At 46.1% G+C, this 143,348-nt stretch overlaps 3 protein-coding genes, 1 non-coding gene and 1 pseudogene across 5 annotated transcripts in view; 2 read left to right on the top strand and 3 right to left on the bottom strand.

Moving 5' to 3' along the window:
• Window positions 1-9,348: 9,348 nt before the first annotated feature.
• Window positions 9,349-9,459, bottom strand: LOC131905361 (U6 spliceosomal RNA). Its single transcript, XR_009377892.1, has one exon. It is a non-coding gene; the product is annotated as a U6 spliceosomal RNA (small nuclear RNA).
• A 20,035-nt stretch (window positions 9,460-29,494) lies between these two features.
• On the bottom strand, window positions 29,495-31,535 carry LOC131904757 (small ribosomal subunit protein eS27-like; annotated as a pseudogene).
• A 4,118-nt stretch (window positions 31,536-35,653) lies between these two features.
• On the top strand, window positions 35,654-114,846 carry Frmpd1 (FERM and PDZ domain containing 1). Its single transcript, XM_059255797.1, has 15 exons — window positions 35,654-35,658; window positions 77,736-77,893; window positions 78,682-78,784; window positions 81,959-82,004; window positions 89,314-89,421; window positions 93,956-94,051; window positions 99,086-99,211; window positions 100,561-100,680; window positions 101,941-102,077; window positions 103,393-103,519; window positions 103,657-103,752; window positions 105,476-105,658; window positions 106,353-106,500; window positions 108,623-109,450; window positions 112,406-114,846. Exons 1-15 carry the CDS (start codon window positions 35,654-35,656, stop codon window positions 114,715-114,717), a joined length of 4,593 nt encoding a protein of 1,530 aa, XP_059111780.1. The 3' UTR covers window positions 114,718-114,846.
• Window positions 114,847-120,537: 5,691 nt separating this feature from the next.
• Trmt10b (tRNA methyltransferase 10B) lies at window positions 120,538-137,387 on the top strand. Of its 2 annotated transcripts, XM_059254271.1 has the most exons (9): window positions 120,538-120,685; window positions 125,771-125,985; window positions 126,600-126,708; window positions 129,328-129,452; window positions 131,264-131,416; window positions 133,383-133,461; window positions 134,124-134,191; window positions 136,536-136,659; window positions 137,206-137,387. In XM_059254271.1, exons 2-9 carry the CDS (start codon window positions 125,800-125,802, stop codon window positions 137,310-137,312), a joined length of 951 nt encoding a protein of 316 aa, XP_059110254.1. In that variant the 5' UTR covers window positions 120,538-120,685; window positions 125,771-125,799; the 3' UTR covers window positions 137,313-137,387. The 2 variants fall into 2 exon arrangements, with proteins under 2 accessions (XP_059110254.1, XP_059110255.1); XM_059254272.1 differs by lacking the exons at window positions 120,538-120,685; window positions 126,600-126,708; window positions 129,328-129,452 and having other exon boundaries at window positions 125,888-125,985; window positions 131,275-131,416.
• Window positions 137,388-139,273: 1,886 nt separating this feature from the next.
• Exosc3 (exosome component 3) overlaps window positions 139,274-143,348 on the bottom strand; it is a 6,486-nt gene continuing 2,411 nt past the window's right edge. Inside the window, exons 3-4 of the mRNA XM_059254273.1 lie at window positions 141,944-142,095; window positions 139,274-139,616 (exon numbers count right to left, since the gene is read on the bottom strand). Coding sequence (XP_059110256.1) covers window positions 139,415-139,616; window positions 141,944-142,095 — 354 coding nt within the window. The 3' untranslated portion in view covers window positions 139,274-139,414. The remainder of the gene's footprint in view (window positions 139,617-141,943; window positions 142,096-143,348) is intronic.

A 143,348-nucleotide genomic window follows, 5' to 3' on the forward strand; every position in this document is an offset into this window, starting at 1 on the left:
ATTTTCCTGTCTCCACCTCTCCAGCACCAGGTGCAAGCACACACCACCACACTTAATTTGTATTTAATATGGGTTCTGGGGTTAAATTCAGGCCCGTATGCTTCTGAGGTAAGCACTTATTGATGGCGCCATCTTCCCAGCCCACCCTTAATTATTACCTCTACACACATTGAGAATGACGTCCGACGATATTATAATTAATTTCCCTTCTTCTATTGAACATAAAATTTAAAAGTCAAGAGGAAAATTACAACCCATTATATTACTCAAACTTTTTAGATTTTTATTTTATGTATACGAGTGTTTTGCCTTTATGTGTATGCACCATGTGCGGGCTAGGAACTGACCCTGGGTTCTTTGAAAGAGCAGCAAGTGCTCTTAACCACTGAGCCATCTCTCCACTTCCCTGCTTTTTTTTTTTTAACCATTGCTGTTATTCATTCTCCATTATTGATAATTTAAATTTGTTTCATTTATCATGTCCTGTAGTCATACTCTACGGAAGGTCTGTGGGCCACAGATTCTCAGGCTTCTTCATCACACTCTTTGCCTTCATTCCTGAAGACTATCTTTGCTGGGTATGAAAATCCAAGTTGATGCTGACTTTCCTTCAGCACTTACAAGGTATCGATCGTACCACCTTCTTCTGGCTACCGTGATTCTTCTGAGAGGGCCACTGTCATTTGACTGGCATCCTTGGGTCAGACCTCTTAGTGTTGACACTGTTTCTCTGTTTTCCATTTTCAGTGTAATTATGACATTCTGACATGGGTTTCCTTGGCTTTATCCCTTTGAGTTTGATATTGACTTCTTGACTGTTGGCTGTCTTTTGCCAAATTTGGGAGGATTTCAGTGATTTACTTTTTATTTTTTATTTTTATTTATTTATTTCGTTGGTTGGTTAGTTTGGTTTTTCAATACAAGGTTTCTCTGTGTAGTCTTGGCCGTCCTGGATCTCACTCTGTAGACCAGGCTGGGCTTGAACTCAGAGATCTGCTTGCCTCTGCCTCCCAAGTGCTGGGATTAAAGGCATGTACTTCCCAGCAAGTGTTTTAACTTATTTTCTTTTTAATTGTGTGTATGGGGGCAGTTAGTGCACATGAACTCAGGTGCCTGCAGAGGCTGGAAGTTGCTGGATCCCCTGGAGCTGGAGTTACATTTAGCTGTGAACTGCCCGATGTGGGTGCTGGGAACCAAACTCAAGTCTTCTGGAAGAGCAGTCTGAGCTCTTAGCCCTCTCTCCAGGCCTGCCAGTGAATTCATAAATTCTATCAGTAAAGTTTCCGGTTCTATAACATCTTTTTGGATCTCAACATCTATTTTTTCCCAGGGGTGGGGGAAGCAGGAGCTGGCATTGTATGTTTTCATTTATTTCAGAGAAGTCCTAAGTGTGTGTTGAGCATTTTCTTGATAACCCCAACACCTAGCAAATATATTTGGTATCTGCTGTCTGTTTTTTCTTATTCAAAGTGAAATCCTTCTTGTTTTTGTTATGACGGGTGATTTATTTTTTAAAGTTAGATCTTGGACATTTACGTTTTATCCTGAGATCTAAATCCTACTTCAGTCTATATTGTAGCAGGTGATAAGTGACTGTCAAGGAAAGAACAATGTCACCACACTGTCACAGGGTGGGAAGATCACTCTGGTGTGATGTGTAAAGCAGAGTTAATCATAGCAAGGCAAGGTGGTGCTCCCACTGACCAGTGCAGAGGAGTAGCAGGGGATGGTTGTGGGCCACTTTTCCCATGGTATTTGGCTGGAATGGGGGTATTGTCACCAGCCTTTCCTATCTCTTTAGCTCCAGAGATCAGGATCTGTCTCTGTCTCTGTGTGTCTCTTTCTCTTTCTCACCACCCCGCTCCCTGCCCAGTATTTCCTGCTTGTTGGTTTCTTTAGTGCTCTGTCTGAGATGTGTGGGAGAGAATTCATCACCCTAAGTCCTGAAGTTCTTGGCTCTTGTGCCTTCTCTCTGCAGTGTTCAGTGTCTGCCTGGGCTGTTTATATATCACACTTAGGGGTTTTAGCTGTGTCTAGAAGAAAAAGGGTGTCTCTCTCATTTTATCTGGGACTAGGCATCCTAGGGTTGTGTTTTTCAAGTCATATAACACAGCAAAATGGTGAATTTGTGTTTGGTAACTCAAGTTCTTCAAACGCTCCTCTTTTCCTCTTTGGGACAGCTCTGCGCGCTTGTTAGTTTCGCTCCTTTGGAGACTCTTGTCGTTGGCGGCCTCTGGACGCAGCAAATTTGTCAACACTTGCACTTACAGCTTGCTGGTCTCTGTGCCCTGCTCACACTGTGAGATGCTTCTCCTTTCCACCTTCCAGATCACTGAATTAGTCCTCGGTGGCGTCCACTCCGATTTTCACTTCCACTTTTGAAGTGGTGAATTTTTATTTTTATAGTTTGGTGGCTCCAGCTGAACTCCAACACACTAGCCTACTACCTTGGTCTCCTGAGCATTTGAATCATGGTGGTGTGTCGCCACGGATGGCCGGAATGTTCACATTTAACAATTGTCTGCTTGGGGCTGGAGAGCCTGCTCAGCAGTTAACAGCACTTGCTGCTTTTGCAGAGAACCTGAGTTCATTTCCCCGGCATCCTCACTCTAATCGTTTTTTCCCATCTCTGTGTGAATCTCTTTACAGTTTTTAGGTTTTTGTTTCTTTGTTTTTAATGTATTGCCAGGCGTAGTGGTGCACGCCTACAGTCCCAGCACTTGGGAGACAAAAGCAGGACAAGGACCATGTGTCAGCCTCGGGTATAGAGCAAATTCCCGGTTAGCCTGGGCTCCATGGGACCCCGTCTCAACAACAAAACCAAACTGAAGCGTTCTTTCTTCTTTACAAGACAGAATATCTATCCCATATGTTTCTGGGTACCAGCTTGATGCTATCCCTTCAAGGACTTGACTCCCCTTGGTGACATCCGCTCTGCCTTGCCTGCTCCCGTCAGTACCCGTCCAGGCCAGCCTGTTGTGGCCTCTTGGGAGCAGCAGTTCAGAATCAAGAAAGGGAAGAAAGACACTACTGCTTCTTCAGTGGTTTAGTGGAGAACAAGGTGTTTTTTGGACCCACTAGGCTGAGATGAAGGAGGAGAGATCTCTAGGGTCTCCGGACAGTCCCCAAATGAATGGGAAGGGGCTGGCTGCTGTGTGCCACTGCACTGTCTGCTTCCCAAGGGCACCTGGTACTTGTTAAGCTGGGTACCCTGGGGTGGAGCTACACTGGCCCAAAGGAAGGGCGAATTATTAGCTCATTTTCACAAAGACATCTGATAGTGAGTGCCTTTTCTTTTTTCATTTATGTGTGTATGTGTGCCTATATGTGTGTATACCGTGTGTGTGTGTGTGTGTGTGTGTGTGTGTGTGTGTGTGTGTGCCTGTGGAGGTCTATGGAGGCCAAAAGAAGGAGTTGGATTCCCTGGAGTTGGAAATACAAGTAGTGTGAGCTACCCAGTGTGGGCCAGAAACAAGCTCAGATCCTGGAAGAGCAGCAAGAGCTCTTGACTCCTGAGCTAGCTCTCCGGCCCCTGGACACCCTTCCTAGTCCACAGAGGATGCTGTGCAGGTGAGCGGTGGCTCTGGGAAGGGCAGTTTGGCCCACTTGGGACACTTCCCCCCAGGGGGCAGGTCTCAGGAGAATCATGATATTTGCTCACAAGGGGACAGAGCCGCCTCTCCCTTCTTGTTAATCGTCCATCTCAGTCGGGATGGGGTGGGCCCCTTGGGCTGCTCTAAGAGTGACAGCTCTCACTGCAAACATACTAGTGAGGCAGGCCACTGTCTTAGTTACTTTTTGTAATAAAATGCCATGACCAAGGCAACTTATGAAAGAAAGCATATAATGTGGGGCTTACTGTTATAGAGGGTTAGAGTTCATGACCATCATGGTGGAGAACATGGCATCAGGCAGGCAGGCATGGTGCTGGAGCAGTAGCTGAGAGATTACATCTAGATTCACAAGCATGAACAGAGACAGCTAACTGGGAATGGCATGGGCTTCTGAAACCTCAAAGCCCAGTGTTACACCTCCTCCAATGAGGCCACACCTCCTAATCCTTCCCAAATAGTTCCACCAACTAGGGACCAAGTATTCAAATATATGAAAGCACCACAGCCACCTTCTAGGGTCTTGGACCTTGATTCACCATGAAATTTTGTACAGCATGGTGAAGCAGCACATTCATTGGTCCTACAGTGACTATCTTCCCTGAGCACACCCCTAGAGGTGTCCTGTAGTCCTCAGCTACAGATTCCAGTGTTCTGTGTCCTCTAGTCACCCCAGCAGTGAGCTCAGCTGTAGGCAGCAAGCTCCTATCTGAAGAGAATGCCCCTGGGTAGTCACTCTAAGGTGACTTAGGGAATGTCTTCGTAATGTGATTTGGTTGCAGCCATCTCCCCTCCACACACAAGATAGAACCCTGCTACTCAGAGACACTCAGATCTGAATCCCATTATCAAGCTCTGCAACTTCATGCAGACATTTGGCCTCTCTGAACTTGGCTCACTTTAAAGTCATCTGTGAGATAGGGGGAAAGGTATTTGTCCTGTATCACTCAAGGAGCTGGAAAGAATGAGATGGGAGGACAGCTCTGACTCGGGGTGTTGACAACTGTAAAATTCCTTGGAAGGATAGAAGGTCTGAATGTAGTGCTGGAAGATGGTAGGAAGAAGGCTGGTGGTGTGAATTTGCCACCACCCAGTATATCCAGAGCAGAACTCCCTGTAGAAAAGGACCACGGGTAGTGGGAGAAATCACGTTAGGAACACAAGAGAGTAGTCACAGTCGCTAGGGCGTGCATTCCTGGGAGATGATCTCCCAAACAGCAAACTAGGAGAGTAAAGGGAATTTTACCAAGAGATAGAAAAGACAGCATAGAAGATGCCGAATCCATTCCCCTATGTTCAACACTGTCCCCCAAACACTGAAGAATCTATTACCAGAGGAATGAGATCAAAGTGTACCACGTGAAGGCCATAAAGACCTTGAGTAATTTTTTTTTTTTACTTGTGAGACTCATTCTCAACTCCATGCAAATGTCCTGATTTCTCCCTCTGTTTCCAAGTCATTAAGTCCATTGCATTAGCAAAATATTAGAATTCCAGTGTTATCAGTAGCATCAAGGAAAGAAATAGAAGCAGACAGGCTTATGTGAGAACGAAGGGAGCAATCCAGAAAGAAAATGTGTGCTCCAGACCCATAACAAAACAGAAGTGCCAGGAGACCATCGTTAGTGGGTGACTGCAGTAAGTGATTAGGAAGGTTTGGAGAGTGTAGAAGACGAGCAATCCATTAAGGAGGACATGGTGGCCAGGCATGGTGGCGCATGCCTTTCATCCCAGCACTCAGGAGGCAGAGGCAGGTGGAGCTCTGTGAGTTCGAGGCCAGCCTGGTCTGTAGAGCGAGTTCCAGGACAGTGAGGGCTACACAGAGAGACCCTGTGGTATCACTGTGACCAAAATGCCCAACAGAATCGGCAGAGGAAAGGAACTGTTAATTTTAACTCGTGGTCGCCTGGCCTCACATGTTTAGCAGAACAACATGGCTGTTCTGTTCATGGCAGCAGCGTGTGGTGGAGGACAGCTGTTTATACCTCAGTGGATCAGAAAACAGGGAGCATGTTGGAACCATGGGCCAGCCTACAGCATCCAAAGGCCACACCGAGGGACCTACTTTCTAAAGTCCTCAGTTCCCCTTAAACAGTACCATCAGCTGGGGAATCAGCATTCCAAGCGTGAGCCTGGAGGGAGGCATTCCCGTTCAAGCTGCACCACGAACTTCCTAGTCCAACTCAGCTCTTAGGACTTTATGACTAGATGCTTCATTCTCAATAAGTGAGCAAGGATGTCTGCACCTTCATTTTCAAATCTGGGGAGTAAGAACTGTTGCTTTTAATGCCAACATTTCTCCCTGTAGAGCAATAATTCCTTAGCCTCGGGCGGTCACGTGGTCTTCAGGACAGCTGCCTGGTTGGTTCCATCTGTAGAGCACAGCGGCACCTCTCCTTTGTGACTAGATAATGTTAACTCTAGAATCCAGATCTCAAAAATCAGTCAACAAAGGGCTCCCAGGGGCTCGACTGTCATCAGGTACTGTTCTTTCTCTTTACAGAGGAGAAGCTGTAGCCCAGAACTGTGGCCTTGCCATGTGGCAAAGAAAGGGGAACCAGAGTCAAGAACTCTGGCAGAGATGTCATAGAGGGGTGTTTCTTTGGTTGTTGTGACCACATTGGGCTCCTTATCCCTTATCCTTATGAGTGCAAGACACAGCTGTGCTCCGCTATGCCTGCATGGGATGGGGCTTACTTCCAATGGTCCCCTACAACACTCTTAACAGTTCATGGGACTTACTTCACCAGAGTCTGTTTTTTGTTTTTTGTTTTTTGTTTTTGTTTTTGTTTTTTACCCTTTTATCTCTTTGGTGGGGCCACCCAGCTCCCAGATAAATCACACGGAAACTTATTATTACTTATAAATGCTCAGCTTTAGCTTGGCTTGTTTCTAGCCAGCTTTTTTGTTGTTGTTGTTGTTTTTCGAGACAGGGTTTCCCTGTGTAGTTTTGGTGCCTGTCCTGGATCTCGCTCTGTAGACCAGGCTGGCCTTGAACTCACAGAGATCTGCCTGGCTCTGCCTCCCAAGTGCTGGGATTAAAGGCGTGAGCCACCACTGCTTGGCACTAGCCAGTTTCTCTTAGATTAATCTGTCTACCTTTTGCCTCTGAGCTTTTTTTTTGTTTGTTTTTTGTTTTGGTTTTTTGTTTTTGTTTTGTTTTTCAAGACAGGGTTTCTCTGTGTAGCTTTGGAGCCTGTCCTGGAACTCACTGTGTAGCCCAGGCTGGTCTCGAACTCACAGAGATCCGCCTGCCTCTGCCTCTCAAGTGCTGGGATTAAAGGCATGCACCACCACCACCCGGCTTTGCCTCTGAGCTTTTACCTTTCTCTATTTCTTTTTCTTTTTTTTTTTTTTTTTTTTGGTTTTTCGAGACAGGGTTTCTCTGTGTAGCTTTGTGCCTTTCCTGGGACTTACTTTGTAGCCCAGGCTGGCCTCGAACTCACAGAGATCCGCCTGGCTCTGCCTCCCGAGTGCTGGGATTAAAGGCGTGTGCCACTACCGCCCGGCTTTCTCTATTTCTGTATATCTTTTCTTTCCATCTTATTCCATGTCTGGCTGTGTGGCTGTGTGGCTGGCTCCTCCTTTTCTCGCTTCTTCATCTCTCTTCCCAGATTTCTCCTCCTATTTATTCTCTCTGCCTGCCAGCCCTGCCTATCCTTTCTCCTGCCTCGCTGTTGGTCATCCAGCTCTTTTTTAAACCAACCAGGTGTTTTAGACAGGCAAAGTAACACAGCTTTGCAGAGTTAAACAAATGCAACATAAAAGAATGCAACATATCTTTGCATCATTAAACAAATGTTCCACAGCATACACAAATGTAACATCTTAATATTCTAAAGAGTCCCAATGCAATTGTCTTTATTATACTTCCTCATTAAGAAGAATTTGAATATAAGCCACTATTGCATTCCTTATCCAGTATGGATCTATATTAAAATCATTGCACTTCAAAGGGCTTAGGTCCATGATGGGCACTCAGCCAGGCTGAAGGAGTGGACGGATGAACGACTGCTTGGAACCACTAAGGACTCATGCCATTTAGATGTGAAAGAGACCTGAAGATCACTGAACCCCACTTCTCCTTTCTGCTGAGTCCCCAGGCAGGAGAGGATTTATACAAGTAGAAGAACACTATGTCACCCCTCCTCTGTCCTGCTTCAAGCCCCAGTGATTTCTTTCACCCATCCTGCTTCTCACTATTTTGATATGAAGGCATTAAATTGCCAATATGCTTGCATTCTGGCACACAAACTAAACATTTATAATGTCTAATATAAAATACTACTCCATACAAAATGGAGGGGTCAGATTTTTGTTTTTGTTTTTTTAACCCTATGGGATTTGATCATTCTGAAGAATACTCTGTGTTCTAAATCACAATAGACAGTAAAACTGAAATTTGAAGCAGTAAATTATTCTATTTTGGGAACAATAGAGGTGTAGTCAGGAGGAGCTGGGCATTCTAAGAAGGGAGTTGTGTGGAAGAGCTCACTTTTAAGTCAGCTCTTAGGAGTATTTGAATGCAAAGAAGATTAGTACCGATAAAGGGAAGGTACAGGCACTTAGCAGATGACAAATGGCACGCTCACTGCCATTGAGAGAAGGAACTTTGAGCTGAAATGGTACTTATGGGAAATAAATTAAAATCTCAGATGTTTTAGTCAGGAAGTCTCATTAGGATGCAACACAGAGTCTCATTATGGGTTATTATATGGTGTGACTAAAAAAGGAGGGACATCTGAGCGGAACGAGGCTCGACCAAATAGCAGTCTCACTGCACCTGGTTCTGTATTAATACAGCAACACCTGGTGCTGACCTCCATCCACAATGACGCTTCGGGGTGACGAAGGCGAAGACCGAGTGATTTGTATTGGAATGACAGCTGTTAGGGTAAACCTCTCCTGAGAAGCTTACGTGCGTGTGTGTGTGTGTGTGTGTGTGTGTGTGTGTGTGTGTGTGTGTGTATACATACACATATATATGTATATATATATATATATATTTGCCAATTTATTCATTTACTCAGAAGCATTTGTGGCATAATAAAAAGACAAAACCCAGTAAGGCATTATCTTTTTCAAGAGGGTCCCAAGAAGACAGACACACTAGCAAACCACTGTAGTGAGTGCGTGCGTGCGTGTGTGTGTGTGTGTGTGTGTGTGTGTGTGTGTGTGTGTGTCTCGGGGGGAGGGGTGCTTTATCTGACAGATGTGGAAATTTATCAGATACACTGAGGGAGACTAGGAGGGCTTGAGGAAGCAGAAAATATTAAAGGATGAGTTTGTCTGTCAGGCAGGGTAGAGGTGGGAACTGAGGAAGCCTTCTAGTGGGTGGTGAGCGCTCACGCCAAGTCTTCAGTTGTGAGAAGTTCTGATGTGAGCCTCAAGGCAGCTGCTTTAACTGTAAGCAGGGAACTTACTCTCAGCCTCCTTCTCTGAGGTAAGCAGAGCAAGCACACTGCTATAAGCAGGTAACAGCCGATGGCTTAAGCATCACTAACAGTGCTGGCTAGCAGGCCATCCCCCTGCCCCAGAGCAGAATTTAGATCATTGCCAAGTTGCAGGTGTTCCTGTGATGCCCCCTTTCCTGAGGAAGAAGCCCAGAACTGAGGTTCTAGAACTTTCCCCAAAATTATACAGGCTAAAAAAGTCGCAGCATTGAGATTTGAACCCAGGTGCCTGGCTCTTAGTCTATATTTTTAGCACAAAGCGTGTGTCTTTTTTTTTTTTTTTTTTTGATATGGAATGCTTCATGAATTTTTGTGTCATTCTCTTGCAGGGACCATGCTAATCTTCTCTGTATCATTCCATTTTTTTAGTATATGTGAAGTTGAAGTGAGCACAAGTTTGTGTCTTTCATTTCATGATATAGCCTGGGAACATAGGTGTTTGGTGGGCAGGTGTGCAAGGAGTAGAGATGGGCCTTTAGCCATAGTAGGGCATTAAGACTTAATTGCCAGGCATGATGGTGCACACCTTTAACCACAGTACTTGGGAGGTAGAGGCAGGAGGATCTCTGGGTGTTCCAATCCAACCTGTCCTATATAGGTGAGCTCCAGGTAGAGAGACTGTATCTTTTAAAAAAAAAAAAGGAAGGAGCAGCAGAGGAATCTTCAGGAAAGGGACTTATCAGGTTGTGTTTCGAGACTGTGGCAGCGTAAGAAGGATGAAGGAGAAACTGGTGAGCCAGGAGGTATTACCACAACCCTGGTAGGAAGCAGTGAGACTGAGCTGGACAGAGCTCAATGGTGAAGAGTGTGTACTGCTCTTGCAGAGGACCTGAGTTCAGTTCCCAGCACCCATGTCAGGTGACTCACAACAGCCTGTTACTCCACCTCCAGGGATCTAATGCTTCTGGCCTCCATGGGCATCTACATTACATGTTCATATGCATGTGAGTGCACACACACACACACACACACACACACACACACACACACCATTGTCACGACTGTTTCTCTTTACTGCCAGCCCCCAAATAATGACACAGAGACTTCTTACCAATTATGAAAGCTCAGCCTTAGCTTAGGCTTGTCCACTAGCTCTAATAACTTAAATTAACCCATTTATATTAACCTAGATTTTGCCTTGTGCCTTTTACCTTTCTCTCATTCTGTATATCCAACTCCCATGTCTCATTGGCATGTCTCTGCACCTCAGCTTTGTCCTCTGACTTCCTCTCTGTGTCCCACTTATACTTCCTTCCTAGCTAGTGACCATTCAGTTTTTTAGTACACCAATCACAGCAATACATTTTCACCCAATGTACAAATATCCTACAACATTTCTCCCTTTTTGTCTAAATAAAGGAAAGATTTTAATTCTAACATAGTAAAACTATATACAATAAGAACAATTATCAGGTAAGAATTAGATTTACAATGTCCAGTCTTACCTGTATTTGGCAAATTCAGATAAAATATTCCATTATCTATCCTATCTTGGTGAATCCAAAGTTTTGTACCTAATTTACCTTTTATTCTAACTTGTATTACCAATCCAAAATTGTCATTTTAGACTTTAAAACATTTTCTTAGATAAACAAATTAAGCTTTTATGTCTCTCAACCCTATATAGTTTACATCTATTATGTAAGTTTCTTTTCTGAATTTGGTAGCAAGGAAAATTGTAACTATAACTATCTTGTCTTTAATTCCATCCTGGACTCGGAGAAGGATATATTACCTGAGTAAACAGGAAGTGCAGAGCAAACAACTTCCAAAACTATGTAAACAACAGAGACATCTGGCTGCCTGGACAGTCACTCAAGTTTCCTCTGTAGTATTGGGTCATCCATCTTTGGCCTACCGGTCTAGAATATCTGACAGATTTTTCTGTGAAGAAGGAATTTGAAGGACTGTCCTACCTTGTCTTGGCAAGGTTCAGCAGTCACTTTCTTTTGTGTCCAGCATGTCCAGTTTGTAGAGCATGCTGTCAGCAGCTGAGACAAGGGCAGTTTCTTGCCCAGTGGCTAATTTTGCCACAGTAAAAGCAAACTCCATATGGACGTTCTTTGATGCTCATCATCCTTTTTTTTGAAGTGAAATGGTGCTGCCAAGAGCAGGCATGTCTCACTGTCATAAAAGCCTTAGGTCATTAAACTTATTAAATGCCATATTATGTTGGTCTCTGAAGTATTTGCAGACCCTCTATCTATCTAAAATATATCTGTTTAACCTTGAAAGCATACCTAACATAACTACAAGTTTGATTATTATAGATGACTACTAACCTGTATTTCTTAATTACAGATTATATTTTTAAATGACCAGCATAGGTACAATACCTTAAACAAGAGTAGAAACATATATACACTATAAAAAAAACCCTTAAATTTGTATCAATATACAAAAATGCATACCAATGTAAAATATTTGAGACTAGTGGTTATTCAAAAGTAGACTCAACAATACACCTCTTTATCCCATCATTATATGCTATATGCCCCTTTTTCCCTTAAGAAATGATCATTGAATCCAACCTTTGTTGCTCAGTTTCCTCTCTTACCATGACCGGTAACAATTTTCAGCCAATCCCTGTAAACAATTACAAACATCCATACCCCACCAAATGACCACCCACTCCCACCTCTTGGGAATGTGGTCATCATGTTCCTATTGCCTGAGGGCAATGGCATCTTTAGGGGACCCTAAGAAAATGGGGATAATGGTCAAGTCTTGGGAAAACTAGCTGTATTATTTGTTGTTCAGTCTCTGCATGATGGTAAAGTGTAGAGCTTATCTGAAGTCTTGGCTGGATAGTCTGTGGGGCTGGACCATCTCAGCTAGCAGCCGTGAAGTTGTTCTGGATGTAGAATTTTGATGAAACTGCTATAGAGTCATTCTGAGAGGTTGGATCACTTGGACTACATGTCTTCATTGGTGTTCGGTCCTTTTTTCTTTTCTAAAAACATACAAACTTTTAAAGGTAACATATATATCTGTATTAACCCAAGTATGGAATGTTGGTTTGTACAAGTTAGCTAAATACTTTTTTTTTATATTTGAGCAGAAAAAAGGCATCTGTCAGCTTCATAAGTCTATTTGGACTGTATAACAAAACATCTCTCCATGCCATGTGAAAGGATAGTATTAATAATAAGTCATGAGGATTTTTAGCCAACAAGATTTATCTTGTCTCATCCAGTCTCAGAGCTGTTTGCAAGAGGGATCAGCATATACATCACCTATCTTGTAGTTTTTCTTAATTAATTTCTTTATGTCTGTAGAAAAGATTTTCAGGAGGTCTCCCTGATCAAATCTGGTCTCTATTAATTTTGAAGGAATCCACAGCTTCTCATTTCCTGTGGAAACAAAAGTACAGCTTCTTCCCCAATGCAACACATTTTCCATTCTGAATTTCCATTCTGAAGCCAAGACATCCCTAAAGTGTATAGGCTGGTTTAATTCAGCAGTCCCTCTTATAATCCAATGTCTCTCAGCAGTTGTCATTTTTTATTCATTAGCATTTAAAAAAATTAAATGCCAACAAAGCACCATACAGGTTCCAGTCACCCTGTGTATTTCCCATCTTTACATGGCTTTTTAAAAATACTCTTTTACGCCGGGCGGTGGTGGCGCACGCCTTTAGTCCCAGCACTCGGGAGGCAGAGCCAGGCGGATCTCTGTGAGTTCGAGGCCAGCCTGGGCTACCAAGTGAGTCCCAGGAAAGGCGCAAAGCTACACAGAGAAACCCTGTCTCGAAAAACCAAAAAAAAAAAAAAAAAAACTCTTTTACTCTCTTTTTAAAGACTTCACTTTATAAATTTTAAACTATTCTTTATGAGTGTCTATACACCTTTTCTTTTCTTTCTTCAGCACCTAAGCACATTTTTAAGCATACTACATCTGTTTAGAGGTTTTCTCAGTCTAGATCTGACTTTTTGTGCATCTGCAGCATTTTCTGACCATGAGGCAAATTTCATACTCCTCTGGCTGCTGGCCACGCCCCCTCTGTTCCCTGAGGGCCTAGCCTCATGTCATCAGATACTGGGTGGGAGCTGTGTTTACTGCTCCAGCTCTGGGAATTTGTTGAGTGTGAGCAGCAGGCATTTTTCCTAGTGTACCAGCTGTTCCGATACTCTGCTGCACAGCAGGGCCTTTTAAATGAGCTGCAGGGGCTCTGTATGCTTCGAGCACTGGGCTCTGCGTATGTGACCCACACTGGGCGCCAACTGTAATGAGTCTTTCTCTGTGCCACCAGCTCCCACATAATGACACGGAGACTTATTGTGAAAGCTCAGCCTTAGCTCAGGCTTTTTTTTTACTGGCTCTTCTAACTTAAATTAACCCACTTATATTAATCTACATTTTGCCTTGTAGCATTTTACTTTTCTTTCATTCTGTATGTCCGACTCCCTCCATGTCTCGTTGGCATCTCTCTGTGCTTGATTATCTCCTCCTACTTCCTCTCTCTGTGCCCAGAAGTCCCACCTATACCTCCCGCCTAGCTATTGGCCATTCAGTTTTTTTTACTACACCAATCACAGCAATACATTTTCACACAGTGTAGAATATCCCACAACACATAAATCTTAAAAAAAAATCCTATAGACTGCTGCAAGGGCGATAGATGAAGAGGAGGAGTGTGTAAAAGACATTAGGAGACAGGGTGGAATGGACCTAGTGGCCGCCAGGAATGAGGTTTGGTTTTTGGCTTTGGTGCCTGTAGGAAGATGGTGCCTGCACAAGTAGAGACAGAGAAACATAATTTAGGGGAAATATATACATTTGTTCCTGGCTCTGTTGAGCCTGGAACCCTGGAGGGGTATTCGGGAGGTGTTCAGGCATCATTTGTGTGTCTGGGTTTGGAGCACAAAAGAATGACTGGAGTTGAGTCACCAGTCCATAGAAGTCAGATGCAGAAAGACAATGTTTTCTCTTATATGTAATTTAGACTCCATATGTACACATATACTTGAAAATGGGAGACTATTTGGGAAGATAAAGAGAGCTGACTAGCCGGGCGGTGGTGACGCACGCCTTTAATCCCAGCACTCGGGAGGCAGAGCCAGGCCTCTCTGTGAGTTCAAGTCCAGCCTGGTCTCCAAAGCGAGTTCCAGGAAAGGTTCAAAGCTACACAGAGAAACCCTGTCTCTAAAAACCAAGAGAGAGAGAGAGAGAGAGAGAGAGAGAGAGAGAGAGAGAGAGAGCGCTGAATAGGAGGAAGGGGGACAGGAATGGGGTGGTAAATATGGCAGTACACCAGGTACTTGACTGAAATGTCATGATGAAGCCTGTCACTTTGTACAATAAATATGTTCTAATAAAATTAAGGAGAAGAATTGCTCCACAAGAGTGAAAAAAAAAAAAAAAAAAGACGTCAAGCAGGCAAAGAATGGAACTGTGGGATCTACCAGGCTGGCAGACGAAGGAGAACCAACCTAGGAGGCTGTCGGGGAAGAGCAGCCAGGATGGCAACCCACACAGAGTGGGGCTCTGAAGCCGAAGGTAGCCCTGCTGGGAGGACACCTCTGACCTCAGCAGCTAGGAAATTTGTGACGGATAGGATCAGACCTGACGGGAAAATTTTGTTCTTGTTGGACAACACGGCTGAGCTCTTGTTTTCCTGTCTGACACATGCCCTGTTTGATGTTTAATCTGTACTGTGGGCATAATTTAGTTATTGATCTTCATCTATGACATAGACATTCAATTAACTTTTTTTTTTTATAAATTGTAGGTTCACAGGCCATTGTGAAATATATTTAATTTTCTTAAAGCTGACTTTAAACGCAACATGGCTTCTGAATCTTCCATTTCTACCCACTTCCCCTAGAGGTGCTTACCCTGTCTGGAACAGACACAGGGAAGAGAGGCATCCACTCATGGAAACGGGTCTTCCAAAAATGGAGCCACTGGCGAGAGAGTGGCCTGGGTTTGGGACTGGAAGCTCGGGAGCTGGTGGGAGCTAGACTGGTTCCCAGGGTTCAAGGGCTGACCTGTAGCTTGCCCCACCTGACCTTGAATTAAGGATCCTGCCTGTCTCTGCTCCATTTGATTCCCAAAATGGCCAAAATTTGATAATCTGGTGGCACCCCTTCCATCCCCAAAATCCGTTCCATGAACCGGTGCCATTAATAACACAACATTATTACTATTGGCCAGGAATAGCCTCCTCTAACTCTTCAGTTCAGCTCCACTCCTGCCCCTGTTTCTGTGAAATCTGCGACGTCCTGGGGTCTTCATTCTGGTCCTCTGCCTGGAAAGCCTTTTCCACATTCTTTTTTCTTTTTCTTTCTTTCTTTTTTCCCGAGACAGGGTTTTGGTGCTTGTCCTGGATCTCGCGCTGTAGACCAGGCTGGCCTCGAACTCACAGAGATCCGCCTGGCTCTGCCTCCTGAGTGCTGGGATTAAAGGTGTACCCCACCGCAGCTACAGCCTGGGTGCCTTTCCACATTCTATTGGCCAACTCCAGTTGGCAGTCCAGTTTGATGTTCAGAAGGCATCCCCTCCAGCAGGCCTTCAGCAGGTGGGACGGTGCTATGGGTGCCAGATCAGCACTTTATTAAGTCGGGTAGGCTTTAAGGTCTAGAAAACAAGGACCATGTTTTTCTAGAGGCCGCTCCTCCAGTGTCTGGCACAGCATAAGCCTGGAGGTCTAGCTCTTGCATCTTAGAGACTTGCATGGGGAGAGAAAGGTGGTAGGGTTTTAACACAGAAACTGGGTGACCCGACTCGGGGAATCAGAAGAGGCATGACTGCAAAGCCCCAGGTTACTCCAGCAGTTTATGGCTTCCAGATTTTCCGAGCCCCACAGGAGGACAGAAAGATTGGGGAGTATGGCTTCTCAGGGCAGAGACAGGGGTAGTGGTCAACAGTGCCTAAAGTGCGGTCACTCCCTTCCACTTCCCTCAGCAGGAGAGACTGGGGACCAAGAGTGGGGAGACATAAGGAAGAATAAAGGTCCTCTGTGTTCCCCAGGGTCTCCTACCTCAAGGTAAGAGAGCTGGGAAGGCAGAGGTTAGAAAGGGATCATTCTGGGTTCCATCTCAGGCCGCGGGTCTGGGTGACCTTGGGGTGTCCCTTTTCCCTCCCGGCCTCAGTGTCCCCGTGGGGACGCTGCGTGTCCCGGGGCGGGTGAGGTGGGGAGAGCCAGAGGAGGCAGGGCCGGGTGGGAGCAGGACCGCCCACTGCGGCGGGCCAGGACCTCCGGAGCCGGCAGGGGCGGCGCGCGGGGCTCCTCCCCCGGGGCGGGGGTCGCGGCGCCGGCAGCTGGCGGCCCCGCAGCTGCAGCCTCAGCACCTGCCGCCGCCAGACGGCGCGGGCGCAGCCGGGCCCGGCGTCTCCCCCCTCCGGCTGCAGCCGCGGCGCGGGAGGCGGAGCCCGAGCCGAGCCCGAGCCGAGCCGCTGCCCGAGCCCGGCCCGCTACCGTGGCCGCCGCTGGGCGGGGCGCCCCTGCCACTGCTCCCGCCGGCTCCGCGTGCGCGCGGGCGGCGCCGCTTCTGCAGGTAAGGGCGAGGCCCCCGCGCCGCCGCAAAGTTTTGGGGAGGACCTGAGTCCCCACATCCCAGGCCTGCGCCTCCGGGAGCTGCCCCCTCGGCTTCTTCCGCGCCGCCCTCCACGCTGCGCTCGCTCCCGGGTGACCCGCGCCGCTCCTCGTGTCCTCACTCCCGGCGCCAGTACCTTGGCCGCCGGCTTGCTTGGGACCTGCAACGGTTAACTCTGTACACGGGATCCCTGTGCCTTAAGTTTCCGAGGTCTGCACCGTGTAGTTAGTGGGAGGAGCCGCCAGCCGGGAGGCAGACCTGGGTTCAGGTGCGGCCGCCGCCAGCGCCAACTTTCTGAGTGACCTCAGATGAGCCCTCCCTGTCCGGTCTTGACGGCCACACCTGGACCAGAGTGGGTTGAGTTGTTCTCCAGGGCGATCAGCTGAGGCGTCATGTCTGTATTGCTCTGTTTTGAGTGGAGGAGCACCCGGAGAGTGTTTTGGCTCCAGGGCTCATGGGGCGTGGAGAGGAAGACTGGAGACACCAGAAGTCAGTATTGGGGGAAGGGGGTCACGTCACTAACTTACAGCAGCCTTGGCTGAGTTTTAGGATGGGTGTGGTGAAAGCCTGTGGAAATGGAGGCGCTCCAAGGGCTAAGTGTCCCGGGGCGATCCAGGCTGTGTGACCTTGGGCAAGTCCACGGGTTTTGGCTGGTTTTGGCGCCTTTCTAAGGTAGGGTGGAAGTAGTGTTCATGAGATGTATTATTGAAATAGATTGAGATAGATTGGCTATACGCTCTACAGAAGGGGATTCTCTGAGCTCTGCCTTGGAGGGTCAGTTTGGGTGGAGCCATTAATTCACCAAGAATCTATCCAGCACTTACAAATTGGTGTTTGGAAAATGAAGGAAGCATTTGGAGTTTGCTCCAGGAGTCTCAAAATAGACATGGCAAGGGTTGGCGAAAGCGCGCCTTGCCTTCTCCGGTGCATTGGCCCATCATAAAATATTCAACGGCATAATGATTTGTTTTCAAAGTGGCTTATAGATCAGGAAATGTTTCTGTTTGTGAGGCGGTTATTTTTTGCAAAAACCTCACCAAATTGAGGGAGGAAGATAATGTACTGTTGTAGGGCCCTGAAGGTTGCTTGCGGGTATTTATTCCCAACCTAAGGGGAGGTTGAGATGCTTTCCAGTGCAGGACATGGAGACTCACTCTAAACCAGGAGCCCCCTAGTGGGTGTGGCGTGGCCATGGGCTTGGAGACGTCCACGGTTCAGGAAGGACAGGCCCTGACTTCCAGGACTGGTGAATTATGGTGCAGCCAGAGCAAAGTTGAGAGTGTGATACCTGACCATGTGTGGAGCAAGGCAAGATTTGTCTCTTTGCCCAGTGTCTTGTGCTGCAATTAGTGTCTCCCCAGTGAGAGACATCTCATGGAAGCAATTTTACTTGATTTCCTCCCTAGACATCCTGGTGTTAGGTTTCAAGCCTTATGAAGTCAGAAGGCTGTGGAGGTTGGTTTTGTGCCTAGGTGGGCTTGTAATACCTGTTTGCCTTAGGTGATGTTCTGATTTGGAGACTAATTGGCCTAGAGCCTTTTTATCCCCGCAGAGACATTCAGATACAAGCTTGACTTACCCCTCCTCATTCTCTAGTGCTGGGTTCTCAGGCGCTTTCTCACCACGCATTGGGAGGAAATGAGGAAATTACTGACAGGCTCCCTCACTGCACCAGCTGAGGAGTAGAGAATTATACCGCGGGGCTTCTGGGCTCCATCGGTGGGGGCTTGTGGAAACGGACTGTGAACTCCAGCTGGAGAGTTGGAGGAGCTGGCCGTGCGGGAAGCCTGAGGGAAGGACAGGATCGCAACAGGTGGAAGGGGAGGTCGTTTTCAAGTCAAGGGATGGGACAGGCTAGCAAAGTTTAGGTCACAGGAGAGCAGGGAGTCTGGCGGAAGCACAAGCAGAGCCCGCTGAAAGCAGAGGAGGGGTGGGAAGTGCGTCAGTCTCCACTGGCTGTGGGATTTGGGTCCTCTGAGTCTCGATTTTCTCATTTGTCAAAGGGGAATAGAGATAATGGCCAATGCACAAGGTAGAGCGTATGTGAAAGTGACAACCGTGGTGTTTGTATGTAATAGTGTTTGGTCAGAGTGGGTTCCTCTTTTAGCATGTTCATGGGCAGCAGGTTCAGTATGTGCTGTGCACTCGTGGGATATAAAAATGGTGTCTTTGTTTGAACTTGTGCATCGATGTAGAACCTTTCTCCCAGGGTAGAGCTCTGGTGACTGTGTGTTCCTTCTCAGGGAACCTCCTGATCCCAGAGACAGGCACGTGTTCTCTGGAGGGAGCTCAGATCTGATTCGGACACTGACAGCTTCCAGTGTCCCGTAAATACCAAAGGTGGTGGAGGCTACAGATGGGGTCATCAGAAGCCACAATTCCTGCCCTCCCACAAGCTTATCACTGTGTGCTCAAGGACCCAGGCAGGAGGATTTGACAGTCACTTATAAATGTGTCAGCTTTGTCCATGTAGGGAACTGGGCCCTGGCTCCCTTCTGCTTTTGTGTAGGATGCTGAACACTTAGAGTGGTCAAAGAACTAGACAGAGGGTGGAGAACAGCACTCGATACTTTATGACCCCGCGTAGCAGGACGTAGCATCCACGACACTCCCTCCCTGGTTCATTCAGCAGTTATTCATAGGGTGGCTATGTGAACCAGAGAATTATTCTAGGATAACAAAAGGCTAGGTCTCTCTGCCTTACCGAAGTTTGTGTTCGGTTAGAGAAACAGAATAAACAACTAAATACACAATTAAGGCACTTGCAGGTTGTGCTATGAAAGAGACACTCGGGGCAGTATGGGAGAGAGTGATAGGCACAGAGCATGGGGGCCTTAGGGACGCTTGTCTGGGTCTCCAAATGCTACCGCAAAGGATCTAGGAAGAGGCTGTGCTGAAGCTTTCTGGAAGAGAAGACAGATTTGGGCCACACTACCTGGATTTGTCTACTTATTCTGCATGTATTCTACCTTTAGGTTACTTAGTATTTAAAAAACTGTGTGTGTGTGTGTGTGTGTGTGTGTGTGTGTGTGTGTGTGTGTGTGCCACAGTGCATGTATGGTGGTCAGAGGACATGACAACTTGTGGAAGTTGGTTTTCTCCTTTCACCATGTGGGTCCTGGGAATTGAACTCGGGTCTTCACGTGTGGTCGCAGGAGCCATCTCACCGGCTCCGAGTTGTGTGATCTTCTGAGATTCTATTTCTTTGTTTGTACACCAGGGAGATTGTTGTGTCCTCTTGGTAAAGTTGTTGGGAGAATTAAATGTGTTGATACATGTAAAGTACTTAGAAGAGGGGCCTGGAAAGGTGGCTCCCCAGGTAAAGGCACATGCTGCCAAGCCTGATGACCTGAGGTTAGTTCCCAGGCTCACATGGTGGAAAGAGAGAACCAATTCCCAAAAGCTGTCTCTGACTGCCATGTGCATGCCCTGATGTGTTTACATGTGCATGTATGCTCACACAAATAAATATGATTGTGTATTACACATATTATTATGTGTAATATATATGATTTATTTTGTGTGTATGAGTGTTTTGCTTTTATGTATGTATGTCTGTGTACCATGTGTCATCCTGGTGCCCTTAGAGGTCAGAAGAGGGCATCGGGTCCCTTGGAACTGGAGTTATGGACGGTTGTGAGCCACCATGTGGATTCTGGGAATTGATCCCACGTTCTCTGCAGGAGTATCAAGTGCTCTTAGCTGCTGAGCCATCTCTCTAACCCCTAATTTAAAAAAAGTACTCAGAAGAGTGGCATGTATGTGATAAACACCAAGTAAAAGGGAATAAGGACAATCCCAGGTAGAGGGACTGGGTTTTTTCAGGGTGAGACAGGCTGTGTGCACAGATGCTGTCCCCACAGTTACTGGGCACATTCTGGACTAAGCCATTTGAGGAGTTCAGGAGAGGGGTCTCCAGGTCACAGCACTCGCTCGAAGCTGCTGTTGCTTTGCTTGGGGAATGGCATGATCAGTTGACATTCTTCAGGATCTCTTGTCCTCTCTCCCTCACGGCCCTTCCTCTCTCTCACCCCTCTTCCCTTTAATGCCCTCCCTAGCTTTCCCTTTCCTCTCTGCTCCTTATTTCTCTTCCCTTTCTCACTACAAGCCCCCCACCCCCAGCAGCACCCTTTAGTTGCTCACTGATGAATGAAGGGAACGCTTGAGTGAGGTTGAGTGTCTGCCCATACCAGCCCCGATACCGAATCCCTGACCTTGCCTTCTGGCCAAAGGGTGGTCATTACCCCGTCTTCCTCCCAGGCTGGAGACTCCACAGCAGGAGATGATAGTCATCTATCGCTGTGAGGAAAGTCATCGATGACTTGTCCTCGATTGCTCCCTCTTTATGGTGGTTATGAGTCACCCTGATATTTAACTTCTAAAGTCTCTCAAACTTCCCATCTTTCCAGTCTCTCTCTCTGATTATCAGGCTTCTGTCATTTCTTCCTGAAGTGGCTCTGATCACATCCTGACCTTTCTCATAGACTTCACTGGGTCCTGCGCTGGAAGTTGAGAGTCTCCAGTCTTGTAGACATGCCATACACCCTTCTTCACCCATCCTCCACTCTTAGTCCCTCACCCCTGTCTCTCGGCCACCTTATCAGGTCTCTGCCTAGCCTTAGTGGTCTTGGCTGTCCTTGGTGAGGACCAAGCTCAAGTCCTCCATCCCTAGGGAGCCATCTTTCTAATCCCCTTGTCTCGGGTGTTCATCAATCCCTGACCTCCCAGCACCCGTGGTAGTGCTCATGGAGAAGCAGTTGTTTGGAAGGTTTTGTGTGTAGTCCTCTGTGCATGTAGATAGAACCCACAAGAGGCCCCCAGAATGGCAGGTGCAGTGCCCCACTTCTTCCCACCCCATCCTCCTGTCGTAGTGCCGAGCTGTGGTGCATGCTCGTCACACACTTGCTGTTCAAGATTGACAAAAGCCTGTGACTTTCCTGAGATCAGAAGTGATTTGAGTGAAGCCAGAAGCACTCCGCCACCGCCGCCGCCGCCACCACCACCACCACCACCGCTCCATAAGGGTTGCATGTGGTCCTCAGCTGAACCCACTGGTGCAGTTCTCCTGGCTCTAAATTAGGGCCTTACTGGGTGAAGAGTGATGAAGCCTCAAAATTTAAGAATTTTGAATTTAGCTTTTCAGTGTGACCTATGCTAAATAAACATGCTGTGCATGTTTGAGCCTTCAAGCTTTGAACGATAATATTATAAAAAGCATTCTTTTGAAAACTTAATTCATTATTGTAGGGGGGAGGGGAGAAACTCAAATTTCCAAGCTTTCCCAGCCGGCACCTTTACCCGCTGAGCCATCTCACCTGCCCATCAAAAGCATTTTTTACTGTACCAAGAGATCTGGTCCAGTAATCTTTCAAGTATCACACACACCCATGTGCTCAGTGCCCTCCAACACAGGGTTCTGATGTGTGCGTGCTGTTGTGTTTTTACTGTAGTCTAATGCATGCAGCGAACAGGGGCTCAGAAGCATAGCAGGAGCTTGTGTTTGTTTGGGTAAGTATAGATCCCGTCTGCAGCTCTGCAAACAGGACAGTTTGTTTTGCTTTGTTTCTAGATTAACTCTCTGCCTGAGGGACAGCAAGAAGCCTGGTGTGGCGCTTTGCCAGTTGATGGGAAGCAGTAGCTATTATTTCACTGATGTGACATGATGTTTTCAGGGACTCATCTGATGTTTGTCATGGGTAAAAATGGTCCAGGCTTCCAATCATTCAGTAAGCCAGCTGCTGAACGATGTGCGTCCTTAGTGTTGGTTCTTTGGGAGAGAAAGAAAACACACACACACACACTCTCTCTTACACACACACACACACACACACACACACACACTCTCTCTCTCTTACACACACACACACACACACACACACACACACACACACACACGCTGGAAAAGAGGGGGCAGTAGATGTGAAAGTGTCTTCTTTTAACCTCTCTTGAGGAATAATCTAAGAACCCAGCAGTTTCTGTAAAAGGGCAACATGGCAAATTTTCAAAATCCTGAACGGAAAGAGCTTCAGAGGAATTCATCCGGAGGTAACAGCGCTCCCTTCTCTGAGATTTTGACTTAAGAGAAGACAGATGTGCGGGCAGATGAGAAAGGCTGTACTTCCTGTCCACAGTATCCAGAATATGGACAGGGTGTAGGCTACAGCCTCTTAACCTGCCCTAACAACCCCATCTCCCACCCAAACACCCACCCCACAGCTAATAAGTTGATGAGTTACTTCTGTGTTCTTAGTTGCAAATACAGAATTCAGAAGGGTGGTCTACAGCCATACCACCTTGAATGCACACGAACCCATCTTAGAAGCTAACGAGGGCCAGGCCTGCTTAGTTCTTGGATGGGAGAATTTAGATGGAGGAGAAAGAGAAGGCAATTATCGGAGAGGGATGCTTTTTATTTCCTCTTAAGATAATTGAGCTGGTACCTGGAGTCTGTGCTCTCTGGTTTTCCTGGGAAAAGAGCATCAAACTCAGGCTGCGCAAGGCTCCCGGGCTCCTGCTCAAGTGCTGTTTGTTGGCCGATGGTCAGCTTGGAAAGCCATGTCTGTCTAGAGCTGCATGCCTCTCTTCCTCTCGGGGTCAGGGAACAACTTTTTTTTTTTTGGTATACGGCACAGGAAGAATTGATTGTTTCTCTCTGAGGCTCATTTCTGGGGAGGTTCTGTGCTTAGTTTTTCCACAAACACCATGTAATAATAAAAGTGGGAACATGCCTTGTCTTATGCCAAAAACCTAAATTCACACCTACTTAAAGGATATTTTAGCTGTCAGTCACAGACCCTCCAGGGCTGCCAGCTGGTCAAGTGCACCCTTTGTCTGGGGCAGGAATTCCCCTAGCATGCCCAGAGGTCTACTTGGACTGACCTTCCTCCAGGCGCTCTGATCCCACCCTCAGCTGACTCTGATTATTAGAAAGTTTTTGTTACGCTGACCCACAAATCGTCCTTGGGTGACGAATTGCCCTGCTGCCTTGATTATGTTCTTTGAGTCTTCCCCCTCCCAAATCCATTTCTTCCTTCCTACAATAAATAGTCATGTAGGTATTTAGACATTCAGAGATCAGGCTCCCGCATCTTCAGGCAAAGTATCTTAGATTGTCTGGTGCCCCCAAAAGGACTAAGTTAGGACACAGCTGTGCAGGGGTCTGCTCAGCCCAGGAGCAAGGTTGTCACCTTACTTCAGGGTCTGTATCTGGGTTATTTTAACTGGAGTTAGAGTCAGAGCCTGGCCTCCAGCAGCCCCCCAAAGCAAGGCTCGGCCACCATCCTAAGACTCTAGAGAGAAAAGGGACTGTGAAAAGCAGAGAGATTTATTCAATATAAATTGGTCCAGTGACCCCCCCCACCCCCACCCCCAAGTCCATCATTGGAGCACTTGTCCCATTGGAGCAAGGGGCAAGAAATACGCATAGTTAAATAATCCTGCTTTAGGCATGGTTTCAGTGGTCATCGCTTTGGTCTTGCAAGGGTGTCCAAAGAACTTCATATTGATTGAGAGGACAAGTTGGGTGTTCCAGGATGTGGCCCCCCTCATGGACTATGTCCTCAATTGAGAGGTAGACTGTCCCTTGAAGTTCTCTTAATCCAAAGTAACTCAAAAGGAAAAAGGGTCAATAACTTATCTCCAACCTGTCAATCCTAAAAGGGGGACATTCCTTGATTGATTAGCACACAGACCTTCCTATCCAAACAAGTGACCCACAGTAAAGGAGGCGGGTACAAAATGAGGGTCTCTATCCTGTTTTTAGTATCCTGTGGGCTCAAGGGAGGCAAAGCAGCTTCTTTTAAGTAGAAAGGCAGCTTCTAAGTACTTAGAACCAGTGGCTGATACCGGGTGGCCTGGCCAACCCGACTCTGCCTGCTTCTGAGCTGCTGTATTAGTTACCTGTGGATGCTGTAACACCATCACACCATGGCTTTTAAAGCTTCCACAGGAGGTCGCAAAATCAAGGTGTTGGCACTGCGGTCCTCTCTGTGGAGGCTGGGACAGGAGTGGGGGCCGAGCAGGGGAGGAGGATCCTTCCTTTGCTTCTTTCAACTTATGGTGGTTGTTATTTCTTTTTTTGGTTTGTTGTTTGCTTGTTTGTTTGTTTTTGGTTTTTCGAGATAGGGTTTCTCTGTGTAGCCTTAGCTGTCCTGGAACCTTCTCTGTAGACAGGCTGGCCTCGAACTCACAGAGATCCCCCCGCCTCTGCCTCCCAAGTGCTGGGATTAAAGGCGTGCACCTCTACCACCCTGCTGTTGTTATTTCTTGACTTGTGGATTCATGGCTCCAGTCTCTGCCTCCTGGACGTCTCCTCTGCTTTCTGTATCAATTCTATCTCTGCTTTGCTCTTATAAGGACATTCATGATGGGTCTACCTGGACCATTCAGGTGGGCTGCTCACCTAAAGCCCAGTAATGGAATTCTATGTCAAAAAAAGACTTTTAGTTCCCAAATAAGAGCATATTTACAGATTCCTTGATTTGAGATTTGCACAGATTTCTTGGCTCTCTATTTTACTTATATTCTTTTGCTTGGGAAATTTTTAAATTACATTGGTGTGTGTGTGTGTGTGTGTGTGTGTGTGTGTGTGTGCGCGCGCGCGCGCATGCGCGCGCGCACTCTGCATGATATGCATGAGTTATGCATATCATAACTGGTGCCCTCTGTGAGCCATTATGTGGGTCCTGGGAATTGAACCCAGGTCCTCTGGAAGAGCTGCCAGTGTTCTTAATCACAGAGTCATCTCTCCAGCCCCTAGTGGTTCTATATACATGGAGGGGGGGGGGGGTTGTTATGTAGACCAGGCTAGCCTCAAAGTTTTGATCCCCCTGTCCTGACTCGCCCTTTTGGTGCTCAGATTAGGAATATTCCAACAGGCCAAGCCTGCCTTGCTTTCCAGTCCCTGTGTGTTCATTCTCTCCTGTCAGTCAGCATCTTGGCTGCTGCCCTACTGGGTGCTTATGCTGCTCTGATCACCCTCTCCCTGAGGGAGGGGCGGGGCCTTTGAGGCTCAGGCTGCCCCCAGAGCAGTGCAGGTCTTTCTGGTCCACGCCCTCATTTCAGCAGCTTGCTCCAGCTTGTCGGTGGAGTTTTATCAATGGGAAGAAGCTGCTGCTGCTGCTGTTAAAATATTCAGCAGCCGCTCTTAGAGTTACAGACAGTCCCCCGGTGAGTGCCCTGGACAGAAGAGACAGGGGGGAATCTTAGGGCTTTGTATTTTCCCCCAATTTAGAAAACAAAAATCATTTGTTTTCTCAGGGCCCATATACACATCTATTTCTATAAAAACAAAGAAAACAAAACAAAAAAACAAAACCAGGAAGTATTGGTTGGAAGTCCTGAAAAGAATGTTGTGTGAGCTCCCTTCCCCGCCAACAAACTTCGTGCAAAGCCCTGCGGTCTTTTAAACGTGATTCACAATCTGCTGCTGCCTTTTGGGCTCATGGGGGCCGTTTAGAGCACCCAAAAGCCTTGGGGCAAGCAGGAGTGGTGGGTTTTATATGCAGTTCGCAGAGCTGAGGGAGAGCAGGGGACAGGATGGTGACTTCACGGGCCAAAGTCTGAGCAGCTCCAGATTCTGCTCAGGGCTGTCCGCTTTGCTTCCAAGGTTCCAGCCTCACATCTGCCCAAAGCACCCTCCGGGGCTGCTACTCCATTCCCAGTTCACCCGTGCTTTGCCAAAGAAGGCCTGTGCAGGGCAGGAAGCAGGGGAGGGTGGGGAGGAGACGGATGAATCATTAAGTCCCTGCCTCACTTGCAGCTGACAGTCATTTGGCTGTGGGCAAGGTGCTATACCTTACAGAGACCCTTGGGCGTGCCTTGGGGAAAGATCTAGAAAGGCTTCCAGAAGGGACTGGCATTTGAACCAAGCCTCCATGAGTGAGTAAGACATTTAGAGGGAGAAGCAAAGCAGAACTATGCATTCAAACGGATTGAGCTGCAGCCTCACCAGGGACCCAGGCTGCTGTTCAGGGCCCATGGATGATGTGCAGGGGCCAGCATGATGGGCCACAGCTGGATCATAAGAATCTCAGGTTTAAAGGAGATGTTAGGCTCACGTGGTAAGAAAGATATTCACAGGGAGCTGCTTGGAGCCTGAAGGGCTGGGTAGGGGCAGGGCAGAGATCTGTTCTGGTTTTGCCTGGTGAGTCTAGAGGATGATGCCTTTCCATTTTGACAAGCCTTGTCTGCTAGAGCTGCTTTGAGACGTCTTCAATTTACCTATCTGGGATGGGATGCTTTTATAGGGCAGAGGGAGCCTTGCCTTCTGCCACTTCCCAGTTCAAGATGCCACCCCCAGAATGGCTTGGTCAGGGGGATTTCTAGATAGCCTGTCCCATTTTGGGGGGACTTTCTCCCAGGTAGGCACTGAGCCCTTCTCCCAGCTCACTCTGGAGGTTAGAAGCCGAGCACTCCAGGGCACAGACTCAGTGAGCTGTGTTGATTGAAGAAATAAACGAACAATGATGGTTATGACTGCTGGCATGGTGGCTTCTGTCTGGCTTCCGGCCATTCCGTGACTCTTTTTATGGTCATCAGGTATATTGCCTAAGAGCAGATGTGGGCCTCTGGGGTGCTGTGAAGTAGATCCAGACTCATAGGATGGAGAAGCCGCAGCCCAGCTTCCAGCCTTCCGATCTATGCCTTGTTGTCCTGGACACACCTGCCGTGTGCTCCAACTGGCTCTTCTTCATGCCCTCTAGCCTTCATACTGGAGACCGGAGGTCTGTGTGGGACAGTGGAAAGTACTTGGACTCATGACTCCATCAGCCTGGGTTTTTCTGGCTTCATGAACCGGCCCATTATTTAGTTGCTCATTCATCTGATTATCAGGGCATGTTAAAACTGCAGAAGAGTCGGTAAATGCCCACCTCCCTTTTCTGTTATCTGAAGAGCTGTCAGGAGAAGAGAGACAAGACTTGTTTGGTTGGCTGGGCGTGGTGGCACATGCCCAGGCTCCTGATTTTTCAAGCCCAAAGCGTTGGTGATATTTTGGGGTTTTATTCTTTGTGTTTGTTTTGTTCCTGAGACAGTGGCTCTGTCCATCCTTCATTTTATCATCGTTCATTTCTTCAGTTAACACAGTTCGTTGAGCCAGTGCCCTGGAGTGGTCAGCCTCTAGCTTCCAGAATGAACTAGGAGGAGGGCTTGGTGCCTACCTGGGAGATGGTCCCAGAAAAATGAGACAGGCTATATAGGAATCCCCTGTGACTAAGCAATCCTGAGAGTGTAGTTTTTCAGGTAGCCCTGGCTGTCCTGGAACTCTCTCTGTAGACCAGGCTGGTCTTGAACTCACAGAGATCCACCTGCCTCCGCCTCCCAGGTGCCTGGGTTTTATTATTTCACCAGTTGTCACCAAGTCTGTGAATCTAGTGAGTACCTCCCTGGCAGGGCCCCAGTGGCTTCTAGTCCAGGCAGCATTGACACTGCATTTAATGCCTCAACGCAGACTGCTAATCCACTGCCTGGAGAGTTCTTCTAGGCATGAGCAACTGTGGGGGTGGGGCAGTTCTCAGTTTTGTAGAGGTCACGAGTGTGGGGTGGGGGGAAACCCAGCAACTTAGCCCAGGGCTCTCTATAGCAAGGAAGGAATCCCTAGCCCAGGGAATCTGATGAACTTGGGGAATGTTCAGCCTTTTGGCCCTTGGGGAAGAATTATCTAGACCTGTTTGCTGCCTTCATGAAAACATGAATGGGAAAGGATTGAATTTTTGCCTTGAACTGGAGTTGTCAGTGTGGAAAATCCCAGTGGAGACGGCGTGTGTTAGGGGCCTTTCTCCTTCTGACTTCCTGCGAAGGAAAAAGAAAAAATGCAAACCTCTAGAATTGATTGACCTTTGTGCACAGGGGCTCTTGGGATATGCAGCTTGGCTGGACAAGTGCAGCCTGAGAACCGGCCATGCAGACGCAAAATTCACACCTGAAGGAAATTACTCCCCGTTTTAATATGATTGTGTTCGGAAACTAATCTTCAAAGACAGTTTCAATTTTCCCAGCTGTCTGGGCAACAGATCCATATAGTCTGTGTCCAGGCATCACCTCTCTTGTATTTGTTCTGCTCAACTTAATTTGGTTAGATTCTGTACACTTTTATAGATTGCCTATTATGTAAGTTCAGTCGGATGTTGAGAGCTTCGGGGTATGAGAAAGTATATCACCAGCCCCGAGTTTTCTTTTCTAGCCAGGCTCCCGAGACTTGTGCCCAAGAGTCGTGGAACAGTGCTCTATTCACCGGGGATTGCTGAGTAGATTGGTATGCCAGCCAGAGTTCCTGCCCCAGGTGCTGAGGTCCTGATGGATGGATGGACACTGAGGAGGGTTCTGTGGGAAGGCTCTTAGATGAATCTGCAGCCGAGATGGGCCGAGCGGGGATCACAAGTCTGAACTAAGATGCTGGGGAAGAGAGTGGACCACAGGTGAGGTAGCTCAGTAGTTTGGCCTGAGCTAACCTGTCTGTCTTCAGCCTCTCTGTCCATGCCTTGGTGATGAAAATATCCCCTCCGAGGCTGGTGCTTTAACAAGCTTCTGGACTTTGCTCTTGTGCACCCCGGCGCCCCCCCCCCCCCCCTTAGCCCTGTTTTCTTCCCAAGCTCATTATTGACCCTGCCCTGGCTTCTCACAGCACCCTGGCTATTCTTTCCTCTTAGCGTGGTGCCACCCCCCTTGCAAGAGATAGCAGTGGGATAAAGAAAGACTAAATAAAGTGACTGACGTGTTCCATGTCTGGCTCACCGGTTGAAACTGAAATGTTTGCTGAGAGAGGCATGGGGGTGAAAACAGGTCCAGAGCGGGGAGACCCGAGGTGTCCTCAGAGGCGGGAGAGACCCCTTTAGAGGAGCAGATATATTTTTTTTAATATATCCAAAGATGTGTTTATTGGGCTGGTTCCCACTCATCTTGAATCAGGTGCTTTCCAGTGTGGCTTCCTCCTGAAGGAGCATCCTTCTGTCAGCCATGCTTTTCCGCCTGTGGGCTGACAGAGGACAGTGGAGCAGCCAGCACACAAGACGTCTGTGCATGGCTAAAGACCGTGGTGATCTTACAGCATCCTGGGCATTGCACCTCCATAAAGTAGGAATTGGGGCTCTGCACCAGGCGTTTTTTCTTGCGTTTCCTCTTTTCCTCTTCCGGAGAGGGATGAAGGAGATCCTTTGCGTGAGGCGTGTTCTTGTAGGGAGATCGGCACCACCAGAAAAGCGACTGCCAACTTTCTGATGATCAGACCTGCACTGTAAAAATACTCTGAAGAGTGCTGTTGACACTGACGTTTGAGGACGTCTCCAATAATCAAAGAGCTGCAAATAAAAAGCAGCAACGCTCCTGAATGTCTCTAGTAGCCCAGGCTGGCCTCAAACTATCTGCAGCTAAGGATGACCTTGACTTTCTGATCCTTCCACCTTCACTTTTCCAGTGTTGGGATTACTAGTGTGTGCCAACATACCTGGTAATAGTCAGTGCTTGGGATCAAACCCCGGCCTCGTCATGCTGGACAAGCACTCTACCAATAGGGCTCCATCCCTAGCTGCAATGTTACCTTTATACATCTATCAAATTAAAGGACAATGAGCATTTGGGGGGAGTGGCTCTCCCACAGATGGAGGGAATAAATTTGAGATAACCTGTCTGCCAGGCATTTTGGCTGTATCGGCTTTCAAAACTCATATGGGTTTGGTGCACACTGTAATACAAGTACTCAGAGGACGTGTGCATGTGTCGGGGGTCAAGATTTAATACCATCCTTGGCTACATAGCATGTTCAAAGCCAGCCTGGGTTACAAACTGTCTCCCCAAACAAAACCAAACAAAAAAGCTCTCTGCATTACTGTACAGTCTTTCACCCAGTAGGCCAGTCCTAAGAATAACCCGTGATGTATCAGGCAAAGATGTCTCTATTGGCATTGTCTGTAAGACACTGAAAAAGAACCAAGTGTCCAGAATAGGGCATCTCTTCAGACAGGATGCTTCTACCTATAGGACATTTAAAACTGTAGCAGAATAGCAAAGGCACAGGGGAAACCAGGTTATAACTCATCTAAAAGATAAGTTCTCAAGTTATGTTGAAAAATGTGTTTTCATACGAAAAGGAAAGATAATTAGTACCTTGGAGATTTTAGAGAATATTTTCTTATTTCTAAAAGATGAAAAACTGCCAGGCACATGTATGGCTCTTATAATCCGAGAGGGAAAATGATGTTGTTTAAGAACAGAGACGCTTTGGGGAGTATTGTTTGGGCTCAGGTGCATTGAGAGCCAGCCTAGCACATCATCGATCTTGCAGATTCTCAAACAGGTAGCATTTGCGAAGGCAGCGTGGTCTTGGGTCCATTTGTGTGAATATTTATAGACGTGAAAGCTTGAGGCGAGGAGGAAATAGATTGATTTTTTTTCCCCTTGAACTTTTGAAATTATTTTCTCCACTCCATTTGTAATTGAACCTACATAGCTATTCTTACTCCTTCCTTTCTTGAGTACTACAGTAGGCCTAAAAATATTAACTGGCTTAGGATGTGGGCTTTGCTAAAATCATTCCCCTTGAAGTCTTCAGGGGGTCCTTCATGCTTTGAAATGGGACCCCGAGGAAGACTGCCCTCTGACATTTATTTTGCCCTTCTCCTTGATGTGTGTTGACCTTTATTTTCTAGCAACCTTAGACTCTCACACTGGAGACCAGTCCTGAATGGTTGGGATAATGGGTCCCATCAACCATAGAAGGAAGGAACCCAGGGGATAGGGAGCAGGGCTGGGCACTGTGTGCCGGAGAGGTTGATGTGGGGGCCAATCTGGCATCACCTTATCCTGTGGACGTAACATTAGTCTGCAGAAAAAAAGATCAGAGCCGGGAGTATCTCGTTAAATATTAATTATAGTGATGCCTTTTGCCACGCATCTTCAGAGAGCTCTGGGCATTTCACAGACATTACCTCATCATTCATTCTTGTGAGAAGCGTTCTTGGGTGAGAAGTTGATGGCTAGGGTTATGATCCTCTGTGGGGGCAAAGCATATCAAATATTTTATTGTATTACTTTATTTATATACAAGGTGCTAATTACCCTTCTAGACTTTTTTATGTGTATTTCTAATTTTTTTCATTTTATTAGTGTGTGTGTGCATGTGTGTAGGCATTGTTATGAATTATGCACGAGTAGGGAACCCCCCAGCTGGCCAGTACCCCGCGGTGTCAGCGCGTGGAAAGTCATTCACACCCAGGCGCTGCATCCACGTGGAGAGTTTATTATAGTAATAGAGAGATGAAGAGAGAGGTAGGAGAGAGGGAAGAAAGAAAGGTAGAGAAAGCTCTGGTGTGCACACCTCAGGGTCGGGGGGGGGGGGAGGGAGAGGGAGAGGGAGGAGGGAGAGGGAGGAGGGAGAGGAGGGAGAGGGAGAGGGAGGAGGAAGAGGAGGGAGGAGGGAGAGGGAGGAGGGAGAGGGAGGAGGGAGAGGGAGGAGGGAGAGGGAGGGAGAGGGAGGAGGGAGAGGGAAGGAGAGGAAGGGGAGGGAGGAGGGAGAGGGAGGAGGGAGAGGGAGGGAGGAGGGAGAGGGAGGAGGGAGAGGGAGGGAGAGGAGGGAGAGGGAAGGAGAGGAAGGGGAGGAGTTTTTCCTCAAAATGAGACTTTTCCGTCAGGACGCAGGGCGGGTCAGGATATTAACAGGCTTGTGCACCCCTGTGGAGGTCAGAGGACAACTTTCAGGAGTTGGTTCTCTCCTCCCATTTTGAGATCTAAAGCTCAAACTCAGGTCAGCATACGCATCTGGCAAGCACGTTTACCTGCTGAGGCAGCTAGTGGCCTAGTTTATTTTGAAAAGGTCTCAGCTAGGCCGTGGTGGTGCACGTCTTTAATCCCAGCACTTGGGAGGCAGAACCAGGCAGATCTCTGAGTTCGAGGTCAGCCTGGTCTACAGAGCAAGATCCAGAAAAGGCACCAAAACTACACAGAGAAACCCTGTCTCTGAAAAACCAAAAAAAAAAAAAAAAAAAAAAAAAAGAAAGAAAGAAAGAAAAGAAAAGAAAAAAAAAAAAGGTCTCCTGTCACCTGGGTAGGCCTTGAACTCACTGCGTATCCAAGACAATGACTTGGAACTTCTGATCCAGTTGCCTTCACCACCAAATGGTTGGGATTACAAGCATGCCCCACCACTCCAGCTTATGCTGTTCAGGGAATAAAGAGTGCTAGGCACGCACTCTAATGAACAGACTGCATCCGTAGCCCCCTGCCCCTCTCTCCTTTGAGATAGGGTCTTACTCTGTAGGCTTGGATGTCCTGGAACTCATAATCCTACTGCCTCAACCTTCCAAATATGTCACTACATCTGGCCTCCCAGACAAATGTTTTAAATTGTTAAACTTGGGAGTGGTCAGGACTAGATAACAACTGATAAAAGAAAGCAGAGGTGGCCTTTGTTTGGATTGGCATATCTTCCTCCATGTCGTCCTGCATTCCTCAGAAGTAAAATGGCCTCCCTGCCCTTTCTCCCACTCACGCTTACTGATGCTGGGGTGATTCTGGGAGTGAAATTTAACCTCCTTATTCCACACTTAAGAAGTTTGTTGATCTGGCTTCTCTGTGTCAACCCCACCCTCACGCCTCAACCCGACTTGACGTACCCCTTGTTCTCTCTTTGTTGGTGTTTGTTTATGTTTTTGGTTTTGTTTTGTTGAGACAGGGTTTCTCTGTGTAGCCCTGGCTGTCCTGGAACTCTGGAGATCAGGCTGGCCTTGAACTCACAGAGATTCACCTGCCTCTGCCCACTGCGCCCAGCTGCTCTTTGTTCCTTACCACTGTGAAGTCTGGGTCTTGAGGACAGCCCAGTGCCCTACCCCAAGTACTTTCTCTTTCTAGTGTCTCTCTGGCCAGCATTGCAGGACTCTCTCTCTCCTGTGCTGCAGGGAGGTCCCCTCCCTGGGATCTCGCTCTACTCTGAGTTCTCCCACAGACTCCTGGGTTTCCTACCAGCTCCGGGCCTTGCTGCCTTTCACTGTGTCTTAGTGGCTCACGTGTGCTCCCTGATGACATCTGCAGCTGGTTTTTACTGCAGGGGCAGGTGGATTATCTTTATGTCTCTCTGAGCGCCTCGCACACATTCCAGATGTAAGTGCTTATTGAGTGAAAGAATGAAATGGACACAGTTTTAAGCTAGAGGTCTGTGGTCTATGCCAAGTCCCAAGGGACGTGAAGGACAGAGGTCACTGACTGATAGAATCCCACTTAGCCTGACTCCTCTTTTTTTTTTTTTTTTTTTTTTTTTTGGTTTTTTGAGACAGGGTTTCTCTGTGTTGCTTTGCGCCTGTCCTGGAACTCACGCTGTAGCCCAGGCTGGCCTCGAACTCACAGAGATCCGCCTGCCTCTGCCTCCCGAGTGCTGGGATTAAAGGTGTGAGCCACCGCCGCCCAGCCTGACCCTTCCTTTGACCCCATTCACTGCAGCCCTTGCTCCCTACCTGCCCGCTACACGCATGCCCATGCCATCGCTCTCCACTGTGTATTAAATATCTTTCTTCTCTTTTTTTTTTTTTTTTTCAGAGCTGAGGACCGAACCCAGGGCCTTGTGCTTTGCTAGGCAAGCGCTCTACCACTTTGCTAAATCCCCAACCCCATCTTTCCTCTCTTGTGGTGGTTTAGTTTAGCACAGGGAAGCAGAGACAGTGAGATCCCCTTTAACGTTACCCTGCTTGCTTATCTTTCTACTCTTTTCCACCTCTTGTGCTAGGCATCCGTGATGCACAGGATCCTAGAATTATAAAGAGCTTTACCTGGAGCCTTCTCTGTCCCTCAGAGCTGGCACGAGGGCCCCGATCATTTTGTGCTCCACCTAGGGCTGGCTGCATGAGGCTGGGCAGGTTATTTAATCTTCCTGTGCCGTCATTTCCCCATCTGTTAAGGGAGGATAATGTGCTTGGGGGTGACCTGCCCCTCCGGGCTCCTGCGAGGCTTAGTGAACTAATGCTCTTGCCGTTCACGTCAGCCGAAGGTGACTGGGCAGAACCAGCTGGGGACCAGGTGTTGGGTCCCCATAGAATGGACCCATCCTAAGACCTTGGGTGTTATCGTCTGGGTTGCCCTTGGCACAGAGGAAGCCAGTGTGCCAGTCAAGAGCCTCTAAGGTTTCCTCCTTTGGCTGGCTCAAGTGGCTGAGGTCTTGGGGATGGCAATGGCATCCAGAGGACTTCCGGGCTTGGTGCACTGAAAGGAGAGAAGCCTGCCCAGTCCCGGGAGCAGGGCTGCAGCCCAGCAGCAGCAGCTAGCAGGGCCCAGTCCTCGGAGCAGGGCTGCAGCCTGGGCCAGAAACCATCGCACTGTGCCCACATGGCCTCACCATCCTCTCCGCTCCACCTTATTGATGAGCTCTGGATACCCACATTCCTCTGGCTGCGGTCCTGGGAATGTTGGCCTTTTATCTTTAAGAATAGCCTGGGAGCAGTGTCCCAGGATGAAGGGGAGCTGTCCTTGTGGAGAAGAGGTGAGGGATTCATGCCTTGGAGGAGTCCCTTCAGCTCAGACTGACTGGTGAGTAGTCATTTCCCACTCTGAAATGAGTCCTGTTTGCTCTCGACTGCTCTCAGAAAGGGAACACTTTGACTTTCAGCTGTACTGTCTATTCTGTGCATGTGTATATGCAGCCATAAACATACCAGGGAAACATTTAATTAAATATATGTATATTTAAATACATATCCATTTCTATAGCATGTTTGTTCTCAAGCATTCCAATAAAATCTGTTTGAGTAAAGGCCCCTTTTTAGTTATAATGGCAACGTAATTATCAAGGTTTCTTCTCAAATATGTCTGGCAAATATCTCTTATGTGTGTGCTGGCAAACACTTGTATCATTAGTCATTTGTATGTCGATAGCATAATTATTAAATACTTCTGGCACTAAATTGCTCACAGATTTTCAAAATTATGGGGTTGTAGGATGTAAATAACAAGGAAGATTTCAGGTTCTCTCCAGGGTTCCTTTGTGTGTGTGTTTGTTGTGGGACTGGGGCATGGGTGCCATGGGACAATTGTGAACGTCCGTGGGCAGCTCTCGGGGAGCTGGTTTTCTCCTAGCATGACGTGAGCTCCAGAGCAAACTCAGGTGGTCAGGCAGCAAGCACCTGGACCAATGAGCTGTCTTGCCGGCCCCCAGCTCCAGGTTTTGTACAGCACAGCGGTGTCCTGATTGGGCAATGAGTGGGCTTGGGCTACACAGTGACCTGGTGACAGGGTAGGGTCAGTTTTTTACTGAACCTCTTTCAAGTTCAGATTCCTCGGTCTATTGTCTAGACCTCTTTAGACACTGTAGACTTTAACTTCTGAAATGCACATAAGATGGGGGAAAATTCACAGTTTTATTGAACTTTTCCCTACATCTTGATCTAATGACAGTGAAATTTCTAGTCTTAGAAAGATGACCCCGCCTTACCATAGCTGGTTCCCTTGACCTCGAGTCTCTGGTTGACCTGACAGTCTGCTCTGTGAGTCCTTGAAGTGTGGCTCCCTTCAGGGTCACACACCTGTGGTCCGAGTGCTGGAGATCCAGAAGCAGGAGGATCAGGAGTTCAAGGTCATTATTGGCCTGGGCTACATGGACTGTCTCAGAAACAAACAAAAACCAAAAATAAAACAGGGGCAGAGATGTGGGGGAGGGAGGGAGGGAGAGAGGGAGGGAGGGTGAAAGACTTTGCAGAAGTCACGATGCTCCTGCTGTGGGGTAACAGCTAACACAAGTTTTTTTTTGGGTTTTGTTTGCTTGTGTTTGTTTTGTTTTCTGAGACAGGGCCTCCACGTCTTCCTGGCTGTCCTGGAACTCACTGTAGAACAGGCTGGCCTCACAATCACAGAGATCCACCTGCCTCTGCCTCCCAAGAGCTGGGGTTAAAGGTGGGTGACACTATGCCTGCATGCCTAGGTGAACAGTAGTTTTGACGTGGAAGGTTTGGGGCTAAGTCAGTACATTCTAGACAGAGGGAGAACAGTAAAGGCATGGCAAGGATGCTGTGGGTAAAGACATGTCAGGGATGCTGTGGGTAAAGACATGTCAGGGATGTGGTGGGTAAAGGCATGTCAGGGATGCTGTGGGTAAAGACATGTCAGGGATGCGGTGGGTAAAGACATGTCAGGGATGCTGTGGGTAAAGACATGTCAGGGATGCTGTGGGTAAAGACATGACATGTCAGGGATGCTGTGGGTAAAGACATGTCAGGGATGCTGTGGGTAAAGACATGACATGTCAGGGATGCTGTGGGTGAAGACATGTCAGGGATGCTGTGTGTAAAGACATGTCAGGGATGCTGTGGGTAAAGACATGTCAGGGATGCTGTGGGTAAAGACATGTCAGGGATGCTGTGGGTAAAGACATGTCAGGGATGCTGTGGGTAAAGACATGTCAGGGATGCTGTGGGTAAAGACATGTCAGGGATGCTGTGGGTAAAGACATGACATGTCAGGGATGCTGTGGGTAAAGACATGTCAGGGATGCTGTGGGTAAAGACATGACATGTCAGGGATGCTGTGGGTGAAGACATGTCAGGGATGCTGTGGGTAAAGACATGACATGTCAGGGATGCTGTGGGTGAAGACATGTCAGGGATGCTGTGTGTAAAGACATGTCAGGGATGCTGTGTGTAAAGACATGTCAGGGATGCTGTGTGTAAAGACATGTCAGGGATGCTGTGTGTAAAGACATGTCAGGGATGCTGTGGGTGAAGACATGACATGTCAGGGATGCTGTGTGTAAAGACATGTCAGGGATGCTGTGGGTGAAGACATGACATGTCAGGGATGCTGTGTGTAAAGACATGTCAGGGATGCTGTGGGTAAAGACATGTCAGGGATGCTGTGGGTAAAGACATGTCAGGGATGCTGTGGGTAAAGACATGTCAGGGATGCTGTGGGTAAAGACATGACATGTCAGGGATGCTGTGGGTAAAGACATGACAGGGATGCTGTGGGTGAAGACATGTCAGGGATGCTGTGGGTGAAGACATGACATGTCAGGGATGCTGTGGGTAAAGACATGTCAGGGATGCTGTGGGTGAAGACATGTCAGGGATGCTGTGGGTAAAGGCATGTCAGGGATGCGGTGGGTAAAGACATGTCAGGGATGCTGTGGGTGAAGACATGTCAGGGATGCTGTGTGTGAAGACATGTCAGGGATGCTGTGGGTGAAGACATGTCAGGGATGCTGTGTGTAAAGACATGTCAGGGATGCTGTGTGTAAAGACATGTCAGGGATGCTGTGGGTGAAGACATGTCAGGGATGCGGTGGGTAAAGACATGTCAGGGATGCTGTGGGTGAAGACATGTCAGGGATGCTGTGGGTAAAGGCATGTCAGGGATGCGGTGGGGAGTTTTGGATGGAGGTTATTTGAAGGTGATTAGAAGAAAATGAGGCTAGGTAAGTAGGCCAGTGTCCAAAGCAGGAGGCTCTTCTTGTACCCACCTAGGAGTCATTCTTCATCCTGGAGGCAGGAGGGAGCCATTGAGTGGTTTCTCATAAACGAGGCCTGGGCAGAGCTGTGTTTCCAGTGGGGTTAGCAGGCAGTGTGGGGCAGGGGGAGGGTGAGGAGAGCCTCTTGTTATTCTTGCTCTGTAACTTCTGCCTCAGTGTGTTGATGGATTGGAAATTGTCTTAATGTTTAACTAGGAGGTAATTGCTGTTCTTAGGATGGCCATTGGATTTTGAAAGGGCATAGATTATTGTCGGGGGGAGGCAGCTCTAATTTCATAATCGGGCATGTGCAGGGAAATAGAAACTGCTTAACAGAATGGTTTTATAGGAAACTTCTAGAACAAACTGCTTCCTTCCTTCTCCTTTTGCTTTTCAACATTTTATTTTATATGTTTGTGTCCACTTCACCCACTAAAGGTCTGGGGATGCCAAGCCCCATAAAATCTACCAGTAGTGAATACCTAAACATGGGTTTCATTCACTTTTTCCTGTGGTGGTATTGTGTTCCCCAATATATTGTGCACCCTAATAAACTTACATGGGGTCAGAGAACAGAACAGCCACTAGATATAGAGGCCAGAAAATGGTGGCACATACCTTTAATCCTAGCATTCTGAAGGCAGATATCCATCTGGATCTCTGTGATTTCAAAACCACACTGGAAACAGCCAGGCATGGTGACACACACCTTTAATCCCAGGGAGTGATGGCAGGAAGCAGAAAGGTGTATAAGGTGTGAGGCCTGATTCAGCTTTTAGGCTTTTAGCAGCAGTTCAGCTGAGATCCATTTGGATGAGGACTCAGAGGCTTCCAGTTTGAGGAAACAGGATCAGCTGAGAAGTTGGCGAGGTGAGGTAGCTGTGGCTTGTTCTGTCTCTCTGATCTTCCAGTGTTCACCCCAATACCTGGCTCCAGGTTTGTTTTTATTAATAAGAACTTTTGAGATTCATGTGACATTTCCAACTCTTGTTCATCTTCCCTCACTCCAGACTGACTGTTGAGCACCTGGTGAAGCTCGTCTGACCTGTGAGAGGAATGTCTTAGGAGAGAATGTCATGTGCGTCATGACTGGTCATATATGTTGTGGAAACTGTTACTGTTGATTTTTCTGTCCTGGGCATTGGTCAGCTTGTGTCATTGGCTTTAGTCACTCAACCAGTATTAACGGAACACCTGTCTAGCACTGGAGTCATGCGAACCAGAGAATTATGGTAGAAGGCTTATTGTCTAGCAAGTACATGATCAGTTCTGAGGGAGGGAAGGTGCCGGGCACTACGGGAGCACCTTGCTCAGAGTCAGAGGTATAAAGTGGAACCTAATAGTCACTTGGTGAGGGCTGGAGAGATGGCTCAGTGGTTAAGAGCACTGGCTGACTCTTGGGCATATACCCAAGGAATGCTCAACCACACCACAAGAGCACTTGTTCAGCTATGTTCATATCAGCATTGTTTGTAATAGCCAGAACATGGAAACAACCTAGATGCCCTTCAACTGAAGAATGGATAAACAAAATGTGGTACATATACACAATGGAATACTACTCAGCAGAGAAAAACAATGACATCATGAGGTTTGCAGACAAATGGATGGATCTAGAAAAAATCATCCTGAGTGAGGTAACCCAGACTCAGAAAGACAAACATGGTATGTACTCACTCATAGGAGGATACTAGATGTGGAACAAGGATGACTGGACTGCTACTCACATCACCAGGGAGGCTACCTGGAAAACAGGACCCCAAGAAAGACATGGGGATCACCCAATGACAGAGAAATGGAATGAGATCTACATGAACAGCCTGGACATGAGTGGGGGTAGTGAAGGGCGAGGGTCGAGGGAAAGAGAGCTTGGGGGAGCGGGAGATCCCAGCTGGATCAACAACAGAGAGGGAGAACAAGGAATAGGAGACCATGGTAAATGAAAACCACATGAGAATAGGAAGAAGCAAAGTGCTAGAGAGGCCCACAGAAATCCACAAAGATACCCCCACAACAGACTGCTGGCAATGGTCGAGAGACAGCCCGAACTGACCTACTCTGGTGATGGGATGGCCAAACACCCTAATTGTTGTGCTAGAAACCTCACCCAACTACTGAGGGATCTGGATGCAGAGATCCATGACTAGGCCCCAGGTGGATCTCTGGGAGTCCAATTAGCGAGAATGAGGAGGGTTTATATGAGCGAGAAGTGTTGAGACCAAGGTTGGATAAAGCACAGGGACAAATAGCCAAACGAACGGAAACACATGAAATATGAACCAATGGCTGACGGGTCACCAACTGGATCAGGCCCTCTGAGTGGGTGAGACAGTTGATTGGCCTGATCTGTTTGGGACGCATCCAGGCAGTGGGACCGGGTCCTGTGCTCATTGCATGAGTCGGCTGTTTGAAACCTGGGGCCTATGCAGGATCGCTTGGCTCAGCCTGGGAGGAGGGGACTGGACCTACCTGGACTGAGTCTACCAGGTTGAATTGTATTGCAAAATAAAAATTAAAAAAAAAAAAAAAAGAGCACTGGCTGATCTTCTAGGGGACTGGAGTTCAATTCCCAGCACCCACATGGCAGCTCACAACTGTCTGTCTATAACCCCAGTTCCAGGGGATCTGGCACTCTCTCAAAGAAATACACGCAGGCAAAACACTAATGCACATAAAATAAATAAGTCATTAAAATTAAAAAAAATCATTTGGTGAGGAGTATGCCTAGAGTTGGGGGCATAGGGTCTTGGGAGTGCCTAATTATGAGTCTGGGGTTTGAGGGGAGCCATGAAGTTGCCCTGAAGTCAGATGCTCAACCCCATGGCTGTGCTGAAAGCAGGACTTTTTTTTTTTTTTTTTTTTTTTTGGTTTTTCGAGACAGGGTTTCTCTGTGTAGCTTTGCGCCTTTCCTAGAACTCACTCTGTAGCCCAGGCTGGCCTGGAACTCACAGAGATCCGCCTGGCTCTGCCTCCCGAGTGCTGGGATTAAAGGCGTGCCCCCCCCCCCCCCCCCCCCCCCCCCCCCCCCCCCCCCGGCGAAAGCAGGACTTTCAAAGCTCAATAAAGCTGTCTCGAAAAAAAATATCATTCAGGGACTGTGGCTGTAGCTCAGTGGTAGAGTGCCTGCCTAGTGTGTATGAGGCCCTGGGTTTGAGCCCCAGCCCTACCAAAACAGACAACCAGAACAATAGCAGTAATGGTGATAACAAAATCTCCAGAGAAGCCAGCAATGAAAGGTCCCACCCTGGGAGCAGAGCAGGAGGAGCCTAAGCAGGGCTGGAACTCTCTGGAGTGTGAGAGTATGGGGAGGCTGAAGGGAGAGACACACGGGGCCTGGGCAGTCAGGGCCTTGACGGCCTAGAAACAATGATGGCAGCCCCCGTTTGGGCAGCGTCTCTATGCCAGGCACCAGGGCACGTTCTGAGCAGTTACACACATTCCTTCCTTCAAGCCCACACCGGCCTTGTGCGGCAGGCGCTGTTGTTGTCGCCACTTTATCAGTGGGGAGCTAATCTGCCCAGAGTCACCCATCTGTGAAGGAGCAGAGCGGAGACAGAGCTCGCAGTGAGAACCTAATACGTCACCCTAAAAGTTACGAGTGACGGGGAGGTTGGTGCAGGAGAGTGACAGTCAGAGGCACGTCTTAGAAGATCATTCCGTGACGTGTGGCATAGATGAGAGAAACACCAAGGCTAGGGGGCCAGGTGCTGCAGTGGTCCACCTCCGAGGCCATGCCAGCTCCACCAGGTCCGGTGGTGGTGGAGGTGGGAAGAAGTGGAGACTTGAGAAAGCACGTTCGCAGGAGCCGAGGAGTGACTAGATTTTGCTGTTGCTCTGGTTTCTGTTGTTTTGTTTGGGCAAGGCTGGAGGAGCTTAGACCTCATGCATGCTAAGCCAGCACTAACCACCAAGCTACCTCTACAACCCCCAAACGCTGATGGATGCCCCCCAAGCCTGGGTTCTGGGCTTGGGAAGTAGAGTGGGGAGGGTTGCTGTTGGTGCAGCTGCCAGGGTCCTGTCCCTGTGTGAGCTTGCTGGCAGCTGCTTGTGACAGAATAGATTCAACTTCTGACTTCTCTGCCCATCAGAATCTTAATGGAGGTAGCGGGGTTTTGGGATGTGTCTTGATTTAAGGGTGGAGATGAGGGTACAGAAAGAAGGGCTTGCTGAAGCTCCTGTGGGGGGCAGGATTGGGGTGACCTGAGGTGTGTCTCTGCTGCTTCTTAGACTGGTGTGCCTTCACTTGGCACATTTGTACTCCCCAGGGAACCCGCGCTCCATCCCTTCGCAGAGACCTCTCTGAGCCTTAGAAGAGGTTTCCTTGCTGCACAAACAATAAGAACAGACACATTCCTAGAATTTACTCCCAAAACCAAAAACCCCACATGTTAGATCAAATTTGTATTTCTCACTGTCTTTGCCCAACATCGGGTTTGGTTCCTCTAGAAGAAAATGGCTTCACAGATTGTGGTCATATAGGTATATAGCCTATGGTTTACAGCCCACGTTAAATCGAAGTGTTTGATTTGACAGCAGTTTCTGGAATGCTCTACGGTTTCTGGTTAGAATTCAAGAAAGAGAGCGTGCGGTGATATGGCTACTCTGCTGCTGACTGTCACCCTTTCCTTCTTATGTACCTCAGCAGGCATTTAGTTACATGTCCCTTTCCTTCTCCCCATGGGCAAAACTGGGCTCTGCTGAGGCTGGGGACAGAGCAGAATGCTTCACAAGGGCTGGCTTTCTACATTTCCGGGCCCTGTGGTGTGGGGGATCTGTGAATCCATCCCACTGGCATCCATTCACAGCCGTCAGCGCCTCTCCTCACGGCTGCCATCGCCCAACAGCTGACCCGATTCCCTGAATCGCTTGCTGTAAACGGTGCAGTTCTGCAAGAGGGAGAAGGTTTCCGGGCAGAATACTTAATTAGGGCTTAATTAAGACAGCCAGAGTAACCCTTCGGCCTGAACCTTGTGCAGGGTCCTGATTGGCAGATGGCACCTGGCACTCTTGGCTGTCTGACAGCAATCAGGCCTCATGCAGAGATGAGCCAGACCCATGCTGCCCTGAAGAGTTACTTCTTAGACTCTACAGGATGTGATAGGCATCCTTCTTCTGGAGAATCCCACACTCTTGACTTGTATTCACTAAGAGTCATCTGTGTGTTTTATTTTGTCTAGAACATAAGGAATTCTTCAAGGGTCGGGGCCATGACTGGGTAACCTGGGTCCCCGATACCATACCCCAGCAGTCTCAGTGAAAGAGGGGATTGACGTGAGTGGAATGAGTCATACTGACTTAGAGGCCCCTTTTTAACTTGAGATGGTTGAAAACTTCAAACTAGAGTCTAAACTCCAGGGTGTGGACTTGAAAAAATGCAGAGCAAGACCATGGCCAAGTATCTCATCTGTGGGAAGCGTATGAACTTCAGACAAGGGACCACAGGGTCGAACAAAGCCTTGGTGTCGCCAGCTGTGGGTCACAGCCCTGTGAATACACCTTGGGCCCAGCTCTGGAAGCCGTTGTTGATATACTATGCTGTGATTGTGGTTGGTTTTGATCGGAGAGGATTGGAAGCCCACCTCACTCCCTAGACAGACACATGGAATCACAGCTCAGTCTGCTAGAGAGGTGAGCCGTGGCTCTGGGACCCCTCAGTCTAAATTTCCCAAGCAATGTAGTTGTGGATTTTGGTTTTGGTGCTCATGGTATCAAATGTGCCCAGAGGGTTTTGGAAATTTGCTAGTGCCTAGTGATATCTGATGAATCATTTCATAGTTAAAAACACAGACCTAGATTTTAGTCCTCACTGTACAATTTGGTTGAATTATCCCCCGATGATTGTCAATACTTCTACTAATGAGAATAAAGACATTTGTAATAACCAACATGTCTGTGGAGAAGGAAGAGACTCTCCTCAGTGCCTGGGGGACACCAGACCCCACAGGCTCTAAAGAACTCTGTGTTGAAGGTCCCTGCAGACTTCCATCCCTGCTCCTGGACACTTTGTGCACCTGTGTAGTATTGCACCCCAACAGGAAGGGTCCTGGTTTCCAAATCTGTGGTTCCATTCAGGATGGTTTTTGTTAACTCCCTTGTATATTTTTGACCTGGTCAGTTTCATACTTTTTGAAATAATAAAATGCACAACAGAAAATTTACCTGCTGAGCATCTCCAGCCCTAGCCGTGGCATTTAGATATATTCACAGTGTTGCATAAACATCACTACTATCTAAAGTTTTTTTATCATCCCCCAAGTAAATCCTATACCCATTAAGCAGCATTTTTCAGTCCCTCCTTACCACCAGGCCACCAGTCTACTTTCTGTCTCTGTGTAGACTTGCTAACTCTGGACATTAAATGTAAGTGGGAGCATACAATATTTTATCCTTTGGGTCTGGCTTCTTTCAGTCTGCATGTTTTCATGATGTATCCACGTCATAGCATGTATCAGCACTTCATTCTTTTTAGTGGCTGGGACATATTGCATTGTATGGATATGTCGTGACTTCTTTACCCATTTATTCATTGATGCCCTTTTGGGTTGTTTCTGCCATTTGTCTCTCATAAATATTTCTCCATGAACATTAGTGCACAGGTTTTCATTTGAACGTTTGTTTTCAGTTCTTTGGGGTGTATACCGAGGAAGGGACTTGCTGGGTCAGTGTTATTCTAAGGTTAGCGCACTGAGAACGCTCTAAACCATTGACACAATCTCCTTAGTCTTCTCTAGTTGCTCTCAGGCCTCGCTGGCTAGCTCTTCTCACATGGCATCCGTGGTTCTTTAGCATCTGGAGTGACAGTCCCGCCCATTCCCCCCTCAGCTCTGTCCATTCGCCCCCAGTGGGGTTCAGTGTTAGCTGTGCCCTGCAATCCCCAGGGTTCCTTTAACAGCACATGCCCACCATTGTGCATATTATCTAATTACCGTGGGGTGGGAGAGACGTCCCATTTCACTGGTGACAGGCTCTGGAAAGTCTAAGATAACTTCCTGGTGGCATGGTTAGTGAGAGTTGGGGTCCAAACCAGGACATGTCAAAGCCTCTGCTCTTGACGTAAGGGGTCACTGGGGAAGACCTCTGAGCCCAAATGGAGGGAGGAGGGTCATGATATGACACCAGATGAGAGCATCTGGAAACTGCTTGAAAACTGTAGAGGTCTCCAGCAAGTGGTCCTTTTGTCCCACTCTGGATTAGGTGACATGTCTCTGACTCCTCCAGGGACTGTGAGGATTGGATTGTATGGTCTCTCCTATCCACCCCCACCCCCCACTGTCTCTGTCTGGCATCCTGCTACTGATCAGTGTTTCTTATAGGAACATGTAGAAATCAGAGCGGGCTCAGGGAGGAAGAAAGCGAAGCGGTGGTGTTTGTTTAGGTGTGTCCTGGCTAAGTACCTGGGTACAGATTTGACTCAGAGAATTAGAAAAATGGGCAGAAGCCCAGGGTGAGATCTCAGAGTCAATGAAATCCAATGTGAAGGGGCTGACACTGATCCCTTCTCTGTCCCCCAGCATTTAACACTTTCTACACTCCTTTATTGTGCTTGGTGTAATTGGAGCCCCCACCAGAATATATGAGGATTTAGAGTTTTGTTCCCAGTGTGTCCCAAGCCTTAGAAAAATACCTAGTGCAAACAAGATTCTGGATTCTGGATTTTCATCTGAAGACTGTAAGAAGGGCTGGGGGACAGTTCAGGAAGTAATCGTGTTTGTGGTGCAAGCACGAAGACCTGAGTTCACATCCACAGCCCTCACATAAGAAACCCTGCATAACTGAGTGTGCCTCTAGCTGCAGCATTGGGGGGTGAAGACACACACTCCTGTAATATAATCAGGTTGTCCAAGTTCATTCGCGCAAACCCTTCACTTTACAGCTGGGAAAACTGGGATTTGAGTGTAAAGGGGTGTGTGTGACTGGGTCCTGTGTCTAGCTGGTTGGTAACAGCAGGGGCCCGATTACAGATCTTGTGTCTCCCTAAGGAGAGAGCTCTGTTCCTCACCCACTGTCAACAAGGGGCTTGGCAGCTGCATGTAATTCAACAGTGACATTTGCTTTTATCTCTGAGGGTTGCCTCAGGGACCCCAGGACAGCTGAGGTGAGGTGTAGGCCACACTGGTATTGGAGTCAGCCCTTTCCCACATCCTTTCCAGGGCTCATTGTCCATCTGATAAGGAGGATGAATTGTGTGACCAACTTCCCATCGTCCTCTTGGAGTGGCCTGGGCCCCATGCCCCCAAATCACTGTCCAAAAGAAAAAGAAAGAAAGAAAGATGCGGCCTGAGTTCCCATCAGTGCTGGCTGCTGCCTCTCTGGAGCTCCCAGAGGGCCATGCAGAGGCCATCTGCAGTGAGCTAGATAAGAAGCTCAGCTCTCTCTGAGATGCCCAATCTTGTCAGGCAGATGTGTAATCTGAGGACATCATTTCCAAGAACATTTGTGTTTACCCTCTACAGCACTGAGGACGATTTGGGGTGATGATGGAAATGGATATTTTCTGTTTAAATTGTTGTGTGTGCATTTTTCTGTGACTAGGGGAAAAGCCAGAGCTGACCAAACCTGTGGTTCAGTGAATATTAGTTTAGGGTGCCATTAGTGCGGAGGCACCACACCATGGTGTCATTTCCATGTATAGAGTGTGCTATCAGGGTGGTGGCCTGGCAGTTTGCTGACATGGACAAAGTCACAAAGGCAGCTGGCAATCATCTGTCATTTGGGAATGCCGCCAAGGATTGTGGTGACCCTGGGTGCTTTCTCAAGAGCCATGTCCTGTGTCTCGTTTGCACCTGGTTCAGGGTGAGATGGCCGAAAATGCTGATGACCAGGGCCCCCGACACTCCAAGTGTGAGATGGGAAGTTAATCAGCATCAGATGGAAAACGAGCCCCGGAAAGGACGTGGGGGAGGGCTGTGTCTAACACTCATGCTATGGGGCTAAGGAAACCTAGGGAGCCAGTGGTGTTTCTTTGGTCCATGGTAAAACTCCTGTTAGGCACCAGAAGCCCTTTTCTCTAAAACAAAAGGCATTGGGTAGAGATATCTCTTGAAAAGACAAGCTGAGGAAAGGAAGATGGAGGAGGTGCAGGCGCATGAGATGAAGTAATGCCATTCAGCTTCTCCTGGACTGCTTTTATGAGAAATGAAGTAATGCCATTCAGCTTTTCCTGGACTGTTTTTATGGCCTGGGTGAAATGACTTGTGAATAGATTCTATATCAGACCAGTGTTGACTGTGATCCTTCAAGGGAAAAGATATAAAATGCCTCCCTGGGGTCCTGGTGGCCGCTGTACTAGAGAAGTGTCATGTGGTCTAGGACAGATGCCCCTTCTTTTTTCAGAATGACATTTTCTTGGTAAGTGGCATATCAATCTGAATTCCTTCTAAGAAATTCAGGTGAATTGCTTATCCTTCACCAAGCTCCTTATCCTCCACCAAGCCATGGCCACTGTAAGGAACCACAGCAATAGCAACCCATTTGTATTAGAGATGTATATACAAGGCCGGGGGTGGTGGTGCATACCTAGCCACCCAAATTTGATCCCTAGAACCTGACAGTAGAGAGAACTGACCCTTTAAAGTTGTTCTCTGACACACACATACAATGCAATTAAGAACTTTTTAAAAAAGACAATAAAACTAAAAAGTTAATATGAGCTTCCCTAAAATATTTACTAATAACTTTTTCTTTGGGTTTAGAAGTTTAAATAAATTATTCTGATCTTACCACTGCATTTTAGGCTTCCATGTCTCTGTCATTATTCATTCAACAAACACTGCACAGTGCTCAAAAATCACTGCTAGGCTATGCCTGGGTCCTACTCTCCTCCTCCCTTCAGGGAACTCACATTTGAGGGGACAGAAAACAAGCCCGGAGTCCCCATGGAGTTAGAAAGCACAGGCAAGATGTAGATGAGCTGGCCTCAGCTGGGTGGAAGGGCATGACGTGGTACTGTGATTGGGGGCCTGTGAAACTGACCTGAATGTGGTGAGGCCCCAGCTATGCGCCCCGGAAGGTCAAATCTAATTAGAATTAGTTCCAGAGGAATGGGAGGTCATCACAGACACAGTGAAGGGCTTCAGAGGAGGAAAGAAGCCTCGGGATAGAGGATTGAAGTGCTTTATCCACTCCAGGCCTCAGTTTGTCTTCAAGTTAGCCCATGAATCTGTAGGTAAAAACGTTAATTTCTCCTCATTAGGCTTTGAGTACTGTGTCCCCTAAAAGGCTTATGGATTGAAGCCTTCATTGCCTGAGGTGGGATTTTGTCAAGTGATTGGGTCCCAAGGCTCCACCCTAATCAATTAATTAATCCCTTGATGGATTCATACGTTGGCATATTGGAAGGTGGAACCTACTTGGGCTAAGTAGTCACTAGAGGAACGCTCTGGAAAGATGGACTGTGTTCTCAATGAGGTGAGCAACTTCTGTGTCTACTACTGTGATGTTCAGCCTTATCCCAGGCCCATAGCGATGGAGCCGGCCAGTCAAGGACTGGAAACTCTGAACCAAACAAACCCTTCCTCTCTGCACCCAGTCACGGACTGGAAACTGAGCTCAAACAAACCCTTTCTCTCTTAAGATGTATTCCTGGGTATTCTATCAGTCATGGGAAACTAACACACCCCTTTCCCCCAAATTTGTCATAAGAGCCGTCTTTTGGTAGAAGATATTCATGCAAAAAGCTTGGAATTTAGGGATAAGGAGCCCTAGAGGAATAAAGGGAAATTACATGATGGTAGCATTTCAGATCTGTAGAGAAATTGCTGGTAAGGTTAGCAGACGTAAGCCAGAGGCCTTGTGACTTTCACACAGAGAGCAAGCCAGGTGCCCAAGTCTGAGCTCAGCGCTGTCTTCAGGAGTCCCCAAGTTTTATCTAAGACCCACATTAAAATGAGCATTCTCAGGCCCCACCTGACACCCGCTGAATCAGTTCTTCCTTGGCTGTGGTTCTCTCGTTTCTTCTTTTTAAAAAAGGACTTAAAAAGTGTTTTTTATGTGCATGGGTGTTTTGCCTGCCTGCATGTCTGTGCAGCATGTGTGTGCCTGGTGCATGCGGAGGGGGCTGGAGTTAGAAATGGTTGTGGGCCGCCGCCGTGTGCATGCTGGGAACCGAAGGGTTCCAGTGCTGTTAACCACTGAGCCATCTCTCCAGCCGCCTCCTCCCAGCAACTCCACCGCTGCAGTGAACATTGTTATTTTGTTCTCTCTTTTAAGCAAAATTGCTCTATTTTTCTTTTCAGAATAACAGAATCACATGGTGTTTCTATATTGTTTAAAACAAGGAAATTGAGTTATATGTAACAAATGACCTACAGCTCACAATGTAACCATTTATAATATTCTCATTTCTATTTATAAGATTAAAATATATTGATAGTTTTCCTTAAATTGAAGTTTTATTTCTTAGGATAAATCCTACTTAACTGTGATACATAATCCTTATAATGTACTGCTATTGGAGTTTGTTGGCAATTTTTAAATTTTAAAACATTTGTTAAGCCGGGCGGTGGTGGCGCACACCTTTAATCCCAGCACTCGGGAGGCAGAGCCAGGCGGATCTCTGTGAGTTCGAGGCCAGCCTGGTCTCCAAAGCGAGTTCCAGGAAAGGCGCAAAGCTACACAGAGAAACCCTGTCTCGAAAAAAAAACCCAAAAAAAAAAAAAATTGTTAAGAATAATTTTATAAAGGAGAGGAATAGATACAAAGTACATGATAAACATGCATGAAAATGGCTTAGGTAACCTGTGTAATAAAAATGCAAAGATTAAAACCATGTATTAATTATAAAAGAGTAGTGATTTAAATGTATACAAAAGCAGAGCGAGTAATACAGTGACCTTTATGTATCTGTTTCTCAACTGGAGGAATTAACATTTTCTTACTTGGATCTTATTTCAGAATTGTGTGAGCAATTCACAAATAAAATTGATCTCGGTATCCTTTCTTTAGAATAGTCTTGCTCTGACTTTAAACTCAAAGCTATCTTTGCATCATCAAGATAGTCTGGTTATATGCTCTCCTTTTCTGTGCTGAAGAATATTTTCTATTAACTCTGAGGACAGGGTTCGAGTTCCTTACAGTTTTCAGATTGTTGTTATTTCTAATTCTTTGGATGGGGGCGCAAGGGCATTGGCCTCCTTGAGTTTCCGTGGATCAGGCTGTAGTCGATTGGTCTTCATGGAGCTAAAGGTTAAAGAAATTTGTGGAAACCACAGAGTAAATGAGCCAAGGCGTTTGCACTGGGCAGAGCGCAGTTTGAGAGCTGACTTCTGATTTAGGAGCTCTAAGCTTACTTTCCCCTCTCATTCTTGGTGACCCGCATGGAGTGGCTTTTAAACTCATTGTTTTATTTCTATGTATGTGTGTATGTACGTAGCATGGATGGGCAGGTAGCATGGAGGCCAGAGGGTATTGGATCTCCTGGAACTGGAGTTACAGGTGCTTGTGAGCTGCCTGTTGTGTGTTCTGGGAACCGAACCAGGTCCTCTGCAAGAGCAGACATTGCTCCAAACTGCTGAACTCCAGTCCCATTGTGTCATGTGCTCCTGCCTCCTGCCAGTGAATGTGTTCTTTTTTAAAAATTTTATTTATTTTTTAGTGTATGTGCATTGGTGTTTTGCCTACATGTATGCTTGTGTAAGGACGCACAGACAGTTGTGAGCTGCCCTGTGGGTGCTGGGGATTGAACCCAGGTCCTCTGGAAGATCAGTCATTGCTCTTAACCACTGAGCCACCTCCCCAGTCCCCAGTGAATGTGTTCTTATCGAAATGGGTCTTTTTGCTACAAGCATCATGGTGAGCACATCCAGAGAAGACCAGAATTGACCTCTTAGTCCCCTCAGCTCCCCTTTCTTATTTCTCCCTGAATAGCCTGCATGGAAAGTGTCTTCCGTGATCTAGGGAACTCTTATCAGGATTCACTGTCATGCCGGGGTTGATAGTGAGGTCTTGGAAGAGGCCATTTCATGAAGCTGACATGAAGCCAGGAATCTGCTTGCTGGAATTCAGGGCCTTACTGGCTAACTGGAATGATACCTTGCTAACAGGAAGCCACCTGCCGCAGCATAACTAAGTATAGTCTTCATCATTTTTCATTTTGTTAAGAATAATTTATAATACAGGTTTGCGAATTTTTGTTGCTCTCATACAAAACCATATTAACTTGGTCTCAAGTGGTATTTTATTTTAATTTGCTATCTTTTTCTGCTTTTATTTTAATTTTGTTCACTTAGGGAATACCGCATTCACTCATTCAACCAATATTTACTATGGTGACATTGTCCTGAGAGAAAACAGAGATGTCATAGTTCTTGTGCTCAGATTGCTGATAGTTTAATAGGAAGATATAAAAAATGGTGGGGAAAAAAAAACAAGCTAATATAAGATCTTCACTAATAGGTTGAAAAAAAAAATCACAGAATAGGGTTGGAGAGATGCTGACTGCTGTTCCAGAGGACTCAGGTTCAATTCCCAACACCTACATGACAGTTTTCAACTGTTAGCTCAAGTTCCAGGGGATCCAATGCCCTGTTCTGGCCTGTGTGCACCAGGCACATATGTGGTACACAGACATACATGCAGGCAAAACACTCTTACGTACATACACAAAAGTAAAATAAAACATTAAAGAAAAATCACAGAATAGCATAGGTGTGTCTTTAAATTTTGAAGTCTTAAATATCATTCGTAAAAGAGAAGAAGAATGCATTTCTATCTCTATAATATGTCGTAAAACGCACAAGCCTAGGGGCTGTCGAGATGGCTCAGCAGGGAGAGGCGCTTGCTGTACGAGCCTGGCCACCTGAGTTTGACCCCTGTACCCTACGGGAAGGTGGAAGAAGAGAACTGATTCCACAATTGTCCCCTGACCTCCATAGGAGCACCATGGCATGTACACACACACCCCCACTCACACATTATAATAGTGCACACGTGCGAGCACACATACACACACACACACACACACATACACACATACACACACACACACATACACACACACACACACACACACACACACACACACACACACAAATAATAATAAAAAACACAAGCCTAATCTTTTTCAGGGATGATCGTTCTTTTTTTTCTTTTAAATAGATTTTAAGGATAATTTCTCTCTCTCTTTTTTTTTTTCAACTCAAGAACTTAGTGTGTGAGGAGCCTTTCTTGAAGTACATCTGAGAATTACTTTTTGTGTCCTTTATATTTGAAACACACTTTTCAGTTCAAGACATTTTATTATCATTTTTGCGTTTCTTTGTTGTGTTTTCCTCTTTTAATTCCTGTTGTTGATAAGTTGAACATACTCAACCTGGCTCTTGTCTGATAGTCCGATTGAATTGCTATTCAACTTTAAAGGTGTCACATAAGTAATTTCTGCCCTGCACGTTCTCTGCTTTCCTTCTGCTGTTAATTTTTCTGTAGCACGTGGCAGCTTTGAGTACCACCTCTCAGACCCCCTTTGGATGTTGATACCCTCAATTTAATGCCTAATTGCTTTTAAGATGTCTGTTATCTTTTCATACTCAGTCCACCCGTCTACTTGCAAAATATTTTGAAAGGGTCTTTTCATACTCTATTCAGTCCATACAGCCAGGAGTGGGTTCTGCTTGAGAATTTGGGCATTTAAGGGGTTTGTGCAGAAATGATGAGAAGTCAGAGAAGACTGATCTAAAGCAACCCTGGACTGTGAAGAACTGCTAGAGGAACCAAGGATGCTTAGCGTGGGGCAGAGGAGACCTAAAGGCAACAAGATGTCTGTGTTGAGTCCAGAGGCCGAAGAGGGAGTGGGTGGGTGTGCACAGAGAGGATGTGTCACAGCGGCGGTACTACCGCAGGAGACCAGGACTGTAGAGAGGTGGGATTCAGCTGCAGACAGACACTTCCGTCCAAGGGGATGGTGCCAACAGTGAAGGACAGAACCATCGGGGGCCAGATGATTCTTGGCATTGGGATTGTAGCAGAGGTTCTAAATGGTTGGGGATTATCTGCCTCTTTCTTTGTTCCATTAGCCTAGCAGCCTGGCAGGCAAATATTAAAGCCATTAGCAGGTCATTCTCTTGACTTTAATGGTCCTGCTTGGACCTTGCTGAGTCAGGGAGCACTTTTAATGGGTTCGTTGATGTGGCCATCTGTCTGGTCTTTGGAGATCCCTAGATGACGGCACGGGCTTACCCACAGTTCAGATATATAATGCAAATTAATTATTTTAATTAGAGTCATATACGTTTATAGGAATCAGCTGAACTGTGTTTCGCAGCAGTCTAACAATCTCTGTAAGTAAATGCTGCAGTTGGATGACCTTCACTGGGAAAGGAAAGCTGGTCTTCAGTTCTTGTAGGTGTGTGTGAGATCTCAGAAAACTCTGCAGTCCTTCAGAGACCGGAACCACATGAGAAATTTTACATTTGTGGTGCTGTGGTTGCTCCAGAACTTCCAAATACTCAATGTAGGATTTTAAACCTAAAACAGAGGGCAACAGGTGTCAGCTCTACCAGCTCCTACTCTAATGGAGGCTTCCAATCACATGGCTGGAGGAACTGCAGAAGCTGCCCGGCCCCGACCCCATGGAAGCTTCTCTCTTATATTCCTAATCTTAATCTTTACAAAACTCATTCCCTCCTTGGAGCTCTATAAAGGTCTTGACTGAGTGTGAACTGAAGTTCTTCCCTCTGTGGCATTTCTCCATTAATCCTGGGTCTCCATCCCAGAGTCATGGGGATATGTACTGTCCATAGCAGCCTTTTGGCTATTTGTGAACCATGCTGATATTGGCTACCTCCAAGTTTTGTCTAAGATATTTCCAGATTGCTTTCCCCCTCTTTCCATGCTGGGAATGGAATCCAGGGTCTTGCCCATATTAGACATTCATCCCTCATCCCCAGCCCAGTGTTCTCTGATTCTCAGGGAATTGTCACATGGCTTATTTTAAGCCTCCTTACCATCCTAGTTCCTTGAAAGTGTGATGCTAAAAAAAAAAAAAAAAAAAAAGACAGTTAATATTCGTATCCTATGACTTGCCAGCTAACTTGATCCCCTAGATGAACTCGTGGGGGCAATCACCTTTGGAATCAATATCCTGGGGATGTCACTACACATTTACTTTCCTGTCTCTGTATTGTTGGAAATCTAAGACCTACATTCTTTCTCTTCTATTGTCAGTGTCACAGAAATCCAATGTGATTTTCGTGTCTGCAGAGGGAACATTAAAAAACCTTTATTGTAAGAGTGCCCAGAGGTAAGGAAGGCATGCAGACGTCCCAGTAGAAAACCAACAGGAACAAGTGCAGGAAGAGCAAATATGAGCAAGCAGGGCCTGTGAGAAACATTTAGACAAACCGGCTGCAAAGTAACTTAAATCACACTGTAACGGGCCTTTGTGACGGAAGATGAACGTGATGTGTTTACAGCTAAAAAATGCAGAGTCTTGGGAAGCAGAGGCATGTGCATCTCTGTGAGTTTGATACCAGTGAGAGCTGTATAGTGAGACCCTGTCTTAAAAAAAAATGTAGAGGAGTCTAACATCCTATTTTTGTGGAAAACATACTTTTATATTGTAAAATATGGGTTTCTGTAAACTTAGGTGGGAGTTAGCATATTGTTAACAGATGTTAATCATGTGACCTCTGAGGTGATGCTTGAAGTAGCCTGGGTATTTTGGGTTATTTTAATGTGATAGGGTGATGTTGTCTATATTTTTTCAAAGTATGTTTGAACCAATAGCCAGACATAACTTTCTCCATCCTATTAGAACATATTCTTAAGAGATGTGTTTAATGTTTATGAGAGTATGAATATTTACTTTTCACCTTCTGTATTATAAAATATAAATATTTAAAATTATAATTTATTGTTGCTGGATTCTAACAGCTCCCTCAGGGGAGTGGGTGAAAAAGCACGGTGTCAATGGCACAGACCCTGGGAGTCAACAGTTGAAGGCAAACAACAAACTTGTTTATTTAATAACAGGGAAGCCTTATATACCCTCCTCCTAGCACCCAAACTGTGCCCCAATCTGGTGGCGTTGTGTGGTTTTCCCTCATTGGCTGGGCATAATCAGGAACTGTGACAGCACCTGTTGCTAGGCCCTCAGGCAGACTCCAGGTTGGCTCATAAGGAAGTACGTTATGTGCATGCGTTGGCAACTGGTTTGAGCCAATTTCCTGGATCCTATGGGCATGTCCTACTACAATTTATTTTTATTTTATGTGTGTGGGTATGTTTGCCTGTATATGTCTGTGTGCCACATTTGTGTTATGCTCACAGAGGCCAAAGAGGGTGTCAGATCCCCTGGAACTAGCCTTATAGACAGTTGTAGGTTGTCGTGTGGGTGTGGAGAACCAAACCTGGATCCTCTGGAGGAGCAGCCAGTGCTCCTAACCACTGAGCCATCTGTCTAGCCCCCAGGAATGTAAATATTTGGGTCAAGATTCGACAGTGTTTTCATCATGTTGATAACTAGAAAATTATTAATGTTTATAAATTCCTTTCAGGCAGGAGTGTGGATTGGCACTATCTTAGAAGCAATATAGACTTCAGATTTTTTAAATGAAGATGAGCCAGCAGAGCATGGTGGCACACACCTTTAATCCCAGCACTTGGGAGGCAGAGGCAGGGGGATCTCTGTGAGTTCTAGACCAGCCCTGTGTACATAGTTCCAGGACAGCCAGGGCTACATACAAAGACCCTTTCTCAAACAACAACAAACAAACACAAAGAATATGTGCTTAAAGAATTTCACTGCTAGATGTTTATCTCAAGAAACTATCTGGTAAGTGGCCATTTGCCATGAATAGGATTTTCACTGCAAACCTCTGAGTGCGTGTTTGAGTGTGTGTGCACGCGTGCATATGCATGCACTTATGTACACATATATACATATGGATGGCTGAGTTCAATGTTGAGTGTTATCCTCTGTCTTTTTCCATATTCGTTTTTGAGACAAGGTCTCTCAATGAACCCGGAACTCACCATTATGCTAGGCTGGCTGGCTGGCCAGTAAGTCCCAGGGATTCTCTTTCTCTGCCTGCCTTACACTCAGCCTGCTCTCTCTGCCCGCCTTACACTCAAGCCTGCTCTCTCTGCCCCGCTCTCTCTGCCCGCCTTACACTCAGCCCCACTCTCTGCCTATCTTTACATTCAGCTCCATACATGGGAACTCAGCTCCTCATGGTTTTGTGGCAAGCACTTTGCCAAGAGACTCATTTCCACTGTTTTGTAAAAGTGAAAATTGAAAACAACACAAATGTATGATGATAGATTTACTAAATAATTTATAATCAGAGAAAAGACCATACTATAAAGCCATTTGAAATGACAGCATGAATACTTACATATGATATAGATGATATAGAATGATGTTCACGAAACTATAAGAGGGAAAATTATAAAACCCCATTTTAATTTAAAAATGAGCTGGGCGGTGGTGGCACACGCCTTTAATCTCAGCACCTGGAGGCAGAGACAGGTGGATCTCTGTGAGTTCAAGGCTAGCCTGATCTACATAGTGGATGTTACACAGAGAAAGCCTGTCTCAGAAACAAAACAAAACAAACGAACAAAAAAGCACACATGTAAAAATAAAAGAAGAATGATAAATTAAGCTAACATTGGAGAGTGGGGTTTTACATGATGTTACTGTACTTTCTAATGCTTTACTCTAAGCCTATATTATTTCAGCCTAAAAATTAAGTAAAAATATTTGAAAATTTAAAAAATGTAGAAATTTCTAGGATAAGTGGGTAGCTTTCAACCCCTAGAAGACAGCATCTTGACACTCTGCTAGTTGTTTCCTCTGGTGTTTTACTACAGGTTTCTGGAAATAGTTTTCTTTTCTTTTTTTTTCTTTCTTTTTTTTTTTTTTTTTTTTTTTTGGTTTATTGAGACAGGGTTTCTCTGTGTATCTGTGTGCCTTTCCTGTAACTCACTCTGTATCCCAGGCTGGCCTCGAACTCACAGAGATCCACCTGCCTCAGCTGCTTTTGAGTGCTGGGATTAAAGGCGTGCACACCACCCGGCTTGTTTTCATTTTTGAGACAGAGTTTAGCCAAGGCTGGCCTTGAACCCCCTGCGTAGCTGATACTGACCTCCTTATCCTCTTGAGAGTTAGGACTACAGGTGTGACCACCTTGCTCAGTTTATGTGGTGCTGGAGGTTAAACCCAAGGCTTTGCATGCTAAGCCACTACTATACCAACTGATGATAACTAACCATCGTGGTAAATGAGGATTAACTTGTACATACTACATGATTTTCCTTCACTATATTTTCCTGTGTCATCATATTATTATTATTTTGAGAAATCACCTCAGTGTTTACATTATTATGAAGATATAAATAGTATCCAGTGCTGATCCAAATAGTGAGCCATACTTCTCTTTCCTTTGTAAAAAAAGATTTATTTCTATTTATGTGGACTTGTGCATGTGTGTATACGCACATGTATGCAGGTGCCCCTGGAGGCCAGAAGAGGGCATTAGACCCTTGGAGCTGGAGTTACAAGTGGTTGTGAGCCTCCCCATGTGCACGCTGGGAACTGAACTCAGGTCCTCTGCAAGAGCAGCCAGCATTTGTAACATTTGAGCTTTAAGTAAATAATGCCGTTTTTATTCTCAATTTTTATATTCGGTCTATTTTTCCTACCAAATGTTTAGAAGCTCTTTTCTGTTTCTAGTTTTTAAAATTCTGCCTGGCATAGTTACCTGTACCTTTATTCTTAGCACTTGGAGACAGAGGCAGGTGGATCTCTGTGAGTTCAAGGCCAGCCTGGTCTAGATAGTACATTCCAGGACAGCCAGGGCCACATAGTGACACCCTGTCAAAAGATAAAATAAAATAGAAAGTTACAGTGCTGTTCCCTGCAGTTCTCTTCATTCATTGTACAGGATGGGTTTGGGGGTGAGGTGGGGAGAGGGTCTCCCTGTATAGATGAGGCTGGCCTCAAACTCATGATCCTCTTGCTCTGCGTCTCCAATGGCTCTCACAGACGTGATCAGCTGCCCTTGCTGAGGTAGATAGTCTCAATCTGGAAATTTTGGTTCTTTGGGAAAAACTATTGAATTGAGACATTGTGACCATGGCAGCCCTTATAAAAGGCAGCATTTAAGTGGGGCTGCTTACAGTTTTAGAGGTTCAGTCCATTGTTGTCATGGTAGGGAGCATGGTGGCATGCAGGCAGACATGGTGCTGGAGGCGTAGCTGAGCGTTTTACATCTGGATCTGCAGGCAGTAGGAAGAAAGTGATATGAGGCCTGGCTTGAGCTTTTGAAACCTCAAAGCCCTCCCCCAGTGACACACTTCCTCCAACAAGGCCACACCTCCTAGTCCTTCTTAAGTAGTGCCACTTCCTGATGACTAAAGATTCAAATATAAATGTCGTGGTTTTTTGTTTGTTTGTTTGTTGTTTTTTTACTCTTTGGGGGCCCACCTCCCAGCTCCCAAGTAAATACATGGAGACTTATTTATGAATGGCTGGCCTTAGCTTGGTTTGTTTCCAGCCAGCTTTTCTAACTTAAATTATCCCATCTCTCTCTCCCTACGTTTTGCCTCTGGGCTTTTTACCTTTCTTTATTCCATATATCTTTCTTTTCTTCTTACTCCGTGGCTAGCTGGCCCCTCACTCTCCTTTCTCTTGAGCCTAGATTTCTTCTCATATTTATTCTCTCTGCCTGCCAACTCTACCTGTCCTTTCTCCTGCCTCGCTATTGGCCGTTCACCTCTTTATTAGACCGATCAGGTGTTTTAGGCAGCCAATGTGGGGGCACATGTATGTGTAGGTGTGTGCTGGTATCAGCTTTCATCACTTCTCACCTTTTCATGGAGATGTAGATAGACTCGCAGTTGAAGTCGGAGCTCACCAAGCTTGTCTAGTCTAGCCACCTCACACCAAGGATCCCCTGCCTCTGCCTTCTAAGGCTGGAGTTACAAGCAGGCTGCTACACCCACCAGGCATGTATGTGGGGTTTGGAGAGCTAAAGCTTCTGTCCGTGTATGGCAAGCACTTTACCCACTGAGGTCAATGAAGGGGCCATTGATGGCAACAATATGCACTTTGCCAGAGTTGAGGGCAGCTGTGCTGACGGGGTGTCCAATGCAGCCAAATCTGTTTCCTCTGACCTTCACTATCATGTCTGAGTTAGCATGTCACAAGAAGATGTAGTTGTCTCTGGAACGGGGAGGATCACAGAGCCTAGAATTTATGTTTTATTGCATGTAGCCTGTGTCTATGTTCGCCTTTTGTTCATTAGTTTGTATTTGCTTCCATTTATTGAAAAGCATATGCTTCCAGGTTTTCAAGACATTTGGTTTGGGGGTATCCTGTGCTCATTTGGATGTGCCTTGGCAATCCTCTCCCCCTGCACCCCTGGGAGATGCCCCACTGTCACTCTGGGTTGCCTCTGGATTTTTGATGATGATGATGATGATGATGATGATGATGATGATGATGATTTAGTTTTCGAGACAGCATTTCTCTGTGTAACCCTGGCTGTCCTGCAACTCACTCTGTAGACCAGTGGGCCTCAAACTCAGAGATCTGCCTGCCTCTGCTGGGATCAGAAGCATGTGCCACCACCACCTGGCCCTTGATCATCATTTTTCAGACTATTCACTTTTCTTTAGTCATAGGGAAGGCTGCTCTTTCACCGCACAGTACCATTTTTATCAGAACTGGTGCTTGTATCATGCTGGCCCTACCAACTGGAAACTTTCTTATGCAAAATAGCACTGGGGAAAAGTAAAATGGCTAAATGCAAATAATCCTGCTTTGGGTCCTGGAACAGAAAGGGGACACTGGGGAAACTGGTGAGATTTTAATATTGCCTGCAGTTTGGTTAATAGTATTGTGCTGATGTTAATGTCTTAATTTTGCAAAAAAAAAAAAAAAAAGAAAATATTAAAGATTATGTAAGATGTTATTTTCCAGAAAGCTGAGGGCAGGGAAGTTTGGCAACTCTGTGTTATCTTTGCAATGTTTTAGACACCCCAAAGTATTCCTAAATAAAAAAGGAAGTTTCTGTTCGGGATATGTGTGCATGCATTTTGAGACAGGGTATCATGTCGCCCTGTTAGGCCTTAAACTTACTGCATAGCTGAGGATGATTTTGCACGTGAACTTATGATTCTAGGCATGTGCCACCCACCACACCTGATTTATGTGGGATTGAGCTGAAGGCCTCAGGCATGTTAGGCAAGCAGCCTCCCGACTGAGCTACATCCCCAGCCCTCAAAAATAAAAAGCTGACATAGAACAAAACCCCATCTTACACATGTGTAAAACTCACCTTTGAACCTACCCTTGCTGTCTGTTTGGGGAGGGAGGCAGAGTGAAACCCTTTAGCAAATCTATGTGGTAACTGGTGTTTTAGATTTCCTGCCCTTTCTGGGGTCATCTTAGATGGCTTTTATTTTTCTTAATAATTCTCCTTGTCAGCCAGGTGGTGGTGGCACATGCCTTTAATCCAGCACTCAGGAGGCAGAGACAGGTGGATCTCTGTGAGGTCGAGGCCAGTCTGGTCTATAAAGTGAGTTCCAGGACAGCCAAGGCAGCACAAAGAAACCCTGTCTAAAAAACAAATATCTCCTGTCTCCAAGGTTTTCTTGAGCAATTGTATGGTGCTAAACAGCATAATGGCCTATAATTTGTTTTTATTTGCTTTGTATCCAATTTTATTTTCCACTGTTGTATTTTTATTTTATGTGGTTATTTATTGGGTTATGATGAAATTACTTTGGTGAATTGAGACCAGTGTTTTTAAAAAGTGAAATGGATTAGACAATAGAAATATCAATATACATTGATTTATGAAACATTAATCTTGAAGTATATCTCTTTTCTTGGTGATCTGACAACATCTATCAAAGCACAGATGCATGTAGCTTTTGACCTATCACTAGCGAATCTATCCAGATATACAACTGTATACATGCAGAAATGATGTATATACTATGTAACTCATTGAGTATTGTTTATAATAGCAGAAGACTGGCAATAACCCAAATGTCTATCAACAGAAGACTACTTTTTAGATTACAGTACAGTACTGTAATCTAGATATAATGGAATAATCAGTTAGCCAAAAGAATGAAGAATGATTCTATGTACTGATATAGAAAGATATCAAGGATATGTATTCAAAAGAGAAGAAAAAAACCTGGTGCAGAGCAATGCATATGATGTGCCCCTTTTGCAATGAAAAGAAGTATAAAATCTTGGTTTGTATTTACTTGCCCAGGCATAGAGAAACTCAGAAGGAAAGAGAATAGTATGGGTCCAGGAGCTGGGTGGAAGGGGCCACATACTGTATAAGTATTCATTTTTACCATGGTAAGAAGGCTTAAGGGTACCTTCTTAGCAAATTATTTCTAAGACAGGGTCTCACATCCTGAAACTTGCCATATAGTTGATCCCCCTGCCTCCACATTCTGCGTCCTGGGATTACAAGATTGCACCATCATGCCCAGTTTATGAGGTGCTGGGAATGAAACCCAGGGTTCTTTGAATGCCAAGCAAGCACCCTACCAACTGAGCTATATCACTCCCCATCTCGTCACACAATTTTTAGCTCACAATACAAAGCCTACATATCTTTTTTATAAGCTGGTATGGAATTATGCAGGTAAATTAGCTATTTAAAAATTAAATATAAAACATTGAGCAAAAACCCATATTCAGAAGAATATGCCAGTCATATGACTAAGAGTGCTGTCATGGGCTACAGAGGCATCTCAGTGAAGAACTCTGGCTGCTCTTCCAGAGTACTTGGGTTTGATTCCCAACTCCCACATGGGCAGCTCACAGCCATCTGTAACTTCAGTTCCAGTGGATTCAACACTGTCTTCTGGCCTCCCTGGGCACAAAGGCATGCATAGATTGTGTATGTAACAGGAAGACAAGACACTCCTGCAGATAAGATGAAACAAATCTTAAAATAAAGAAGAAGACAGGCAGTGGTGGCGCACGCCTTTAATCCCAGCACTCGGGAGGCAGAGCCAGGCGGATCTCTGTGAGTTCAAGGCCAGCCTGGGCTACCAAGTGAGTTCCAGGACAGGCACCAAAACTACACAGAGAAAACCTGTCTTGAACCCCCCCCTAAAAAAAAGGGGGGATTCTGTCATGTCGGGTGTGATGGTGCATACCTGTAAATCCAGCATTTGGAGGCTGAGGCAGGAAGTTCATGAGTTCAAGACCAGCCTAGGCACATAGCAAGACTTGTCTCAAAGTAACAAAAACAAGAAAAAAAAAATCTGGAATGAATGTTGTCCCATGCTGGCAGGTCCTGGTGGCAAGTCAGCAGTGAAACCTTACCTTTTTTAATTTCACCATCCTTAAGTGTGAGACATAAAGGCATTCTGTTTACCACAAGCCTGGGCTCAGACAGGGGATGCTGAAATGTTTGCTCTGTGGACTGTGAAGATCTGAGCTAGAAGGGGAACTAGTTATTTGTTCAGTGGGCTTTCAGCTGGGCGGGCATAGGAAGCATCACATGGATGTGGCAGAGTCCTGGACCAGGTTTGGGTTCGTGTCCTAAGAACACTCTTCTTTCATTCACACCATTTAGGTAAATGGAAGAACTGGAGGGCAGTTTATCCCAGACTCGGAAAGCACACAGAATAGAACAAATGGTTGCAAGATGGCTTCGGCGATCCCGGGACAGCTCAGCCCGGTAAGGCTCCTGGGCTGGCAGGGGGACGTGTCCGTGGAGGTTTGGTGCTGCTATGGGAGGCAGCCTGTTCTGAGAGGACCTGGGGCTTGCTGTCTGTGGCTTGACTTTGCCATATGCAGAGATAGGACAGGTAACTAGGCCAGCAGTTTGAATGGAATGCCTTTCCTTATACCCCTGCCCCAACATGCACCTATATATACAGTCACACTCACCCCAAACTCTCACACACACACACACATCATCATCATCATCATCATCATCATCATCATGCATACTTATACGCACGTGCGTATACGCTTTCTGGGCACTTGATGTAAGAGTTGATATTCTTCCCATGTCCTCATTTCCGGCAGCTGTTCCTTCCCCATAGTCCCTATTTCTTTCTAAACCAAGTAAGATGATATTAAATACAGACCTGAAATGGCTGCTACAAGAACACTTTAAAATAAAATTGCAAAGCCTCCATTTTGGTCTGGATGTCCCATCTGGTCCTGCCACAGAGTTGAAGTGACAGTGACAGGTGTTCCGGAGACACAGCCCTCTGAAGGGGCTGGGACTGCTGCTCTGCTGCTGCTACAGGCCGCACTGCCTGAGCTCAGGCTCTCTGAGCCCCGGAATGCCGCGGTGATGAGGCCTGCAGAATTAGCTCCCTTTTATACAAACAACAGCTCAGGCTCGGAGAGGGACCAGAGTGCCTTATATGAGACCACTCTGGGCGGATGGTGGCGCACGCCTTTAATCCCAGCACTCGGGAGGCAGAGGCAGGCGGATCTCTGTGAGTTTGAGGCCAGCCTGGGCTACAGAGTGAGTTCCAGGAAAGGTGCAAAGCTACACAGAGAAACCCTGTCTCGAAAAACCAAAAACAAAACAAACAAAAAAAAAAAACAGACCACTCTCAACCCCGCTCACAGACCTTTGATGGCCTCCATTTTATAAATACATGGGTGTTTTGCCTACATGTATGTCTGTACCATGTGTGTGCAGTGCCCACTAAGTCTAGAAAGAGGCCTGGCCAGATCCCTTGGAACTGGAGTCACAGATGGTTATCAGCCACCATGTTGGTGCTAGGAATGAAAAACTAGGTCCTCTGGAAGAGCAGCTGGTGCTCTTAACTATCTCTCCAGCCCCTACCTGATAGCCTTTCAAAAATGTTTTTATATTAAAGAAAACAACAATAACAACAACAAAATAAGTGTAGTGGTACATGCTTTTAATCTCAGTACTTGGGAGGCAGAACAGGCGGATCTCAAAGAGTTCGAGGCTGTCTTTGTCTACATAATGAGTTCCAGGCCAGCCAGGGCTACACAGTGAGATTTTATATTAAAAAGCAGCTTTTTTTTTTTGTAGCTAGAGTTTTCCTGCTTGGTCCACAGTCAGGACAAATCTCTCTCACCTGCCAGTCCCACAGCTGCTCAGACCCGACCAAGTAAACACAGAGACTTATATTGCTTACAAACTGTATGGCCGTGGCAGGCTTCTTGCTAACTGTTCTTACAGCTTAAATTAATCCATTTCTATAAATCTATACCTTGCCACATGGCTCGTGGCTTACCGGCATCTTCACATGCTGTTTGTCATCGTGGCGGCTGGCAGTGTCTCTCTGACTCAGCCTTCCACTTCCAGCTTTATTCTCCTCCTTGTCCCGCCTATACTTCCTGCCTAGCCAATGGCCAATCAGTGTTTTATTTATTGACCAATCAGAGCAACACATTTGCCATACAGCACATCCCACAGCTTTTTTTTTTTTTTTTTTTTTTTTGGTTTTTTCAGGACAGGGTTTCTCTGTGTAGTTTTGGTGCCTTTCCTGGAACTCGCTCTGTAGACCAGGCTGGTCTCAAACTCATAGAGATTCACCTGCCTCTGCCTCCCGAGTGCTGGAATTAAAGGCGTGCGCTTTAATATATATTAACTATACATAACAATGAGTTGCATTACGTGTTTTCATATGTGCACATAATGTGTTTGATTGAATTCCCCCATACTCTCCCATCCTGTCGCCTCCCACTTCTGTTGACCCTTTTCCTCTTTCCAGATACTCACATCTACTCTCCTTTTTTTTTTTTTTTTTTTTTTTTTTGGTTTTTCGAGACAGGGTTTCTCTGTGTAGCTTTGTGCCTTTCCTGGGACTCACTTGGTAGCCCAGGCTGGCCTCGAACTCACAGAGATCCGCCTGCCTCTGCCTCCCGAGTGCTGGGATTAAAGGCGTGCGCCACCACCGCCCGGCCTACTCTCCTTTTTTAAGGTTGGTTTTTGTTTATGCATGTGTGTATGTGTGTGTCCCATTGAGTTTCATTGGGTTGTTCACAGAGGTGTGGCTGAGCGTTGTTTTACAGGAACATGAGCCCCTCCCCAGTGACTACACAACTGAAGAAAATGTTTCTCCCTCCCCATCAAACTCTGACTGCACAGCAGCCCTCAGCGAGTGAGTCCCTCCTACTGCTAAGACAGAGGGCGGCTTCCGTTTCAGGTTGGACTTGGTACCTTCCTCAGAGGACAGCATCCATGCCTGATACTGTGAATCTGCTCAAAAGCCCCTGGCTGGGGAGGCCAGAGGCCCTGCTCTTCTGCAAAAAAGACATGATATGCCTGTCAGATAGCTCGGTTTTTAATATTGTTGTTGTTGTTGTTGTTGTTGTTGTTGTTATTATTATTAGTGTGTGTGAGAGAGGGGGGAGGGAGGGAGAGAGAGGGAGGGAGAGCGAGAGAGAGAGAGGGAGAGAGAGAGAGAGAGGTAAGAGAGAGAGAGAGAGAGAGGGAGAGGGAGAGAGAGAGAGAGGGAGGGAGAGCGAGAGAGAGAGGGAGAGAGAGAGAGAGAGGTAGAGAGAGAGAGAGAGAGAGAGAGAGAGAGAGAGAGAGAGAGAGAGAGAGAATGAGAATGAATCTTGGGCATCAAACTGGGTCCTCCAGTTTGGTGGCAGGTGCCTTTAACTACTAAGACATCTCACCTACCTCTACTTTCCTTATTTCTTTTTTGAGATAGACTCTCACTCTGTAGACCAGGCTGGCCTTGAACTCACAGAGATTCACCTGCTTCTTCTGCCTCCCAAGTGCTGGGATTAAAGGTGTGCACAATCATATCTAGCATTAGCTCTTTCTTTCTTTCTTCCTCTCTCTCTCTCTCTTTCTTTCTTTCTTCCTTTCTCTCTCTCTCTCTCTCTCTCTCTCTCTCTCTCTCTCTCTCTCTCTTTCTTTAAGACAGGGTTTCTCTGTGTAGCTCTGGCTGTCTTGGAACTTGCTTTGTAGACAAGGCTGGCCTCGAACTCACAGAGAGTTACAGACAGTTGTGATCTGCCATGTGGGTGCTAGGAATTGAACCCGGGTCCTCTGGAAGAGCAGTCGGTGTTCCTAACTGCTGAGCCCTCTCTCCAGCCCAAATATTTTCTTGATTTTAATTTTATTTTATGTGTGCATGTTTTGCCTGCCTCCGTGTTGTGCTACGTGTGCATGTCTGGTGCCTGCAGAGACCAGAAGAGGCGTTGGATGCCTTAGTCTTGGAGTTACAGCTGGTTGTGAGTGGCCGTGCGGGTGCTGGGAACTGGGAACTGAGTCCTATGGAAGAGCAGTTAGCGCTTTTGAACGAGAAGCCATGGATTTTTTTTTTTTTAAATTTTCATCCTTCCTTCTTCCAAGAGGACATCTTGATGGCTCACAGTTTTAAAACACCAGAGAAACTGAAATAGCGATTAGGAATGTTAAAAATGCATCACAAATACTAGACCAGGACTTAGCATGCGAACACTCACATTAGCTCGGGGTGTCCTGGTGGCCAGCAGTGAGAGAAATTCCCTCAGGTATTTATTGTGGCCCAGGAAGCGGTCACCTGCAGTCACACCATTTTGCATGCATATTCTCTGTTTTGTTTTGTTTTTTTCTTCAGAATTTCAAAGATCAAATAATTTCAGTCTTCACTTTTACTTATAATTGCCACTTTCTACGTACTATTTAAACCTTATGCTTGATTTATATTGCCTGGGAGTAAATCAGCTCCACGTGGCCTAACCTTATGAAATAATGGCTAACTTCATGCACCTGGAGTGATGTTACGCCCCTGTAATGTGCCTTCAACCGGTGTTTACTGCGGGGAATGTCAATTCTCAGTGCTACTCAGATTTTCTGAGTTTGAAATAAGTTCTCACCAGGTGTTATTGGTACCGTCATTAGTCAAATTCAGCTGTAGTAGATTTGAATGCACGTACCTAGGCTGAGGGAAGCCGAGGGGTGCTTGTAATTCCAGGAAGGGGAGATTATGTAAATACAGTGAAGCTGATTCCCAGATGACCACTTGACTTCATATTCCATTATGACAATAATGTGTTCAGCGTCAGTGTTCTTTTGGAAATAGCTAACCCATAGGGCTGGAGTGATGGCTTGGAGGTTAAGGGCATGCATGCTTCTTGCAAAGAACGGTTCCCAGCACCTGCATCAGGTCATTCACATCCACCTTTAACTCCAGCTCCAGGGGATCCAGGGCCCTTTTCTGGGCTCTGCAGGTTCCTGCACTCAGGTACACATACCTACACATATGCACATAATTTCAAAATAATAAAATCAAATCTGTTTCCTTTGAAGAAAAAAGGAAATAGCAAATGTCCTCTTGATATGATTTTTGTCTTGGTTACTTTTTTTTGTCTTGATATGGGCTAGAGTCGTTTGAGAACAGGGAATCTCAGTTGAAAAAACTAGATTCCCTGTTTATAGGGATTTCCCTATTTACACTAGATTGGTCTGTTTACAAGCCTCTTGGGCATTTCCTTGATTAATGATTGATGTGGAAGGGCCCATCCTGCTGTGGATAGTGCCACCCCGGGCAGGTGGTCCTGGGTGGTATAAGAAAGCAAACTGAGCCATGAAGAGCAAGCCAGTAAGCAAAGTTCCACCAGTCTCTGCAGAAGTTCCTGCCTTTAGTGCCCACACTGACTTCCTTGGATAGTGGACTGTAGTGTGAAACTGTAAGCTGAAATATGAACCCTTTCCTCCCCAAGTTACATTTGGTCATGGTAGTTTATCACAGCAATAGAAACTCTACTAAGACAGGTTTGAAATTAATTAATTCATTAATTATTTTAAGGCAGAGTCTCACTATGTAGCCTAGAGCTCATTATGTAGACCAGGCTGGCTTTGAACTCACAGAGATCCACCTGCTTCTGCCTCCTGTGCTGGGATTAAAGGTGTTCTCCATCATGCCAGGCATAAATGGCATGATACAGGCCTGGGGGTGTAGCTCTACAGTAGAACATATGCTTTATATGTGCAAGGCCTTAGGTCTTAGCTATGGAACTACAGAGCATGATAATTATGCAGTACAGGCAAAAAGAGCTGCATCGTTGTATAATTGTACCACAAAATTCATAACTTGTCATTTTCCTTACAGTTAAATCAGGTTTTTTGTTTTAGTCCCACCCCCACCCCCCACCCCCGTTTGATTGTTTTTAGACAAAGTTCCACTATGTAGCCTTGGCTGATCTGGAACTCACAGAGCTCTGCCTGTCTCTGCCTCCTATGAATTATTATGTGTTTGTTTGATTTTGTTTTGTCCTGTTTTTTGAGACAGGGTCTCTCCACATAGCCCTGGCTGTCTTGGAACTCACTCCGGAGACAAGGCTGGCCTCGAACTCAGAGATCCACCTGACACTGCTGGGATTTAGACGTGTGCCACACTCATGACCCAATTTTTTTATATCTGTGGGATTATAGAAGTAAGGCTATGCTGTCTTAGAAGCTGTCATTCCATTTCTCCTTTTTTTCCAACAAAAGTTACTATATTTATATAGTTACATGCATTTCCTTTCCTTGATGAGTTTCTAAATTTAAAATAATCTTGACCTGGGGCTAGAGGGGTGGCGTAGTCAGTAATGTGCTTGCCTTGCGAGCGTGAGGACCACAGTCCAGGTCCCAGCACCCATACAACAGCTGGGTGCAGCAGGATGTGTCTGTAACTCTAGCAATAGTGGGTCCCTAGAGTTCCTTGGCAGCCCGTTCACCCAGTGCTGAGCTCCAGGTTCAGTGAGAGATCCCATTTCAAATACATTGAAAAGAGAATGTCTCCAAAAAGGAAACAAAGGGATTTTGAATATTCTTGTGGAGAAAAAAGATAAATTACCTTGATTTGAACATCACATGATGTATATAGGTGTATTGGTACCCCATAAATTTGTATAATTATGTGTCATATATATGCAAAAATTTATTATTTCAGAAGGAAAAAAATAAGGTAGAATATGATCTAGGAAGGCACCCACATCAACCTCTGGCATCCACACTCATACACACGCAAAGAAAAATTGTTTTGTAAATTTTGACCTAATGAAGTTTAATTTTTAACGAAGTATAGTTTAAGATAGCTATTATTCTATATTTAGTTCTTCAGTGTGGAACTTATTTTAATATAACCTAAGAAATAAAGATACAGCTTAATTTTTCCCCCAAGACAGTAAGCAGTCATGAGTCACCATCCTTGTGTGTTTCCCTGCTTAACTGACGGGACTGTTGCTGCATCCTGAAGTGGGAGATGGCATCCGTTTCTGGGACGTTGATCCTACTGCCTGCCTTATATAGCTGGGTTAAAATTACTTATATTAATTGTACCCTGCGTCTCATTTCCTGCTAAACTAGGCTTTTCTTGGGTTTCATTTTCAGTGCTTTTTATGCTCAGTTGCTGTTTTCTGCCATCCAGAATCATTTCACTTGGTTATTAAAATAAGCATGAAATTGACTGACTTTTCTAATCTTTGGAGATGAGAGCTCTACACAGCAAAATTGGTTTTTTTTTAATCTTTAAGCTCAAAAAAGATTTCTTTCAACCTAGCTTGACTCTTAGAACTGAATATATTGAATATATGTACACACACGTAAACACATATGGCATCTCAGTAGTCACAAGCTCTTTCTGCTGGTTTCATACACTTTCCAGATTTATTTGTTCATCCCCATTATAAATAGTCTACTAGGCCCGGCAGTAGTGGCACATGCCTTTAATTCCAGCACTCAGGAGGCAGAGCCAGGCAGATCTCTGTGAGTTCAAGGCCAGCCTGGTCTACAGAGTTGAGTTGCAGGACAGGCACCAAAGCTACACAGAGAAACCCTGTCTCGAAAAAACGAAAGAAAGAAAGAAAGAAAGAAAGAAAGAAAGAAAGAAAGAAAGAAAGAAAGAAAGAAAGAAAAAGAAAGAGAGAAAGAGAGAGAGAGAAAGAGTAGTCTACTTACCATAAAAATAGAGGCAGCTTTGCTTGTCCTTTCTAATATTCATAATGATATATCCTTTCAGGTACCAGATTGTTTTTATTGCTTCTTGACCTAAGAGCAAGTTGAAAGATTTGAGAATAGTCTAGAAGGCTCCTGATTAAATCTACAAATTACATTTAATCTACACTATTTCCTAAACCCTTTGCTTGAATTGTTTGTGACATATTCTCAGGCTGGCTGTGAACTCATTGTGTTGTCTAGGTTGGCTGAAAACTTGCGATCTTCTGCCCCAGCCTCCCAAGTATTGGGATTGCAAGCTTGTACTGCCATGTTAACCCCTGAATCATGTGCTTAAAGTAATAACACACCTGGGACGTAATATAGTAATAGTATGATAGTAATGTGGTAATAGTGTGTAAGGCCCTGGGTTCCATCCCTCTTACCACAAAAATAATAAATAGTGATAACGGACATTTCCCTCTCAACTGTTGGGGTGCTATACCCACAATACCTACATTGACTGCCCCCCTAGATACTGTCTTAGCATAGGAATATTCCTCCAACTATGACAACATGCTAATTCCCTTTCTGATATGGACTTGCCTCTATTCCAGCTTTTTCTGAATACATTTCAAATTACAAAATCTGGTTTATACCAGATTCAGCTTTTAAAATCACTCAAGCTAAACATAATGTGTTTAAACATAGATTTAAACTGCTTCTCCGAAAGCTGCTGGAACATGAGAGTGATTCTGAACAGAGGTAAAACTCTTCCCAGAGTTTCAGAGAACAGAAAGAGAAGGCCAGAGGGCGTTTGAAGTATAATCTATTTCCACCTGGCATTTCTCCTTTTCAGTGTTATTGATTAGCTCAGCATGAACTTATGACCCATAAGATTTAGCATTAGCGTCTACAAACTGTTTGTGATAAATTGAATGTGTTTTCTCTGCTCCTACCTTAGGGGTAAATCCAGTTATCTGATGGGAATTGCATTAGTATAACGATGTGTCTTCTGCACTTTGGGTGTAAGCTCACAGAAATGACCTCAGATTTATGGTTGGAGCGTACCAGGCATTACCACAGTGGTAGACAGATATTTTTGGATCACCACTTAGTTTTCTATTTCAAAGATGTCTCAGAAGAGGACATTTCGTTATAGAAGCCATTTCTTTCAGCCACTGTCAAATATTAAATGTTCTCTGCGAGAGTGGCCAGTCCGGTCGTGTACTTAGATAATCCCTTTCCAAGCAAAAGCTAGACGTGGCCTTTGGGAAAAATGTCAACTCCAGACTTTGAACCAAAGTCGCTGACGCTACCCGGGGATTAATGGACACAGTGGGGCCTTGTTTGTCTACCATTGTTAAAGAGTACACCCTCCAAAGGGAGAGTGTCAGATAACTGAAGTCCACTCATTTGGAAAGCATCGAGATGGATTCTGTCGAAACCCCGTGGTAAGAGTGTATGTTCTTTCTTTTAGTCTCCAATTACGGAGACTCCAGCTGGCTGAGTTCCTCACGTGGATTAAGAAAGGTTCAGCTCTCGCAATGTAAACTACAGTCTAGAGAGGCCTGCAGCTTGCACTGGCCATTACACATATGAGGTCTGTTTGAAGTAAGGTAGTAGCTGGGTGTGATGGTGCAGGCCTGTAATCCCAGCACTCAGGAGGTAGAGGCAGGAGGATCATGAGTTCAGGCCCACCCTCAGTTACGTAGGGAGTTTGACGCCAACCTGGCTTCAAACTTCATAAGACATGCTCAGAAAAACAAAGAGAGGTGCCAGGGAGATGGCTCGGTGAGTAAAAGTGCGTGCCACACACGCCTGACAACCTGAACTCCATCCCTGGAAGCTCTGAGGAAGCCGAACTCAGTGGCACATGCCTGTCATCCCAGAGCTCCTGTTGTGAAATGGGAGGCAGAGACGGGAGAACTGGCTGGAAGCTTGAGGGCCAGCTGTCTGGAAGTATGTAGCTTGGTGACAGAAACAAGAAGAGAGAACCCAATTACCCTGTGACCTGTGCATGCACACGCGCGTGTGCGCACACACTATTAAAAATAAGAGGGAGACTTCTGGTTCTTTGGGCACATTCAGCAGATGGATATTACCCAAATTATAAGACTGTGTAGGAACTGGACAGGTAGAGTGCATGGTTGGATATGTTGAGAAAGAGAACACTCTTTGTGTGTGTGTGTGTGTGTGTGTGTGTGTGTGTGTGTGTGATGTTTCCAGGCAGAAGAAAGGGCTTGCCTAAAGGCTAGCATGTTAGAGAACTCAAAGGAGACCAATTCAGAAGGAACTGAAATAACAGAGTGAGCGGCTTGGTCTTGGAGGCCAGAGTAACGAGGAGGGGCTGTACTGAGCCGCATTTACAGGTTTGAATTAGGTCAGTCAGGGGAGACCCAGGGACAAGACAGAGGATGGAAAGTGGGACAACTGGTTAAGAGCCTGTTGGCACAAGTCCACCACAGGACCGAAATAGACTGGTCGCCGTGGAGATGGGAAGAAATGGACTCTTTCAAGATCTTTTGGTGTCAGGACTGATTTGATGTTAGGGGTCAGAGCAAGGGAGTATCACGAAGGACTTCTGGGAATCAGGCCTGAGAAATTGCTGTCACCCCAAGATTACCATTACTGAGTCTGGGATGTGGCAAAGATGAGTCCTGGCTAGAACAGTAGTCATAGAGCTGAGTGACACCAAATCAAGCCAACGTAAAGAAAAATGAGCAGCACTGAGTTATCCAACATATTCATATTGCTAGTTACTAGTGGGTTTATGTACATTTACACTTCTGGCTAATTCAGTGGCTTTATCGAATCATTACCTTAAGGAATGTCACAGCTAACTAACGAGCAGTATCATGCTGCATATCTATAGTATTTTGTTCATTTACACACCCAGTAAGCCCTGTCAGTCACATCCTGGAGAAGCCTTGATGCTTCCTGTGCACTAACATCTCCCCTTGGTGCTGTGAGAAATACACAAGTTAATTTCTGCTCCCATGAGTCTACTACAAGCAATGATATTTCGGTTAAATAGCTCTCAAAGGTTCAAGTGCTCTGGGGTATAAGAGGCCAGAACTCTGAGGCAGAGAAGACATTTCAACTGGACTTGGCTTGTCCTGATGACTTCGTGCAGTGATTAGCTGGAAAAATTAAAAGCTAAAGGTTAAAGCTAGTGTAGGTGGGACAATCAGGCTAGAGTGAGGTCTGGGAAGGGGCATGGGCCAGTGGGTCCTGGCCAGCACTAAAAGACTGGGGTGAGGGACATGGGGACAAAGGGACTTGTGTTCTGTGAGTAGTTAGGAGATATGATGTGGGGTGTGTGTGTGTGTGTGTGTGTGTGTGTGTGTGTGTGTGCAAAACAACCACTAGCTCATCCTTAGGAATGGAGTTCCAGTCATAGCTTAGAGGTTGTTCATCTCTTTATCAAAGCAAAAATATCTCATGTGTTTATTATGAGGGCTAAGTGAATAAGTTACATATAAAATGGGCAGCAGTGGCGCACGCCTTTAATCCCAGCACTCTGGAGGCAGAGGCAGATGGGTCTCTGAGTTCGAGGCCAGCCTGGTCTACAGAGTGAGTTCCAGGACAGCCTCCAAAGCTACACAGAGAAACCCTGTCTCGAAAAATCAAAACAAAACAACAACAAAAAAGTTACATATAAAAATGTACTCCTTCATTGATGAGCATGCTCCTGCTGTGACTGCTGCTGCCAGTGTTGTTCCCATTAACTGATCAATTTTGCTTTCCTCTTTTGGATTTTTGAGACAGTCTCAGGTAGTCTGAGCCAGCCTCAAATTCACTGTGTAGCTGAGGATGACCTTGAACTCTTGATCTCTCTTCCTCTACCTCCCAAGGGCTGGAATTACAGGCATGTGCCACCATGCCTGGATTTAGTTTTCTAAATTTATTTTTTAATCTGAGAGAATTTCTAATCCATAGGACATTAAATCTGTGTTTTAACGGAGCGCTTTTGTTCTCCGTTTAACCCCCACCCCACCCCCCACCCCAGGAACCTGGTCTGACTTGTACTGATTTGCCTTCCTTTACGGCTTCAATGACAGTTTTGTCATTCCCCTTCCATAAACCTCTCTGACCCTGAGTTAATGAACACACACCACTAATTTTGGTCGTGGAATCCTCTGGTGCTGTTTTCTAACTACCTAGCATTAGTTCATTAAAAATGCCTGGCACCGAATATCCCTTCCACTAATCTGTTTTTAATGAGTTGTTGGAGTCTTTCTGTGGCTGGGTTTTGTTTTATCCTGCAGCTCCAATGATTTCTAGTCTAGGAAAAAGCTGGGGGTGGGGGTGGTGGCAGAGAGATGGCTTAGTGTGTAAAAGTGCTCACCCTGCAAGCCTTCCAGCCGGGGTTCAGTCCTCAGAACTGAGTAATGATGGGGGAAGAGAACCGACCCCACAAAGCTGGCTTCTAACCGCCATGTGTGTGCAGTGAATGAGCACACACATACACATATACACACTTACACACAAACACACACATACACATATATACACAGCACACACACACATATATATATACACACATACACACACAACACACACATACACATATATATACACATACAGACAACACACACATATATATATACACACATACACACATACCCACACACACACATACACACACACACACCACACACTAAATAAAATTAAATGAAAATGAAGAAAGGTGATGCTTGCCCATTTTCTAGGCTCATTTCTCTTATTTTCATCCCTGATTAAATGTTCTAAACTTTCTTTTGTAACATTAAATAGGCATAATTATCGTTTGCTTTTTTAAAAACACAGATGGTATTTTTTAAAAGATTATTTTTATGTGTATGAATGTTTTGCCTGCATGTATGTGTATATGTTCACTGTGTGTATGACTAACGTAGGCCAGAGGGCATCGCATTCCTTGGAACTGAAGTCACAGACAGTTATGAGCCACCATGTGGGTGCTGGGAATTGAACCTGGGTCCTCTGCAAAAGCAGCCAGTGCTCTTAACTGCTGAGCCGTCTCTCCACCTCCAAATGTTGAGAGCTTTCTGTGTGTGTGTTTATGTGCACGTGTGTGTTTTCGTGCTCGTGTGTATGCATGGATGCATGTGAAACCAGGGGTTGACATCTGGTGTCGTCTCCATTATTAATCTTGTTTGTTGATGCGGAGTCTCTCACTGAACCTTTGGCTAGATTGGCTGTGTAGCAAGTTCCAGGGGTCTGCTTATCTCCACCTCTCCAGTTCTTGGGTTGCAGGGTTTATAGGGGTTATGCTGCCTGGCTTTATGTGGGTTCTGGGGACCCAAACTCAGGTCCTCATGATTTCTCCGCTGAGCCATCTCTCCAGCCCTCAAATATTGAATTGTTGCTTTCAATGTAAAGTATATCATTTATATTTAGAGCATTTATAGTCTGTGTGTGGTGTGTGTGTGTGTGTGTGTGTGTGCGCGTGCGCGCGCGCGCCTGGGTTGCTCAGGCTGGCCTTGACTCCTAGGCTCCACTATCTTCCTGTCTCAGCTTTCCAGCAGAGAACAACAGATGTGTTCTGCAGCCATGTTATAGCTTTAACGCCTAGAGAGACGGCTCAATGGTTAAGAGCACTCGCTGCTCTCGCAGTAGACTGGAGTTTGGTCCTCAGCACCCACATTTGGGTGGCTCACAGCTACCTGCAAATCTAACTCCAGGGGATCCAGCTCCCTCTTCTGACCCCAAGGGTACTTGAAGGTGTGTGTACATAAACACAGATACATATGTACACGCAGACATATAAATTTAAATTTTTGTATTGTTTTTGTATTGTTTTTCTGAGACAGAGTGTCATGTAGCCCATTGTGGTCTTGAACTCGTGATCCTCCTGCCTCTCCCTCTCAGATACTGGCTGCTATGGCTGGAGTTTTGTCTTTGTTTTGAAGTAGGATGTCCTTTTTTTTGTTTGTTTTTCAAGACAGGGTTTCTCTATGTAGCTTTACGCCTTTCCTGGAACTCACTCTGTAGTTCAGGCTGGCCTCGAACTCACAGAGATCCGCCTGCCTAGGCGTGCGCCACCACCGCCCGGCCCGTAGAGTGTTCTTTTTTGTTTTGTTGGTTTTTCAAGGCAGGGTTTCTCTGTGTAGTTTTGCGCCTTTCCTGGAACTCACTTGGTAGTCCAGGCTGGCCTCGAACTCACAGAGATCCGCCTGGCTCTGCCTCCCGAGTGCTGGGATTAAAGGCGTGCGCCACCACCGCCCGGTGAGTGTTCTTATATAGGCTGTATGTTTCCTTGAGTGCCTCCTGCATCAGCCTCCTGAGAGCTGGGATTATAGGTGTACTCACTACACTTGGCTTAAAGTTTTGGTTTTTAAATCCAGACTGGCTATGGATTTAAGACACATACATTTTTGTGATTTCCTGTCGTGTGGTCTCTCTTGCATTAGGTCTCTCTGCTGATCCTTCCTCATGGGGACACATTGGCTTCCTGGAGGAAGGGCCCTGCCTCTGAGCAGCGGGCCTTGGTTCCTCTCTCCAGAGTCCAGCTGTGCTCATCCATCAGTGGGCTCCTGGAGGGAGAATGCATGGGGTCCAGAAAGCTGGCTCTGGGAGACAGTGTTTAAAGCTTCCTGATTCTTGGTGGGACTGTGAGGTCTTTATAAATGACACAGTCCAATAGGTACAGCCCTGCCGCATCAGGCAGAGTTCCTGACAGTGTTTAGTAAATAGAGGAGAATCAATTATAGACACGCGCTGCAGAGGCCTGAGGGAGCTGTTACTTCTCCAGCCCTCTTGTTTATAATAATGATAAACCCCTCGGCTCATTGCTCTTTGCCCTTCCTCAGAAGGAACTGCTGAATGTTAGGGCGAGAAAAATCATTTGCTGCAGATAGATGAAAAATAGTTTCGGATTTGCTTTGTGGTTTTAAGGGGTAGAAAATACAGCTTTCAATTTCCCTGCTTTTAGATGTAGAGAGAATATGTATGTTTTTAGAGATTTAATACTGAGGCAGTCCTTGCTCTCTGGCATTTCAGATGGAAATCCTCACAGTTACAAAGCTTAGCAGAAAAAAAAAATGCATCATAAAGCTAAACAGATAGAGCACCTAAGGAACATCCATCTATAAAATAGGCTGTCATCAAACATCTAAGCAGAGTACCTCCGGGGCTGAAGAGACGGTCAGAGCCTAAAGCACTGGCTGCTCTTGCAGAGGACCTGGGTTCAGTTCCCAGCACCCATGTTGTATAGCTCCAGGGAATCCAGCGCCCTCTTCTGGCCTCCATGAGTCCCCACACATGTGTGCACATACACACATGGACATACACAGACACACATAAAAAAGTTAAAGTGAAACCTTTAAACAGAATAACTCTTGCTCCTGTATTTCCTGGTTTTCCTTCTCTGCTCAGGCAGGCCTCCTCACTGGAGTGCCTGCCAACCATCTGTCCCTCAGTCATTGATTCTCTTTTAGTCTAGAACCTGGGCTGTGTTTCTCTAGGTGCAACCCCAAGCCCTCCATCCTGTCTCCATCCCTCCAGAATGAACACAGTTCTTCCACCTTCTGGGTGCCCATAGCAGCCCGTGGCCTCACTTCCAGAGCGTGGTGCTAAGTCCTATTTGGTGCTGACGCCAGCATTGTGTCTCGTCCCTCTCCATTTGAGGCCAGACTGGACTGTATAACCATTCCTTATACCCTACAACCAAGCCCTGAAGATTTAGCCTGGTGGCTGAGCTCTTGCCTACCACAGGCGAGGCCCTGGTTCGAGCCTCCGCACTGGAAGAAAAGGCCTGGTGTTTACTTAAGTCTCCTGTCTTTCTGTCACCCCTGGGGCTTACCCAGCTGGTGTCCACTTTTTGGAGTCCTGCATTTGTTTTTGCTTTTTTTTCTTTAAACCCACTCCTTCTCTTCCAGGGCTAAAGTTGCTGCAGCTGATGGGCCACCCGGGAACCCAGCCCAGGCTCTCACAACAGTGAGGCACACCGTAACACTCGACAAGGATGCTCTCCTCCAGAACTATGGATTTCACATTTCTGAGACACTTCCTCTCACAGTGGTGGCTGTCACGGCAGGTAGGGGCTGATGGGGAACCGTGAAAGGGTCTTGGCCTCTTAGGGAAAGTAGCTTCTCCTCCCGCCCCCCTCTGGCCTGTAAGAAAAGGCACAAAAATGCTACCTGGGAAGCTGGAAGATTCTGACCTCATTCTGTCTTGGGCTTTTCACCTGATTTTTGTGCCAGAATGGAGTGGCCTGGGAGCACTCGATACTCTGAGCCCTAGGCTCCCACTGGCCTCAGCCCAGGGCCCTGCACTCTCTTGGCTTCCAGGCCTGTGTCAGGGCAGGGAAGGTATTTGGAGAAGCTGGACCTCCTCTTTGGATCCTGCATGTCCAGGCTGTCAAGCTTCTGGAGAGAGAGTACGTGTGTGTAATAGAAACCATTGATTTGTTTTCGTTGGAGTCTCTGTGACATATAGGCTGTGCCGGACAGAGAGGAGCAGGCTAGGAGCCCAGTGCTTTTCTCAAGCTTGAGTTATGTGTCCATGTTAGACTTGTGGCTGTGTATTAATTTCCACTTACATACATACATGGGAAGGTACACACATTCAATTCCTTGGAGGGGAATAGACCAGCCCCTCGGCAGCCGTGATGGCTTAGACATTTCTGTTGCTTTTCTTTCTGTGGACCGTCTCCATCTCTTGAAACTGAGGGAGAATACGTATCTTTCCCATGGTTTATAATAAGGAAAAGTATGCTCTATATGAGCCACTGCCCAAGGGGCCTCGGCTGCCATTCCGGGGTACACTGACTTGTGGGGTCTCAGCCTTTCTAGCCTGAGCAGTGACCTGTTTTCTGTCCAACAGGCGGCTCCGCTCATGGCAAGCTTTTTCCTGGCGATCAGATTCTCCAAATGAACAACGAGCCAGCTGAAGACCTTTCCTGTGAACGAGCGGTCGATATTCTCAGGTACTCAGCTGTCTTCCAGTATCCAGGGCCACACAGGTGATGGAGGAGCAGAGCTAGTCCTTAGGAGAGCTGTGGCTGGCCCCGTGCCCAGGCAGGCCCCGTGCCCAGGCAGGCCCTGACCCCTGTGCAGCACCAGGAATAGTGAGTGTCTGGCCCTGGCTGTAACGTGGTCTGCTGTCTTCCACCTGCCTACAGAACTTTGACAGGCATAGAGTGCTTATTTCTCAAACCTTCACTAGGCCCAAGACTCCATGCTAAGCACTGTGGGGCATGTACTGGTGGATACTATGTTGGCCCTGTCCTCTAAGGATTGATGGTAGCATACGCCAAAGCTTGAACTAAATACGTGCTGGTATGCTGGCTTGTCTTTAATCCTGTCACTGTCTTCTTGGGTGTTCTTTGCTGTTCCAGCCTGACTGACATATATGTGATTTCATTGGTGTGACATCTGTATCTCCCTATTGTGTCACTGTGATTTACATGAATGCTTCCCTTTCTGCCTGGACCTTCCCAAGAGCAAGACAGATGAGCAGAGGCTGCTCAGTGAGATGAGAGGCCGTGTGGCACTGAGAACCAGTCACCGGACTGAAAGGTAGACAGATGAGCCGTGGTGAGGTAGGGGAAGCCTCGGAGACAGCGTCAGGACATGCAAGCCTTGGCTTCTAAGTTTGGCACTGCTTTGTGACTTTAATATTAATAGAGACGAGAAGCAGAGTTAAGTGAGAGTACTCTGTGCCTTTTTGGGAGCTGGCTGGCCTGGCTTTGTGGGTGTGTGCTTCCGTGAGCCTGTCCCAGGCAGGACTGATAGGTGACACACACAGCCAGAGGAGGGACTGACGGTGCAGAGCCCCACCTCTGCCCTCAGGAAGCACAGTCTTTCTGTGGAGACAGACAGACAGAGTTCAAGGAAAGATTCACAGGGAATCTCTGGAGCCAAACCCAGGATTGCTTCAGGAGTGCCAGGAGCTTGAGTCTGTGAAGCTGACAGGAAAGGATTCGATGATTTTAAGTGAATATAGAACCTTCGAAGTTTGCTTTCTAAGTTATTGGGCTGTTTTCCCAAAGAGGATCGCTTCCAACAGATTTTTCAGTGCCACTGATACTTCTGTCAGCCTTACACTCCAAGGGATCAAGGAATGTATTTATAACTTTAAGCCACAGTCTAGAACTGGTGTTTAGGTAACAGTTGGCCCCTATCTACTTACTGAACATCTAGTCTGGGCAGGGAACCCTGGGAGGCAGAGGCAATCTGCTCCCCAGCCACTTACAAGCCTGTGCAGGTCTGTGTGTGTACAGCCTTCGGGGATGAGGATGAGCAGGTATGAGAAACAAGGTTATGTTGCCGGAAGTCCTCCAACAACAAGGCTACAAACATGGGAGACTCCCAGCTTAGGTAAAAGCTGCAGCTTTACAAAGCATAGTCCAGAATTAGTTCAGCCATACCTTTTTCATTTTCTCTATTTATTTGAGACCAAGTCTCATGTAGCCCAGGCTGGCCCCAAACTCACATGACCTTGAACTTTACATCTTCCTGCCCCCACCTCTCCAGTGCTAGGAGACAGGTGTGTGGCACCACATCCAGTTTATGGGAGGCTGAGGATCAAACCCAGGGAGGGCTTTAGGTGTACTAGACAAGCACATGCCAGCCTCTGCGGCAGGACCTTCCTTGCTAGGTAGAACTTGGGTGATGATCTGGGTAAAATAATGAACTAGGGCCATAAGACTGGGAGCAGGGGAGTGCTGAACACTGCCCTTTGCCTCAAGGAATGTTCTGGGAAGTAAAACCCAGATGATGGAGGATCCTGGGTGCCAGTTCAGCAAGATCCAGTGTCATTCTCTCCGAGAAGGGCCACCACAGGGTTATAACTGCCCCCTATGCATGTGAGAATGCCAGCATGGATTGCTGTTGCAGCTTGGCGTCCTGTGTCTGAAAGCAGTGTGTTGCAAAGGGTAAAAAAACTAAAATAGCTTGAGAATAACAGCAACGAAAACCTCTAGTTTCTCCAAAGAGCTTGAGGCCCAAATATCCTTTGTAGAGCACCAGGACCTTGGATTTTTGTGGTTTACCTCGAAAAGGCCTGAGCTCACATGAACTGGAGCAGAGGCGACCTCCAGGCTGTGTGAATCCTCAGGTTGAGCTTAACCTTTGGGGGGGAAATGATGTACCCTCCTCCACTGGCCTAAATGTTTGTATTGCAAGAAGTCAGATGAAAGTTTGCAAACTGCTTCTCTTTGTAAGTAGGCATGGCAAGGCAGGGTGGAGCTCTGCCCCAGCTCCTTGGTCCTTTGTTAAAGAAAGTGGAGATGTGACAGTTACCTGTTTGATCGCTTTTGAAATCTCCAAGATAATTTGAGATAAAAAATGTCTATTCAGTGTCTTGATTATATGCTTTGGGCTCACTGCTGTGACTGTGTGTACCGAAACACCACAAAAGAGTTGACTTCTAGCTGATAGATGTTATCGACAGAGGAATGTTTAGCCTATGTGTTTGGAAATAATTAAATTACCTGTGTTGTCACTGTGCTTTTAAAAATAAAATTATCTTTAGGCATAAAACTAGCCAGTATCAACTGCGTGAGTTCCCTACCATAGGAGAGTAAAGGAGGAGGCTTAAAGAAGTGGCTGTGGAGTGTCCACATGGCAGAAGTAGGCATCCAGGCAGGAGCACTCCCGGGTCCTCCTCAGCTTTGCTGAGCCCAAGAAGCCTTTCTAAAGAGGTGTTTTATCACAATGTGCCACACACACACCACACACATATATACACATATACAACACACACCACACATCACACACACACATACACACCACATACACACACTACACACACACACCACACACACACTACACACACACACCACATATACATACCACACCACACACACACACTACAAAACACATCACACACACCGCACACACTACACACACACACCACACACACACACACACACACACCACATACACACACACACCACACATCACACACACACACACACACACCACATACACACACACACACCACACATCACACACACACATACACACATACCACATATACACACCATATATACACACCACACCACTTCACACCACACATACACACGCGCGCGCGCACACACACACACACACACACACAAATGACTGAATGTTTTTCTTTATCCTCTTCTGTTTTTCAGGGAAACTGAAGATGCTCTTTCAATTACAGTTGTCCGCTGCACATCGGTAAATCTCTCTCTCTCTCTCTCTTTTTTTTTGTCCTATATGTTAGTTTCACTCTCCCTGACCTTGAGACTCTGGTGCTCCTTGAAGATATCCCTTATAAAAAGGGCAGAGGGTGGCAGCTGCCAGGCCGTGGGAGACTAGTTAGCCAGTGCTATCTGAAGACCTCCTGGCCACAGGTGCTGTGGAGGAAACAGATGCGGTCCAGACCTTGGGGACTATAGTCCAGGGGAGGAGACCATGTGTAATGCAGAGTGGGCTAATGGGGGGACAGCACACTGGGATGGCATGGCTTTGGACAAGTCCGTCCTTCTAGTTCCCAATGGGTAAAATGGTGGATGACAGTAACTGCCTTGTCTGCCTAATGGATTGTCCAAAGCACCAAATGAAGTGTCACGTGTGACAGTTTTATCAGCTGAGGTAGGATGTAGTTGTCATGAGGCCTGGATCACCAACAGGGCCCTTGATGCGGGTATAGGGAAACTCCTGGGATCGAGTTGTAAGAGCAAACTGACCAGGGAGGAAACATTGAGAAAAATGCACATTTTGAGAATTTGGTTACACATAGATCAAAAAAGGAGGAGGGAGCAACACAGGGAACTTTAACGATGTATTTAATAACCTAACCTAATTGACCATATATTAGATTATCAAGAAAATGCAGTAACACCCCCCCTGTTGTGCAGTACTAGTTGATGACGTGTTGCATTCATTTATGCTGTGGAACGTTTGTTTAATGATGCAAAGATGTGTTGCATTCTTTCATGTTGCATTTGTTTAACTCTGTGAAGCTGTGTTACTGTGCCTGTCTAAAATACCTGATTGGTCTAATAAAGAGCTGAACGGCCAATAGCTAGGCAGGAGAGGGATAGGCGGGGCTGGCAGGCAGACAGAATAAATAGGAGGAGAAATCTGGGGAGAGAAGATCGAGGAGCACGAAAAGAAGGAGAGAGGACCCCAGGGGCCAGTCACCCAGGTACACAGCAAGCTCCGGAGTAAGAAGTAAAGAAAGGTATATGGAATAGAGAAAGATAAAAGCCCAGAGCCAAAAGATAGACAGGATAATTTAAGTTAAGAAAAGCTGGCTAGAAATAAGCCAAGCTAAGCCTAGGCATTCATAAAAAAGAACAAGCCTCTGTGATTTATTTGGGAGCTAGGTGGAGGGCCCTCAAAGAGCCAAAAGAGTTTTTTAAAAAAAAAAAGCATATAGGTATGGGTGTGGAGGCTTACACTTAAAATCCCAGCTCTCAGAAGGCTGAGGCAGGAGGACCAAATGTTTGAGGCCAACCTGGGCTTCAGAGCAAGTTCCAGGCTATCTTAGGTTATATATGAGACCCTATTTAAAAATACACAAACAAAATATTTAAGGCTATAAAGGTTCCTTTTCCCGAATATAATTTAAAGTAAAAACTAACCTAGGTGTGGTGGCACACACATTTAATCTCAGCACTCAGAAGGAGGGCCTATGAGTTTGAGGCCAGCCTGGTCTCCCTAGTGAGTTCTAGGACAGCCAGGGCCACATGGAAAAGGCCCATGTCTCAAAACAACAACAAAATTACTATGTGTTGAAGCTGTGATCAGGGTAGAACTCATAGTCTTAACTGTTTTTACTGTTTGAAAAGAAATACATCAATTAAGTTTTGGTGAGAAGAAGTTGGAGAAAAAAATAAAACTAATTAGATAACCAAGTGTGGTGGTGCATGAAATTGTCAGGCAGAGGCAGACGGATCAGAAGTTCAAGGCCAGCCTCAGCTAATACCTAGATGAAGGCCAAGCTGGGCTATATGAGATCCTGCCTCAATAGACCAAAACAATCAACTAAAATGATTAAAGAGAATAATAAAAATAAAAATCTACATCTTATAGTGAATCCTTCTTCCTCAGCCTCCTGAGTGCTGGTATTATAGGTGTGTATAACCACCCTTAATGTTTTTAAGTAGTTGAGATACAGGCAACCTTATCACATACATATGGTGTTACAGAATATATATTGCTGTCATGCCTGATAACCAGAGTTCAATGCCTGGGACCTAGATAGTGAAAGAAAAGAACCTCCATGTGGGCACTGTGCTCTCTCTCTCTCTCTCTCTCTCTCTCTCTCTCTCTCTCGTATACACACACACACACACACACACACACACACACACACACACACACATGCATGCACACACGAACACATATGTATGCACACAGTAAATAAATGTAATTTTAAATAAATAATAAAAATAAGATGTAAACAATATGGATGATTGACTGTCAGACCATTGGCTATTGAAGGATTTCCTGTGCATATGGGGACAGGAAGAAATGGCCTTTCAATTGTGTGGAAATGTAACATTTTTGTGGTCCAAACATTCCATAAACAAAGAACTCATCTCCTCTCCCTGTTCAAGAAGTTTTTTCTTTTATTTCTTGGGAACAACAGGGGGAAAAGTCACCCAATTAGGATTAAAATGTTTGCTCTAAATATGATAAGCTGCATGTTCCATGCACATCTATTTTCTATTCTAACCAGTTTGTCTATGAAATAATGTGAACTCAATATAAAAATGGGGATAGCTAATCAGTGTAAATAGCAATGCAGGTGGTAAGCCATTCTTTTTATTTAGCTTATTATCATCTCAATGGGAAGCATCTCAATCTTGATTAGGTGGGGGTTTCCCACAGCAAGTCCATGAAATGGACAAAATAGAGCACTTGGTTCTGTGAGGCAGAGAACAGCACATAGCTTTAGTCCTTAAAAATTGAAAAGTAGGGAAGGAAAAAAAATGTCTATGTCCCAGTACCAAGCTTTCCAGGTAGAATGTGAGTACCACACTCAGGAGAATCTGTAGGAACACCCATTTCTGGCCACTGAGACCCCTGAGAAATGTCCTGACCATAGGCTGACCTCCTGAGCCTCGATCAGCAGCATTCAAAGCCTTTTACAGACATGGCAACATGAGCAGACATGACTTGCTTCAACAAGGAAGCTTGGCATTGCTGTGGTCATGGTGGATTCTTAGAATCCTCAAATAATTTTAACAGATTGGGAATTACATAATCCAAAACTAGAGCCAGGCGGTAGTGGAGCATGCCTTTAATCCCAGCATTTGGGAGGCAGAGGCAGGCGGATCTCTGTGAGCTCAAGGCCAGCCTGGGCTACAGAGTGAGTTGCAGGAAAGGTGCCAAAGCTACATAGAGAAACCCTGTTTCGAAAGACCAAAAAAATAAAAATCCAAAGCTAGAACATTAACTACTACTTCTCACAGCTAGGACACAGAATTTATGGAAAAATATATTCTGGCTTAAAATTTGCATTTTAAAAAATTATCCTTGTTGTTTTTCTTAAATTATGTGTACTGATATGTATCCGTGTGTGGGTTTGTGTATGTGAATGCGGTGCCAAGGGAGCTAAGTTACAGGCAAGTACGAGCCACCTGATGTTGGTGCTAGGAATTGAACTCAGGTTCTCTGGGAGAGTAGCAGGAATTATTGTGTTGTTTCTGAGACAGGGTCTCACTATATAGCTCTGGCTATCCTGGAACTCACTCTGTAGACCAGGCTGGTCTTGAACTCACAGAGATCCACCTGCCTCTGCCTCCTGAGTGGTAGGATTAAAGAGTGTGCTGCCATGCCCGGCTGACAATTTTCTCTACTCTTAACACTTTCAAGCATTAACTCTGCAGCAAGAACACACTTTATCAGTGAACCCAGGAAGAGTTCAGAAGTCCTAGGACAAATGGTGGTTCATATCCTCCAAATTGTTCCTTTAAATATCAGTGCACTTACACAATCGTTTTGCACAGTGTTAAGATGCTGGGCTGCCTGGATTGTGGTACTGACACGCAGATGTGAAAACGCAGGAGCCACCATGGGGCCCGTGGCTTTTCCATGACGGATGATGGTGCTTTCTTTCTCAAGGCAGCCAGTTTCATGGTTCCAGGAGTGACGGGCCCTGTTTCCATGTAACTCCCACTGACTGTCCTACTTCATCATAGTCTGCCTCGTCTGAGGTAGCTCTTCTGAGACTTGGCAGCACGGCTTTCATGTCTTCATGCTGAACGATTACTTCTCGGAGGTGTGGGTTTTGTGACTTTTCTCTCTGCTGATGGTTTTCTGGATGAATGACAGTCTTGTAGTGATCCTTGCTGTGATAGTTTGAATATAATTGGCCCTCATAGGCTCATAGGGAGTGGCACTATTAGGAGGTGTGGCCTTGTTGGAGGAAGTGTGTCACTGTGGGGGTGGGCTTTGAGGTCTCCTTGGCTCAAGCTTCACTCAGTGTGACACTCATTCACTTCCTGTTGCTTGTGGATCAAGATGTAGGAATCTCAGCTCCTTCTCCAGCACCATGTCACGCCATGATGATATTGTACTAAACCTCTGAAAATGTAAGCCACCCCAATTAAATGTTTTTCCTTTATAAGAGTTGCCATGGTCACGATGTCTCTTCACAGCAATAGAAACCCTAACTAAGACACTTGCAGATGGTCTAATCCAGAAAAGTACCTGGTTCCACCAAGAGCCAAAGAGTGCCCCTGGGAATGAAGGGTCACTTCTGATGTGCACCAAGAATGCTTGTGGAGCTCGGGAATGGGTTAACACTTGGCCAGTCACACTGTTAGCTTGGGTGAAATTTGTGGTCAGTGAAATACTGAGCTGGTTTTCAAATGAATAGCTTCTGAGTCCACCACCCGTGCTTGTCCAATTGATTTTTTCCCTCGGATCACTCTCCCTATTAATCCCTGTCGGGTCATGTTGCCTTGGCAGGTGTTTTGGCCACAGGGCTTTCGTAGTCCTGAGACTAAAAGGCTTGTTTGTACAGTTGCCAGCTGTAATCACCATGCTTTCTTGTCAAGGAACCTCCTCTTCTCAGGTCTCCTTCGCTTCTAGTGCTCAGCCAGCTAATTGTCTTTATCATGGTCCAGCTCCGGGCCTAACTCTTAGGAGGTTGCCCTCCCTAGCATGAGGAACAACGATTGCCTCCTGTGTATCCCTGATCTCTCTCTGCCTCTCTTCTGCTCTGTCTCTGGTTGCTCCATCTTCTGAGTCTTTAGTGACGCTCCTTTCCGGATGTTGAATACTCATGGCTGACAGCCCTGTGCCTCTGTGCCCTCTTACACTGCTCTTGGGTTTCCGTGGCCTTTGACTCATAGCTTCTCCTGATTCTCATGGATCTCATTCGATTTCTGTTGCTTGAGATCTGATGCCCTCTTACAGTTCTACATTCCTAAATTCTTTCTCTGCCTTCCTCCAAGGCATTGCTAAGCATCGTCAAGAAGGGTTAAGCCAAAGGGAGCCTGAGTGACTTAGAAATCAGGACTTACAGCTCAGCGGTAGATCCCTTGTCTGGCAGGAGCGAGGCCCTGAGTTTGATCCTCAGCATAGAAAAGGAAGGGAAAGGAAAGAAAGAGACCAGAACTGTCTGGAGTGCAGATAAACCACTGCTGAACCCGCCTCGTGGCTCTGCATCTGGCCTTCTCTGCAGTGGGGTTGCGGGAGAGATTATTAAGTGCTTTGCAAGATTGAAGGCATTCTGCCACGTCCACAGGACCCTGGCCTGTCGATCTGGAAGCTCTCTTCTAAAGAAAAATGAACTCGGTTGGCTCTGACTTGTCCTTGGTAACTCCCTAGTCATCAGTGATCTGCGTCCAAAGCTCCCTGCACGTCTCTTAGATTTTTACCAAGAATTAACAGCAGGCTTTCCAGTGTGTGCTTTTCCAGGTTTGTTGTGGAGAACTTGATGTTGACCATGTGTAGTCTTTAAGTATGTCTTCCTTTCCCTGATCTTGGGCAGTGCCAACTGTGGCATATTTGGTCCCATGAGCATCTAGATTTACCTGGGGAGCAGTCTTAGACCTCCTCAGGTCGTCTGGTCATCTCATCACCAGCTCTGGATTTCAACTTTTTCTTTTCTTATTTTAGTTATCCTTTCAGGTTGGAAAACCAGGAGTTTCCACACGTGTTTCTTCCTGGGAACAACCGGGCTTCCTTCCCTCTCTGCTCCAGCTTTGTTACTCTCTGGTTTGAAAGCAAGCTGTGTCTCTGAGATGCTGAGTTACAGTTGTGTGTCCTGTCACGCCAAGTAACATCACAGTTATCCTCTTGTTAAAAACGTCAGGGTCCTTTTTTCATGTCATGTACTTCGTGCATTGGTCTGTTGATATCTAAGTCCTTGAACTTCTTTGCTTCCTGCAAATTCTCCATTGCTTCCCTTGGTTACATAGAACATGGCCCAGAGTGCCATCTTGGGGCTCTTATACACCACAGACACCCTAAAAGTTGGCCTAAACGACCTAGAGTGTTGAAGGGAATGTGGGATCTAGCTGGAAAATACTCCACTGAACAGGAAGAGCATGTCCTGTTGGACTGATTCATGTAAAAACTACTCAAGCACCACAGTTTGACCTGATAAGATCTGTATAAGGGTTTGCCATTTAATCGTACCTACTAACGTGAGTCTTTATACTTCTGGAGAAAGAGAGTGCCAGTCACATGTCACAGAGGCCCGAGCATCAGGGAGCTCTGTCTAGTTCCCATAGGTGTTCATGGACAGACTGAAATTCAGAGAAGGCCAAAGTCAGCCAAAGTTACCCGGTTATTTTTAAGGTTTATTTATTTATGTGTACGAGTCTGTCTGGTGTGTGTGTGTGTGTGTGTGTGTGTACGTGCATGCACATGGAGACCAGAAAGGCTTGGGATCAGGCTTTGTTACCTAAGAGCTAGGACCTGAAGTCCAGTCCTAATGATTTCATGGTTGTACAGCAAGCACTTTTCATCATGGGGCAGCTACACACACACACACACACACACACACACACACACACACACACACACACACGCGCACGCACACACACGCTCACAGCCATTTGTATTTAATGTTTTCACAACTCCTGAGGTGGCACTTGGCTGGACTTCAGGGCCTCCCCTTCTAGTCCTCTCTGTCTCCGTGTGTCACCCCCCACTGTGCTGCTGCCATTTGGGATCTCCAGCTGTGCAGACACACCACCTCTGTGATGCCATTTGGGATCTCCAGCTGTGCAGACACACCACCTCTGTGATGCCATTTGGGATCTCCAGCTGTGCAGACACACCACCTCTGTGATGCCATTTGGGATCTCCAGCTGTGCAGACACTCAAGAACAGTATCTAGGTTGGGTTCCTTAGATTCTAGGAAAAGGAATCTTCTAACAGCGTACCCTCCCTTCATGCGGGCTTGACTGAGTCTGCAGCGGCCCTGAGGCTGTGTGTTGTTGCTGTTGTTTTTAAGAAGATGTAAATGGTTTTGTGAGTGCGCTCTTCCAAAGTGTGTTGTGTTACTGTTTTTCAGGGAACTCCCAAGTCATCCTTCTTGACGGAGGAGAAGAGGGCCCGGCTGAAGACCAACCCTGTGAAGGTGCACTTTGCTGAGGAGGTGCTGGTCAGTGGGCACAGCCAGGTGCGTCACCAGTAAGAGATGGGAGCGCTTGCTCAAGTGGACAAGCCTCTTCTAGCACATGCCTCCCTGAAGCTCTGGACTCTTCAGAAAGCGTTTGCAGGAGGCTTAGTGTGCTTCCTCTGGGAGGTGGCTGTCCGCCCTGGACAAGGGAAGCTGGTGGGGCCCTGGCTATGTGGGATGAGGAACAAACTCTGGCTGTGGCTGCCTGGTGTTCACCAGCTCCACTCCCCTGCTGTGATTGCCCTACAGGCTCCATTTCTCACTAGGAGCTTACCATTCCCTTGAAAGGAAATATTAATATATTGCTAATAATGATGGCAGAAGCTAGGATTGCTATTTTGATTTTTTTGTTGTTGTTGTTTTTGGGGTTTTTTTGTTTTTTGGTTTGTGTTTGTTTGTTTGTTTGTTTTTCGAGACAGGGTTTCTCTGTGTAGTTTTGGTGCCTGTCCTGGAGCTCACTCAGTAGACCAGGCTGGCCTTGAACTCACAGAGATCCGCCTGGTTCTGCCTCCCGAGTGCTGGGATTAAAGGTGTGCACCACCATCACCCAGCACACTGTTTTGATTTTTAACATCTGAGCCCAGCGTCTTATTGAACCTCTGTTATGAACTGTAAACCTTTTCTATGCCTAATCCTTAGTCATTACCATATCCTGTAAAGGATGAGTTGTAACAAAAGAAGAAACAGAGGCTTAGATTAAGAGAATTAACTGCTAAATCACACAGAAAGGAAAGAGAGGAGGAGCCTGGGTCTATGTGACTTCCTTTTTTTTTTTCCTAGACATGCTCTCTAGTCCTTTGTGATAGAGAGAGATCCAGGGTGATGGGAGAAGGCTGGGAGTGTGGGGAGTGTGATGTCAGAAGACATATTTGTTAAGGGAAATTTAGGCCTTCCAATTAATTGTTTTAAGATTTATTTTTATTTTTTATTTATGTGTGTATATCTGTGTTTGTCTGTATACTATATGTGTGTGTATCTGTCTTTCTGTATACAGTGTGTATGTATCTGTGTCTTTCTGTATACAGTGTATGTGTATCTGTGTCTTTCTGTATACAGTGTGTGTGTGTATCTGTGTCTTTCTGTATACAGTGAGTGAGTGTGTGTGTGTGTGTGTATGTTTGCATGCATGCTCACAGAAGCCAGAAGAGTGCAGTGGATCCCCTGTGGCTAGAGTTACAGTTGTGAGCACCCTGTGGATTCTGAGAACTGAACTCAGGTTCTCTGCAAAGAACAACAAACATTCTTAACCATGGAGTCATTTCCCAGCCTGAGGCTGATGTTTTTAAATATGAATTTATTGATCAAAGGCACATTTACTCATAATTTATAAAATGCCTGGCAACTATTGCCATTCTGAATCCAGCAACCAGTGTTAGATTTTAAAACTTTCAAGTCAAAACCCCTTGTCATCCAGAGAAACTGAAGGAATGGGGTCCGTGGCCATTTAAAACAAGGATCTGGTTGACCTGGTCCACATTTATTCTCTTTATTTTCTTTCTGCCCTACTGTCAGACAGACATCTCCAGTTAGACCCGAGAGAAAAAGATAAGCTTGTTCAGGGAGGGCCCGCAAGGCCTAACACGTCGTCAATCCGTAACCTGGGCTGCTGCCTGTCAGCAGGGATTTGAGTCTCAGAGTTGACACTTGTGAAAATGGATTGAACCTCTCCAAAGATTAAATTTAGATTCAACATGTGCATTCACTTAATCTTAGCCGAAAGGCCAAAAAGCGATCAACTTGCGGACTGCAGAGTAATATACATGAGGAGTAGTGGGAATAAGAAACAGCCCAGGACAGAGAGAATGAAGGCACCACAGGTGTGGACCGGGTAACCTGGACTGTTACTTTAAAAATGGCCATCATCCCTCATCCTCTGGTGTCTGTTCCGAAAAGACAAGAGAAGGACACATTTTGAGACCCAGACAGGCTACTGAACTGGTTAAGGGTTTTGGTGGGGATGGGCAGTTTAGAGGACCAGTCCTCCCCGAAAAGTGTCTCTGGGAAGCTCACGGGTTGGCATCTGCACCAGCCATCCACAGACGAGGCAGTGAAGCCGGTGAGCATCTATCCCTGTAACCTGCCTCTCCTTCCTTACAAGCGTTTAGAGGCTGATAACACTGACTGAACTTCCCTTGAAAGTGAGAAGACAGCTCTAAGGGTGCACACCATTCTAGAACAGTGCTTCTCAACCTTCCTAATGCTGCAGCCCTTTAATACAGTTCCTCATGTTGTGCTGACCAACCATAAATTATTTTGTTGCTTCATCCTAACTATAATTGTGATACTGTTATGAATCCTAATGTAAATATCTGACATGCAGGATATCTGACATTGGACTCTTGTGAAAGGGCCGTTCAACACCCCCACCCCCTGCAAGGGGTCGCAGCCCACGGGTTGAGAACTGTTGCACTAGGTTGTTCTAGAGTAGTAAAACCCAGCCTTGGAAATGGGTCTGGCTTGGTTCACAGTTAAAGAGACACAAAGGAAGCTGTTACGAAGTGATGGAGCTGGTGAGCTGCCAGCTCATCAGTAAAGGAGCACAAATCAGAAAAAAATGTCAGCCTGGATGCTGAGAGAAGAGTTACAATTGTGCCCCCACTGGGGGCTTTGTGAAATAGTGTGTAAACTTACGGGGGAGGTGGAAAAAGACACAACTCAATGTCTGCCATGAAATATGGCCAAGACATCTCACTTCTATAAATTTAGAATATAAGGAAATTCAAATGCAAGAAATGCATATACAAAAAGATAGTTGTAGTATCAGTATTTTAAATAGCCAAACCCAGAAAGACGCTGTGTGTCTAGAATGGAGAGGTGGTTATGTCAACTCCAATATTTCAGTTCCTTAGAATATTCTAAAGCCTTTGCAATAATAAATAGAGAGCCTACATTAAAATTATATATGAAATGTTGAAGAAGAGTGAAAGAATGTAGAATTGTGCACAGTCTGCTTTTCAGCTCTCCAAAATCCATGTACAAATTTAGACAAGAATTGAAAGAAGCTTTAAAGAGAAACAAATGGTGTGAGATGTATGTCAGGGCGGTGTTTTTTTGGAAGCCTTGTAAATCACAGATTATAATATTCTAAGGAGAAAAGCCCAAGTGGGAAATCCAAAATGAGATTTCTCCTCCCAGAGCCAGAAATGGGAAATGAGAGCAGAGGGGCTGCTTGAATCAAGTCCCACGTCGTGCCTGAGTGGGATTTGGTACCGGAGCCTGTCTTAGCCAGGGTTTCTGTTGCTGTGATTAAACACCAGGACCAAAGCAACTAGGAGAGAAAAACAGTTTACTTCAACTTATAACTCCATCACTGAGGGAAGTCAGGGTAGAAACCCAGGGCAGGAACCTGGAGACAGGAGCGGAAACGGAGGCCATGGAGGAAGGCTGCGTACTGTCAGGTTCCTTCCCCTGCCTTGCTGAGTCTGCTTTCTTATACACCTCAGGACCGCCTGCCCTGGGGAGGAACGGGCTGGGCCCTCCCACCTCAATCATTATCAAGAAAATGTACTAAAGACTTGTCTATAGTCATTCTGATGGAGCATTTTCTCTTCCCAGATAACTCTAGCTCGTGTCAAGTTGACCAAAAACAAACAAACAAACAAACAAACAAAAAAACAAAAAAACAACCAGGACAGAGTGTGACCCTACCTCTTACCTCCATAAATAAAAACATTGTATCAAAAAAAATTTTTTTTGGTTAGCTATGATATTTCACCCTAGAAGACTAGATTCTCATGGGGGAAATGCTGTCAGGTGGTCTTTTTTTTCTGGGGGGCAGGGGTGAGGAACTTTCTTGCCCAGTTGGGATTTCTACCCAGATTCTCCGTAGAGACACATAGATACCCCTGGTAGTCCTGGTTCAAATCCTGGGAACTCGAGAATTTCTCACTAGTTCTCACTTAGTTTCAGCTCAACTCAGAGATCATTTAGATCCCCCCAATGCTTCCCTGCTCCCAGGAATCCTGACTGGCATGGAGTTACTAAAGACTAGCCCTATACCTCCTACTCCCAAAGCCTGTAAGAGTGGTAGGGTCCCTTTGAGAGGTGATGGTTGGGGTCAGTGGAGGGACAGAGTGTCTCTCTCTGTCCCCTGATGATGCTTCACTGCAGAGCTGCTGTAGTAAAATGGGGGAGGGCAGGCTCTAGGGAAGCACCCCACTTCCACCCCCACCCTTATTCCACACCAGCCCCACACAGAACGGTCAAGAATCTCAGAAAGGTCCCACGTGAAGAGCACAGAAAATGACAGATAGCGGTCATCATTTTTCAATTGTGTCCCTTTAGGGTGGCAACCAACAGATGCACATCAGTGAACAGTTGTCAGCCACCCACAGGCTCCTGCAGTGCTCAGACAGGGCAAGACTCACCTTTCCGCCCCACTCCCCATCACCTGAGCCGCTGGCATGCATGTTCCTGGACAAAGCAGATCCACCTTCCCTGGAGAAATCCCCAAATGCTAACAGGCAGCTGGGGATTGGTATGCCAGAGCCAGAAGAGTGGGTCAGCACCGTAACACCACTCTTGTGTTTTCCAGGGGAACTCTCTGCTGTGTATGCCCAATGTGCTCAAGGTGTACCTGGAGAATGGACAGACCAAAGCGTTCAAGTTTGAGGCAAACACAACTGTGAAGGTATTAAGAGTAAACTTGGACCTTGCTTCCTAGCTTAATGGACTCCCAGACAGCCTGCCCTCTGTCTGCCTCAGTGTTCTGCCCACTGCAATCTGAGTGCCCATGCCAAGATATGTACCGTACTATCTCATTTGGTTCCACAGCCACCCAGGAAGATGTGTTTTTGTTACCTCCTGCAGGGAAGGGACTCAGGATTCTGAGAGGCAAAGTGGCTTGTCCAAGGTCATATTAAATCTCCTATGCCTTCACCCTTAACCACCAGACTTCCCTGCCTCTTGTCTCCACCTGCTACCCAAACACCAAATTAGCTAAACACCAAAGCAAGATGTGAGAACAAGCCCAGGCCCTTGCATGCTCTTATACATAACAAACTCCCTCTTGAGATTCTCTAAGAGGGGGTTATTGAGCCTGGTAAAGACCGCAGGAGCCTTCAGTCAAGTTTAGAGAGAGTGGGCATCCCAGAAACTCCAATTGTCCACCGCAGAGTAAAATGAAGCCACAAGAGGTGGGATGAGTAAGTCATGCATGTACCACATAGGATGCATCTTTCTCATGCCAGCAGGGAAAAGGACGTGTACTTGAGCAGCTATGAAGGGCAACCAAGATTTCCGGTGCACACCAGGAAAACGGGCATTATCAAGTGAAGCACACGGTTGGGAGCACAGGCTGTTCTCTTGGGGAAGGGAGGGGTAGTAGCCGTGGAGGGCCTCCAGTGCCAGACAGCACTGTCCAGAGATAGGAGAAATGGCTCTTGTTGTTCTTGAGCACGGAAGGAAGAGGTGTCAGAGAGAGGCTGCAGAGAGGAAGCAAACTATTGGAGTTGTTTTTAGAACATTAAAAGCCATAAGAGCTGAGTGTGGTGACACACGCCTTTTTTTCCAGCACTCAGGAAGCAGAGCCTAGCTCTTTAGGGGCTGAAGAACAGGTAGTGGTGGGATGATGTAGTTGTGGGTTATAGACGGCAACAAGACACATACACTTGTACAAGTACACACACACACACACACACACACACACACACACACACACACACGCACATACACCTAGGAACATACCTAATATTTCACTCTGGTACCTTCCTTTGGCAATTTCCCAAGGTACTCCAAATTCCCACAGTTTCTCCCTGAGTGTGACTTAGAGGATAGAGAGAGCCCTTTGGAACCCAGGAAGCTCCAAGTCATTGGAGGAGAAAGAGGGAGAAATGGATGGGTTTCATTCACGCCAGCCACTCTGCTGAGCACTTCCTTGTGTGCTGTCTAATTTAACGTCTGACTGACCTTGAGAGATGACTGACTAGCAAGCACTATCCCAACAGGCCCCATAGGTCCCCAACTTGTTATGATCCACTGGCTTATAGTTGCCATCAAGCTTGTCTGTTGCTGGGCTCTGGGCTGGGCTTGCCTCCCTCGTCCTTCTGCTTCAGGAGAGAGGTTTTGTGAGCGCATCAGGCTGGGTTTTACTTCTGTCATTTTCGATGGAAGGAGTGTGGACGAGGGCAAGTAAGCCTTCAGTGGCAGCCAAACATACCTGGAGGGGATTTACAATAAAAGTTCATGCCACAGAGGAATTAAGAAGATAGAGTTATGATGGTGAACAAAGGCTTAGCTGGTATAATGCTGGCTAATCTTATCTGCAGTAGCCAAATTTTATAAAGTGTGTCTTTCCGTGGTGGGTATAGACAATCCCTACTAGTGAAAAAAGGAAAACTCTCGTGAGCTCATCGGGGACTTCTCCTGCCCACTCACTCCCTTACCAAGGGAAGAAAATTCTTAAATCAAAAAACTTCCATTCTGGGACCAGGTATACAGCTCAATTGGTAGAATTTTTGCCTAGTCGACATGAATCCCTGGGGTCATCCTCTAGAGCAGTGGTTCTCATCCTGTGGGCCACGACCCCTTTGGGAGTTGAATGACCCTTTCACAGGAATCGAATATGAGATATCCTGCATATCAGGTATTTATATTACGATTCTTAACAGTAGCAAAATGATAGTTATGAAGTAGCAACAAAAATAATTTTGTGGTTGGGGGTTTCCACAGCCTGAGGAACTGTATTAAGGGGTCGAAGCATTAGGAAGGTTGAGAACCACTGCCTAGATCTACATGATAAAAGACCAGACAATAAATGTTTTAGGTTTTGAGGGCCATCAAGTCACTTACTCAACTTTCCTATCATAGTGACTGGCATGGCTTTGTTCTCATGAATTTTAACAAAATCAGCAGTGAGCTGGGTTTGTTCCATGGCTGTGGCTCTACATCTCCTCTCTGGATGGCAGGTGGAGGACTGCTAGGTGGCAGGAGGGTCCATTGGACAGCATGTTGCCAAGACAGCAAATATGTCAAGGGAAAGCTGGGAAAAGGGACTGACAGAGTCGGGCTTGCCAGCCAGCCAAGAAGCAATAATATGGACCAGTGAAATGCCTCAGCCAGTAAAAGCACTCACCACCAAACCTGAAAAACTGAGTTTGAGCCTCAGAACCCACAATGGTGGAAGGTGTAGCTGGAGAGTTTTTCTCCAGGTACTGCCAAGCCGCTGCAGTCCTGCAGCCCACTTACAAAATAATCACTCAGACGCTTATATTACGTATAAACTGTGTGGCCTCAGCAGGCTTCTTGCTATCTAGTTCTTGTATCTTAAATTAACCCATTTCTATTGATCTATAAGTTGCCACGTGGCTCGTGGCTCACCATTATCTTAACATCTGCTTCTCATCCTGGCGGCTGGCAGCGTCTCTCTGCCTCAGCCTTCCACTTCCCAGAATTCTCCTCCCTCTTTGTCTCGCCTATACTTCCTGCCTGGCTACTGGCCAGTCAGTGTTTTATTTATCAATCAGCCATAGCAATACATTTCCAGCATAGAGAACATCCCGCAGCAGGAATGAGAGAACAGATCCCTGTCCTCTTACCTCCACAGGCACGCTGTGCCGTGTGCACAACTACACACATGCACAGAAAACGAGTGAATTAAATGTAACAAAATAAATTGTTTTCATAAATTGAGCAGTCTGCAATGCCAAAAGTATATATGTCCTTATTTCATAATAATCGTATGGTTAAGAGAGAGTGGTGGGGCTTTCTGTCATGGTAAGCACAGTGCCTGGCACACAGGAGGTGCTGGATTAATGCTGTGGAGTTGCAGAAACAGATACCCTTTGCGGGATTTAGTCACTGGTTCAGTTGTGGAGGGGGGTGGAACCCATGGTGAGGGGACTGGTAGTCACAGGGAGCAGGCAGCACTTAGTGGTTTGGGGCTTTAAATCTGAGGTTCTGACGGGAGTTCTAGAGTGCATCCACAGTGGGCACCCATCAGGTGGCACTCTGATGAGCATCTCCTAGGCCCCAAGCGTTGGCGTATAACAGACCCCAGCTCTGCTAGCTAGTCTTATATCCGCTTGACACAGACTAGAGTCATCTGAAAGGAGGGAACCTCCATTGAGAAAATGTCTCCATAAGAGCCATCTGTGGGGCATTTTCTTAATTAGTCATTGATGGGGGAGGCCCCAGCCCATTATGCATAATGCCATCCCTGGGCTGGTGGTCCTGAGCAAGGCTGAGCAAGCCATGGAGAGCAAGCCAGTAAGCAGCACCCCTCCCTGGCCTCTGCGTCAGCTCGTGCCTCCAGGTTCCTGCCCTGGGTGAGTTCCTGTCCTGACTTCCTTTGATGATGAACAGTGATGTGGAAGAGTAAACCCTTTCCTCCACAGCTTGCTTGTGGCCTTGGTCTTTGTCACAGCACTAGAAACCCTGACCAAGACTCCAACATAGGTGAGGTTTACACTGTCAGCAAGCTGCTGTCTATTAGGGTAGAAGGTAATGAACAAGTAAACAAATGCTGGGAGTGAGCGTATGTGGATCACCGCCCGCCAGCCAGTGTCCTCAGTGCCTTCTGTGGGGAAATGAATGCACACAGCAGTCCGGTTGACAGATGTCGATGTTCCACCAATACTTCCCAGTGCTGCTTCCACCTAAAGCACTGTGCCGAGCCACACAGAACAAGCAGTGTGTCCGTGGGCACACAGTGAAGTGAGGAAGAGCGGTTCAATCCAGACTCCTTTCATGTACCTGCTATACTACTGTCTTTTACAAAAAGAACATAATTTATTAAAGAAATGGACATTAAATAATGATGGGGCTAGCCAGGCAGTGGTGGCGCACGCCTTTAATCCCAGCACTCGGGAGGCAGAGGCAGGCGGATCTCTGTGAGTTTGAGGCCAGCCTGGGCTACAGAGTGAGTTCCAAGAAAGGCTCCAAAGCTACACAGAGAAATCCTGTCTCAAACCTCCCACCCCACCCCACCCCCCAAAAATGATGGAACTAAACATACCCCAGGAGCTGGGGACCTAGCTCAGTGGGAAAGCTCTTATCTAGTATGTATGAGGCCATAGGTTCAATCCCCAGAATGGAAAGCAAACAAAGATGGCCCTGGAACTGAGGATCCTAGGCAGAGTGTCGTTTAGATACAATAGCCACACATTACCTCTCTGAAGAGGTGACATGTGAGCTTAATCTTGAAGGGAGAGAAACAGCCTTGTGAAGAATGATGGAAAAGGTGTGTAGGTCAGAGGGAACAGCATATGTGAGTGCCTGAGGCATTCGCCACGACAGGGGCCCATTGGAGAGAAAGGGTGAATACAGCCCGGCAGCCATCAAATCTCAGCACAGCACTGTCTGCTGTTCCATCTGGATAGCCTCCCTGGCAGTCTGTAGACATTGTTTCCTGCATTTCAGAAGAAGAAACTGAAGCCAGTCTCTCATAGTCACATGAGGTCACGGGTAGGATTCTGTCTAGAAAGCAGTTGATATGAGGCAAGAGACTGGAATCTCCCCTTGGTACCTTCATCCTCTGAAGAAAAGCAAGATAGATTGGTGCTGTGTGGTGCAGGGCCGTAAAGGTCCCACGTGGAACTGGGGCCCGCCCGTGTTAGCAGTAGACGCCGCCTTGGCAGCTTCTCCCTCCCAGATATTCTGGGGGAGCTGTGAGAAGGCCCGGGAAGTCTTCCCACTCATCAGGTGACCCTGTTCCCTCCGCTGCCAGGACATCATTCTCACAGTGAAGGAGAAACTGTCCATCCGAAGTATCGAGTACTTTGCTCTGGCCCTGGAGGAGCAGTACAGCGTCCCCCGCCTACACCTACTGCATGAGGAGGAGCTCATCCAGCAGGTAGGAGGACCCACCCTGCTCTGGGGAGGCCAAGCTCCTGAGCCACATCAGGGCTGGGGCCTACTGCACTCACTCAGCCTGGGGCTAGCAGGACAAGACTCAGGCCTGTTTTTCATCTGCTCCTATGAGGTAGGCAGGGCATAGTCCAGGACACCCATCTTATAGATGTGGAGATGGAGGCTTGCATGGGTACGGTGGTTTTCCCCAGTCATCACATATCTGATAAAGTCTTTTGCTTCCGGCTCTGATGATCTTTCCTGGCACCTGCTGCCTCAGGACTACTAGGGGACATTGGTTACTATGTCCAAGACCGTCTTTGGGGCACTTGCCCCACTGAGCTGCACCCCCATAGTAGGACAGGCCAAACAGCCAGTCCATCTGTGCTACCCAATCCTTTGGCCATGCAAAAAGTTGTACTGACTCCTTAAAGTCAAACACAAGCCAATTCAACAAATCATTATAGGGCGTATACTGTGAAAAGATCAGTTGAGAAAGGGACAAGCTTCTTCAGCAGGGGAATGGAATGGGGAAGCCTTGACCTTGGAATCACTCAGCCTTCCTCACTGCAAGTGAGTTATGATCCAGTCACCGCTCACCTACCGCTGCATACCTTTTTAAAATATATATATATAATTACTTGCATTTGCATTGAGGAAGAAAATCAAACTAAGTCCCCAAAATAGTTGAAGTGAGGAAGAAGGGAGGAGGAAGGTGCAGAACGGTACAAACTACATCTTTACTTGTGGAGACTGACACACTCATATGCGTTTCCTTTTTCTCCTGGCTGTGATAAAATTCCTGGCAGAAGCAACTCAGGAAAAAAGAGAGGTTTGTTCTGCCTCAGAGTTTAGGAGCTGCAGCACATCGTTGGAGAAGCTATGGCTGCAGGAGCAGTTCTTGTCCTTGGTGGTGGGAGCTGGTGGCAGAAGATCACATTGTGTTGGCAGATAGGAAGCAGAGAGACTGTAGACAGAAGCAGACCCAAGATACACCCCAGGGTTTTGCACCCCTGCCTCAGGGACCCACTCTCTCCAGCCAGGCCCCACCCCCTAAAAGCTCCACCGTCTCCCAAAATAGCCATGCCAACTGAATTGACCAAGTATTTAAACACTCAGTCCACAAATCGAGGAGTCCTAGGCTGTCTCTGGGAGGGTATTGAGTGGACAGAAGAAACATCACCCTTTTGAGTCACACGTTTTATACCACAGGAAAGAAATCAGGCTGAGAGAGAAGGCTATGCTGTCTGGGGAAAGACTGAAATAGAACAGGGCCCCCCTTTCTCTCTTTTCTCTTGTGAAGCCGCCTTATAGAGAACCCCAAGGTCACTGTGTCCTCTTTACCCTGGGCAGGTGGTGGAAAGGGAAGAATCGCAGGACTCCCGCTGCCTCTTCAGGGTGTGTTTTGTTCCCAAGGACCCCCTGGACCTGCTGAAAGAAGACCCCGTGGCTTTTGAGTATCTCTACTTGCAGGTGACTGGGCTGAGCTACCTGCCGTGACAGTGTCCTCAAAGATGCATTGGGTTATTCTGGGTTGGTGGCCGCTAAACAACTCTCCCAGAGGGATTGTCTTTTCCTGGAGGGCATTGGCCCCCATTACCCCTCCCAATAGTCCTCTGAGTTGCTGTAATGGGAGATTTGCAGGAGACTAATCAAATTTAGGCTTAGTCCTCGATGTAGATGATACATTTTTTTCTAATACTATTAAGCACTGCTATCGTTTCCATTTTTATTGCGGAACAGGGCTTTAGTGCTTTGGAAACTCACGGTAGAGATGATGGGACTGGGTCTTAGAAGGCGCATGTGTCTGAGGTCCCTATGTAATAGTCGAGCCATACCTGACTGATTGGTTGATTGCTATCTATCTATCTGTCTGTCTATCTATCTATCTCTATCTCTCTTTCTTCCTTTCTTTTTTCTTTTTGTTTGTTTTTTTGTTTTTCAAGGCAGTGTTTCTTCTTTGTAGCCCTGGCTGTTCTAAAACTAGCTGTGTAGCCCAGGCTGGCCTCAAACTCAGAGATTCATTTGCCTCTGCCTCTTAAGTCCTGAGATTAAAGGCATGAGCCACCATGCCCAGCTAGAAACCTGGTTCCCAGCCTGGGCCTGCCCTCTATTGCCTGGTCTGAGATTAATTTTGTTATTTTGATTTGGATGAAAAGAGTCATCTGGGAAAAATCACTAGTTTACAGAAGAGGCAATTCAAGTGGGGGGTTGACTGGCCCAGGTCTTTCAGAAATGGTACCAAGAAATAATAACAGCAGCAGCCCCAACACCACCAATGCATTATATTCGCATTTATATAATTCTGTGTGCTTTATGCTTGCATTTCTGAATATTGTCTTTTCTTTTCAATGTACATTGGTGTGAGAGTGTCAGATTCCCTGGAACTGGAATTACAGACAGTTGTGAGCTGCTACGTGGGTGCTGGGAATTGAACCGGGTCCTCAGGAAGAATAGTCTGTGCCCTTAACCACTGAGCCATTTCTCCAGCCCATATTGTCTTTTCTAAACCCCACAGAAATCAAGCAGTGTAGATCAGATAGTATGCATTTAACAATGGAAGGCACCATACTCAGGTGTTCTTAATAATGTAACTAAGGTCGCACGGCCAAGAACTAACTGTCAGAGCCAGCCCTCAATGCTGACTGCTGGCCCTGCAGTCTTTGACCTGAGAGGACAGGGGCCTGATGTGCATTCTCTTGTTGCCCAGCTGCTCTGTGTACTCTCTTGCAGAGTTGCAGTGACGTACTCCAGGAGCGCTTTGCTGTGGAGATGAAGTGCAACTCTGCTCTCCGGCTTGCAGCCCTGCATATCCAGGAGCGGATGTATGCCTGTGCCCAGCCACAGAAGATCTCACTGAAGTACATAGAGTGAGTGGCAGGGTCGGCAGCTGTGCCACATTGTGGCCGCTGGCTTCTAGCCAGGGTGGACAGACTCCACAGAAAGCTGATATTCACCCATCTGCCTTTGTCTTCCCATCCGTTCCCCTTTACCCAGCCCGACTCCCCCATCTGGGTAGAAGCCACTTCCACATGCAATGGCACAGGGTCCCTTTGGAAATTTCCAGTCCCTAGAAGGAAGTCCGAGGCAGTCAGTTGACAGTGTCTAAGGGCAGGGATGTCTTGGAAATAAATTCTTCCGACAGGTGTGAACCAGTTACTATTGCGTTTTGTCCCCCTCCCCCAAATGGGGGAGGTGTCAAGTCCTACGATCCATGTACCTCTTGATTCTTAGCTCTGAGAGCTAACACCCTTTATGCTAAGCCCCCCCAGGTCTCTGCTCTAGCGTGTCTAAGCGTCAAAATCATACGGAGAAATCAGAATTTAAAAATAGAACAGATCCCTGGTTCTACCCCTGGTATAATGAGTCAAGGAGCAACTTTAGGGGGATTCTGGGGCTTCTAGGCTAATGCCATTCTAAAGCTTAGGCTTGGGGATTGGCAGGTGCTCTCTGTCGCAAGAGTGTTTGGGCAGTGGACATGGCTAGTGGTAGAGCACTTGCCTAGCTTATGAAGACCCTGGGTTTGTTCCCTAGCAGGGGGTGGGAGCGTGGTTCGTACGTATGGATGATCATGCCACATACTTTGTTATTAAAAGGATTGTGAACAGGCCTGTGGGATGGCTCAGCAGGTAGAGGCACTTGCCACCAAGCTGACAGCCTGAGTTTGATCCCCAGGTGGTGGAAGGAGAGAGTTGATTCCCACAAGTTGTCCTCTGACCACCACACATGAGCACACTTGCTAAAATACAGCATCTCAGACTCTTCCTACAAGTTTGACTCAGTATAGACGCACAATAAAAAAAATAAAATTAAAAAGATTGAGAACTTCTGCTTTGATTCATGAAATATCACACAACACCGAGACAAGTCTATTTCCAGGTTAGTCGGAAGGTCCTAAATTCGGAATATGTATAATGTATATATCACGTGTGTCTATGGGGGGAACCCCTACTCTTTCTCACTCTCCTTTTATAGAGATAAATACGGATATAGACAGATCTCCCCTTTCTCTTTCTGTATCTATACCTCTGTCTCTCTGCCTGTCAGCATTCCTCCCACTAGAGAAAGGTGCTCATGTCTACTGTGTGTTCGGAATTCTAGATCTGAATTCCATGTCATTTGCTCTTCGTTAGAACCAAGTGCACAGTAAACATGGACCCCCTTGTCTCCAATGTCTCATGGCAGGAAAGACTGGGGAATAGAGAATTTTATATCTCCGACTTTACTCCGAAATATGAAAGGCAAAGACATCAAGAAAGCCATTAGTTTCCACATGAAGAGGAACCAGAATTTGCTGGAACCCCGACAGAAGGTAAGGTAACCATAGCCTCTGCCGACCCACCCAGTTGTCTGTCATGAAGCCTTGGGGGAAATGTTCAGCGTTGCCTGGATTTTAGGCACGTGAATAACTCTGATTTTAACACTTTTTTTTTTTTTGGTCTATTAAAGCAACTTATTTCTGCTGCTCAGCTACGCTTAAATTATCTTCAGATCCTTGGGGAACTCAAGACATATGGTGGGAAAGTCTTCAATGCTACCCTGATGGTATGTACCAGACCACGGTGGACTCCTGCTTGCTTGGGACCTTGGATGTTTACAGATTGGCAGATATTGATCAGGTCCTGGCTTGGTGTGTGTTAGCCCCGTGGAAGATGCTAGGGGAGGCAGAGCTGAATTAGTTCTGATTTCTGCCCTCCAGGATGAAATAAGCCACTCCACAAAACAAGGCCAGGAGGCAGGCTATGACCACTGTTCAGGGTGGGAAGATAGATGCCACCATGGCTGACTGAGTCTGGGTCCGAGAAAGAGAAGGCTTTCAGATGGTCGGATGGAGCCTGGCTGGAAAATGGGAGACAAGCACTGGGGTGCGGTCTATTGTAAGCGGCACCCTTGGAAGTTTTGGTACAGGGGGCAACAGGGAGAACGGGGATCGAGAGATGAGAATGGTGGACTAGCTGCCAGGCTGGGTCCTGACGGTGCAGACCAACAAACTGAGGTGTGGGCCTGAGACAGGAGAAGGATGACAGCCCTCTGCCCTGAGCCCATTCCTGTGTGTGTGTATAAGGACAAGGCCCCAAAGGTGGGAAAGATACTAGATTTCAGAACAGAGGGATTTGAAGGGCCTGGGAAAGCTTGTAATGTTCCCACAGGCTCTAGCCCTCCTACCCCAAGCCTGCCTTGACTTTTCCTGTCTCAGGAAAGAATTGGCCCCAGGATAGGGCAGCCAGCTGTACAGGACTGGCTCTGAGCTTGACTACAAATATAGAATCATACGGACTCTACTGTCAGAGAACTCAACATGTAATATGAAATCTGAGTGTCAGTGATTGAAATAAGCAAGATGCACCCAGTGTTCCCAGAGACACACAGACGTGGCGTGGGGTCCACGTGGCAGAGAGGGCCTGTTCGGGGTGAGGAGGCTGAGGCTTTCCCTTGGCATAAGATGTTGTTTGTTTATTTTGTTTTGTTGAGACAGGATCTCATGTAGCCCAAGCTGGCCTCAAATTCTCTTATACCGGAGGACGACCTGGAACTGGTCCTCCTGCCTTCATCTTCTGAGGGCTGGGATTACAGGTAGTGCTGCTAATGCCAGGTGGCTGTGGGTTTGGAGGGAGCATTTAAGGAAGGGTCAGGATTTACGTAAGTCATGGTGACAGGGTGAGAGTCCAGGAGAGGCGTGCAGTCTGAATTCAGACGCACGGATGACAAAATGCAGATGATGGTATGGAAGAGTCCTCTGCTAAAAAGACTTACAAAGGGGCCAGAAGAAATGGCCTAGGCATGAAGAGCAGGTACTGCTCTTGCAGACAACCTCAGTTCAGTTCCCAGCACCTATGTTGAGCCATTCCCAATTGCCTGTAACTCTAGTTCCAGGGAATTCAACACCCTCTTCTGGCCTCCACTTGTACTGCACTCATGTACACAGAGACACGCAAATACACATAATTTTAAAATAGTGAAAAATAAAGCGTTCTTTTTAATTCAGCTCTGGGTGGGCCCCATGCTGAGGAGTCGTCTCAGGGAGTGGTGGTGAGGGGCTAAAGTAGGAAACAGGCTTGGCAGAGAGGGGAGCCAGGCATGGCACACACTGTAATCCCAGGACTCGGGAGACTGTAGCAGGGGGACCATAAATTTGAGACCAGCCCAGGCTACACAGCAAAACCATTTCCAAAAATGACAGAAAAGAACCTGTAGAGAGGGAGATCGTGTGCAGTGTGTTTTCACGAGCTTGAGAATAGAAACTAATTGGCCTTCCACTCTTGTGCAGTTACAGGATAGAGAATCCTACATTGCCCTTCTAGTTGGAGCCAAGTATGGCATTAGTCAGATTATCAATAGCAAACTCAACATCGTGTCCACACTCGCGGAGTTTGCTAACATCAGTCGCGTGGAGCTGACAGAAGAATCCGAGAAAGTGAGCATGGTCAAAGTGTATCTTCAGGACATTAAGGTAACACAGAGGAAGAGACTCTGGCCCCTGGGATTGGGTGTGCAATTATTCTAGGGTAGTTTATATGAGCTTTGAGTGATAATAAAGTCCACTGTTTATGTTTATCTGGCTAAAAGGAGCTGCCTCAAGTGGACCATGGCGAGCAGGATACATTATCCTGAGAGGCTCCTGAGAGGGTTTTGTTCTATTTGTTGGGCTATGTGTTTTATTGATGAAGAATTCTGGACCTAGAGTTTTAAAATGGATAAATAGTTCAGGGTACCTCCTGTGCCTTTCTGGAAGGTTCTATATTCACTATTCCCTCTTTTGATTTCATCCAATGTGCTCAAAAATGGCCCTGTGTTTTCTGCTCATCTTCCTCCTTTTCCTGTGCTAAGTCGGGTCTTTAAGGGACCAGTTGTGTGAATGAGTAGGGGGATGGGTAGGTAGGGCATGGTGGCACTAAGGACAGAAATAAAGGAGACAGTATTTAGATTAGGGAGGAGGGACCCACAGTGTGTCAGGGTGTGCAGGTGTGGTTATGTGCACATACATGCTTGGGCATTTAGATTTAGCTCCTCGCTGTGAATATACGGGCCGCTTGGGGGCCAGTCTGTGCACCATGGTTGAATATACTTAGTATCTCTCCTTGGCCCAGTAGGCCTTGTTGTATCTTGACCCTCTACAAACAGAAAAGTTCTGCTTGCCTTCACAGGTTCTGACTTTGTTGCTGGAATCCAACAGTGCAAAAGACCTGGCGTGCTTGATTGCTGGGTACTACAGGCTGTTTGTGGACCCAGCTAGCTCTGTTTTCCTCTGGTCTGGAAACAGACAGCAGATTCACCGAGTGTCTGCTGAAGAAGGTGAGGGGCTGAGTCTTTCCCAGTCAGGACAGGCTTATTTGTTTCCAACCAAGCAATTGACCTTTCTTAAATAGGAGAGATGCGTTCTTAGTCTTTGGAATGTTCCTAAATGCCAAGGAGCGCTAGAAGGTCTCTGATTCCCTGCAGAGTTTCCCGGAATTGTCTCTAAGATCCATTGTGTCTTATTTCTCAGCAAAAGGGGATGTCACTTTTTCAGAATGTGGGCACACTGGTCTCACCACGCCTTTGCCCTCTTTCTCATTCTCTTGAATTATGATGGAGACTCTCAGCCTTACATTCAGAAGAAGGGGTACCTGGGGACAAAAGAGACTTGAAATTATACCATGTAAAGAATGAAAGGGGCAAGTATTAAAGGGCAGAGGAGAAAAACAGTCTCCCGGGAGGCTTCCACGTCAGCTGTTCTATTGATGTGGCTTTTCCAGGGGCGTCCTGATAAATGTTTAATAACGGCCTCTGCAGGGGGGAAGCCCCTGACCTGAAACAATTGCCTGACGCTCCTACCATTACCACCATTTCAAGCTGTAGCTAGAGTTTTCCTGCCTGGCCCACAGTCAGGACAAATCTCTCTCACCTGCCAGTCCCACAGCAGCTCAGACCTGACCAAGTAAACACAGAGACTTATATTGGTTACAAACTGTATGGCCGTGGCAGGCTTCTTGTTATCTACTTTTTCTATCATGAATTAACCCATTTCCATTAATTTATACCTTGCCACATGGCTTGTGGCTTACCGGCATCTTCACATGCTGTTTGCCATCATGGCGGCTGGCAGTGTCTCTCTGACTCAGCCTTCCACTTCCCAGCTTTATTCTCCTCCTTGTCCCACCTATACTTCCTGCCTGGCCACTGGCCAATCAGTGATTTATTTATTGACCAATCAGCAAAACACTTGACATATAGACCATCCCACAGCATCAAGCTGCCAACGTGATGGTCGACAGAGGTAGACAGAGGTGCTCAGTAGCTTACGGTTATATAGTGCCTCCTCCTCATGGCAAAACAGGCCTAGATCATCCCAGGAGACTAGACTGGAGGGTGGAATGCTGCCGTCCATGCCATCTGTGGTAACTTCAGGGGGTTGTTTCCACAACCCTTGGTGCTCACTAAAATGTGCACATGTTCAGTCCTTTCTATGAAGTGGTATATAATTTATACAGAACCAGTATGCTGGTTCTGTATAAATTGCATAGACTTTAAATCAAACTCTAAATTATCTACCCTACTGTCAATGCTACAGAGAATGGTCCAGGATAGCCTTGCTTTCAGTTTTGAGTGAGTGAGTTCATTAGTCTACAACAAGCAAAAGTAAAAGAACAAATAGCGGGCAGCAAATATATAGTAGGACATCAGATTTGGTGCTTACATCACCCAGCAGGAATGACTGGAGAAGCCTTGTAAAAATAGTCACCTGGAGCCGGCATAGTGACACACACCTTTAATCCCAGCACTTGAGAAGCAGAGGCAGGCGGATCTCTGTGAGCTGGAGGACAGCCAGGGCAGTCACACAGAGAAACCCTGTCTTGAAAAAAACAAAAAGTCATCTGGGGACCCTGACCGATAAAGAGCGTGCCAGGCAGTGTCGTCTTGCCAGGCAGTGTCGTCTTCGTGGAGGAGCCTCTGGTTTCCCATTCCCACTGCCCACGCTTTTATGCCATGGACTAAGCAATGGTTCCAGATGTCCTCAAGGACACAATTTTTCTAATCCTCTTGGGCGGTTTGCTGTTCTACTTTGTCCCTGTGACCAGCCTGACCCAGGGAAAGTAGTTTTGGGGGAAATTCGAAATAAGCATGTTTGAATGGGGCCATCTCTTGTTTCCTGAGTCAGCACTCAACACGGATGCAAATAAGCACATGACAGTTTACTGATATAATTTATATTACAGTCAAATGGTCTGCCACTAAGCTATTCCCCCATAATTTATATTATAGTGTGCCATTGTTATCCTGTGTTGTTGCAGGAACCATAGCAAGAAGAAAGGCTTGTACATGTTCAACACGGTCAGTATTGAACCCTTCTAGCAGGATGGCAGGAAGCAGGACACACAGGCATCTGTCAGACCTGGGCGTCGGTTTGTAACTCTCCGTGTCTCATTTGTCATAGGCTACGAGTCTAGGGCCTGCAGTGACTCGGAGGAGTCCTCTGAAGTGGATTGCGTACTGGAGCCCCTGTCTGACCGACGCCTGGTGAAACTGAGCCTCTGTAGACCATTCGTTAGAGAGGAGCAGCCCCCCGGAGACAGTCCCACACCTGAGGTGACCAAGAGAGGCCCGAGTACCTGCGGGGCCAGCAGCATGACGGACAGTGCTGAGTCCGAGGCGTCTGACTCAGCCAACACCGAGAGCCGAGGCTGCAGGACCAGTGGCTCCAGTGAGTCCATGGATGCTCTGGAAGAGGACGACTTAGATGCCTGCTCCTCCAGCGGGACCAGCTTCTTTCACTTTGGCCCACCGGGCTTCTCAAAGGATCTTGATACCAACAGCCAAGAGGAAAAAAGCAGGATCGAGACCAGGGGTTTCCTGTGTTTGCTGGACCTAGCCCAGGATGCCAACCCTCAATGCCAGCAGATCGAGTGTCCCCAGGGCCTAGCTTCAGGGGCCTGTAGCTGGGGATTGGAACTGAGCATGGGCAGGCTAGACCCCAGGTTGTATGAGGGCAGCCGGACTGACTACTACAGCCTGTGTTCCAGCATCTCCCCAGGCAGCCACCTGAGTGACAGCTCAGGGAGCACAGTTTCGCGGCAGGGAGTGGCACCGCCACCACCACCACCACCACCGTGGTGCCAGCAGGGCTGGATGGAGGCTCAGCCTGGCTCCATGCTGGAAACCCTGGCCCTGCACCCACTGCCACCGCTGGCCTTGGAGGACGGCAGCTCAGATGAGGAATACTATGATGCTGCGGACAAACTCACACCCCCAGACACACTCTCAGGTGAGCCCCGTCCCCCACCCCAGCAGATCTCTAATACCCTTAGCTAGCTTCCAAGAGCCCAGGGCCGGCTTGAGAGCAGGATACGAAGGCTTTGTCTACTCTTGAGGAGGCCACCCTGGATTTCCGTGGACCAAATTACAAGCATCCTGGCCTTGAGTCAGGGCTGCAAGGGAGGTTTGGAGAATTGTGAGCAAGGGGAGATGAGAGGAATTCATCCCACTGTGGGAACCAGGGAAGGCTTCCCAGAAGACGTGTCGAGTGGGCTGGGCTTCATCAGGTGGACAGAACACGCAATAAAGGAATGGAGTGCCCAGTTGAGAGGGTCACTGTGTCACTGAGGATCCTGGGAGCAACAAGACAGCATCATTGGTGTCTGATGGCCTTTGGGAGTCCAGTGGTTCCTGACATCGGGTCGGAATCTGTCGGCTGGGTTCCTCATGTATCTCCAAAAAAGATTGTGAAAATTTAACCCACAATCCACGATATGCCATCTCATACAAACAAAACACCACTGTAAAGTCTTTCTACAAAGGAAGACTTGCCGAGCTAACCGGAAAATCTCGCAAGACACGCATATGTGCACACACTCACACATACTCTCTTGCACTGTCTCCCCACTCTGAGGTTAAAAACTGGCAGGCATGGCAGGCTGGGCCTCAGCCCTCTCCTGTGCCTCCCTAATACTGCCCTCTTGTGGTTGCTCTGGACAGAACCGCCCGCTCAGCTCCTGAGGGCACCCTGTGAGGCTCTCTGTGGTGGCTTCTGCCTGCCTGTCCCCACCCCCTTGCCCTGTATCTTAGCAGACCTTTGTATATGCTACTGCGTCTGCCCTGAGCCTCAGCGGCTGGTGCCCATCAACCACCTAGTCTCCGCTGAGGGCTCCATTCTGCAGGGAACATTTTGCTGGTTTACCAGACCAGGGCCAGCTGCTCATCTCAGTCACAGGTTGTTCCAGCAGCTTTGTGCCTGTCCCTTGGGGCTGCCTCTAGTTGTGCACTGTCGTTGTGTAAAGGCTCCCTGAGTGCACACAGCACCTGGGCATCGTCACTAAATGAATGAGTGATGGCTCATGCCATCTCTGTTGACTTGATTTCATGTCTTCGTTTGTTGGGGGCTGATTTTGGTTTTTCCTGTTGTTGTCTCACTGTGTGATTGTGGCCGTCCTAGAACTCACTCTGTAGACCATGGGAACAGAACAGCAAAGGGTATGCTGCACTCCACTCCACAAGAACCTGGCTAACCTCTTCCGGGGCTCTCCCTGACCCCAACTCTGCCCTGCTGAGCTAGCCCTTATACTAGCAGCAGGATGAGGGGTGCGGCTGAGACTGGCAGATGGGACTCTTATGGGGACCTAGTCCAAATTTAGGTCCATGTGAGGCATCTTTTCACAGGGAGGAGTCAGTGTGCTAAGCACACTAGAACTGGAACTCCTGTGCCTGGGTTTCAGTCTAGCTCACGACTCACTGTGAGCGCCATCAAAGGGAATTGGTCAACAAGACAGCAACTCCCAAACATAGCAGCCCATCAGAATCACCCAAGGAACCTTGTTTAAAGTCTGTCAGTTCCTCAGATTTAACCTCAGCAGTTCCGACTTTGGAGGTCTGAGGGGTGGCCTAGAATTTGGTCATTTCAGTGCCACGCAAGCAGGTTGGGGATGTTTGGTCTGAGTGTCTAACATGCCTCCAAGTCCCTGCTAACATGCAATCCTGATTTCTTCTGCCCAAATCCCAAGACCTTTTCACATACTGCTGCTCCTGAGAAAGATCATCCTAGCATGTGTGAACCCTCATGACTGACTGATGATCAGGGTCCCTGTTTGTCCAAAGAAAGCACCTTCACCCCCTTCACACGCAACATAAAAGTAGCGACAGAAGCAGCAGCAGCTATGGGCATGAGTTAACATCATGCAGAAAAGCTTGAAGAGCAAAGAGCCTGGAGATTTCCAGCAAGTCCGAAGAACGGGGTTCAGGCATGGCTGGCAGCCAGGCTAGAAGTGTTTGCAGCAGAATTCGCTGGCATTCTTGTCAGGGTATCGTGGCTGCAAAAATGACTTCTTGCTACTATTAACAGTTATTGAGTTACAGTCTGGAGATGTAGCCCAGGCTGGCTAGAAACTCAAGTATATAGCCTAGGCTGACCTTAAACTTCTCAGGCCTCCTGAGTGATGAGATTATAGACATGTACCATCACACATGGTTTTAGTTTTTTTCTTAATTTTAAATTAGTTTTATGTGTATGGGTGTTTTTCCTGCATATATGTCTGTGTACCGTGTGTGTTCTGTGCCTATGGGGGTCAGAAAAGGGTGTCAGATCCCCTGGAACTGGAGTTACAGATGGTTGTGAGTAGCCATGGGAATTCTAGGAATAGAACCCAAGTCCTCTGGAAGAGCAGCCAATGCTCTTAACTACTGAGTCATCTCTCTAACACCCTTTAAAAATGTTTATGTGGGGGGGGGAATGCATGTGGTGTGGGTGGGTGGTGTGTGTGTGGTACGTATGTATGGTGTGTGTGTGTGTGTATGTATTTGTGTATTTGAAGTTCTGGAGAGTTTGTGCTGACTGCCTGGGCTGTGAATCTCATCTTCGGAACTGTAAATTAACATTCTGTTGTTTGAGAACATGAGTGTTAGAGTACTTGTCCAGCATGCGTAGGGTCTAGGTTTGATCTCTAGCACTGCCAGTCTCTACCAGAGTGCACGAGGAGATGTCATCTCCTGAAAAGAAACTTGAGGTACTGTGACTAAAGGTAGTAAATGGGTCTTGGACAAGTAACGTAAGAAATGTCTACTGTAATCATTATTCCCATCTTTCAGATGAGGAGACTGAGGCAATGAAATCTTAACTTGTCCAAGGTTTAGATCCTCAGTCCAGGCAAGCCTACATGCTTGCCCAAGCATGGACAACCTCTCTCCTTCTCTGCGCTTAATGTGATTTTTTCCTTGTCTTGACTTGCAGGGCCCAGAGCTGCTGATCTTAGTGCCGAGAGATTGCAGAGTCAGTCTAGAACCCGTGGCTCCGAGGAAAGCCTGCATCCAGGACCAGAGGGGGGAGAGCCAAGCAGGCGGGGAGGGGTGAAGAAGTACGCCAAGACGCTGAGGAAAAGAAGGTCCTTCCTACAGACAGACCACACCTCCCAGGTCTCCTTCCCCCTGGAGTCATCAGCCTCCCAGGAGAACATGGATGACGTGTGCTACTATGACAGAGAGCCCTACCTGAAACTCGCTGCCCCTTCCCCAACTGTGTCCTCCTTGCAGGACGTGCAAGGGGAGCCAGGCCTCCTGGAGACTAAGGCCTTGGGGTTGCTGGCTTCCCTGAGGGAGACAAAGAGCAAAAATCCAGCCTCCAGGATCATGGAGATGGAGCCAGAGACCATGGAAACCAAGTCAGTCGTCGACTCTCGAGTGTCCTCTATCTCTGCCATCCGCCTCCGCATTGACCCCGGCAATACAGAGAATCTGGAGACTACTCCCTCGGCCGTCACCATCGACAGCTCCTCAGCAAGCACCCCCCAGAACCCTCACAATTCAAACCCAGATTCATCCAGCCCACAGGCCGCTCAGATCAGGCCTTTCCAAATCTTATCCCCATTTCAAGACCCAGATGGTACCACCCCCAAAGAACTCGCCCCAGAGCCTGAGGATAGCACCTTCCCTCTCTCTGGTGCTAACCCTAATCCAGACAGCCCAGGGCCACATCCTCTCCCCCGAGGAGACACATCAGAGCTGGAAGGGGTCCAATCAGAAATGGAATCGGAATCTTTTTTAGTAAATCATATACAACAGGGTACCCCCAGATTCACAGGGTCCTTGTCTCCTGGAGATGGGACAACCTGTGGTGAGTGTGGCGTGAGTTCAGAAGGGGCTGCCTTTGCTGCAGAAGAGGGGCAACAAGGACAGCTGTCTTTGGGAAGTGACAGTGGAGTTACATACAAAAATGGACCCAACTTATTTCAGGAGGAATTTGAGGAGGACTCAGATAACGTTCCACCAGCTCTTGATGTTAGCGCTCCAGCTGATGAAATAATGGGCTCCCTCCCTTCAGAGGCTCCTGGAACATGGACAGAACAGACCCTGTCCTTCTCCCTCAAAGACTCCCAAGGGAAACAGAGAGAAGCCGTGGGCCAAGAACAGGAGCTGTTGGCAGAATTGGACTTGGGCCCTGATTTCTTACTTGGGGGGCAGACCGCTCCATCAGCCTTCCCTCCAGAGAGGGTCAAGGCAGAGCAGCTTAACCATGTGACGGGGGAAGACATAGACCCTGTGGACACGCCTCCGCAAGTCTGTGTCCATACAGTACCTTCCCTGCCAAAGCTTCCACCATGTCAAGAGGAGCCCCGCTCGGCAGATTCAGGCCATGGCTCACCATCAGAAAGCAAAGGTGACAGTCCCATCATCTGCCTTCCGCCTGAGAGGTCTTTCCTGTGCTTTGCCCCAGAGAGCCATCCTGAAGGCTCCACAAGTCTTGGCAAGGCCACCTCCTTGGGTTTCGCTGGCATGAATGACGTGGTGCCTGCCGGGATTGGCCTGGAACATTGCAGATGTCACTTCTCCTATGCTGCGTGCTTCCGAGGCCTGCAGCCTGAGACAGAGGAGGAAGATGGGGACCCACAGACACACCCTGTGGCCCCCCTTACCTCACCACCCTCTGCAGGAAGCCAGGTGACTCTGCCCTGGAGGCCAGCCCGTGCCTACAGCTGCACCACACCCCTGTCCAGGAAGAGCCACATATGGCCCGAGTACTGCACCAGGGCTCTGAGACAGCTGAAAACTGCCCCGGCAAGTGCCCCGGAGGGCTTTGTCCAACTCACCGAGAGCCTGCTGGAGCTGCAGGACATTCTAGAAGCTTCCTGGGGGGTTGGGAACAAACACCCCACTGAGAAGTGCACCTGGCACTTTTCAGAAAGCCGGAGCCGCCTGTGCATGGGCTCCCAGAAGCTGCTCTCCAGCTGCCAGCACGTGATCAGAATGGACCAGTCTCCCGAGGAGATGCAGAGTGCTGTGCGCGTCACCTTCCAGCACCTGGTCCAGCTGGCGGGCCTCTGCTTCCAGTTTACAGACTGCAGCCGCTGCTCCACCCGGCACAAGGAAGTGGCGGGGAACCTGAGGGACGTGGTATACACCTACCACCAGTTTGTGGAGGCCGCAAAACTGACCTGTGAGAGAGGCTACCAGGACCTCAGCGTGAAACTCTTGGCTCGCCAATGCACAGCCCTCACAGCCGCCGTGTTCTGTTTGACCCAGAAGTTCCGGGCATCCACCGCTCTGTGAACAGGTCACTTACCCAGGGCCCCTTTACCCTGCCTGGAAAGTTCTCCAAGAAGCCTCGTCTAGTTCTCCACCCACCCCCTTCACATGTTTACTATATAGAGTATTCGAATAAACTGCTGCTTAATCCTAGCCTGTCTTGTTCTGAGTGGATAAATTCGGATTAAAAATGTTCACTCCACCTGGGCAGTGGGGGTGCGTGCCTTTAAGCTCAGCACTCGGGAGGCAGAGGCAGGAAGTTCTCTGTGAGTTTAAGGCCAGCCTGGGCTACAGAGAGAGTTCCAGGACAGCTAGGGCTACACAGAGAAACCCTGTCTCAAAACGCCCGCCCCCCCCCCCAAAAAAAAACAACTAGGTTCACTCATATTCATTCAACAGACATTCACTTCCTTTGCACCAGGCCTGTAATAGGAACTTGAGAAATAACAGGTTGTATGACACAAGCCTTTTCTTCTCTGATCAGGTTGTGCTGGGGTATAGATGAATAAATGTCCATCCAACCAACAGGTATCAGGCAGAAAGTCTCAGATTTTGTCCCAAGAACTCAGGAATTGCTGGAAAACAGTCTTGATTCCCCTGTTACATTAATTTGGCACTAACCTTCACAAACAGGTGGATGCATGTGTTATTGGTAGATTGGACCCTTCAAATCGGCGCCTGGACCTGATGATATTTAGTCTTGGTTGCCTCGCGGCTGCCACTAGGTGGCAGTAAATTCCCGAGCTGCTTGGTCACCCATGTGCAGGGGTATTCTCTGCCTTATCTGAAACTGAACCCCTGACACTTGCACTATGTTTCTGTGTTTAATATTATAAGGCAAACACTAAATCCAGGAATCACATTTTTCATTATTGGACTGATATTAGGGCAGAAGAAATATAATCACTACTTTCCTCACTGGCTTCTGCTGGTCAAGTTCATCCTACTTACCCATCACGGATGTGGACAAGCTGCTTAAACTCTTCTCGTTTGGGGTTTTTCTCTCTTGCACATGAGGAGACTCATTGTCCACTTGATAGGGCATAAATCTCGGAAACAATATAGTAAATTGTAAGTGTTGGTAACAGAATGCTCCGTGTTTCTCCTAATCTGAAAATCCGCCACACACATTGTTTTCCCAACCCAGACAAACCCATTTCAAGGTTTCTTTGGGACACTTTTTGTTCTGGCTTTTCTTGTCTGGTCAAGTGTGGTTTGGTGGCTTACTCTGGGCCATCAGAGGTCATCAAAGAGGTCCATTTTGTCTCCTCTTACTGACACGCTGTGAGGTCAATGCTCTACCCCATTAGGCACCCTAAGTCCCTGCTTTGGCCAGCAAATGCAGGATCAGGGATGAGTCAGTCACACTCTAAGCTCTCTCCAGGCAGAGTGGGAAACCGTACTTGGGCAATGAGAGGACACATGTCCCTTCCCCCCACTGCCACCTACTTGTCACTAGTACATAGTTCATCAGTGCGTGTGTTGGGAGAGAATTAGTTTCCTTAGAACAGCCTTTCTTATAAAGCTTCAAATAAACTTTAAACTCTTCTTTTTAAAAGATTTATTATGTATACAGTGTTCTGCCTGCATGCATGAAGAGGGCACCAAATCTCATTACAGGTGGTTGTGATCCACCATATGGTTGCTGGGAATTGAACTCAGGACTTCTGGAAGAGCAGCCAGTGCTCTTAACCTCTAAGCCACCACTCCAGCCCAACTTTAAAGTCTTGACTGCACCTTTGAAGTGATTTCATGACTGAAAAGTAACAGGACACCAGGCTAGAAACCAAGCTGCATGGTGTGAAACAAGACCTGGAACTTTTGCTAAGGAGATCAAAATAGCTTATTTCTGTGGACAGGAGCTTCACATTCACCCGTGAGACTTCACTCGGGGCTGGATCCTGACTGACCTGAACCATACTTGTGTCCAGTTAACTAGAACCTACAGCATGCCAGAAGCCTTATGGAGATGGTTTGAATACTTTTAAAATATAACATTTCACATTGTTACACATGTTTAGCAGTTTTGTGAGAAATAGTTACGGAAGGGAGGAAGAAGCCCAAAGCCTACAGCTGAGGCATTCAGTAACGAGTCTCCGCCTTTCTTTTGCTGCTATTCTTTTTCTCTGTGGTTCCCAAGAGGAAGAGGAAGGCCAGGCGGTGGTGGCGCACGCCTTTAATCTCAGCACTCGGGAGGCAGAGCCAGGCGGATCTTTGTGAGTTCGAGGCCAGCCTGGGCTACCAAGTGAGTCCCAGGAAAGGCGCAAAGCTACACAGAGAAACCCTGTCTCGAAAAACCAAAAAAAAAAAAAAAAAAAAAAAGAAAAAAAAAAGAGGAAGAGTAAGGCCCAGAAATGATAGGAAACTTCTGGTGTTCATTGAGGAGCTACAGCACAGGGAAGGCATTCTATCTGGTACTTTCTTTGATACACTCCGCACATGAGGCAGGCGAGGTGAGAATCCTCTTCAAGAGTTCTTGATGGAGGTTGAGTCCTGGAGATGGAGAAGGACAAAGCTCTGGGTCACCGAAGAGTGTGAGACATGTAAGGAGAAAGAAATCATTGAAGAGGAGTCATCAGGGAAGGCTTTCTGTAAGAGGCAGCACTAATTAGGATTGGGGTGTCAGCAAGTATTTGTTGAGTACCATGTGTCAGGCCATGAGGTTTTGTAGGGTTTAGACGTCAAGAAAGACAAAGTAATTCTGGTAGCCAGAGTCTCCTACGTGGGGACAGCAGGTAAAACAGTCATAAGCATGGTGAGCATGGGCTCTTTTTGTTATTTTTTCCTCTTTCTATTATTATTATTATTATTATTATTATTATTATTATTATTATTTTGGTTTTACCATGTGGCTCTGGCTGTCCTGGAACTCACTATGTAGCTATGCAGAGCAGGCTGGCCTTGAATTTATAGAGATTCACCTGCCACTGCCTCCCTGGGATTAAAGGCTCCATGCCCTGGTTCTTACTCTTTAAGCCTCAGCTTAAACAGTCTCTATTCAGAACAGCCTTTTCTGGTCACATTAGTTGAGCCTGGCTCATCTTATCTGTCTTGGCATCTTTTTATAAAATGTCACCTCTGTAAGCATTGCAGATCGATGGAATTAAAGGGATGTGCCACCACGCTCAGCTCTCAAGGGACTTCTAATTAGTAGGAAAGACAAAAATTACTGACATGGAGGTTATAGGGAAAAGGGGCCAGCCAAAGAAACCCACCCTGGCCCTAAAACTAGAGCCAAAAAAAAAAAAAAAAAAAGCCAGTGCCAGTGAAAGAAACATACTTTGGCTCTGAAACCAGAGCCAAATCTGCTCCTGAGCAACCGATCGCGAAACCAATCAATCCCTGAGTACAAAATCCAGTCAATCTGAGCTTGTCCAAGCTCAAGGGGATTGAAATCTGACCAATTCCCACCCTGAAAATCTTCTCCCTGGAAAAACTCCGCCCCTAAGAATCCCTATATAAGCCCTTCACCTTGTCAGTTTGGTGTTGCCCTTTTCCACACTGGTGAAGGCAGCCACCCTCCAGGATTTTTCCCTCCGAATAAATCTCTTGTATGAGGTTTGGGTGACGACTTTCTTTCACAGGAACAGAGATGGGAGCCTGGGCAGAGCAGAGCAAGGCTGTAACACTTCCGCTTCTCCTATGGAGCAGAGTTGTTACGCTCTGGGGGATCTGAACTGAACTGTTACAACTTTGTTCGGAGGAAACCTTCCCCCGCCAGAGCAGAGTTGTTACATTGGGGAAACATTTCCCTAGAGCAGGGATGTAAAGCGACTAAGCTTACAGTGACTTGTATTCCCTGGCTCCCAACTGCCAGGATCCCTTTCCATCGATCTGCAATGCTTACAGAGGTGACATTTTATAAAAAGATGCCAAGACAGATAAGATGAGCCAGGCTCAACTAATGTGACCAGAAAAGGCTGTTCTGAATAGAGACTGTTTAAGCTGAGGCTTAAAGAGTAAGAACCAGGGCATGGAGCGATGATGGCTCAGTGGTTAAGAGCACTTGCTGCTCTTGCAGAGGAACAGGGTTCTATTCCCAGCACCCACCTCAGGCCACTCACAACAGCCAGTTCTTGGGGATTGGTCACCCTCTTCTGACCTCTATGGGCGCTTACACGGCACACAGAATAACAGGCACACATAGTCACATAAATAAAAACAAATGTTTTAATCATCGTCTTAAAAACCCACCTGTGAAATAATGAGAGGGATTAGAGTGTACAAATGCCATTGGTGTGTTTAAAGCATGCAGAGACCAGAGCAGTTAGAAGTGATAAGGTACAGATCAGGTGGTGCAAGGCATTGGGGATAGGGTTGGATTTTACCACATCCAGGTACCTCTGGAAACTGCTGAGGCATCCTTGGTGGTGGTGGTGGTGGTGGTGGTGGTGGTGGTGGTGGTGGTGGCGGCGGTGGTGAATACAGAAGTGAAGGCAGGGGGAGAACATCGAAACCATCTAGGAGGTCTTCTCTATTCCTGAGAGAAGTGGAGTGTCACCAGAGCATGAGGGTGGAGAGGCATTCAGTATGGTTGCCTATAAGGTTATGAGTTCAGCTCTAAAAGCGCCATTGAAGGCCATTTGACCCACTTTCCAAGCTGCACCAAAGCACACCCGCAGGCAGTGGGAAGCCAGAGCCAGCAATGAACAGAGAAGACTTGGTAAAGCTGGGTCGTATAGGAGAAAGGGATGTCGTGTTATCCTTTAACAATCAGAGCACTGGAAAAAAAAAAGCACTGGGTATGGTGGAGCACAACTATAATCCAGCACTCATAAGACTGAGGCAGGAGGATGGTGAATTTGAGGTCAGTTTGGGTTACATAATAAGACCCCCCCCTTTTTTTTTTTGTTTTTACTCAGATTGAAGTATGGATTGGGAGGAGTTGTGCAAAGAAACAACAGAGGAAAAAACGGTACACCAAGAAGGAATGCAACCAGTTCATGAGGGAGAGAGAACTCAGGCTCACTTGTTGTAGGGTTTCTCTAAAAACGCAACTCCTGGGACTGTATGAGTTAATCAAAAAGTAGCAGGTAGTCTATATCAACACAAGGCTGGGGTCGGGGGCTGGAGAGATGGCTCAGCAGTTAAGAGCACTGGCTGCTCTTGAAGAGGGCCTGGACTTGGTTCTCAGCACCCACATGGCTGCTCATAACTCTCTGTAACTCCAGTTCCCAGGGGATCCAACACCCTCTTCTGACTTTCCCAAATACCTCAGGCACTCAAGAGGTGAGCATCCATACGCAGGTAAAACATCCATACACATAAACAAAAATAAATCTTAAAAAGGAAAGGTCATTTCGTGTGTCTGAGCCTGTTTCTGGGTTGCTATGTGAAGGGAGATACATGAAGGATGTAGCCAGCCGCTAGACTCTTGCCTACTAAATCTTGTCTGGGTTTTTAACTCGGACAGCCTGGCGGCAGAGGGAAGCACTGTATGCTCAGGAACGGGCTGTTAAGTTAAGTCATGGGCCCTTTTGGTTGAGGGGAAATCCAGGAAACCATAAGGGCCCCATGATGACAAAAGACAAGGCAGGTGGTTTAAAGCTTGGTTTACCCCAGTTTTGCAGTTTCCAGCTAGCCAGAAAGCTACTGGTTACCTGTTTGAGCTGTGCAAGATCTGCGAGGAGCTGGAACTGCCACCCTCAGCTAACCCGGAGTTACAGAAGCCCCGCTAACCTACTGGCATCCTCTATTGAGTTGCCAGATTGAAAACTATAACTCCCAGAATGCCATTCGAAGCCGATCAGGAACCGGAAGTGGTTCGGAGGCGGGATCAACTGTGTTTGAGCACTTCTGAGCAAGGTGTAATTGTCAGGTACGCGGGGACAGGTGGGTGGGGGGCGGACGACACTGATTTTGAGGGTTGGCTAGAGACTACCGAGTCCCATTCTGAGCCCGCGGCACCCACAATCTTGGGGCTTCTGGGTCTTGCCTGCCCTGGTTCGGCCACCGAGACCCACGTTCCCTGCGGCCCGCGGTCGGGGTCTAGGTAGGTGTTCTGTGCTGCAGGTGTTAGCTTTGGGGCCCCACTGCCCAGAATGAAAAAATGGGAGACTGCGCAAGCAGAGGGTGATTGGACACTTAGCGAAGGCGTTTGTGCTCATCCGGTGGGACTTGGGCTATAAGGTCGGAGGTGGGGATGGCGGAGTTAATACAAAAAGTATTTATAGAAAGTCTGAGTAAACGGAACATTTACTTTGTAAGGGTGTGGGAAAATCAGACAAAAAAAAATAAGTAGGTAGTGTTGGATAGTGAAAGTATGCGTGAACTGAGGACGTGTGAGATTAAGGAAAGAGCATCCTGGGCAGAGAGAACGGTTTATGCAAAGACATCGGGATATTTCGTATGCTTGGGGATAGGTAGACCAGAGAGAGCTAAAGAAAATCGATGGAGGAGGGGCTAGCAGGAAAGATGGCCCTTGCAGAAGACCCGAGTTTGGTACTCAGCATCCATGTCTGGCAACTCATGACTGCCTGTAACTTCAGCTCCAGGGGATCCGATGCCTCTGACTTCCGTGGACACCTGTACTAACGGACACATAGCCACATACATACATAATTTTTTAAATAAAGTAAAATTTTAGGGCTTTAACCCCAGCACTTGGAAAGCATAGGCGAGGTGGATCTGTGAATTGGAGGCCAGCCTAGTCTACATAGCAAGTTCCAGGCCAACCAGGGCTGCATAGTGAAACCCTATCAATCAATCAATCAATCAATCAAATAAAAATAAAATAAACAAACAAATGGAATCTTTTAGAAAAAGGAAAATTGACAGATGGGATAGCCCATAATGATCTGTGTAGATACGGGATTACTGTAAGTGAAATGGAAAATGTTGCTGATTCTAGGCAGAAGGGAGGTATAATTGTCAAACATTTAGATACTCATATATCTGTTGCTGTCTATGAATATATGTTTCATGAATTTATTTACTTATTTTGAGACAGGGTCTTGGGTAGTTCAGACTAGCCTCAAACTTTATATGTAGCCAAGGATGATCTTGAACTTCTGATCCTCCTATTTTCTACCTTCCTAGTGCTAGTGTTACCTGAGCGGTCACAACTGGTTTATGCAGTACCAGGGATTGAATCCAGGGCTTTGTGCATGGTAGGCAAGCACTCTACTGTGTTACTTGCCTTGAGAAAAGATTTTTTTAGTTAAGAGGTGTAATGCCAAATCTGGGCATAGATAATGTCCTGTGCAGATTCATCAGATCTGTATTTTTTTATGATTTCTTTTTTTAGTGTGTGTGTGTGTGTGTGTGTGTGTGTGTGTGTGTGTGTATACTTATACATGCACACACAAACAAGTGTGTGTGGGTGCAACTGCCATCAGAGTCTAGAAGAGAGTGTCTGGTCCCCTAGAGAGCAGCTATAGGCAGTTGTAAACCACCTGATATGGTGCGGTAATAGAACTCGGGTCCTCTCTCTTTTTTTTTTTTAAAGATTTATTTATTATGTATACAGCTTGTATGACTGTAGGTCAGAAGAGGGCACCAGATCTTATTACAGATGGTTGTGAGCCACCATGTGGTTGCTGGGAATTGAACTCAGGACCTCTGGAAGAGCAGTCAGTACTTTTAACCTCTGAGCCACCTCTCCTGCTCCCAGATCTATGCATTATGATGCTCAGCCACACCTCTGCTTTTTGAGGGCTCTTAGCTGATCCCTCTATTCAGCATTTACTGAATTTCCATTGTGTGCCAGGATTTATGCTGTCCACCAAAGGTGCAGCACTCGAGAAAGGTGGTCCCTGCCTCCAGGAGTGTGCAGGCAGCTACAATATAGACTCTTAGGGTATGGCGTGGTCTTTATTTGATTTCCTGGTATGAGAAGAACCTTTAGGGACTATAGAATTGAGGAAGGCAAGAGGAACAAAAAACAAAACGTAAAGTTCAGCACATGCCAAATATTGCTGATCGCAATGTCTTTGTTGTTGTTTTCTAAGATTGATTTATTTTGTGTGTATAAGTGTTTTGCCTCCATGTATGTCTGTGAACTTTGATTCTCTGGCCTCTTTGGAGGCTAGAGAGGGCATTGGATCCCTGGAATTGGAGTTACAGAGGGTTGTGGACAGTCTGTGGGTGCTGGGAACTGAACTCATGTCCTCTGCAAACGCAGCCAGTGACTTAACTGCTGAGCCCTCTCCCCAGCCTTGTTTGCAAAGCCTATCAAAGGAGTTCGGTTTGGTGGGAAATTATCAACCCTGGCTTTTGAGCTTTTTAAGCAGCAGCCATGGAAATTCTAGAGCCCCTCATTCCTCAAGAGTCCCTGGGGTAAATAAATGTGGGGGCTGGTCTCACACATAAAACAGCTGTGTAATTATCAAAGCCTGCTCTAGGAGCTGAGGGGATAATGGTGAGGGTTGTGACTTTTCACTGCAAACAGGCATTTTACCATGCATGGGAATCACATTGCATACACTTATATTGTCAAGATAAAGCTTTCAAAAATAGTCGGAAAGCACAGCTCAACCCAGGACCAGCTGTGGGCAGTGGTCACACTACTCTTGCTTATGACACCTGACTAACCGCCTAGATCTAGCTTCTTAAACTTTGGGTCACAACCTCATGTAGTGTTGTGTCACTCGTTGTGGGGTTTATGAACAATTTGGCAACAGTGAAAGGTTTCTGAACATACAGTGACCAAAAATTAATTCTAAATCAAAAGCATAATGAATCCAGGTGACTGCTGCTGGGTTGACTCTGAACATACAACATGCTCCCTTTGCTCTGATCATCCCATCCCACCCTACAGTGCCCACTAATGTGGCTCACATAGGAGACTTGTGTTCTGAACTGCAGGGCCTTTGCTGTACATACAGTCTCTGTTCTTACAGAACATGGGGTTAAATTATGGGAAACAGACTCACTGTTCTCCTGATATCATTCTTTAGCATGCGAGTACTAAAATGTATTTTTTAAATACATTTTTAACTATCTTATATTTTCAATATGTATGAGTGTTTTGCCTGCGTGTATGTCTGTATACTGTGTGTGTGCCTGGTGTCTTCAGAGCCAGAAGAGGGTTTGGATTCCCTGGAACTGGAATGGGTGTGAGCCGTCATGTGGGTGCTGGGAATGGAACCAGGGTCCTCTGGAAGAGCAGTCAGTGCACTTAACTGCTGAGCCATCCCTCTGGTGCCCCAAATAGGGTATCTTTAGGTTGGGTTGTGTTAGAATAGCATTTGGGACCAGTGAGATGGGTTAGCACAGACACCCTGATAAACTGAGGGCTGACCCCCAGTAGCTATCTTCTGCTACGTGTACGCGACACACATGTACCAGCACACACGCTGTAATAATAATGATGAATAAAATACAATTTGTAAATAAAAGAGAAACCGCTTTTTGGGTTGCTGACTTAATTTCATTAAAACGTTATTAATGCCAGGCAGTGGTGGCACACGTCTTTAATCCCAGCACCTGGGAGGCAGAGGCAGGTGGATCTGAGTTCAAGGCCAGCCTGGTCTACACAGTGATTTCTAGGATAGCCAGGGCTACACAGAGAAACCCTGTCTCGAATAAACAAAACAACAACAACAAAAACAAAATTTTTGACTATGTGACTAGAGAGACGGCCCAGCAATTAAGAGTGTGTACTGCTGTTGCAGCCAACTGAAGTTTGGTTCTCAGCACCCACATTGAGCAGTAGCTCACAACCATCTGTAACTCCAATTCCAGGAAACCCAGTGCCCTCTTAGGGCTCTGCATGTACTGTACACACATGCAGAAACCCACACTCAGATATACACATATTTTTTAAAATAAAAATAAAATATTTACTATAAAACTATTAATTGAATTTTGGGTTGTGATTAGGACAGAATTTCCAACAATTTCTGAAATATATACTTCTGCCACTTTGTACCACATATTTATGTGAGGTGGCATTCTCAGCTTTGACAATTACAGAATCAAAATATCAATCAATTTTAAAAAACACTGAAGCATTCTATCCTACAGTATCAGATATTCAGCCAAGATTGAATTCTTTATATGAAAATAAATAAGCACCTCTCTCTCATTGGGATGAAAATTTGCTCTCATCTTTAGTAAATGGTAAAAGTATTTGTATACCAAAAAACCGTTTTAAAATGAATTTCTTTGTGATTATCAGTTGTTTGACTTTTATATATATATATGTTTGTATATACTATATACCTAGACTTGCATAAAAACTCCTTGGGTGAAAGCCAGCAAGACATCACAGGAGGCCAAGGCCCTTGCTGTACAAGCCTGATAACCTGATTTTGGTCCTCAGATTCCGTGTAAAGGGAGGAGAGAACTGACTCCACTCAGTTTTCCTTTGTTCTTCAGATACACTCTGTCCATGGATACCCCACTACCAAATGCACACATGTCATGGACATACATATAATAATAAAGAATTAAGATAGTTTAAATGTGTTCTCAGATGAAAGAGAGTTACAAGTAGACAAAGTTTAAGAAGCCCTGAACTAGCAGGGCATGGTGGTGAACATGTCTAGTCCCAGCACTCAGGTGGAGACAGGTGGATCACTATGAGTTCGAGGCCAGCTTGCACAAGCATCACCAACCTCTCTGTTTTGGGAGTTTGAACACCACAGTTACGGTGCTTCTCCATGTTTTTTCAACCTCAGCCCTTGAAGGGACATTACGCATTCTCAGTGGTGACTGGCTTTCTGCTGTAATGCTACTGAGATGTAGGGTGGACGTGAGGCTTGGTGAAAGTCCTTCTGACCTTGTCACCAAACCCCAGGAATCTACCATACTTTTTTACTAGCTCAGGACCTTGTATGTGGTCAGTGCTTAAGAAGTATTTGCTAAAGGACTGATTGGAAAACTGACTCATAATAACACAGTGCATTCCAAAGAACACAAGGAAAACTTGGCTCTCTGTGGTACGTATTGATCGCTTGGAAGTATCCAGTCTTTGTCCTCCAAGAAGTGTATTTGGCTTCTTTATTGCTGAACACTCTTTGCTGAATTATCTCTCTGGAACACTCTGCAACATGCTTTTCTTAGTTCAGTATGAGTCAGTACTGTACACCTGCTCATCGCTAACACAGTAACCCTGTTTGTCTTTTGGATGTAGGGAGTTGGCTGTGTAAGTGACGAGAGCTCATGGACTGTAAGTTGGAAAGGAGTGCTCAGAGAACAGAGTCACTGGTGTGGCCGGGACAAGAAGGTTTCCCAGAGGACAGAGGTGAAGATGGACTCTCTGAGAGCTTCCAGCTTCTGCAGATGGATGTGGGGTACGAGCACCAAGAGGAAGAGGCCTGCCCTGCAAACAGTGCGACATGGAGCTCGGTATGTGCTGTGAGCTTCGTGATGAGTGTCCCAGAGACCTCTGTTCTAAGGGTCGATCAGGACATGAAAGGAGTTGAGAATGAATGTTGTGTGTTCTAAGTGTTAAATTCATTCCTGCTAGTTTGATTAAGGTATCATTTTCATTTGAGTCTTAAGAATGTAAATAAAAATTTAAAGGAAATTTTGATATGCCTCTAAAAGGATCAGGGTCTCCAAACTCCATTCTTTAGTTTCTGTCTGAAATGGATTTTCTATAACCTGGAAAAGTCTCTATTGTGATAGTGCAGTGGGGGTGATGTTCTCTCTAATTATAACCTAGATAGAGGTATTATACAGTGAGAACTGTTGCCTTGCATGGTCCTGCGTCAGATACCAAGCAATGCATACAATAATAACAACTCAGCACTGTGTACAGTGAATATTCACCAATGAAAACAAAATAGCGAAGAAATCATAGTGATAAAATTAACCACAAGCCAGTAATATTGTTTTTAAGACAGACATCCTTTTTCCTCTCTAACTATATGTAAATGCAGAAAGGTGACTCTGATGTCCATTTTCCTTTCTGACTCTTATGGAGTTCTCGAACGATTTTGTTTTCTGGATAATGAAAGAAAAATGTGCAGAGAAAACAGAGACACTGGGAAAGGATAGTCTCCTCGAAGAAGAGCAAAAGGAAGCAGGAAAAAGAAAGAAGAAAAGTCAAACGTGCAGAACACCCAGGTAACGATAACTGTGAGTGCATAATTTATAATTTATAGCATAACTGTTATATTATAAGATATAATAATATAAAACAAAAACTATCACACTGGAGTTGGACAAGACAAACAGAAGGAAAGGAGCCCAAGAGAAGGCCAAGAGTCAGAGACCTACTCAGGAATCCCATAAAAACACTAAACTGAAAGATATGTACTCAGAAGAACTGGTGCAGCTCTGTACAAGCCCTGTGCGTGCTGCCTCAGCCTCTGTGATTTCATATGAGCTATGATCATGCTGAGTTACAGGGCCTTGTTTTCTTAGTGTCCTCCATTCCCTCTGGCTCTTACCTCTTCCTACCTCCTCTTCCCCCCGGGACCCCCTAGTCCTTAGGGGAGAGATTTGATAGAGATATCCTACTTAGAGCTAATTATTTCAACATCTCTTACTCTGCACTATGTCTGGCTGTGGGTCTGTATATTTGTTCCCATCTGCTGCAGGAAGAGGCTTCTCTGATGATAGCTGAGCAAGACACTGATCTATGAGTATAGCAAAATATCATTAGGAATCATTTTATTGCTATGTATTCGGATTTTTTTTTTTTTGGTTGTTGTGGGTTTTTTTTGGTTGTTTTAGATGAATAGTATTCGGTTTTACCCTAGGTCCCTGCGCTATCTAGTCTCTGGTTCTTGGCCACCCAAGCAGTGTTGATATAGGTTCCATCTCATGGAGTGGGCCTTAAGTCAGACATTGGTTGGTTACTCCCACGAGCTTTGTGCCACTATTGCCCTAGCATGTTTTGCAGTCAGGACACCATTGTATATCAAAGGATTTATGACTGGCTCGGTGTTTGCATTTCTCTTTTGGGAGTGTACAGAGTGCCTTCCTATACTAAAGATACTGGAATGTAGGGGTGAAGGCTCCATGTAGGCACCAGCTCAACTTCTCCATGTTCAGTGAGCTGTGTAGGTGTTGTCTTCAGCAATGGGAACTTGCTGTCGGTTTGTGGAGAGCAACCTGTAGTCTTGGCAACAGGCTGGTGTAGCAAGCTTTCTTGTCACACTATCTTTGGCCCACCAGCCCACAAATAATGAACCACAGACTCATTATTAATTATGAAAGCTTGGCCTTTAGCTTAGGCTTGTCTCAACTAGCTCTTATAACGTAAACTAACCCATTTATATTAATCTACATTCTGTCACTTGTGTTACCTCTCTTCCATTTTACACCTCCTGTTTCTCTCCATCTTGTTGGTGACTCCGCCTTTCTTCTTCCCAGAGTTTTCTCTCTACCCAGAAGTCCTGCCTGTGCCTAGCTATTGGCTGTTCAGCTTTTTATTACACCAATCACAGCAACACATCTTCACACAGTGTACAAATAATCCACAACAGCCTAGGTTGTTTGGGGATACCCATGGGGCCTTTGGCCAACCACTCAATTAGATGTAACCTAATCCCAGTACTGGAAGAATCATTTGGTAACAAGAGATGACCAGTTGGGACTCTGTCTCCCCATTATTAGATCACCTTCATATATGTATATATTTTAGGAAGCTTCTACTGTGTTAGGTTCCATACTACCCCTCAAATGGCCCTTCATTTTGGCTCTCTCCATTATTCCCCCTTTCATGCCCCTCTCTCCTTCCCCTCCCCACTTGATCCCCCTGTTCCAGCCCCTCCATAGCTATCTATTCTATTTCCCTTTCCCAGGGAGACCTGTCCCCCTCTAGTCCCTTATCTATACCCAACCTCTGTGCCTCTATGGATTAGAGCTTGGTTATCATTGACTTAACAGCTAACATCCACACATAAGCAATATATATAACATATTTGTCTTTCTGGGTCTCGAATACTTTACCCAGGATGATTTTTTTCTAGTTCCATCATTTACCTGCAAATTTCATGATATCAATTTTTTTAACTACTAAGTAATACTCCATTGGGTAAATGTTCCACAATTTCTTTATCTGTTCTTCTGTTGAGGAACGACTAGGTTGTTTTTTCTGGCTAGTATGAATAGAGCAGCAATGAACACGGTTGAGCAAGTGTCTCTGTGGGAGGATGGAGCATCCTTTGGGTATATGCTCAAGTGGTATAGCTGGATCTTGGTGTATATTGATTTTCATACTCCTGAGGAACCACCACACTGATTTCCATAGTGACTGCACAAGTTTATACTCCTGCCAGTAGTGGAGGAGTGTCCCTTTACGCCACATCCTCGCCAGCATGAGCTGTCGCTTGTTTTATTCATTTATGTTAGCCATTCTGATGGTGTAAGGTGAAATCTCCAAGTAGTTTTGATTTGCATTTCTCTGATGGCTAAGGTTGTTGAACATTTCTTTGTTTCTCATTTGAGTTCCCCCTTCTGAGAATTCTGTTTAGATCTGTATCCCATTTTTTAATTGTGTTATTTGGTTTCTTGATACATAGTTTTTTGAATTCTTTATATACTTTGGATATTAGCTCTGTATCAGATGTGTAATTGGTAATAATCTTTTCCCATTCTGTAGCTGCTGCAGTATCTGAGTGACGCTGTCCTTTGTCATGCAGAAGCTTTTCGGTTTGATGAGGTCCCATTTATTAATTGTTGATCGTAGCACCTGTACTATCCCACTCTTAATCCTCTCTGGTATTTCTGTCGCAGGCACCTGCCCCCAGCACAGCAAACGCTTTTTGAAAGCCTTAACCAAAGAGAGACTTTTGGAAGCCAAACACTCAGGACCAAGACTGTGTGTTGACTTGAGCATGACCCACCACATGTCAAAGAAGGTAGAATACCCAGTGCCTGAGGGAGGCATGGAAGCCTTTGTGAAGTGGGTGACCATCGCCAGCTTCTGTGGCTCTCTTCTAATCTGGAAGTGTCTGGTTTTCTATTCTAGGCTGCGAGTCCCACAGTGGCTGTTGGAAAGGAGCGTATGTTTATTTTGCAGTTTCTCTTCTCTTTGGAGCCTATCACTCTGGCCTTGATGTTTTCAATCTGGATGGACCCTTGCTGGTTCAGTTCTCCAGACACTAAATCTCTGTCCTGCTTGGAAGAGAAATACTAGCTTGGCAGCATGTTGTGGGGAGGGTTCCTGGTGGGCAGTCTTCTTGGAGTGTTTACATTTTAGTTATTTCTTAATATTTCCTTTAGCAAGGGAGTGACTTACCTGTGGGGTTCTGGAGATGGCTGAGCATATGCACATGATTCTGGACAGATGAGCAGATGAGATTGACAGCAGTCTATTAGTCTCCTGGACTCTCAGCCTAGGGAGGAGGACGTGACAAGCCACACAAAGCCACACGGGGTTATGCTTGGGAAGAGAAAGCAGTGGGCTAGCTTTGTAGTGTCAAGGATGAGATGTCCCCTGGGTCCCACAGGACAATGTGGTTGGCTTGTTTGCATGATCTCATGGGCTGCTGGGGCCAAATAGCGATAAACAGGAACTGTGCCTCGTTTACTCGATGAAGAAGGCTTTTTAGCTCGGGCACTTGTTTCATCTGGAAAGGCAGAGCGGCAGGGGAGCTTGAATCTGGCTTTTGAGGTCATCTCAGTTGTGCCAGAAGTCAAACCAGCACATGATACTGGCCTTACACCAGAGTGAATCTTATTTCAGACATCACCGTCATGTGTACTAACGTTACGTGTTTCTCAGAGAAACTAGGAGGACTGCGTCTCCAGGGCTCTCAGTGGAGCCTCTAACTGCAGCCTTCTGAAAAGTGAACAAGGAGGCAGGATGTGGCGGTGCATGCCTTTAACCCCAGCACTGTGGAGGCAGAGGCGGCGGCCATAAACAAGCATTCAGAAAGTGGGCAAGGCAATCTCCCTTTATGTTAACTGGGAGAGCAGATTAAATCAAACCCAAAGCCTGTTTTTATTCAGTATCGCACAAATCAAGCTGAATTATGAAACAACTTTCTAGGATTAGGGAGGGAAATTAAAACTTCAATACTTTGGCATCTCTTAAAGTTAGGGTGATGATTCCAAATGTGCCATGAAAGTGTTGCTACTGTAACCTTTTTAATAATTTAATATTGAACATCACATAATAAAAAACTTTACCAAATGTGCCATGAAAGTGTTGCTACTGTAACCTTTTTAATAATTTAAATATTGAACATCACATAATAAAAAACTTTACCAAATGTACCGTGAAAGTGTTGCTACTCTAACCCTTTTTAATAATTTAAATATTGAACATCACATAATAAAAAACTTCACCAAATGTACCGTGAAAGTGTTGCTACTCTAACCTTTTTTAATAATTTAATATTGAACATCACATAATAAAAAACCTTAGATAAAAGCAGAAGAAATCTTTCCAAATATCTTTAAATACCCAGCCGCAGAGTCAGCAGGAGGAACTCTCAGTTTTTGCACTCACAAGTATTTCCGGACCAGTGTCGTTCTCTTAATCTTGTCTGTGTGTGTGATGTCGTAGAGTGTAACCCGTCTACGTGTGCTGGTCCTGGGCAGAGGGGCCAGGCTCGCTGATGAGTCCTGTGGAGCGGCGTCAGGAGTTAGTGCTGTGTGACTCCAGCTGCGAGGATGGCAGAGCTGTCATTGTCCTTTCTGCTCAGTTGTCCTCATCGCTTTACAGGAACTGAGTAGGCTGGCGGGACAGATTCGAAGGTTGTATGGTTCAAACAAAAAAGCCAGCAGGCCCTTTTGGATCTGCCTCACTGGATTCTCAACTGACAGCCCCCTCTATGAAGAGTGTTTGAGGATGAATGATGGATTTTCTGCGTACTTGGTAAGAATCCTTTGACATGTTACTGAAGTATCTAAAAGTGCTCCTGTCCTAATGGAAAGGTTTTGCTTAAATGTGCTGCTTGCTCTACCTGTGGCTTCCACATCCCCACATTTAACTGCATTTTTATTGCGTTTATTTAATCTTCCATTTAGTGTGTGTATGTGTGTATGCCATGGCATGAATGTAGAGGTCAGAGGACAATGAGAGTTGGTTCTCCCTTCCCACCATGTAGGTCCTGGGACAGGACTCAAGGCAGGCTTGGTGGCTGTTGTCTTTTTAACCACTGAACTGTCTCATCCCGCCTTAACAGAGTCTTAAAAATATTTGGAAAAAAAATTACAACTGTAGTGAACACTAGATACTTTTTTCTTGCCATTTATTCCCTCTGTAATACAGTATAACCAGGTGTGGTGGCTCATGCCTGTAATCCCAGCACTTCAGAGGCTGAGGCAGGAGACTGTCAAGTTTGAGGCTGGCCTGAACCACCTATTGAGTCCTAGGCCATTGTGAGACACTGTCTCCAAAAACAAGGGGAAACTAAAGGTACAGCATAAGAACTATTTATGTGTCCTGGGCATTAAGACAGTCTGAGATGATGTAAAGTCTTCAGGAGCATGTAACTCGTGTAAACACTGGCTTTTTATATAAGAAACTTGAGCATGCTTAGATTTTGGTGTCTATGGGACCATCTTAGAACCAATCCCCATGTGTGCTGAGGACAAGTGCAATGTCTGTAAATAAATGATATTTTCACTGTTGCACTCTAAAAAGTCTCAGAATCGTGCATTAGTTCTTGTATTACATTTTTTTCTCATTCTTACTCCATATTGGCAAACTGATATTCCCAGTGTCTAGGGCTGTGTTTTATAACCTGTCTAGTTCATGCTAACCCATATCCTCCAGTCATGGAGAGGTAGGAAACATGGCTGTTAGAGGAAGAGAAATGCCATTTTTGGAAGCAGTGTGGCTTTATGATGTTTTGGGAAGAACTACAGGACTTTCCATCCCTTGCTGAGGTTCTCATAAAAGTAGCAGCAGATATGCAAGTGAGAATCCGAATCCGTCTCAAGAATTGGCACTAAAGATGCCCCCTCTGTGCTGCTGTGTAGCCGGGACTGTTATTGCAGCCTTCCCTGGGGAAGTCACGGAGGCCATGGGTGTGAGATGTGCTGTGTGGCACTGCACGGCTCTTGCCTCCTTTACTGCTTCACCGGCCTCTCTTGTGTAATCAGAGGCTTTTCTGTCCTGGCCCACTCCACAGCTGCTTCCAAGTAATCACTCCAAGGCTTATAGTAATTATAAATGTTTGGCCGATAGCTTGAGCTTGTTACTAACTAGCTCTTACATTTAAATTAACACATTTCTAATCTATTTATTGCCACGTGGTCCATGGCCTACCTGTTTTCTGGCATCTTCTTTCTTGAGTGTCTAGCTGTCATCTCTCTGACTCCACCCTTCTTCATCTCCCTGTATCTCTGTTTAGCTTTCCTGCCCAGCCTTATTCTGCCTGGCTATAGGCCAAAACAGCTTTATTATCAACCAGTGAGAGAGACACATATTCACAGCGTACAGAAGGACATCCCACAGTGCTTGTGTCCTGTGTTCCTGCCGTCTGAGGTGATTTCCCATGTGTCAGTCTCACCTCTTTCCAGAAACCGGGCTCTAGTGTTCCTTCCACCAGAGAGCCATCCCTAGTGTGGTACTGCCTCACCTGAGTGCTGGTGTATGCCCCGTGTCCCTCTGGGAGCCCCTGGCCACTTTCTGTCTCATTTCTGCGGTTTAAATGTCTGTGCTGTTTGTTTGTTTGTTTGTTTAACTAAGCACTTTGCATGAAGCCCTCAGTCCTGCAGCTCCCAGGACAGCAGAGCTGGGCCTGACAGACACTAGATGTCCAGTAACCGGTGTGAGTTGTGTGCTGTGCAGTTTTAACTCCATCCCACTTGTGCGATAACCTCTGTATTTCCAGCTAGATGTAACAGAAGAAGACTGCTTTAGTTTATTTCCTCTGGAGACCCTTGTGTACCTGACTCCTGACTCAGAACAGGGTAAGTGCCTTTTCCTTGTGGGTTCGTGTCATACTTTGTTCTTCCACTTTGGTTCATTATTTCCTGTGGCACGTTTGTTGTTACTCCATCCAAGAGAGTGTTGGGGGAGGAGAAATTAGGGGATGAACTGACCTCTCCTAGGGCCAGATAACCAATGCTGCAGGGACTAGTTCCGTCCTCATTTGGACTCTGAATGCTGCCTGCCAGTCCAGCTTCCTGACCAGCTTGGGGCCAGTGTTATGTCACTGTTTTATATAGATATGGTTTATATATGTATATAAACTACAATACACACACACTCACACACACACACTCACACACACACACACACACTCACTCACACACTCACACACACACCCAGAATATCCTCTGTTTCACATAATTTTCACACTGACTAGTATTAGGTGGTCACGGTGCTGTCATATTATCTCACATTCCTCTGTAGTTTGGTTTTGTTTCCTCTCTAACATGGTGTCGCTTTCAGCATACCACATGCATTTTTCAGATCTCCTGCAGGCTGCCTGCTTTGTCTTCCGAGGATTAGCTTTTTATTGTGTTGTATTAGTTGTATTAATATTGGTGGTATTTCTTTCCTTTTGCTTTCTTTGGATTTAGAAATTATAAAACAAATTTGATCTCAGTGGCCTTCATTTTTCCATTAGCCCTTGAAGACATTGATCAAAACACAGTTTACATCATTGGTGGACTTGTAGATGAAAGCATTCAGAAGGTAAGTGTACATCTTAGCCCATTTGTAGGAGAGGCCTTTGTCCCGTCGTTATCTTACCCAGAAGGCCTAGCAGCTGCATGGGAACAAGAAGAGCTTGTTGTTCCTAAGATGCCTCTCCCGCCTGAAGGTCCCTCTTCTCATCAGCCGGCTGTGTCAGCAGTCTTAGCAGACAGGAGCAGAATCAGAAGTCAGCGTAGACACACTAGGTGATTTAGACAGAGCCATTTGCTGCTTCCTGTCTCCTCTCTTACTGACTCTGATCTTGACTCAGCATTTTTCTCTGCACTTTCTTCTCTGTGAGAGATTAGTCAGCTTCTTCTAGACTAACTTTCTTGCTGATGTGAGTCTTATTCCCACAGGACCTCAAATCAGTAGGATTATCCAGGCTTCTTCTTTAGTTTTTTATTTTATATATATGAATATTTTGCTCACATGTATGTCTGTGCCCCATGTGCATGTCTGGTCAGAAGAGGGCATCAGATCCCCTGGAACAAGAGTTATAGATCATTGTTAGCTGCCTGTAGGTACTGGGAATTGAACCCAGGTCCCCCGTAAGAACAACAAGTGCACTAACTGCTGAGCCATCTCTCCAGCCCCTATTAGAATAATTAAGCTGTTACTGAAGTTTTAATTTTTGTTTCTGTTATTCAAATATTATTGTTTTTTGCTTATATTCACTAATTAACATACACTGCATAGTTTTTAAGTTGAATAATGATATAATAGTTTACATTTGCGAAAAGGAACATATTGAGAAATAAGTATCCTTCCCTCAACCCTCAAGGCGCCATGGTTCACTTTTCTTAGGTGCATTTGTTGGTCTATTTTACATGTGTTTATCATGTATGTAGAAGTATTTTGTGTGAGACACACCAATATGAAGTACATAAGTGTTCTGCCGGGCATGGTGACACACACATGCATTTAATCCCAGCACTTGGGAGCCAGAGGCAGGCAGATCTCTGAGTTCGAGGCCAGCCTGGTCTACAGCATGAGTTCTGGGACAGCCAGGGCTACATGGAGAAACTCTGTCTCAAACAAAACAAAACAAAACCCCTAAGTGTTCCATCGTGTCGTCATAATAATCTGAAAACGGGCAGGGGGTCTCCTACAGAAGAAGCCTGCATGTAGGAATTAGAAAGTCACTGTTGCCGGGCAATGGTGGCGCACGCCTTTAATCCCTGCACTCGGGAGGCAGAGCCAGGCGGATCTCTGTGAGTTCGAGGCCAGCCTGGGCTACCAAGTGAGTTCCAGGAAAAGGCGCAAAGCTACACAGAGAAACCCTGTCTCGAAAAACCAAAAAAAAAAAAAAAGGAAGTCACTGTTTGGTGTTCCCAGTGTAGTCGCTGATTCAGGCAGCAGGTTAAGTGAGGCCATTATCAGCTATCGCAGAGTGTGCCCTGGCAGAGTACCAAGGCAAAATGTACCATTACAATGAAGCCATTGGTTATCATCAGCTCCAAGTCTGATGAGACTGAGGATCACCAGGAGTGACATCCTATGTCTCCTGGTGTAATACTCTTCCCTGTCAAGTATTCTTGCTCAAAATTTGAAAAATTAAAATTCAATCATGAGGAAACAAGATCTAGGATGGGACATTCTGCAAGACGATGGAACTTTCCAAAAAGCCACTGTGATAGATACTGAAACAAACAGGGGCTATTTTAAAGGATAAGAAAACAAAGCATCATTAAATACAGTGACATGTCTGTAGCAATCACTTGAGCCCTTCTTACAAACAAAACCTGTCAAGTGTACTATGGACGCCTTGATTGGATTATAGATTATGGGGAAAGCTTTAGAAGAGACACTGGGGACTTTAGTAATGGTTGTGTGTTAATAATCTTACAGGATTTTCAGAAACAAAAACGAAGTGCTGTTAAAGGGAGAAGTGCCATTGTTCTCCAGGGGAAGGTTAAGTACTAAGTGAGGGAGTGTTAGATGTCTGTAGCTCACTTTGAGACAGATTTGATAACGTTAGCTGATGAATGTAGGTGACAGGAATCTCATTCATAATTAACAAGTAAGGAATGAATTCAGTGATTCTTTTAGATTTCCTAGATTTGAGATATTTTAAAATAAATAGTTGGGAGTGGGAAAGAGCTTTACTGCAGAGGCAGGATCACTGCTTACCGTCCGTCCTCGTCACAGTCTCCTGAGATGGGCAGATGGCCTCTCGGAGGCAGTAAAGAGTGCTGTTCAGAGGTGCAGTTTGAATACATTGTTCTCTCTTATCTTTCTGCCAGCTAAAAGTAGCAGTGTGTAGAAATTCTCAAAATTGGCGGTGCCTATTACAGTGAGTATCTTCACATGTAATTTTATAATAAGAAAATTTGATTTACAGAAGGTGACCTTTCAAAAAGCTCGAGACTACTCTGTGAAGACAGCCCGCTTGCCAATACAGGAATACATGGTCAGGCGTCAGAATGAGAAAAACTACCATTCAGAAGTACTGGCCATCAACCAAGGTACTGCTCATGCAGCCCAGCCCAACATGCTTCCTTCCTGGCCATTTCCTAGTCCTTTTCGTGGGCGGCACTGTTAACTGTTTTCTCGGACCTGCCTTGAGTGCAGTGCCCCCGTGATCCAGTCTCCTGTGACTCATATACCTAGACGCTCCTTCATGTACTTGCTGGCAGGCACTTCTCATTTTCTTTGTTCCTGGGTGACAGTACCCCTTTGCCTAGAATGCTGGCCCTGCCATCTACTTTGATTGGCTGGCATCTTTGCTCTATAGGCTTCAGTTCAGGAGCATCTCAGCTGCCTTTCCTCCCACTGCAGCCCCCTTCAGGCCCTTGTCTGTGTTGCCATGGTGCTGCATTCCTTTGTTGAGGTGTTACCTATTAACAGGCCTCTCCTCAGAGTAAGTTGAGTCCTTGTAGGTAGGCAAGGCTGTGTCCTTTCCTCTCTTCTCATGACCTACCACCACATAATCGGAGGACACCCTCTTCCGAGTTAGTCCTTCACTAGTCTTTTCTCCTGAATGGTCACCACCTTCTGTTTACCTCCAACAGTGTTCGATATCCTGTCCACTTACTTTGAGACTCACAGCTGGCCTGAAGCATTGAAGAAAGGAGTTTCTCCGGGAAAAGGCTACATTCTTCGGAATGCAGTGGAATGATGGGCAGTCCAAGATTCCAGCTGTAGTGCGTAAAGGACCAAAGGTGTCTTGACCAAAGGACAGGGCCAAGGGTGGCAGTGGCACACTTGCCCTTACGTGCTACCGTGGATCTATGGAAGCCTTTAATGGCAAGGACCACATTTTAGGCTTTGTGTCACCTACAATGCCTGGCTCTCTGGAAATACCCTGATAAAACATAATATTGTTTAAAAAAAAGTTTATGTATCAAGGAATTGTCAAAGTATATGGCATTTTGGATGCTAATCCATGTTTTGTACATTTATCTATTTGTGAAAGTCTACTTTTAGAGCTGTTTGTCAGAGATTTTCGCTGAACTTCATAAATTACTTTCCTCTCACCTGTGAATGTGCCGATTCTTCACCAGCTCAGGCAGATGTTGCATGTAAGCTTTGCTGTCTTAGCCTAACCTGGCCTGGTCTACTTTAAGCCTTTAGAGCACGTGGTTCTTTGCTGTGGCTCTCACTCTTCTCATTCTGATGATGGTCATGGAGGGCTCCTCTCTTCTAGTCTATATAAACAGTTTTGTGTATCCTTCTGAACCTCATACAAACCAAGTGCTTTGTACACATATGTACCCAGATCTAATCAAAAAGGAAATTATTGATAAATCCAGCATAAAGCAGCCAGGAAAGAATGCTGCATTCAGACACACAAGTACACTAATCTACCATCTGTTACAGACAGAAGTCTTCTCATGTTCAGATACAGCTGTCTGTTACTCCTCCCATTTTGGGTTAACTTGAAGGTTAAGCTGCTAGCAAATTCAGATGTTTTCTGTATCTCAAAAGAACCAAAAGGTTACCTCTCAGCCTACTTCCTTCTCCTTTCCCATTGAATCCCTTGGGAACTATCCCTTGATAAATTGTATGTTATTATTAAAAAATAGGTAGGCCTCAGAAAACCCCTTAAGGATTTCAGCATACTGGATGGTTCTCATACTGGATGGGACTTGGCCACATAGGCTTCAGGGGTGCATAACTCATTTTCAGAGACCTGTAAACCCAGAACCATTGAACTTTTATCACTTGCCAGTGTATATCTGTTACCTCTGGAGGCTTTAACATAACATAAATAGCATAGAATTTTCTCTCCGAGTCAAGTCCAAATCCCTCCTCTTTATCCAAAACCTGAGCACGTAGTTCTGTTTACGATTATGGGAATTGATGTTAGCTAAATAACATTTGGCCAGACTAAGATCAGAAATCCTCATCATGGGCTGGAGAGATGGCTCAGAGGTTAAGAACACTGGCTGTTCTTCCAAAGGTCCTGAGTTCAATTCCCAGCACCCACATGGTGGCTCACAACCATCTGTAATGAGATCTGGCGCCCTCTTCTGGCCTGCAGGGATACATGCAGACAGAACATTGTATACATAATAAATAAATAAATCTTTAAAAAAAAAATCCTCATTATACTGTTGAGAGAAAAAAAACCTGAAAACATAACAGTACCTTGTATTATGAGGTGAAATACTTGTAATTGTTATAGTTTTTGTAGGAGTTATGGAAGAAATGTATCCTGGTTTTGAAGTGGAGTATGTTAAGTTACAATATCCTGTCACTTCAACTTGAAAAGCATCAATACACAGTGGTTAAGCCTTAGGCCATGTTACACTTGGCTTCAGTATCTCTATGAGGATTAGTGTCTTCTGCAGTGACCAGGTATGAGCTAATGGTGTAAAAACACTTGGAACTTTTCAACAAGGTAAGTATGTATGAGCCGTTATATACTCTTCCACTGGCTTATGGGATTACAGGTAGGTTTTACCTCTGGCAAACAAGTTTTACTACTATAACAAAGAATTTTAATGTTGAGTCAGAGCTCATTATAGAAGCTGTATTATAGGAGAAGTAAGGGAGGTAACTTCAAACAATACTATATACAAATTATATAAAAAAAATCACAATTTTCTTATACATGTATGAGTAAAGACCAGTAACTCTTATAAAAATATTTTATTGGATTCTAGAAAGATAATATGCATCTTCTGAAGATCTGATAGAAAGAGGTTCATCTGAAAAAAAAGATTTCCCCAAGAAACTCACTCTTGACTAAAATGAGCCATTAAAGAGATGTTCGTGTCAACTTTCTGCCAATCTGGCAAAGATCTGTTTTCTTTGATCTGTTGTCATGTGTTCACAAGCTTCTAAGACATTTGCCAAAATCAAAGTCTGCTGAATGGTTTTTGCCTTGACCCATATTCTTCCATTCATTCCAAACACAATCTCCAACGGATAGAGTTTTCCCAGTTCCTGCACAATTTCACAATCTGGAGCTAATAGCCTTGTAGGAAAAACAAAAGCAAATTTAATAAAGCAGTAGGGTATGTTGTGGCTCTCCTAGGGAGAGTCCTTTTCTGGGTAGTTCTCTGTGGTTATTCAAAGCCCCCTCAGCATCATCCCAAAACAAGCACATGATGCCATCTGCTGCCCCCTTTCCTGTACCACCCTCCCCCAGCCCTTTTTTACCTGAAGATGAGGTTAAGCTAGATCACTTAAACCAGTCTCAGATTTGGAGGTTTGAAAACTATCCTGCCTTCCCAAGTAGCTGGGACTACAGTAATGTGCCACTGTGCCCAGCTCAATGCCCCCTTTCTTCCAAGAACCTTCTACTTTTCAGGCATACCAGAGTTTACAATCATGTCACCAATGTTGCATAACACATAAATGTAAAAAGTCTCTTCTCCTAAACCCCCCTTAATTCTAAGACTTGAGGATCATAGCTTATTATTACTTTTTTTTGTTTTTGTTTTTCAAGACAGGGTTTCTTTGTGTAGCCTTAGTTATCCTGGAATTCACTTTGTAGACCAGGCTGGCCTCAAATTCAGAGACCCGCCTGCCTCTGCCTCCTGAGTGCTGGGATTAAAGGTGTGTGCCAACACTGCCTGACTTATTATTATTACCTACAGTGCCAACAGAATATTTTAAGTTTACTTTCCTGTCCATTTTAGTTCCTCCCTGGTATTAAATTCAGAGTATTATCTATGAAACCAAGGTTGCTGCTCAGTCAGTAACATGCTTCTTCTATGTCTCAATCGTAGTTTCCACAAGTGAAGGACAAATAGCAAGGAGAAACCTAGGAAGGTAGCTCTGAACTTTAGTGGCTTTAGAAGTACAGCCCTTTAATATGGCACAGCCTGGGTAGGTGATTGTCTAAATACCCTAACACACTCTGACCCAGTGGGAATTGTAAAATCTTCCAGGACAGTGTCAGGAACCATCTCTACATGGCTCTCAAGCTTAATGAGCACATCACGCTGCCTGCATTTGATATTACAAACACTTGGTAATTCTATACAAATGCAAACTGCATCTGTATTCAAGTATCTTAGAATTAAGGAAAGACCAGTTTTCACATATGGTATATGTTAGTTATAAAGAGCGGGAGGCCTTCTGAGAGAGAAGAAAGGACAGGACAGCCTAAACTTGAAGTGTGACATATCAGAAGAGGCACTGGAAGGGCTGCAGAGATGGCTCAGTGGTTAAGAGCACTGACTGTTTTTCCAGAGGCAGCAGCTTCAATTTCCAGCACCCACATGGTGGCTCACAACCATCTGTCACTACAGCTCCAGGGGGTCTGATGCCCTCTTCTGGCCTCCAGGGGCAACAGGCATGTTCTAGGTACACATATACACATATACACATGCAGGCAAAACACCCAAGAGCGAGAGAGAGGGAGAACCAAATTCATGAGTTTAAATATATATGCTAAAACACTGATCTTTTAAAAATATTTTGGTTTATGTTTATGTTAGTTTTGCCATGTATGTCTGTGTACCACATGTTCTCAGTGCCTGCTGAGGCCAGAAGTGGGCCCTGGATCCCCTGGAACTAGTGGTCAGCCTCCATGCAGTCGCTGGAGACTGAACCCGGATCATCGGGAAGAGTAGCTAGTGCTTTTAACCACTGAGTCTTCTCTCCAGCCTCCTAAAATACTAACTCTGAAGAAAACCAAGATCTTGTAAATGAAGAATCCAAATCCTAAAGATTTGTTTTTCAACACAGGTATAATAATTATTAGGGAGCCCCTACCCTTAACTGAGGAACTATGGACAGCAGCGGATGGCTTCTAGGGGAAGAGAATCAGTTTTCTCTAAGGGTACAGCTGATGGTAGGTGGACCACACTGCAGTGGATGCTCCCACACTTAGGAATGTATGGGCAGCACAGATTGGATTCAATGGCATATTCATTTTTAAAAAGGGGCACACACAACTATAACAACAACAACAACAACAACAACAAGAATTTGAGCAGTGGTGACACACACCTTTAATTCCAGCACTCAGGAGGCAGAGGCAGGCCGATCTCTGAGTTCGAGGCCAGCCTGGTCTACATAGTGAGTTCCAAGACAGCCAGAGCTACACAGAGAAACCCTGTCTCAAAAAACCAAAATAGAAAAAAAAAGGGGGGGGGGCAGGAGGCATACAAACTCAGACCTAGGGGGTAGGGTGGGGAGGGGAGGGAGGTAGAAAAGGGATCTGGGACAAGTTTCAGGGAGGAATAGGGAGTGAGAATGATCAACAAAATACACTGTATGAAATTCTCAAAAAATTAAACGTATTTTAAATATTTCATTAAAGTAGCGCAGTTAACAAGTATCATAACTTACTTTCTAATTAAGCCCAAAGTCACTTTGAAGAGCAGACCGTCCTGTCCAATCACACCCATTCCATTGGCCCGTCCACAGCTGTCAATACAGACCATTTCTGGTTCCATGTCTTTATTAGCAACCACACACTGGCCATAGATGAGATCTCCAACCTATAAGATTAAAATTAAAGTTCACATCCCTTCATCCAGATAGCCTGTAGGTGCTGCTGCTGGTTCTGTTCCGTGAGCAAGAATGCCAGCAACCCACAGTTCTCAAGTTAAGGGACTGATGATACTACTTTGGAGCTGAATTCACACACCATGAAATCCTCCAAGAGCCATTTTAAGGTCTAAGAACACCCTTTAAAACTGCACTGTCCAACTTATATGTGGTTTATTTCAATTTATATTTAGCCTTATGTATAATTAAGACACACAAAATTCAGCTCCTCATGGCATCAGCTAATTTTCAGCTGCTCAATAACCACATATAACTAGTGGTAGCTGTATCAATCAGTGCAGATACAAAAACAAAAACTAACAACGGCAAAAAAACTGGCATCACTTGCTGTGGGATGTTCTGTATGGCAAATATGTTAATAAATCAAACACTGATTGGCCAGTAGCCAGACAGGAAGTATAGGCAGGACTAACAGAGAGGAGAATTAAGGGAACAGGAAGGGAAGGAGGAGACTGCCTGGAGCTGTCTCCAGGACAAGCAAGATGTAAGGTACCAGTAAGCCATGAGCCACGTAGCGAAGTATAGATTAATAAAAATGGGCTAAATATAAGAGTAAGAGCTAGACAATGACAGGCCTGAGCTAATGGCCGAGCAGTTTAAATAATATAAGCGTCTGTATGTTTATTTTATAAGTGGGCTAAGGGACTGCCGGGGCCTGGCGGGACTCGGAGAAAAAACTCCAGCTACAATCACTGGAGAATGTTCTATCAGTACTACTTACAAAAAATTATATACCTGACCAAAGGAAGGAAAAACTCAAGACATCCATATCCAAAAGAAAATGGGACAGTAGCAATTCACAGATGCTACTTCATGGAAGATTTGCTTTAAAAGGCTACAAAACTGAACTTTAAAATGATGAAGTGGGGAAACAATGAATTTGTTCTCGTCATTCAACATTAAAAATACCCACTGCTAAGAGCTAGAGAGATGGCTCACGGGTTAAGAGTACTTGCTGCTCTTGCAGAGGACCCAGGTCAGGTTCCTAGCACTCTCCTGGCAACTCACAATCACTCATTACTCAAGTTTCAGGGGACCTGACCTTCCTGTCTGACCTCCACAAGCAGCAGTCACTCAGTGGGCACACACATGGAGTCAAGACACTCTCAATGTGCATACATTAAAAAAGATTTTTTAAGTACCCACTGTTTGGGGTGACTACAAAACCTAGAGGGAATCATAA

This window comes from Peromyscus eremicus, chromosome 2 (genome assembly GCF_949786415.1).
Source record: "Peromyscus eremicus chromosome 2, PerEre_H2_v1, whole genome shotgun sequence".
Lineage (NCBI taxonomy): Eukaryota > Metazoa > Chordata > Mammalia > Rodentia > Cricetidae > Peromyscus > Peromyscus eremicus.

Excerpts from the sequence above, each read along its gene's own strand:
- Trmt10b (XM_059254271.1), top strand. The coding sequence starts at position 125,800 with ATGGACTGTAAGTTGGAAAGGAGTGCTCAGAGAACAGAGTCACTGGTG. Across the intron at positions 125,986-126,599 it reads ACAGTGCGACATGGAGCTCG|AAAAATGTGCAGAGAAAACA; the intron begins GTATGTGCTGTG and ends GGATAATGAAAG. Across the intron at positions 129,453-131,263 it reads CCCACCACATGTCAAAGAAG|GAACTGAGTAGGCTGGCGGG; the intron begins GTAGAATACCCA and ends ATCGCTTTACAG.
- Frmpd1 (XM_059255797.1), top strand. Across the intron at positions 89,422-93,955 it reads TGGTCAGTGGGCACAGCCAG|GGGAACTCTCTGCTGTGTAT; the intron begins GTGCGTCACCAG and ends TGTGTTTTCCAG. Across the intron at positions 103,520-103,656 it reads TGCTGGAACCCCGACAGAAG|CAACTTATTTCTGCTGCTCA; the intron begins GTAAGGTAACCA and ends GGTCTATTAAAG.